Source organism: Nesoenas mayeri, assembly GCF_963082525.1.
Source record: "Nesoenas mayeri genome assembly, chromosome: 7".
NCBI classification, from domain to species: Eukaryota; Metazoa; Chordata; class Aves; order Columbiformes; family Columbidae; genus Nesoenas; species Nesoenas mayeri.
In genome coordinates this window covers 23,050,925-23,195,103 of record NC_137551.1, presented here as the reverse complement: position 1 = coordinate 23,195,103, position 144,179 = coordinate 23,050,925, and the positions used below count along the sequence as shown (strand labels likewise).

General features: G+C 39.9%; 3 protein-coding genes across 4 annotated transcripts; all 3 read left to right on the top strand.

Annotated features, from left to right (window-relative positions):
* Window positions 1-29,843: 29,843 nt before the first annotated feature.
* On the top strand, window positions 29,844-121,489 carry EXOC6 (exocyst complex component 6; the record flags this gene model as incomplete). Of its 2 annotated transcripts, XM_080348070.1 has the most annotated exons (24): window positions 29,844-29,926; window positions 47,302-47,473; window positions 48,759-48,806; window positions 48,958-49,048; window positions 49,940-49,985; window positions 57,856-58,060; window positions 59,263-59,418; window positions 60,420-60,488; window positions 62,629-62,712; window positions 62,806-62,852; window positions 63,198-63,318; window positions 65,191-65,262; window positions 65,939-66,036; window positions 67,198-67,303; window positions 70,804-70,913; window positions 71,981-72,092; window positions 73,712-73,846; window positions 78,877-79,056; window positions 82,147-82,176; window positions 88,001-88,142; window positions 96,587-96,660; window positions 119,343-119,455; window positions 119,910-119,921; window positions 120,400-121,489. In XM_080348070.1, the coding sequence occupies 24 exons, from the start codon at window positions 29,844-29,846 to the stop codon at window positions 120,530-120,532; spliced, it is 2,439 nt and encodes an 812-aa protein (XP_080204196.1). In that variant the 3' UTR covers window positions 120,533-121,489. The 2 variants fall into 2 exon arrangements, with proteins under 2 accessions (XP_080204196.1, XP_080204197.1); XM_080348071.1 differs by lacking the exons at window positions 88,001-88,142; window positions 96,587-96,660; window positions 119,343-119,455; window positions 119,910-119,921; window positions 120,400-121,489 and having other exon boundaries at window positions 82,099-82,180.
* An 854-nt stretch (window positions 121,490-122,343) lies between these two features.
* On the top strand, window positions 122,344-129,629 carry CYP26C1 (cytochrome P450 family 26 subfamily C member 1; the record flags this gene model as incomplete). The annotated part of the gene is made up of 6 exons (XM_080347955.1): window positions 122,344-122,535; window positions 122,612-122,836; window positions 122,956-123,231; window positions 124,792-124,947; window positions 128,475-128,981; window positions 129,267-129,629. The coding sequence occupies 6 exons, from the start codon at window positions 122,344-122,346 to the stop codon at window positions 129,627-129,629; spliced, it is 1,719 nt and encodes a 572-aa protein (XP_080204081.1).
* Window positions 129,630-133,588: 3,959 nt separating this feature from the next.
* On the top strand, window positions 133,589-136,179 carry CYP26A1 (cytochrome P450 family 26 subfamily A member 1; the record flags this gene model as incomplete). Its single annotated transcript, XM_080347875.1, has 7 exons — window positions 133,589-133,777; window positions 133,947-134,171; window positions 134,267-134,554; window positions 134,676-134,825; window positions 135,146-135,280; window positions 135,494-135,646; window positions 135,838-136,179. The coding sequence occupies 7 exons, from the start codon at window positions 133,589-133,591 to the stop codon at window positions 136,177-136,179; spliced, it is 1,482 nt and encodes a 493-aa protein (XP_080204001.1).
* Between the last annotated feature and the right edge of the window lie 8,000 nt (window positions 136,180-144,179).

Below are 144,179 nucleotides of genomic sequence, written 5' to 3'. Positions count from 1 at the left end.
TGGGATAGTGACAGACTTCACTTAACACCTTGGAGACATAGCAAAGTAAGTTAAACAGAGTATCAAGAACGTCTTACACAGTTTTCTCCACTATAGAGGATCCCACTCCCAGATAACAAGGTAATACAAGCTGAGTACTTGAGTCAGCATTCCTGGCTGCTACAGTAAAAATCTAGTAATAGTCCCATTACACAAAGTGGTCTTCCTGTTTTAAAAGATGAGAAAATCATTAAATTGTCTTGTTCATTACTGATGTATCTTACACTTTCAGATTTTTTTTTTGTTTAAAAGTCTACATCCCAACAGCAATGGACAATCTGCATCATAAAGTAATGCACCATTAAACATATGTAAATATGGAGAAAATATTTAAATGCTAAGAGGTTTCTGAAAAGGAAATTGATATGATGTGTTTAATAAGTGTCCTAATCTAAATAAGATGCTAATGACCATTTCCTAATAAAGTAAGAGAAAGCGCTAGGAGGTGTTCTTTTATTTTTGTTCCAAATGAATCATTTATCCTTTAGGTGCCTGTTTGATGCTCACTAGCTTTTGTTCAGCATACAGCTGTGAATGCAGCTGCCTACAATAATGGTAGCTGGAAAGAAACAGTTCAGTGTTTGATTAAAAAAACTATGGTAGCTGCTGTTCTTGCTAAAACAGTTCCTAGGTGGTCATGGCTGTTTTTTTAATAGTTAAGTGTGTCCATTAGTGTACATAAGGAACAGCTAAAGGCATTCAATTACATTGTTAACGGGCTAACCTTCTGTGACAGGACTAATGTGGTCCTTGACCAAGAATTGATTTACTTCAGGTTCTCTTCAGATTTCAAAAAAAAGTACAAAGTATTAGAAGATGACAATTAGAGCAACAGTTGATAGCTTTTCACTGAAGTTTAAAGAAATTACACTCAACTGAAAAATGTCCAGTGGATCTCAGAACTTTTCAAGTAGACATTAAAAACAAACCGTGCTACTACTTTTGGCTTTACCAGAGTAAGTCTGTAGTAAAATTATCAAAGCCGCTGCTTAGGAAGCATAGGCAAATACATCAGTTTTGGAGTATGCTTTTCCACTGTGCTGAGTAGTTCTCTAAAACAACTGGAATTACATGGCCCCAGATGTCCAGCTTCAACAAGAAGTTCAAAAGTTGTCTTTTACTTTGTAATTTCCAGGAGACCCTACCAAGTCTCCCGAAGTATGCAAATCCTACTCAAACTTATTTTTATAATATTTTGTTCCCTTTTCTGTACGCATCTGATGGGAAGAAAGTATGCCCAGATAAAAGGTCATCTTAAAGTGACCTTGGGCAAACTGCAAGATGCTCTTGTTTGTTTGGTATGATGTCATAAGGTCAGGTTTTAGTCCTGAATGAAGACACTGGAAAGCCAGTTTGATTCATGGTTGTTTGTATTATTCTTTTACTTTTTGATGGTTTACTTTCTTGGTTGGGAAATATGGTGCCTCCCCTGGGAGCTTCAGACAGAAAGTGCTCTGACAGAAAAATACGCTGAATCCTGTAGGTAGTAGTGTTTTGCACAGGTAAAAATGTGTGAAGAGATGAATCACTAGAGCAGCTGATGTGTGGTGGTGGGTTTTATGGGTTGGTTGATGTGTTTGTTTGTTTTCAGAAACTTTAACACAAGGCACAGGTTTCTTTTTGTTTTCTTTCTTTTAAAGCACCTTATTCAGCTGTGAAGATGTGGGGTTGCTGTTTAATTAGCTGTTTAGAATGGTACGCTTTGCATAATCACTATTTGACTACGCTCTGAAAAAAAGGAAGTTCAGACTATTTGTTACTCAACTAAAACAATCTAAAAGGTGAATCATACTTTCCGATTTCTCTTTGTTATGTTGAAGTTTTGAGGTAACTAGTTCTTCCAGGGAAAGACAGTGACTTTTGCCTGATGGGTTGTTATTATTTCAGTCTTATGTATAGTCTTATCTTTCATGTAGAATTTCCTGTAGGTAGAAGGGAATATATTCCAAGATACTGGGACATGAATAGTTTATTTGACTTGGGAGTGGTGAAAAGAATAAGCTGTTCTGCAGTGTTAAATATATTTAAAAAATCAAACCACAAACTGACAAATCTCAGATATGAAACACTCAATTACACAGTCATGTATGAGATTCTCCTATATATACATGTATGTGTATTTATGTTCATAACAACCTCTTTAAAATGTTTTGCACTGGTTACTTTTTACACTGTAGTAGGACCCAAACATGCTTGTCAAAGTCCTTATTCTATCATATAAGACCAGAAACCAAAAAACTTTTTCAAAAATGTTTAAATGCATACATTTATTTTGTATCCAATAGCATAGCTAACTTCAGTAGCAGAATTTGGGCCTGATTGCCATCTGTTTTGCTCTTGATGGGGCTTTGGGTACTGGCACTTGCTGAAGATGTGGACTGAGGCGGGGGGATGTAGGGGTGGTACTGGGTTGCAAGTACTTCGAGGTAGGTGCTCGTAAAGTTTCCAGCAATATTCCTGAATTCCTGTTTTGACTGTTGTCTATAGATATTGATGCAAAGCTCCTTTCATGACAAAGGCAGGAAGCTTTTAACATGAAAACGGTCAAACTGTTGTCACAATTCAAAGCAAATATAAGGCCTGGGTAGAAATACAATATAAACATTCCCAGGAGACCTTCTTGAGACTTGTTATGCAGAGCAAAGTTGGCACAGTGTCCCATTTGCAACGCTAAAAATCAAATGATTTTTTTTGTTTGTTGTTTTTATAATATTTAAGTGACATTTTATTTGGTTTAAGAATTGGTTGCTGACGCACAAGGCTTCTCTGTCCACTGATTCACATCAGATGAGCACTCTTTCTGTAGTCACAAGTGTCTGCTACACAGACTTGTTTTTGCAATTGAAAAATCAATAGTTCATTCATGGCCAAGATAAAGAGCTCAAACCCATTACAAGATTACCACCACTGTGAAGACTTCCAATTGTATTCGTAGTAAAGGAGGAGGAGACTGAGAGTGTTTGCTACTTATAATTTGGTTTGCTGCCTATTTTATCTTTTTTTTTTTTTTTTTTTGTTTAAATGTATCTATCACTGGGCTATCTAAGTAACAATAAACTACTTGCTGAAGTGTTATACTAAATATTGCTTTCAAGATAACTTAGTATAATGAAAACGAAACTTGTTTTGACGATGATAAAAATGTTTGTTCAATAATTTCTACTGTAATTCCCAAGTGAGCAAGCAGCCCATGCATTCATGAAGAAAAACAATGTCATTAGTTCAATAATATCTCACACCTGAAAAATACAAACTGTTGTCTAACTGATGAAATTAATTTATCTGCAGGAGGAATCTGTGTAGGGGAGGGAATGTACAAAAGCTCAGAATAAAATGAGCAAATGTGTAATATTAAAGGGAAAGCCATCAATTTTGAATTAGATTACAGATTAACAAGTCTTCATATTTGCAATATACTATAGGAATAATGGAAATAGGCCAAAAGTGACAATGATTTGTGTACTTAATCAAATGTTTAAGAACTTTTTACCTCTTGCTGCCACCATGGCAGTTACTGTTTCTTAAATCATAAAAACCTATAGTCATCTATAGAACTTGGTTCTTTGCCTGAGTGTATGGATGAGAGGCTATCAGAAAAATAATCATTGTTAGCTCCTGCTATGGTGAACATATTGGTTGTTTGAAAGACCACAGTTCTAGGCCTGGTATTTTCTGCAGCCTGTTTCTCTCACTGCATAGTCCTCAGCAATCACTGGGCTGTGTTTCCATTTACCATTTATTAAGGGTCAAATCTGATTCACTTCTTCCTGCCTGACATACAGCAACTGTGGCTGCTCCCCTGTTGGTGCGGCTGTACTCTAACCCAGCCTTCTGAAACGATCCAATTAAAAAGACTGCTGAAAATATTTTTGGCCTTTTTGCCTTTTCTTAATTGGTGTTTCACAGACTGAGAGCACTGTGTAGCTTTGGCTTGTTTTGCCTGGGCTCAGCACAGTTGTGCCAATGGCATCTTTGACACTGGTGTGATCACAGCTTGTTCCATGGCTTGTGGTAAGGTTTAGGTTTGACCAGTGATGTGCAGGGTCCAGAAGGGACCAGAAGAAATGTTGATATTAGGGTTCTTTATGTCTTAAGAAACACTGTACAGGGCAAATCTCTGGGAATGTCACCACAGAGCTGTCACTTTAATTTAATCAATCATTGTGTTTCCCCTATTACTTCATAAACTTGCAACAGAAGGAGAACTTTTAAAACCCTTCAGTGATGGGTGGCGTTTGCTTGCTTTTTAATATACTGCAGTTGCTTGTCTCTTGAATTGTTACACAGTCTGAGCTTCTCAAAAACAAACAACAACAAACCAATCCCAGAAAGTATAAAAAGAAATGCACAGAACAGGGAAGAGTTAATAAAGATCCTTTCTATCGTAACAGGTTGCAATGTTATGAGTCTGGAGCCCTTCAAAGGTAGTGTCTCAGAAGGAGAACTTGACATTGAGTTGGTTCTAGAACACCACCACGTGAAGCTAGAGTAGATGTCTGCGTAGTAGGTGAGATGTTGTAGAAGTACCTGCAGAATCTCTTCCAGGTTTCAGTGATTTGCCTATGCTTCTCACAATGACTAAGTCAATTTTGCAAGTGTTATTTTTTCTTTTGCCCATCTTAACAACAAGTGAACAAGTTATTATGAATTCTTGGTATTTTACATTAGAAATTGCATGTGCTTTGGGCCTTTAATTTCTAAGGATTTTTATTTTGTTTTCTAGTCAGTTTGTATATGAAGAAATGCCTCCACACTTCAAACATTTTCTAAATTCTATTTAAAAAAAACCTTTTGGTACATGTTAAGTACTCATATTGAAGCTCATTTCCCCTATAACTTTCAGTGTGAGAAGAACTTGGCTGCTCAAACATTCACAAAGTGAACTCAAAATAATTATAAATATATTATGTTTCTTGGTGTTTGAGGTGACATTGATGCAAAATCAAGAGGAAATTCCATAAGAAGGAATTAATCATGGTTCTTATAGGATTTTTTCCTCATTGGAGACAATCTAGCCTTATTCTTCAAACAACCACTCCTTATTCCTCCATCTGATTAAACATTTTAGTTTAGTTTTCTTGAATTTTCTTTAAAATGGAAGTACAAATATTAGCTGGGAGGTTTCTGAGTTACAGGGCTCCAGCTGCAGCACAGGAGCCTTCAGGAGAACACAGATCTGGACTGCTAAGAATTAAGTGCAGTTCTTCAAAGAATCATTTCAGAAATGTGTGAGTAGAACTGCTCTGCAGCATACCAAATCTTAGTCACTTGTGCTTCGGCTTTTGCAATAGCCACGTGAAAAAGAAAGGGTTATTTATTAAGAGCAGAACAGTTCCCTTTTAGTTCTGTAGCAATCATGTCTCTTTTTTTCCAGTCCATGGAAAGTGTTATCTCAGGCAGCTTTGTGCAGGAAGTTCTGTTTATCACTTCCTCACAGTTGCAGTTTGTCTAGGACTTAAATATATGATATCAGATTGCATCAAAATGTGGGCCTTTGTGTGCTTAACTCATCAAAGGAGTGGACCCTCAGGACTTGATATCACTTCACTACATATGCAGTCATGTAGCAAAACAAAGTCTATCTAAACAGGACAGAACTATTTCTGTTAGTAGTGTAGCAAAGCTAGCAGAATTGCTGTAGTTTCAGGTATCTGCACTGTTTCACTTCTTGGTTTTAAATTTATCACTTTTTAAAAAAGTGACACGGTTTGCCTGTTTTTACTATGTAAACTATGACAACAACCAAAATATTACTTGTACAATTAAAAAAAAAGACCAAAAAACCAAACCCAGCTGGGATTTACTTGCTGTGCACTGCTGCAATGCCTGCTTACTTTACACTCTACAACTTTGAATCCACATGTTTTCGGCCGGGTATTATTTCAGCAAATCGAAATGGTAGATGGTTATCTCCATGATTATGTGTCAAATAAGTTTAACGAGACTATAACAAATAAGAACAATAGTTACTGTAGGAGGTCGGCTACAGCTCATGAACCTGCTCTCCCACCTTTGTGGTTATGTTTCTATTTTCTGTACCCTTGATAAAGGAGTTCCCTCTTCAGAACAGCAGGCTGCGTTGCCAGATGTTAGTCTTTCTGGGCAGCCACAGGAAGCCTATTCAAACTGTGTAGCAATACTTCTGCTCTAAGCAACAGCTCCTCTACACTGACTCTGGTTTTTAATACCACCCTCTCCCACGCCCCTTGTAGTATCTTACTTAACTGTATTGGCCCTTTTACTCAGCACAAGTGGGTTTCATGTTAGCTGATAAGTGTCCAACTGTTGCAGAGCCTGATACCCGCTTGCTAGTCTGGGAAGCTGCAGCTTCAGGTCCATTTCTGTTCCTTCCCACATGCTTCTGGTGCGTGTTTTGACCATGTGACAGATGCAAAACTGTGACTATGAAGTTAAGCTGGTATCCACCCTCAGATCCATGAGGTAACGTGGTCTCTGTTTACTAAAATCTGATAGTACTATAAAAAGGAAAAAAAAGTTGAAATTACTCAACAGTAAAAGACAAAGTAAAAGTCTATTGTCTCTTGATGCCTCTCTTCTTACTTGTGAAAAAAAATGTTATTAATAGAATACGGACAGAAACTGGTTAAGGTTTTGTTGTTTGCTTTTGTTGTTTTGTTGTTGTTGTTCCCTCCCCTTTTTCTCATTATTTTAACTGCTGTATGGGTTGAGGAACATGATTGAGAGATTACTCCAAATCCCATCAAGCAACTGCTGGGGGAGCCAGTCAGTGATGTGACCTGAGCAGAGCCATCCTGCCTGAAGGAAGGGGCCCCAGAGCCCAAACCTGTGGGCTTGACTTGAACTTCTGGCAGACCCTTCCTGTAAATCCTTGCGAGTGAGCTGGGAAATAATCCAGTTTTCTAATTCCACTGTTTTCCACTCTGCCTTGCTATGCCAAGGAAACCCTGAGAGGCACTTTGTGTCTTCCTGCCTTCAATTGCTGCCTCCCACCACTTTTTCCACAGGAGGGGTGGTGTGGGCCCTAGCAATCACTCAGTGCAGCTAAGGAGAGTTTTGAAAGGTATCGGACGTGGCGCTCTGTGCTGTAGTTTTGAGCACTGTCAGTCTTTTGTGGGGAACAAACTCTCACTGCTGGCTAGAAAACAGGAAAGTGGATTTATTCTTTTTCTTTTTATTTTTCTTTTTTTTTTCCTTATTAAAAAAAAAAAAAGAAGCTGAAATTTCCTCCCCTTCTCTTTCAGTTTGATTACGCAGCAAAAGCAGAAGTCAGGATCCCACCTTAAAAACTGTCCTGATGCTCCAAAAACGTTTTACTTTGAAAATAACAGTACTTTGCTGGAAACCAGTGCATGCTGTTGCCTTGTGAAGAATACTTCCATTTTCACCATGGGGGCAAAAACCCCTGGTTTTGTTAGTCAATATGGATAATCAGTGCTGTGAATCAAGTTTACAGGTACTAATTGGCCCTATAGCTTTTTGCATAGACACATTTGCACAGTGAAAACTAGAGGTTTTGTTTAGTTCTGCTTTGTGGAACCTCTTACCACCTTAAAACTACGTTCTGCACTCAACTGACTTTTTTGGGGGGTGGGGGAGACAAGTGGGGGAATGACAAGAAGTTGTAGACAGTTACTGTCTTGATAATGTTGATCTCTTCTTGATGTTTGTAGTTATAGATATTGCTGTTGCCTGCACTGATTAACACAATAGTCTCTTTTTTTTTTTTATAGTCTTAAATGTTCAGGTAGGTGATGGTACCCTGTGTGTCACTGAGGATGTCCAGAGTGTCCACCTCTCCTGACAGTCTATGGTGCGTAGACTCTAGTGGGCATGGAAGGTCTACTCAGCTAAATTACTAGATTCACTTTTCCAATTAAGGTGATGCTTTTAATTTTATTATTTTTTTTAACCAGTTCTATGATCCTGATTCAGGGTCCTTGTGTCCTTGCTCAGAAAAGCATGTAAGATAGCGTCAACTTTAAAGTTCTGCTTAAATCCAACCAAGGTCAACTCCAATGAAGAAGCACCAGCTTAATGGTTTCTTGGCTGTGGGCTGCTGTAGGACTCCCAGGGATGCTAATACATGTTAATTAAAACTTGTTATCACCACGCTAGCAAGACCATTCGCACGTTTTCCAGAGACACCACAGGATTTAGGCTGTTGTCCTAATTGCTATTGTTCAGACTGCTGACTATTATATTTACCACAAGCTGTTTTCATCTTGTTGGGAGCCTGGTGCTAAACTGAAAAACAACACCTATCTTAGCAATTTGTTGCCTTCTGGAAGCTGAAGCAATTACAACTGTAGTCTGCAGACAAGCTTCTATATACTGTGTGTAAATTTTTGGCTGTGGTTCCAATAGATGGCTTTTAGGGAACCTTGTAGCTGATTAGAAATGCAGGGCTCTATGACATAAAGAACAAAATACAATATTTCTGTTTGGTGGTGGTTTTGGTGTGGTTTTTTTTTGTTTTGTTTTGTGTTTTGTTTTGTTTTTTCAAGTTAAACATAGCTGATTAACCAAGATATATGTGATCATGCTTTTCATGCCTGATCACATCTGAACTTACCCTATGAGACAGTGGATCCACAACTTCAGTTTGTGTTTGTTTAGGATCAATGACTCTTTCAGAGATGGGTTTCTCCGTTCCATAGAAGTTTCAGCTGTTATGAAGACCACAACACTTGTACAGTCATGGTGATAGTCCAAGCAAGTAAAAGTAAAGCAGAGAGGCCCTTCTTCTCAGTCTAAAAGAAATGGGTACCTTAATCTGTGACCATTTACCTCATTAAATCTGGTTTGGTGTTAAATTAGCTGTGCTGTGGCAGCTATCTGTTGCTGAAAAGCACAGTCCCACTTCTCTCTCTGTGCCGAAGTTTCTTGCACCTTTTCTTGTAGCAGGAGCAATGGTTGTCTGGCCTGGCAGTCAGCCAGTGGAGACAGAGCCAAACCAGAGGAAAACTAATTCTATCAAGAAAACTAATTTTTTTTTTTTCTGCCATTCTCATTCCCTGATCCAGCCTGGGGAGAGGTCAGGAAACTTGTATCCCGGGCAGCAGATCCAACCTTTTGGGCAACAATTCTCCATAAAACTATGCCCAGCAGTAGATTAAGATTGAACCTCAAATGTCTGACTTTCTAAATTGCTTTATTCTCTTTTGTATTTTCAGGTACGGTTGTTAACCTATTTTAAAAAGGAAATTCAGATCACAAACAATAGACTTTTATTTAAACATTTATTTACTTTGAAAAAAAAAAATCCTAAGATTTGTCCTCCACTTAAACGAAGTTTGAGGTTGCAAAAAGCCCTTGGTTATGCTTCTATTTGTTTCACTTTTCACACTCTTCTCCACTTCCTTCTTTGGCTGGAATACTTCCAGCCCCATCAGAACCTGGAAGTACCAGAAATAAACCAGAGGCACCCATTTCTGCAAAGCCTGGGTCGTCTTGTGCTGTAGGTCCTAGGCCAGCATTTGGAAAATCTGGATTCAATTTTCTGCTTTGTCACTCATTTGCAGTTTAACATTAGGTACGTTATTTAGTAAATTCAGTCTATGCCTCAGACTCCCATCTATGAAACGGCTGATATCTCTTTACCTCAAAGGAGCGCAATAAGTTCATTTGTGGTTCTGCAATGTTCTGATGCTGTGCTGCTTGGAGCCATTTTCAAGCACAGAGGCTGTTTCAGAACAACAACGAAGTGCTGTTGCATTTAAATAAACACAGGATTTGGTTTTGTTTCTCAGATCATTATTTTTATCTTGTTTTAACCTGCTGGAGAACAAGCTGTTGTGTTTGTTTCTGGAGACATATATTATCCCAGCCCTAAGCAGCCTCGTGTGTATCTACTGTGGCAGTGTCATGCCTGGCCAGCTCACCTGGAATCCAATGTACTAGACAGCCCATCTTCTCTGGGCCTGAAGTTACTGAAGATTTATTATACTATTTTCATTAAATATTTTTTTTCTTTTAAGACCTAAAGGTTAGCAAATCCTGAACAACTAGCATAGTTATGCTTTTATCTAATAGTGTGATTTACTGGGCAGTGCATGTATATACTATATGTCTAGCTCCATATTTAAGCAGGGAAGGAAGGACTTGACCCTAAGCTTAGAGATTCTGGTTCCGTAAATCAACTTAACTCACATACTCAGTTTCTGATGACCCACTCTGACTCTTTTGCACATTGAGAACTGTATTCCCAGATGCACAAGAGGATGGTGCATTTTAAAAATGGCATATAAACAACTGTATCTGGAGGGTAGCTACATGTCTAATCAACCTTGGATCCAGTTAATCATCTGAAGATTATGCTTGTTAGGCTGGGGAATGGTGAATCAAGTCACTTGCTAGTTTTAATGAAGGATATTTACTCTAGATATGCTATTCATTTTTAGAAATAAAATAAGTGTAGCACAGAGAAAGGTGTTGATGGGGATTCTTCAATGCTACAAGAATCCTCAGCTATTACATTAAGACCACATCAAACCCGGCGGTCCTTCTTCAGTCAAAATGTAGGAGGAAATGATGTAGCTTATCATATCATTACAGATAGTAGGTATGAATAACACGTTATTAACACGTTACCCCTTTTCGTGAGTTAGCACCTGGAATATACTGCAAGACTTTGAGTCAAATTTTTGGAGGGGCTAAATAAGTACAAAAATTAAAATATTTAATCCTGAAATTGGTGTATGTGCCATTAGTTAGAAATGCAAACCATACAAACAAAACTATTTGCAGCAAACTACTCAACAAGATACATTGCAAAAGAAATCCTTACAAGTAATTAGATTCCCAGGAAAATTTTCATCACAGCTGCCTCAGCACCTGTCAGATGCCAGCTCACAAAAGACAAGTATTAAAGTCTAGGAAAACATAACTAAGTAATGGTTTATGTATTGGATTCTCCATTGTGCTTAACAGACCAGACTTTTAAAATTATTCTTCAGCAAATGACTAAACTCTTTATTAAGTAGCCACTGTACTAACTGAAAGACAGTTATTTGTATTTGCCATTACACAATGAGTAAGCTGGCTTTTGAGTCATAGCTATATACCTGTGTCACTCTGTTACCATGACACAGATACTATGCTATTCTATTTTAATTTTTTCATAGTACTAGCTGCTTTTATATTAAGTGGTCTGCAATCAAAAAAAATCTGTATGCAAATGTGAGTTTAGATAGACTGAAGTTGAACTAAAAGGAATTTTCATTGCAGTAGGCTTTAAGAATAAATGAAAGATTACTTTGAACTTGAAGCCAACTGGATATCCAAATTTAAAGTGTTTTCTCTTGGAGATGCAAAAACTGGAATAATTGCTAGCTACTTCAGAAGTACAGAGAAATCCAGAAACTAAGTTGGAATAAGATGCTATAGCTTTCAGTACTTGGCACATTATTGTTCTTGGATGAATGTTTGCCAAAGGCAGGTATAGTTATTGATTACTGTGGTGTTGTGACATTGCATATAATTGACACAAGACTTTAGAAATCATATGCAAGCTGGTTTGGGGAAGGATTGGATATGTTATGTAGGCACAGTTTTCTGAACTCCTCTTCAAGGAGTTCAAAGTTAGTTGCATGGTTTTAAAGAGCTTATCTGAGTAAGTTCATGTCTTTGAGTCCTTACCTGGTGAACTGTGTATTTGATTTTAATAGGCTGGTTCCATTTTAAAGGACTGATAGAAACGAGACGTGTGTCTGTATGGTTGTGTAGAATCTGATTTATGAAAATGTGGGGTTTTATGCTAAACAAGAGTTTCTGTGGGTAACATACAAATGTTCTTTGCACTAATCATAATTTAAAAATCTTATTGTAAAGCTGTTTTGAGGGATTGGGATAGGAGGTGGTTCTGGTGTTTGAGGGTTCTTCTCATGTTGGAGTAGTTCTCTTTCCTTTCAGCTTGTGAGTAGGATGCTCCTGAGCCTACAAAAGCTAGGACTCTGCTAAACACTCCCTGCTTACAATCTGTCTAGAGAGCTAGAGATTAGGAGTGTCTAGTGACCTCTTACCTCTTAGCACTTTAACAACTGGTGGCTGAGTGTATGGGTACAGGCCTTGGTTAACTGCATAAATGCTATAGGGGGAGCCAACTCATGATCCTGAGGTCTTGGCACTTCTCAGTGAGTGAGTGATTCTTAAATTAACCAGCAAGTGCAATGAGGAATAAGCCATCAGGTCTGCTGTACCGTGCCATTGGCAGAAGATAAATACAATTGCACAAGCCAGAATGTTTTTTGCGGCGCTTCATTATACTCAGTTTCTTCTTTCTAGCTATTAGATACCAGCTGTGTCCCCTTGCACAACTGTGCTCAAATATGACATCAAAATAATCTAATTAAAATACACTCATGGTTTACCTGTAAGGGACTTGAGCAGAGTGGAATAGTTCTAGTCTTAGTTTAAAAGATGTCAGCTCTGTGCACATACCCCAGCCTGTTAGTTGAACTCCACTGCCTTCTAACCTGTACAGAGTTGAGCACCTTCATTTTTAATGACAGGTGCTTTAATAATTTTGAAAACATGTATAAAGTTTCATTTTTGGAGTTTGTTATTCCATACACTGTGGTAGGTAGGTGAGGAAGAATTACAAGAACTCCATGTGCAGAAAGAATGATTTGATGAATCCTGAAAAACATGGAATCTGTTTCCACAACTTCATTATTGCATTAACCATTGCTAGGACATGACTGATTCAGGCATCATAAAACTGTGTAGAACAGCTTCTACTTTTTTTGAAGGATTCTTGTACAAAAAAGGCAGTTAAAATAGATAAAGAATGGTATTTTATAACAATTATATTACTAATGCAATCTGAATGTTTCATCTTGAAATTATTTATATACTTGCATAATGTTCTGGATGAATTTTAAGAATTCTTCACCAGTTTTCAGAAATGTCACTACATTGATTTGGCAGAGAAGATCACACTACAGTCTAACATAGTTGTGGATCTCACAAGGGAGCATGGAGGGAATGCAGAGGAGAAATGTGATGTTTCTGTTTTCTTAGCCAGGCATTTCTGAATTTCACAAAGTGCTCCTGTGTGGCCCTCCTAAGATGTTTAAGAATTAACATTAACAAGAAAATAACCAGAACAGACCAGTGGCCTACAAGTGTGAATTCCACTGCCTCAAAATCTGTAAGTTAAAATAAGGGAGAAGCAGATGAGATCATTTTCTGAAAGAAGAGACAGATAATGAATCTGTGTCTTTGCATTTGGTGCCCTAATAACTAACAAGAATGATGAATTTGGATGTTAACTTTCGGGAATGTCATATGTGAGAAGGCACATTTCTAAGGCACCAAGGAAGTAATTTCGCAGCTTCCTGGCAGTCAAGCAAAATCAGAAGGCGTTATGTCATTGTTCCTCATGATAGAAATCAGAAGTGACCAAAAATCTGTTTTTTCAGTGTGAAAAACAAGAACTTGGTCTTATGTACAAAATGACAACTCCTAGGAAGAGACCTAGCAAGGAGAGTGCTTTTTCTATGGCTGAGTTCTTCAGCCTGGGAAAACCACACAATTGCCAAATCCAGCTCCAAGGCAGCCCCTGGCCAGGCCATGGTGCTGGGGTGGCCACCTTTGGAGGTTTGGCTTCCCCACTGAGCAAGGAGGGGCTGTGCTTTTGCTACTGCTTCTCTTTCTGCTCGCCCCCCGCCTCACAGGAGCCTCTCACTGCTGCATGGGGGGATTTCAAACACTGTTGAGCAAATCTTCTCTTTTTTTGCATGGCTGGACTCTGCAATGTTTTTGAGGGAGGAGGGCCTGGTTTCTTTGTGCTGGGGGTCTACGCAAGTTCTTGACGTGGTGGGATATTTAGGGCCAGGTGTTGTGAGGGTGCATCCTCAGTGAATCCTTCCCACTTAATCCTTTTGGAAATGGCGCCTGTTGGTGGATTTCCGACTTTCTGACCCTTTGGAAATTTGTACTTGTTGGGGACAGTGGTCACACTGCTGTCCCAGGTGTGGCTGGGTCTCACAGGGCACAGGCCTGTAGTATCTGGTTTATTGGCAACTGTCACCTGTCACAACCAGCTTTCTTCATTGTGACATCCAGACGTGCCTTGGGGCACAGCAGAAGCTGCCGCTTTTATTCACAGTGGTCAGAAAGAACGAGGCTGAACCGTTACACAGTGGGAGATTGTGTAGATGAGTGGATGGGAGCTGTGCTGTGCCATTTGCCCATAGAAAATGTTCCAACTCTGATCAGTTTCCTAGCCTAAGTGCATCTTCCAATGCCTTATAGTAAGAGAAGTCATCTGTACCTTGACAGTGAGGGAAGCCAAAGATGCAAAAATAGGGTTCCACAATTTACTAGCTGAAACCAGCAAATGTTAAAACAGCACCATGTGTACCTCTCCAGCTAATGTATATCTATGTAAATTAGAAGGTTTTGCTTGGAAAGCCCAGGTATGGCACATTCATGCTGCAAACAGAGCTGCAATGACCCCTGTAGCTAAGGAAGGAGAATTGAAAGGCACCGTAAAAAGCGTTCATGAGACTATGTCAAACATATTGACTGCCTATGGCATGGGACTTTCAAAGACTCCAACAACAAGCAGCTCTGTGTTGTACTGAACTATTTGAAGTGATCTTAAAATGCTTGCTATCTCGTAACCAGTAGGAATGATGAAGTAACAGGCATGGAGCCTGAGTCCCTTATTTTTCTAGAAGTTTTGGAATTGTTTGGGCTCTGACAAAGCAAATTCCATTGTGAATCATGAGCACTCTCTAACTCTGCTTGAAAAGGTTCATCCTAAAACTGAGAGGTAATCCTGTCTCTAGCTCTTTGCTAAGGTTTGTTGTGCTTCAGTCCATTTACACACACACAAAAAAAGGGAGTTTATCCAGTTTATTAAAAAAACCCCTCCCAAATGTTCAAATGACTCTTTTATAAAGTGTCTGAATTTGAACTAGCTACTTAGTGGCCAAGGGATTTTTTTCTTTTTCATTTTAAATTCTGTTGCTGCTGAAGTATTTTAAGCAGTATTGGTTAATGTCTTTTTTCTTATTAGAACATTTAGTAATTTCCCTTGCTTTTCCCTGCTTCACCTCATGCTTTACATTTGCTGAGAACAGCAGGTAACAAGGCAAGCCTGGCATTTGACCAAAAAGGTTTTTTAGCTAGAGGTTCATTAGTGCATATAAAAATAGCTAATGTTGTTTAAAGGCACTTCTTACACAATAAGAAAGAGGTTCAATTACTATATCTCATTTAAAGTGAAGATTAAACATCTTTACCAGGACAGTGCACTAATCCATGAATCCTATTTATGTTGAAATGTAGTGCTATTGGCAATAAACAGCAATTTGAGAAGTCATAACCCAAGAAAATAATTGTCAAGTGACTTTAGAGCTCCCTATAAATTTTCTCTTTGTGACTTCAGCAGTAGTGTTCAACAACAGAGTTAAATATTTGTATTAGGTGCTCCTGCCTTTAACAGACTAATTAAAAAGATGGAATTCTTTGATTCTTTCTCAAATCATTTTAGTTCTAATCTCTCTCAGGCAAAGTCAGCTCTATAAATTGAGCTAAATGTATTTTTTTCCTGAATAGATACTTTACAGTGTAGCAATAAATTCAAGCACTGGGAAAGTAAATGCAACCGAAGTACCCTTAATGATGCCATTGTGTAGTCGTTATGGTTATAATCCCATTACACAGACCTTTACCTCGAAGGCTATAAATTCTTTGAGAAATTATTCTAATGGGACATTACTTAAAGCATTGTGTTTAAATATGACAAAAAATGGGAAGATTTAAGTTTGAAAAACCAAGTCACACAAACTGAAGTAGTAATAATGGAGGGATATTAAGTTTTTGCCTATCAAGCAGACTTTCTAAATTTGTATTTTCTGATAAACCATGCAACATACCCATCACTGGGGTTGGTACTTGTTCCAGGCATGCCTGGAAGTTGCTATTAAGGATCAGGACCCCATTCTGCTCTACACCTGCAAACTTAAAAAATAGTACATGAATCCAGAATTGTCAGTCTGAAAACCTGACCCAAAGCCCAGTTAAGTCAATGGGAGAGTTTCCATTGATTTTAATTATTTGGTTCAGGAGCTAAGTAAGTATTACTAAGACAAAAATCAATATTGTCCCACAGTGGTAATGTTTTCATGTGCTTCTATTGATCCATTTGTCATAGATTACAGGATACCTTGGCACTGTCAACACACGAGGTTTTAACAAACTGATTTGATTTATTAAAGCTATTCGATTAACATCTGCAGTAGCAACTATTTATCAAATGTCAGCAAACAAAAGTTCAACAGAAGGATCACCACAAAAAATGACTTGTTGCACAATAGCTGCTGAAGTTCAATAGGAACAGTGTTTCCTTAAAACCAATTTGTGTCAGAGTCCTACATGATGTGCTCAGCATAAGTTGAGTATTCAGAGACTACTTTTTTTAATCAATTATATCATCAGGTCTAAGAAAAGCTCTTACCTTACCCTGGAATATCTTAACTTACCTCCTTACAGGGTCATGGTGAAAAGAACATTGCTGTGATGGTATGGTTATAGAAATTATGGCAAAACTTTCAAATCCAATTGAACTTACTTATTGTCAGTTATGCTTTATGATTTAATAATCCATCTTCTAAATAATTACAGTGAAATGCATCATGCTATTTCAGAAATACGCTGCAATACATTACTGTTTTTATAGTATCTGATTTACAAATGCAAATCCTGAGGCGTCATCAATAGAACTGCTTATATCTGTAATGTTTACAATGTGATTGTTCAGTTGACAGCTCTGTCATTTAGTTTTGACACTTTATAAACCATCTACAACCCTTGGGTCATTTCTTGAGAATGGTTTTTCAAAGGTGGGGCCTCTAATTCAATTCGATTTTTGTATGGTTGTTTGAAAAAGAAATAGTTGATACAATTTAACAATTATGTAGTAGTAGTCTAGTGATGTAGATCTTTCCTGCTACATGACCATAATCTACTGTCTTAGTACGTCAAACTCCTCCATGGGATATTGTTTCTCAGTTTACTAATAGTCACTAGAAAAATCACTAAGTTAAAATATGATTTTCTCCCTTTCTCCCTTTTTTCCTGGAAGAATATTTTAAACCTTTCAGAATTTTCCTGATCCAAACCTAAAACTACAAGTTATATCTGACATATACCAGGATGGGTTACATTCATTCACATTTTCCAAATCAATGTAAAGCTTAATTTGCTAATTGAATTTGTAATCATTTATCACATAACCTCTTACAGTATGAAAATTTCTAACAGTTCAGTCAATCATAGCAAAAATGTGGATACCATGTAAATCTTATCAGGATCACTAGAATAATGGGACTTCTGTTTACAAGGTGTCGATTGGTTTTAGAAGCTTTGATAATGACTCCAGACAGTCAATAAATACAGAGACTTTTACATTGCCAGTAGGAGCCGAACTAAACTATCTAATCTTTTTAAAATGACAGACAACAAAATGAACTCTGAACTTAATCCCCTTCAAACATTAAGGAGACAGTTTAGTGCTTGAAGTACTATTCAAACTCAAACCCTACATTTAAAAAAAAATCATTAAGCACCTGGTTTAAACATGTGAGAAAGTTCAAGAGTTAAGGCTGGTTTTCCTTCCCATTGTGCCTGGGCAGTGGTCTGTGGTGGGCTCCAAGTCTGTCCGTACCTTGTCTTGAGCAAGGAAAACACCTGAGTGCCTTTTGAAAGGACATTGGTAGTTAAAGCACTAAAAAAAAAAAGAAAAAAAAAAAAAAGGTGAAGCCTTAATTGTTTTGTGTCTCTATTGAGCAGATTTTGGGGAAGAGATAGGGGACAATATTACACACTACATTTTGGGTGACAGAATTAACATTGCTCATCTCATAATCTCTGATTATGGCCTTTAAGAGGAAAAGTGAACCATATATGAAGAGCTTATGTTAGACTGAGAGATGGGGAGAAGGGTCGCAGGCAATGGCTAACATACAAGTATGACAGCATCTCCAGGCATTAATTAGTCACTAAGATGATTAATCATGGAAGGCACGTTTCTCCTTTACTTGAAATTTATGGAGCAAGTCTAGACTTGATTTATAAAGTGACACCCACCACAATTAAACATTTCTCGAATGCCTAATAGAGAAAAAAGACATATTTATTTGATTATAACTACTTAACGTTATAAAATATAAATAAATATATTCGGATATAAATATATTGCAACATCTCTTATTTCATCTTGACAATTTAAAAATGAATAATAGGGCCACCTGACTGCAGGACTATTTCTTCTACTATTAATAATGTAAGAGGAAAGAAAAGAAAAATATCCTTCTTATCATTATCAATCTTCTGAGTCAGATAACTGTTTGCCTTTTAACTTCCTTAGAATTTCTATGTGTACTGCAAATCTGAATCCTCCCAGTACTGATGAAGGTTCAGTATTACCCTGTTTTCCATGGATTGTATCTTGCATGTATTGTTTTGTCTTATGAATAGACCTCTCTAGCTAATAACTGGAGGAATCAGTCTATTCTGACATCTTCAATGCATCCCTCTTGCTGCCCAACATAAAGCCTGATGTGACAATTGCATTGGTCTTATTCTTAAAATGACCCAGATATCTTTATTGTCTTCCCTGGGTAGTTGGAGATAAATTGTGTTAAATCTCCGCATTTGCTATTAATTAATTCTACTAAATAGATAATCCTGACATATTTTTGATGCCTCTATATATCTCAGGTAGACCGATGTATGCAAAGGAAAAAGTATAATTTAAGTCAGCATTTGGAATTCAAAATATTTTAAATTACCAAAATATTTTGGCATGGTTGAATGCAATCTGTTGTTTTGCAATTTTGGTGGGGTATGTGCGTGGTTTTTGCTTTTTTGTGTGTGTGTGGTTTTGTTGTGTTTTGTTTGTTTGTTTTTTGCATAAGGTATCCTCATTGTCTTGGTAAGTTACAGTATTTGTATGTGAATGGTTTCAAATATTTCATGTTATTAATAACTGATTCTCGAGTCAGGAATTTCTGAGGTTTGCACTATCTGTGTTTTGCCATGATTAATTTTTTAAGCTTGTCTTTTCTGCAGTGCTGGTTGGGCAGACTGTAGTAGCTGCATGTTGGCTGAGTTGTCACTTGGATGAGCTACATTATCAGGACAGCCTAAATCTTATAATGGATTGTTATTGAGAAATGTGGTGTCTGTGTCCTCAGGTTGAGTGGTGAGAGTGTGATTTGGCATCAATTTCTGATATTTTAAACCATTTTCTGAAGTCTGTATTTACGTTAACTGTACACAGGCTGTATCTTTATTTCAGGCTCTAGTTATGCTAATTAATTTTACTGACTTACCACAACACTTCAAGGTATATTAATAAAAAAAAAAAATCTAAAAATGCTTTATGCAGAATCTTTTTGTAAGTTTGAATAACAGGATTTTGATAATCAGTATCTTCTCTGGCAGTCATTTGTGGTAAAATTAGTGGAATTTTACCACAGGGCAACAAAGATGACTAAGGGAGTGGAGCATCTTCCTTATGAGGAAAGGCTGAGGGAGCTGGGGCTCTTTAGCTTGGAGGAGACTGAGGGGTGACCTCATTAATGTTTACAGATATATAAAGGGTGAGTGTCACGAGGATGGAGCCAGGCTCTTCTCGGTGACAACCATTGGTAGGACAAGGGGTAATGGGTTCAAACTGCTACACTTGAAGGGAGGTTACACTTATATTTGAGAAGAAACTTCTCAGTGAGGGTGACAGACACTGGAACAGGCTGCCCACGGAGGTTGTGGAGTCTCCTTCTCTGGAGACATTTGAAACCCGCCTGGACATATTCTTGTGTGGCCTCATTCCAGTCCCTAACATTCTGTGAATTTTATGGTATTTTATTTCATGGCACTTTTCCTTTGCAAGAGTATATTTCCATAGTTGTCTAATCAATATTTCCTGGGTCAGAGAAGAGCTACATCTCTTATGATGAAGAAAAGAAAGATGCTGAACTAGAACCCTGCCAGGTGCTGTGCTGAATGAAAATCCACAACTGCTACCTCATTTGGATTCTATTTTTTCCTTCTTAATTTATTTAAAATCTTTATTAGTAATTCTAATAGATTGCTTCCTAAATCTGCCCCTGTTTAGTTACTACGCATTTAAGGACAAGTACTGCAGAAAATCGTACAACAGGAAGGTCTGTGTTAAAGAGCTACACAACTGGTCATGAATTGCATCTAACTGGTATCCAGTTAGAGTAGAACCTACAAATGCCTATGAGATACACTGCAGCATCTCTTACTCTCCAGGGCTTCTTGGTACATGCTCTTTCATCCTCTTTTCTCCACCATGTGCTCCCAGAAGCATTGTGTTTGGGCAGTCCCATCACAGACCGAGTTATAACTAAGATTAGTTATAGCTATGTGTAATTTTTTTTCCATTTGTATTAGTGGTAGCATGTGTGTTTATAGCCATGTAATACTAAACCAGATATGCCTTTGTTTTTGTGATTTATGTTTTTTTTCTTAAACAGGAAAGCATTCATTATCAAATGTTGTGAGAACAATACAGTAACTGGAGGTTATTTTATATGAAAATATTGTTGATTGTTCCTCCCCTAGAAATCTCTCTTGGCAGCTCACTTCCTGCCAAATGAATCAGCAAAAGCTGCTCATGAAAGTTGTTAATATATAATACAAGCATCCAGCACCGCACTTGCTCCTTATCTATAAAGTCCTTTTGTGATCAATGATTCACATCACTTTTTGATTATAGTCTCTGAGCACAAACAGTTTCTTAATATAAATTAATGGCCTTGGAATTTCTAAATAAACATTCCCTTTTGTTTAGCATCATTTCCTATTTTCTTACCAAAACAGAGTCTTATTGTAACTGTTCAGTTTTCACTGGAAAAAGTGTTTGTGGACTGGAATGTTCTCAAAAACAAGCAGTTCCTTTCAGAGCTGTTAGTGTTGATTTACAAGGTATAACCTGCTATGTTAATTGAATATCACTGGGAAATATTACCAAAAAGCAGCTAGTATGGTGTGATACTGTAAGTAATAATTCCCGCATTCATTTACTGGAAAAAAGATTTTCTCTTGCGGTATAGTACTATTTGGCAATGTTGGTTGTTTTCGGTTTTTGATCTTTCACAGTTATAAAACCCAGGTTATCTAAGCAGAAGAGACTGTCAAGATACTTCCTCTACATTTTCTTATTGTTAACACTACTAAGTAGTTAGGCATGGGTTTTTCAGCAAAATTAATTCTGAAGATTTCCTCTGGCCAGGTCTGACTAGTAGGATAATTAAAATACCAACCATCACACAGTGGTAAGCTAATGTTAATTATCCTTTCTTGCAAACTTCATTGAAGCACGAGTGGAGAATGCAGCAGAGGCCTGACCTGCAGGGAACTGGTATGAAAAGCTACCTGGTAATACTCTTTTTTTTTTTTAAAGGCAGAGTTATTTCACTTAAGTCAATTAGGAGTTCTAACTAAATTGAAATAAGAACCTGAGAGACTGAAAATGCCTACGGAGACATTTGATTAAATTAATTGTAAACTAAAGCGATCCAAGCTTGTATTCAGACAAAGGATTTATTTTTTCCCCAAAGCATTTGAAAAATATAGGCCATGATAAAAACGATCAAACTTGTGGGTGAGTAGTTCATGGTGGTTTCAATGGAAGTGTTTTGGTTTGCAGTGAGGATAGGCGCAGAGCAGCCACGGTGTCTGTCAGTCACTGTGGTCCAGCTGGCAGAGCAACTCTCCAAGCTCTGGGCACTTGGCCATGGCCGGTCAGATGTCCATCATACACCCATCCTAACCTCAAAAGTCATTTTGATTTCTGACTTGAGCATAACCCAAACTAGAACAGAAGCTGGTTTTCTCAGGAAGGTTCTCCTGGGTCACAGTGAATATAAACGCAGATGCTCTAGGTGTGGGGGGAAAAAACCTCTCCTGTTCCAGAAAAGCTATGTCTTCCAGAGCAGCATCTGTAATACAGCCTGTCACTGCCTACAAGGGAGAGAAGCCCTCAGGCTCTTGACTCAGGGTTTTAATTTGATACCAGTTCCTTCAAAGCACTAGTAAGCAGAGAGGAATTTTTTAATGCATCAGTGTTTAGTTCTGAAGAACAGTAGTTACTTCATATGCTATTATCCAATGTAAGTAAGCAGTGTCCTTCAAATCTGAAATTCTAGCATTGTGTTAAAATATAGGAGAGGTATTTACTTAGTCTGAACTGTTAAATTACTTTTTAATCTGTGTGCAGAGCTGGAGCTGAGCATTATTTCACGGCCTATATGTTGCAATTAAAATGAAATAGTACTTGGTCCTTAATGGTACCGAACTTTATACAAACACGTACGATCAGAGTGATTCTCCTCTCATTCCTGCTGCTGTCAGACAGAAGTGTGTCTGTTCAGCCAGGAGTCTCGATGGCTTTATTGACTTTTACAAAGATAACATCAGCACCAGCTGAAGATCTCTTCTGATATTTTTAGGCACTTGTAAGATGTCAATGAAATGTCAAAAGTAGTTAGTGATGCACTGCCTTCCTAATGGGAGACATGTATGTTGTTTTGAGCAATTTACTATAAAAATAACAAGTGTTAATGTGCAATAGAATATTATTTGCTCAGTCTTTTGGTGCAGAATGTTATACATGCTGTCCAATTCTTAAATCCAGTGTAATTAAAACAAAAAGCAAAGATTTTTGACTACAATTCAGGAAACATAATCAACTTAAATGCTGTGAAGAAACGAAGTAATTTCCCTGCTGATATGTAATGTACTGGCAATATGGAGTGATAAGGAAAGTCAGCAACCTTAAAAAACCACATTTTGTCAGATGCTTGCTAAAAAGGTGTTTTAGTAGTAATATACTGTAGAGAGACAGTACCAACTCAGTTCTAGAAAAGTCAGAGTTTTAGTCATGGTAGTGCTTTGAGCACTGAAACAATTTCTAACACATTTGCTTTGGCTTATGGTGTGTATGTAATACCCGACAATAAATGGTATTTTTAAATAGAAATAACAATTTGATATTCAGTAACCTAAAGCACAGTTAGTCCTGCAAATCCTTATCATATTGAAGTGCAGCTGGGACAATTGATAAACATGCTGATTTGCAGCAAATGCCTGGGAATCCTACAGGTTAATATCAAATTTATTAATGTATCCAATTTGTATTTAATCAGAAAAGGTAGTAGATTATAAAGACCAGAGCATAAGAAGGAGGTAACCACTATGCCTTTTATTAAAATTATTTTAAAACTCCTATTTCATACACAATTTCATGGGTTTAGAAGAAAAATTCTAATGATACTTTTTTAATATAACAAACAAGTCTAGAAAGGTACCAGAATTCCCTTTCAATAGATAAAAGATTGCCATCTTCAGTGTGGTGCTGCTAGCTTAAGCCAATACTCTCCAAGTACTCCACTTAGCCCAACCTATATTGCACACAGGTTATTACTGCATAGGTTATGCTAAATTATCTGTTCCTGCATAGCTACACTTGCTATATTTGCTGGGACAAGGTGCCTGATTTCTGGCAGCGTAGCCTTGAGCACTAGATTCGTCTGAGCTTCTCATTTCAAACTATCAACAGTATGTTTGAGAAAAATAATTGTCGTACTCATCACACGGGCCAGGCTGAGTTAGGTGCAGCTATACTGTTGATGGTGAGGTATACATATGCACATGTTGGTAACTAGAAGTATTCAGGGGGTAGAGAAAGGAAAAAGAAACATGTTAGAGTTCCCTTCTTCCTACTCATAACTTTTGTGACGGTAGCGTTAATCAAGAAGCTCAGGTTACAGATTAAATAAAACTTCTTAAAGCACATGTGCACCAAGGCAAAAGATGGCAATGGTAGTTCCAGCAGTTCCTTATCTGCCTGTCCCTCCCAAGAATGATTTGACGGGGTGTTGCCACCATGCTTCATCAGAGAGGCAGGCAGAAATGGGTCTGGCCACCAGAAAAGATGCAGACACCAGGGGAATGGGAGCAGCTGGTGCAGGTTCTGGGGAGAATGAGCTGGTTTGCAAGGATCCAGGTTTGGGGATGAGCCCAAGAATGGAGAGAGCAAGAGATGCCAGAGAAATGACTAATGCCATTGTTGTCCTTGTGGAGGGATGTAAAGAGAAGATATCTGGGCAATGACCAATGAAGTCATTTATTATGGATGGCATTGCATGTGAAGATTATCTATAGCAATTCCATTTGAGATTGAATATTTTCCCCTTTCCCTCTTTTCCATGAATCATTCAAAATGGATTCCAATCCAACTGGGAAATAAAATTAAACAAACTTCTGCTGCTAATCTTGCACTGGTAATTTAAAAGAAAAACTAATCTGCACTGGAATTACTTACCTAGTAGGGATGACTCTATATTACAGCACATGCTACCCTTTTTGTAACTGTCATGTGGGTAAAATGTATTTTTAAAGCATTAATACAGGCAAGCTACATTTAAACCAGCAGTTTTTGGCCCTCTGGTATCCCATTGGGGTTGGAGAAGAGTAGGAATTAAGGGAGTAAAGGGAGCATGGATGTGCTGAAAACGGTTTTGCTCTAGAAAAGCCTCTGCATCCTGTTTCACCATCTTGTTGATATTTGCCTCAATTTCCTTTCAGTATTCTATACAGAGCTGTGAACCATTTTTACACCTTTATGAAGAACTAGGTGCTTGGGCATGTTTTTTCAAAGCTGTCTTGGCAGGTCACAGGCCTTGAGGTTTCTGTCTGTCCAGGTAATGAAATACCTCCCTCAGACGTAGTGAGAATGTAACAAGCACAGAAAATATCTTCCCTTTTTTCTGTCAGGGACTTCTAGCAGATGAATACTTTCTCAGGCTTCTTTATCTGGTTAAATTTCAACTACTACAAGAATGATGTCTCAGAAATGATAATTCCTTCTCTCCCTTTCAGCATGAGGAGCACCAGAAATTTAAAAAAGAACACACGCCCACCCCCCCAACAAACAAACAAAAGCCAAAACCAAATGAGCCACCAACAACAAAAACTTAGCAGTGTCTTTGCTGATAGTCTATTTAGCTGCAGCATCTGAGAACGTTATGCATAGTTGTGATGTAGAGATAAATTCATCAACTGCTGGCAGAACAGTGTATTAGCTTGTTGTGTCACAGTGCTGAATTTGTCCTCTTGCCTTTTGGCAAAAAAACTTACTTTCCTTGGATAAGGCAGCTCTCTAAAGCCCTTTGAGAGTGGTCCTGAACTTGGCTGGAAAAAGGAGAAGCTCACTGCCTGGAAGACATAGACCTTGGGCACATCTAATCAGCACCGGAATGACGGAAGAGGTAGAGAGTAGCAGAAGATGGAAACAGCCGGTGGGGAGTGCAGGTTGGACAGACAGCACAGGGAAGAAGCGAGATTGCCTGCAGCAGAAACAGCTTTTGGCAAGGATTAATGGACTCTTGCCTGTGGATCTGGGGTCTGCTACAGATCCACCGCTATGCATTAGATCTTTTCCACATGTCATGGTCTTACACGGGTTTGGTGCTGGTACAAACCACACTGCAGAGCCAGGCCGATGGGGCCTGGTGCGATTTGGTCTAACCCTGTATACCCGAGGGCACTGAGGTACCTCAGCACCCACTTCCACACCAAGCAGATGTAACATCTGCCTATTTCTTGGTCATTCACCTTAGTATTTGTTTGCGTCATTTTTACATGATTTAGCTTTGTTATTAAACTTATTTCCAGGAAGCTGTGTATCTACAACAACATTTGCACAATGGATTCAGAGTACTGTGTATTTTGGTTGATTTATTCCTAAGACAAGCTTCGACTTGAGTTTTTGGGAAAGAAGGAAGAAGAAATTGTACCCAAAGCCTCTGTAAGTATCAAACTCACTTAAAACCACATAACATTCGCAAAAGCACTCTGTATGAAGTGCCATGCTCCCATCGCTGCATGGCGGTTCTCCTGCAGACCACAGCACGCGATGGCTGGTGTGGATGTTCAAGGCACCTCCGATTTACCTGGTTTGCCTGTGCTCTGCTCTGGTGGTAGCAAACATACTTCTATCATGTGAATCAGCTTAAGCTCCAGTTCATGCAGCGTAATAATTTTTGCAGTTTTACTTCTACAGTGTCACCTCATAATTGATACATTAATACTGAATCTGGTGTCTGTCAGAACAAGTAGTTACAATGTCCTTTCATCTGCATTTGTGTGACATCCAGTGGCTGGATGGGTCAATCACAGGCTCCCATTTCTTGCGAAAGGTGTAAAAACGGCTCACAACTGTGCTTAGAATGTAAAAGCAGAAAATGTATTGGATATTTACACTGACAGAGCAAATGCTCAATTTTGATTTAAAACTAAACAGGTGATTAAAGCAATTTGTTCAAGGGAACACGTTACCGATATGTACATGGGTAACTCATTGTAGCCTTCAGAGCTCTTACCCACTGCTGCTGTCCTGAACTTGCCCCCTTGTTCCTGCTGGGCATGGGAAAGTGAATAAACAATATATTGCCCTAGTCAGAAAGCAGTAATTTCTATTTTCCTGCATTTAACTGTTGATTGCACCACATGTATCAAGACTCTCATCAATTTTGTCAGGAGCGGTACTGAGCTAAGAGCCAAATTTTGATAAAAACCTTTGAAATAACAAAAATAACCAAACATAACAAAATCGGCTATGTTACAGAACATTTAATTAGGCTTCTAAAAAGTTGTTTACATTGAAAGATCTAGAAGTACAGTCTTGTGTTTGAAATGACTGCCTGAAATTAAAGTAATTTGTGGCATTTGTGCAAAGTATTTTCTTTGCCATCATCATGGCAATGACTTGACAGCAGCACTGCTCCCAACATTTGTGGGAGTTTATCGAGTCTCTTTTTCTTCTATGCAGGTAATGAAGTAATAATAGTTTTGATTGCACACTCTTATAAAAGCCACAGTTTTATCCCAGAGCATTTTATGCACTCTGTTATTATAAGCAGCAACTAATATTGAAACAGAAAAAGACAAGAACATAAAAGTTTCTCTGCTTTTCCAGTCTGTTTTACAAGGGCTGTAAATCTGCTCCATAAATCCAGCTAATTTCTTGTGTGCAGGCTTTTTATACAGAAAGAGGAAAAAATACATATTTTTTTTCTAATCTCATAAAAGTTAGCAGAGAATTTGAGCATTGATGTCTAATGTCTGAAATGACTTTAAAATTGTGTTTTCAAACTGACTAAATTTCAAGCTTAATATTTATTACTGGTGAACTATTGCAAAGATGTAAAATATTTTTGCAAGTAAATTTCTTGTTAAGATAAATAAATTGGATGCACACACAGAAGAGACTGTGCAGGCCTGGGCAGTGCATCCGAGGCAAACGTTACCAGCAGAGACAGGAAAACAGCAGCTGTGCACCATTCTTGGACACAAAGTCCCTCAGGAGTCACGAGGTTAGAGCAGGATCTCTTTTTTCACGCCTGGTTTTGCTGACTACAGAGTCACTTGGTCAATGATAATAATCAGAATAAAAGTCCTCTCCTAAAGTTAGACTAGTTTTATGCTCATCTATGGCAAGGAAAAGCAAGTCAAATCTGTCAGAATTGTATCTAGAAGAAAACAAAGATCAGATATATGAAAATGTCTTTGCTGAGATCCAGTCCTTTGAGCTGCCTCTTGGAACCACTCTAAGGTATGCATCTTTCAGATAATATTATATTGTTCATGATGGATTTGTTCTATTCTATTGCTGTTCTTTCAGTCAGCCTAATATATTAGAAACTTGGTTTTCCTGACCCTGAAATCTGCAGGCAAGTTGAATTTAATTTCAGTGTGATTTGCCATAAATGAAACATACAAACCAAGGTCACCTACTCAGCTCTTTCTTTCCAGTAGGACAAAACTAAAAGCTGGCTGCAGATTCTTTGTGAAGAAAAAAATTACTCTTAAACATGAAAACAGGGGGAAATTTGCTCTTTTGTGTAGCAGTGTGTTTAGTTTGCTGTTAACAGCTACATTTTTAAAGAGCTGCTCTTGCTTAGATTTTTAACAAATGCAACTTTTTTAATCACTAAAGACACAGCTACTTAAGGTTTTGCTGTGGATATTCCTAAATATATGAAGATTTTAATATTTTTTTTCATTTGCAGCTTATGGAAACTGTTTAATGGTAAATGTGCAACTGAAAAAAATTTACTCTCTATAGTAATCCCCATTAAAAAGAAGTAATATATAAAATATTATGATGTTTTATGTCTATTATCAGTATCTGTAGAAGAGTTTTAAAAATAGCCTGCCTGGAACTGTAGGTGTCAGGTTGCAGTGACTATCAGGCTAAAGAAAGAAAATTTAATTTACCCTGGAGTATGTGTGTGTCAATCTAATACTTCAGTAACATGATGGGAGAAGGAAAAAAAAAGGGAACATGGCAAGATTGTTGGTGCATTTGAGAGATTTCTTGTAGGAAATACAACTGCAGCAAAAGCATGCACTTTGTAGGCACTTGTCTACATTTGGAATAGTCCTTGTTGATTCAGTAGGTGTCATCAATAAACTCATCTGAATCAACACTGAGTATGATAAGCCACAAGCATAGACAAGACGTGCAGGGTTTTTGATGCCATTTGTGAAGTAGTGCCCAGGTGTAGTTGCACCAGGGTAGGAGAGATGACGAGTTTGATTACAGTAACTGGAAGGGTGCCAAACACAATTGTAGCTGGCTGGTGTCTAGACTTTGATGCATTCAGTTGTAAATTCCTCTCGGTTCCTCATTGGAAAAGCAGCCACACGTCATCCTGAAGTTTTACACTTCAGGCCTATTTCTTTAAGTTGGCTTTCCACTTGTGTGCAGATAACTTTGCCCAGAAAGCAGGTGTAGCCTGTCTCCTGAGCACGCAAAACCCAAGGACTAGCTCATCTTTAGCCACAAACTAAAATATGTATTATTTAAATAGAGAATGGCATATTAATCCATTGGAATCTGAAGCTTTGCTGCACAGGTGCACTAGGAAACAATGTGCCAGTTTCTAGCAGAACACATCAAGCCAGTGCACAGAAACGTGCGCTTTTCAATTATTTTATATTTACCCCGACCGCTACATTTCTATCGCCTAAAGAAAGGAAGGAAACAAGTCGGTGAGCGGCTGTGAACGCAGAAACCCCCGCAGTGCTGCCGCTGGCAGCGGCCCCTGCGCCCCCCGCCCCGCCGCCCGCTGGGACCAGCGCGGCCGGTGGGTACGTGAGCGGTCAAAACCGAAACAAATTTAAAAAAAGAAACAAACAAAAATAAAGCCAAACAGCCCCCCACCCAAACCCAACACCCCAGGAAACAAACCAGAACTATCCCAGAGGAAAAGGCTGGGTCTGAATTTATAAGCCTCCAAGGCGCCTCCGCAGCGCGGTGCTGCGGGGACAGCTGGTCCGTCCGTCGCACAGCGGGAGAAGGGTCGCGCTTTGGGTGTCCCCTTTCTGTCACAGGGCGCGGAGTGGGGCAGAGCAGGTGGCGCCAGACGAGGGCAGCTGCCCCGGGTCTCCACCGGAGACGAGCGGCCGGTGATGCCCAGGGGCCGGGGGTTTGCCGAGCTCCCTCGGCACAGCCCTTCCACTGGCAAGGGCCGCGGGGTACCGGCGAGCTGGGGCGAACCGGGCGGGCGCGGCCCGGCGCGACCTGCTCCTCGTCTCCCGCCCCTTGCTCTCCCTCCTCACCCCCGCCCGGGCCACCGGCCGCCCCCCCCGTGCCGGGAAACCCTCCTCGGCGGCTCCCGCGGCCCCCCGCCCGGCTTCGCGGCCGCCTCCGCCCTCGGTCCCTCCCCGGCGCCTCCCGCAGCGGCACGGCCGCCTGGTCCCTCCCATCCAAGATGGCGGAGAGTCTCCCCGAGCATGATCGGATCCTCCAGGAGATCGAGAGCACGGACACGGCCTGCGTGGGACCCACCCTGAGGTGAGGGCGGCGGAGGCCGCGGCGCCGACGGCGGGAGAGGGTCCCCTGCCCCGCCAGGCCTGCCCGCCCGTCCGGGGAGCCGCGGCCCGGCCCAGCCGCGTTTTCTGACAGCTTCTCCCCAGAGACACCGCGGGGCCGCCCGCAGCGCCTCCGGCGGGAGGGGCCGCTCCGGGTCCGGGAGGGACGCGCAGCACCTGGGGCGCCCCGGTGAGGCCCGACCGCTGCCACCCGCCCCAGGCCCAGCGGGGGCGTCGCGCCCCGGCCGCCCGCGGGGTGGCAAGAGGGAGAAGGGGCGGCCGCCGTGCGGCGCGAACAGGGCTCGGGGCTGGCGCGGCCGCGGGCGGCTGTCACGCCCGGGCCGGCTGCGCTGACAGGGAAGGGGGTCGAGCAGAGGCTGCGGCCGTGCCCCCGCCCCCGGGCTGGCCTCCCTCTGTCATTGTCTGCCGGGGACGAGGGGCGCTGCCCGGCTTCCGGCGGCGGTGGGCGCGGCGGAGCCGGGACGGGGCACCGGCGCCGTGCCCGCCGTAACCCGGTGTCGGCCTCTCCGTCGCCCGGGCAGGGAGGGCTCCTGTCCCGCTTGGACATGGGTCATCGCCTTGGGGTGGGCGGGTGCTCCGCGTCTGTGCCGAGGTCGGGACCGAAGCCGTGTTGTGGGTGGTGTTTGCAGCAGTAACACTGCAGGGCTCCTCTGTACGCGACCCTTCCTGGTGCAGCCTGACATCTCTTGGCCCCGGCCAGGTGCCCTCTGGAGATGTGACAGCGTTCGAAGCATTTCTGAAACGCCATGACTTCAGTGTTTTTTTTCCTCCATTTCCACATGCTGCCTAATGGCGTAGCTTGCATGTTGAAGAAATGGTTTTGCTTAATCTTTCCTGTTAGAGGGGAACGTCTCATGGCCCTTCAGTCATTGCTGGGGAGAGAAGGGCAGGGCCTGGAGGGAGTGGATTTGGGTATGGAGGAGATGTAGGGGAAAGATGGTCTGAATCCTGGAGCTGTGCTGGTGCTTCCCTGATTAGAGAGGTCTGAAAGCTGTGAAGAAGCACAAACACTAGCCAAACTGGGAAGAGACAACTGTGAATTTGCATGTTATCTCTTGGGGAAGATACCGAGAGCCTGTGTGCAGGGAACTGGAAAAGGCGGTTTGTGTGGCAGCATGTGGCAGGGTGGCAAGAGGATGGTGCCTGCTGGAGAGACCGTGGGCAGGGCCGGGAAAGGGTGAACGTGGATACCACGGATGGGGAACCTGGTGCCAAGAACTGATGGAAGAAGTTGCAGGTGCGATGGGTCACTTTGCATCAAATTTGCAGCAAGTGATTTTGTGGTTGGCTGTGTATGGCTGCAGTGGGACCTCGAGCTCTGAGGACTGTGTGGGCAGGTGACAGAATGGGCATTTTTGAGAGTCTGGGGCTATTGAGGCCTCAAAGAGCCCAAATGGTGGGTGGCTCAGACATCGCCCAGAGGCTGCTTGTGGAGTTCCCCTGGTATTAGGGGCCAGCTTGTAGCAAGCTGCGCTCTGATCTCCCCTTACTGTTCCTTAAATGTACCTCTCAGTACTGAGAGGACACTGTGGAGGTGTCAAAGCTGAGCATCACAAAAAGACCTTCACCTGTGAGAGTTTGGGAGCTCAGGCTGAGAGAAAGTAGCTGAGATGCTTTCAGATTTGAGTTGTCCCTGGAGGCAGTTTAGCCACGTTTCAGATAACAAGCCCAAGCAGGTTGGAGCTGATGTCTGCAAAAAACACGCCAAAACAAAAAACTGGGCAACTCAATATTAAATCTAATTGCAGTTTAACTAAAATCTGCAGTATAGAGCTTGTATCAGAGGAACCTATGTAAAGGGCATACAGAGAATCCAGCTGCACAGTGGAAGAAGGCGTGTTTGAGAACCACAAATGTGGATGGGAGAGGGATGTAAAATGGAGAAGGAACAATAGGAATCTCTTATACATATTAAACATTTGAAATGTGTCAAAGTTTCTATGAATATTAACATTTCTTAATTTCTTTGCATGTTCCTTTTTCTATTTGCATCTCATCTATCTTACCTATTTTGTTAGTGACCTTTCAGAAGGGGAGATTTGCATTGCTGACTTTCAGAATTTTTAGAAAAGAAGTGGATGTTGGGCTAATTTAACCTCTAGTGTTCATTTAAAAATAAAAACAACGAGGCTAAAGAATTATTACATCTGGCTGAGTGTTTTGAAAGATGTGTATCCAACATCACAGAAATATGCTGCTACTATAAGAACAGCAGTGTTTAAAATCAAAACTGAGCTATCTCTTCAGCTATGCCTGGTAAAATTTGTGAATTGCTGTGTGAAACCGAAAAGTCTGAAATCCCAGATCTAATTTCAAAATCTGTTTCAATGATCAAAAGCGTGAACATAAAATGGAGCATTATTTTCTGCACAAGATCTAGGTTTTACTTGCTAAACAATATAAATCAAAGAAATTAGTTGAGCGATTCTATGTATAGTTGCATAAGGCTACAACATAAAGCAATCCATCAGTTTCCAGTTGTGGAAGCTATTGACGCTGGTTGTCTCATATGATGACTAAAATTATGTTAATTACATTAAATTGAATATTTTTGCAATCCATGGTGTGTAGTGCTGGGAGAATATCTATAGCATCATGACATGCAACACAGTACTGACATACTTAAATAGCAGAACAAAACAAGGGGCTTGAGGTGAGTGGTTTGGATAAGTAGCATCAGGTAACACTAAATGCTGAAGATCATAGGATATGCAAGATCTGGCTTATCCTTAACTGTTCATATCAAGATCTTAATATCTTCCTAATGCATCTATGCTTCACAAAGGATGTATATTTTTTTGTAGGCTGTACATAGATTCTATGCAAACACATTTCTGCTCTTGTTTTTCTTAAGTGTCTTGTTTGCTGGTTTGGCAGCACTTGTGCTAATGATATAAAAAATAATAGCGTATATAGATACACTGTTTTTGCGTGTAATTTACAGATAAGGAACAACATACAGACTGACCCACAGGTGATTTTCTAGTACTGAGATGCACCAGTGTATTTGAAACACAGGTTCTTTCTAGGAGGAATTACGGTGCAGTTAGTACAGTTGGTATTGTTCACTATTTTGGAGAGTAAGTTAGCTCCTAAAGATTGCTCTGCATCTCAAGAAATATAAATTGAAGAGATTGGATTTGATTAAGTTAATTTGTATTGTACTTGATTAATTAAAAAAAAAAGTGTAAATGGATGATTTTATTCATTTAAAGTTGCTGGTATTTAACCTGCATCTCTAAATCTAGTGACACATACTGAATCATTATAAATGAGACTTAAATTGACTGTATAACTTTCATTAAATAGGCAGACTGTATATATAGCAGGCCAGGATTAATTTTTTTTTTCAGCAGACTGTGAAGCTTTTATTAACATCTTTGTAGCTTTAATGGCTAACTAAATGAGATTAATGACAAAACCTGTTAGAGGCTCGTCACTCTCACCTTTTTATATAATGTGTTAATATCTTATAATTCATGTCATATTCATACTGTTGGGCTATGCAAAACTAGGGAGAGTTGTCAGCGCATTTCTAATCTTTATAAAGGAAAAGGAAAAACACAAAAAGAAATAAAGGCAATTCCTATATCCCTCTCCGAGATCAAGATAAACATATTAAAAAGTTTGTAACAAAAACCTTTCAGGCCCTTACTGAGCTGCATATAAATAAATATTAACAAAATTTCAAGAGTCTAATTTTAAGAGTGTCTTCACACTTCTTGAATACTCTATTAGATGTGCCAGGGTAATTAATAAGATAAATAATATTTAGAAGAAAATAATTGACCTTAGCTGCTGGTTAGTTAGTTTTATGTTGGTTGAAATAGGTCAAACTGGAGCCCCAGAGAGTAGATGACATATGCTATGCATATGAGTCTCTTTGAGCTTGTTGTAAAGTGTAATACTTCAAAGCGTTTTTTAAAAAAAATAAATGAATTAACTGTTAAACTCTAGCCTGGCAATGTATTGTGTAAGCATATGGCAGGCTTTTTCTGAACAGTTCATCTCATGAGCTTCGCATCACTGAGTCTCCATTGTTCTGTGATCCCCATACACAGCCTGTCAGAGGATACCTCTGTGCCCACAGTCAGTTGACTAAGCAACTCATACAAAAGTAAAATAAAATTTTTAAATTACGAGGAAATCGATGATGGCAATTTTGTAGCTAAGGTGAAGCTGCTAAGGAGGTTCTATGTCTCTTGGTTTATCTGTAAGTGGGATGTACCCTGTGGCTTTGACCCACAACTGCAGCTCAGAAAGAGCTCCTCGAAAGTTAGTGTAAAAATGCTTTCAGGCAACCTCTCTGTTCCACTGCTCCTGAAATCTGTCATCACCAAGCTGTTGCCTTGTAGATGTTTGAGCATCTTCTAGGTTACTGTAAGTTGTGCTGGCCATGAGAGTTACTAGAAGGCATCCTGTGAAGGCATCTCACTGGCATGTTGCCTCTGGCTGCGGGAATCACACCGAGAAGAGCTGTTAGGTTCACGTGTTTCTCTCATGCTGCAGTGTGCTGCGGTGACCTTCCACTGACCGAGGACTCGCATTGCTTTGGTAAAAGCAGCACGGAGCCACGCAGCTGCAAAGCAAAATCACTTCAGCGTGGTACTGCTTTTTTCTCATTTAGGTTTAACAGAGTTTGGTGGTAGGATGTAGATTTGTTGTGAGCCTCATAAGTTAGTATGGGTGAAGTATTAGAAGCGATTGACAGCTGTTCATCCTGAACTTTTGTCCTTGTGTTGCAGGAAAGCAGAAGGTAAAAGCACCCTTCAATAAGGCATCATTAGGGGAATAAATTAAGGAAGTGAAGGTAGCAATAGTGTTTCAAGCAAGACTGTGTTGTTCTTTCCTGATCAAGAGGTTCTAAGAAAATTCAGAGATAGAAATATGGAATGAGAGTCTAATTTTGCTGCTCTTAGTGAGTTCTGGTATGCTTTACAACTATAGGTGCTTTGCTCTGGCAGGGGGCCATAATTTGTATTTTGGAGGTATTCCTGTATCCGTTGAGGGAGTGTCTCCAAAGCCAAGTGAACAAAGTGGCTAAAATACTCTTTGGAGTATGACAGGATGCTATGATGCTTCACTGTAACTTGTTTTACCAAAAGTATATGCTATTATTACTAGTAGGCATGATCTAGTTATCTGATTCTGTATCTTTAGCAGAATAGTTAGTGAGCAGTAGCACAGGCAGTATGAATGACTTCTCTGGATGTGGGAAGGTGCTACAGCATTAACACAGTCACAGACTGAGAGGTGTTTTTTCTGAGCACTTGCTGATGGGCTGCTGGGATTTGTGTTGTGGTTATCCAATGACAAGATGTGGTTGCCCTCATTTTTGTCCTGTGGTCTTACTTGTCAGGTATGATTGTCTAAAGGCATTTTTCTGTGTTTTATTATTTTGGTTTTGGATTATGAGCCAACAATTCGCATTTTTCCTGTAGCTTAGTCTTTTTTAAATATAGAGCAAACGTAAGATGGCTCTGAGATCATCAACCAATGCTTTGAATCAGAATTGATCATGTATTTAAATTTCAAATATTATGATAATGTTTTACAGCATTGTAAGCTATTTTTATGGTTGGAGTCTATATCTTCATTAACGGTCTGTCTTCAAGCCCTGCTCCGTTTTCAAGTTAATGATGTGTTTCATTCCTTGTTCCCTTTCAAACCAAAGTTACAAAGTAGCCCAAAGGAACTAGAAATTCCTTGTGTGTTAGCCGTGGGGTTTTCTGGATCAAGAGCATACTTCAATGTATATTTATATATCAGTTTATTATAATAGCTAACTTCAATTTTGCAGCCAGGTTGCTCTAAAGAGCACAGCCTGCTCACTGGGAACAGTGTATCCTGAAAAAACTGGTGGCTGACCCATAGTGTCAGTTGCAGGTTTTTTTACTTGGTGCAGGATTTGATGATATTCCAAGTGTTTAAAGGCAACAGTCAGATAAAGCAACTGTTAATGTGAGCAGGTCTATCACCATGTATATTGCTATGAAGGAGCAATATTTTTTTATCACTAGTCCATTACATAGAGTCGAAACAGCATAAGACAGACTGATCAAACTGCCATTTATATATTCAGTGGCAGAACTACAGTTCTGATTTTTCTGTGGGCTAGCCTGATGTTTCAGGCAGATTTACCATTGTTGACAAAACGTATTTTAGAAGAAGGTGAAGATTCGCTTCCATTGCTGCAAGTTTCAACATAGTAGTTTTCTACTTTTTTTTAAACCCGAAACTGTTTGTGGGTAATGATATCTGCACTGTATTTTTCTGTTGTGCAAAGAAATCTTTAGCTACAATGCTGATTAATTTTGTCGTGAAATATGTGTCTGCAAATCAGGTTATCTTGATCTTTTTAAGTGTTCATGCATCAGCTTCTGACTCAGTTCTTGCAGTGTTTTCCAAATGGGTGACTGCCAAGTGAAGCTTTAACCTAACTAGTAACCTCTGTGAATAATACCTCTGAAATAGTTCTCTCCAATTTCACAAGCATCACCAAAGAGCTTGAAATTGTTCCTGTGTTTAGGAAGCATGTTTAAAAATACATTACAGCTTTTAAAATATAGGGATCATCTACCAAGAGATCTCGAATAGCGTACTTGGTAGGTGGTTCATGCAGTTCGTATCACTGTGTTTCATTTAAATTTAACCTTCTCTCCATATGAATGGCTTACTCAGTGTTGCATCAGTTAAATTCAGGAAAGCCAATTGTAATTAATGTCATTTCTTCATCAACTTATTCCTCAAACTGGTTTTATTTAGGGTCTGTTGACTCAGATTTTTGGACCTGCCATATGCATAGGAAATGCATAAATGCACAAATTCCAGTCACATGGGTACTTACTTTCTTGCAGATTTTTTGGGGAAGCCAACAGCATACACTGCACTCCAGCTTTCTGTGTGTGTTGCTGAGCCATTGCTCTGAGACTTCGCAGTTTCCTCAGTACAGATACCTGAGGAGTCTTATCATAATTCCTTTAAATATAAGCCTGGTTTTGACCTGGCAGTGCTTGAGTGTTTGTGCGTACAAAGCTGAAATTACAGCGACTGCAGTTAAGCAAGTTTTGTCATGTTGCATTTTATGGATCATACTACTAAAATGAGCTCATAAAAATCTACAAAGGTTGATGTTTCTTAAATAATGCTTCTAAGGTAGTGCCAGGAATGGGTTTGCAAATAGGAAACTATTTCTGTGGCTTGTAGTAAACTATTAAGTATTAACTTTTTCGAAAACACCAACCTAGCTTTGCATCAACATCAAGTAATCACATTAGATTTTATCTTATTGAAGGGCTTGCTATGGCTAGTTATCAAGTCTAGCTGTTGCTAATCTTTCTGGCTATTATCTGGTGATGGTTGAAATGCCCAAACCTAATCCCTGTCACCACAGACCTTGGTAAAACAATGACATCATTTTCAATTTAATGTTCAGTTTAAAATACACTCAACAACGTATCTCCTCCTAATCTTGTCCATGTCTACTAAGGAATTATTTGTGTGCCTGAGAAACCATGTCCTGTGCAGGAAGGAGTTAACGATCTCTCCTGGAGCCTGGCTCAAGCCCTTCTGTACCTCAGCCTTTGCCAGTAATACCAAACTAGTAGGGAACTTAATCACTGACAGAGGTATTAAGAAGGAAAGAAGCGGGTTTTAGAATGCATCGACCCTGATGGAAAGACTTGGGGTTTGGCAGAGGACTTAAAAGATGTCTTTGAACAGATCTGTACTAGAACCTGCAGAGAGAAATAGAACAACTTTTTTTTTTCATATAGCATGATAAAGGTGTTCAGGTCTGATACTGTGAGTGCGATTTTCACTGTGTCAGAGGAAGTAATCTGCTTGCAAAACTGCAGAGAGCGTAACTTGCAATTCTCCCATGAATCAGAGTAATACAAAATTAATAATGCATAAACTGTAGTATGTGTACCTAGGGGGATGCTTTTGAGACATTTCACCTTCGCAAAGAAGTGTTTAAAATTTCAAATATTGCATACTTCAGTTTTAATGCACTATATCCTCCTTTCTGTTACAGACATGTAGGTGTTTTTGTTGGTAGCAGCTCTCACTGGGACTTGTGCGGTTTGCACACTTCCTTGTGTGTAGAGTCACTTGGAAGGATCTCTGCCCCATTGGTTTCAGCCAGGCAATGTTTTCTTCTGAATTTTGGTTTTAGTTAATTTCAAGATAAGAGTTACATAGTTGATATTGTTTTGTACTGTATGTTTGTTCTGTTTTGTTTCATAAACTTAGGAAACTGTAATGAGGTAGCCAATGCGCGTTACCTCCTCCTGAAGTGCGGACTTTCTGTGGTGTGCTGGAGTGTCACCTTCCTTGCCCTAAGGTGTGAATGGGTTTGCTGCTGCTTAGTCTGTTTGTCCAGCAGGTAGATGGAGTAAGGTCACAAAGAGCAGTAGAAGTCAGTTTCTTCAACCCTGTTAGTTGCTTCCCAACAGACAGAAACACTGTGAGGTAGTTTTACCCAGGCTTTTGAATTAACAGCAGCGTTTTTCAAAAGTCAGCTTTCATTTTCTTCGGTGATCCTGGGAGATGTGTGTGTGCAGAGGATATATGGCACAGGCTGTCGATTTGCATGAGAAAAATACACAATGATTTTCTGTGTTTAGGCTATGTAAGCTCACAGAGTTAACAGAAATTAGTAACAGAAAATTATTGGAAAATACATCCTTTGGTTATATGTTTGCAGAGGAATGTGACACATCAAAGAATTATCTGGTGTGATCTGTATTTAATAGAATACATACTTAATCCAGGTAGGTTTGAAACTTTAATTATTGGATATTTTATTTAGTCTGGAACTTCTTGATTTCTAAAAGAATATGTTTATATCTGTGTAGTGTAGTGTTGGTATTCAAAGCCTTTTGAAATAAATAACTTAGACGTTTGTGAGATTAAACTTTCTGGTTTGTTTTTGTGTCTCATGAAGACTCTACAGAAACAATTGGTACATGTTTGTCTTGAAGTTTATGTTTAAAGTACTTCAGATAAAAAAAGGCAAATTAGGTAAGTTGTAATAGATGGCTAATTATTTCTGGGACGTGTGTAGTAGAAATCTGATCAAATCTTTAGAAAGAACTTAGAAGCTCACAATGTCATTTATAGATTAAGCCATTACTCTCAAAAAAAATATGTTACAGTCTGTGGAAATATTTATTTTCATTTTCTATGAAATAACATAGGTTCCAACTATGTCCACTGAATCCGTTTAGGTATATGAAACAGGTGCCCAAACCGGGCATTTTGCTATGTGGCAATAGCTAGTACCAAAGGGAGTGAAGCCGCTGTTTTCGTTGCTGTCTTTTTAGTCTATTAGAACACAGAATAAGGAAAAAAAAAAAAAAGGTAGTATAGCACTTGTTTTTCAGTTTCTTGCTTCATACACCAGTAAGTGGCACAAAGGCTCGGCAGGAAGAGGCATCTCCTTGGTCAGCAGGGTGCAAACAGGAAGGAGGAAGGAAATCTATTGCAAATCTGGGGTTGCTGATTATCAGTGGTGTTTGGCTGCAGAGGATGTGCATTAACAGCCACCAGCGTGATCCATTGCTTATCCAGCATGAACAATGACTGCTGGAGTGCTGCTAGCACAGAATATGGACCCCGCTTATAGGAAGTAATGTTAACTAACAAACCATACTCAGCCTTTTCCTGCTCGTAGAAACAGGATACTATTAGTGAGAACAATTCACAGAAATTGCACATCCAGGAAAACCGGGCAAGTAAAGCATAACAGCTTAACTAAGATTAATAAAATCTTTTCTCTGATTAGGGCATAGCTTGAGGTCTACGCTGTTCTGGCGTGTAGTATGATTTTTCAAATAGAGCGGTGAGATGTAATTATGACTAAGGATGTCAGAACTGGACCCTGGGTAGCACCTGGCATGAAAACGCTGCTTAGGTTTTAAGAAATGTGCTTATTACCATAACTCCAGTTGAATTACAGGAAACACCTGGACATTATTTTATAAAGCTTTTTAGGGTGTATGCAGCAACCTATATGAAATTACTCCATGGAAAAATCCCTACAAAGTTTGCAGTTTGTGTAAACAGAAAATATCTTTGTATATTTTAGGACAATGGAAGTTTTTGCAGTGTTTCCTGTGAAACTGCAGCTTGAATGGGTGTGTGATACAGTATCGTGGCTAGGGATGCCATGGTTATAGTCACAATGACAGGTCTGTTTTAAGGGCTGAGTCTGAATTTGCATGGTCAGTGTTAGGGCTTCCATCTCGATCCACTTAATTAATCATGCAAGTCTGAGTTGTAAATACTGTTTTATAATTTTATTTAATATGTCTCTTTGTCTTTTTTTTTCCAATCAAATGAGAAATGGAAGAAGAGGACAAATGTCTGCTGGGCCACTTCTCGCAGTATGTGTGTGGGAGCTGTTTGAGAGCATCTCTAACCTCAGCACAAAATTTGCTTTGGTAGCAAGATTCGAATTCTAAAAACATGATTTTTCCAGAAGCATAGTTTCTTCATTCGAGAGTTGGTTTATTTGTGTGTTTTAAGTATTACTTTGAAAAACTGAATAAAAATTGTATGTCTGAGAGGGTTTTTTTGTGACTGGGTTTAACTGATCAAAGTGGTCAGCTGATTTTTGTTTTTCCTCACAATGCTAAATCTGAAGTTCTGCAAATGAATCTTTTTCTCTTGCATCCCTTGCAGTTCAGAAGTTGCACCATCAGGCTTATATTCCATGTCAAACTTGTACAGATATTGTGCAGATATGTGTAATTCCCATCATCGTCACAGCATTCGTGGAGGTGTAACTAATTGACACTTACTAAGTGGTTGTCAGTACCCTGAAAGGAATATGTGTTTACAGTTTTTAATTGCTTCAGATGTCTTGCGTAATCAAGAAATTAAAGACTTTGTGGCAATGCAGGCAGGGGTGGGGAACCTGCAATTCATCCTAGAAATGGGACAGAACAGGATGGACTGGGACTGTGAAGATGGTGGAAGATGACAAGACATTAGCGAGGAGCTATTTTATCCTGTAAAAAGATCAGTGGGGTTTTTTTCTCTATTTTCGGACTTTTTTTTTTTCTTCTATTTAAAAATAAATTATCTAAGACCCTTTGCTGTTAGAACCTATTATTGTAAATTATTACTAGGATGAGAATTGTTCATTCTAAAAATTTACAGTAATGCTCCATAAGCTCAGAGATGTTTCTCCTGAATGTGACTTGCAATTAAAAATTGAATCATTGCCCGTTGAAAAAACTAAGAAACACACGAAAAACAAGCCCCCAAACCTCCAAGAAATAATAGATTTTTTTTTTTTTTAACCACAAAGGGGTTTGTTATTTTTTTTCCTTTTATCTAGTAAACTGGTTTAGTAATGAATTTAATTGACAGAATTGTTTATTACCAACCAGGAATTAATATTATCTTCTGAATCATTATTTTCTTATGAAAGTATGGAGCTTTTATTTTTTATAAAATAAACTCTTGAAGTTCATTTTTGCCTGAAGCCTGAGTACCTGCACAGTTCTGCTTACCATTGAAAAGTTACAGCTATTGCCATAGATATGAGGGACAAAATTACTGTAGGTCTCATTGCAGTCACTCTTGGAATTCACTTTTCCATGCTAAACTCCCACCAAATAGATTAGAGCAGAAGTTGTGTTTAGGTTTCTGATTATTCTCATTTTCTAGTGGGAAGATGACAGACGTGAAGACAGGGGGTGAGGAGGAAAACAGCAGATTTAGGGTATTTGCTGAACTCTCAAGAAATGCTTTTAGGCTCCTCTCCTTTTACACTTACGAGTCTGTATGTGCTTCCTTTGCCTACCTTTCCAGTAGTCCGGTCAATATATCCAATTAATTTCTGGCTTATGATACTTTTTGGTCTGTGAGTTCTTATTTCCCTCCTCCTTAGTGAAATGTTGATCCTCTTTTAATCCCATTTGCACTCAGGCATTTAATAACATGTATTCTGGCTGCATGCATAGAAAATATTTGTATGAAATGCTAGCAGAAATGTATTTTTAAAGCTGTACTGTAACCATTTGTGAAAGAGATCTATGACAGTGGCTCAGAGTGATAATGCATATGTATAGAGTTGTCATTATAGAATGGATCAGATGATGTGAGGATAATTGATTTTAAAAAACTTATGATTTTGTGAAGGGTCAGGTGGAATTCTTGGCAGGTTAGGTTTTGTGATTCTGGGTGGAATTTAAACTAGTTTCCTCTGAAGGTTAGCCTTTTTGCTTACTCAGCAGCTAGTATTTTTGTGAATAGAATGGTGCCCTCTGGTGCTTCAATAGATTTTTGCATGTAAACACAAAAAAGTTGTCACTAAGACCTATTAAATACATGTTTTTCATATTGTGTTTCGGTTTTAAAAATAAAAATTGTAGGGAGGTTTTTTATGGTATAAAGTAACCTTGTTTTATTTTTTTCAGTTGGAAGATGGTGCTATATCTGAAAATTCTTCTTTTTTTTTTTTATTGAGACCTGAATTCAAAGCTGTTCATGCTTGTCTTTCTCCTTTCAGCATAGCTGGTAAGAAAAGGCCAAAGGAATATATCCCTATTGAAATAAAATTGAGCCAGTAGCTGAGACATCTTTCTCTTTCAAGTTAAGCTGTTTCTGACTATTCCTGGTTCATTTTTTTCCCCTCTTTTGAATACTTTCTGTACTATATTGTATATATCTAGACTAGCATTAATATGACTCATTGTCCAGTTGTTGGGATGAGTGAGTAAAATAAGTCTCTGTCTATATACAGTTCTGGGAACTATAAAAAAATAACCTGCTACACTACTAGATGTGTGAATCAACCTCTAGTAGTCTGTAGGTTCCTATAGAGCTGTGTAGATCAGAGGTTGAAAGCACTTGTAGTACAAACTGATAATGTGTTTCAGTTTTGCTCAGTTCCAATTTGTGCTGTATTTTGGACCACTGGCATCCACTTCAGGGGCCCATGAAGAGGATCCTCGGGGTTCTTCATTCAGAAGTGTAAAAATGTAAACAGAAATTGAAAGAACTATATTACACATGTAAAATTTCTCTTCACAGCCTAGGCATGTTTGCCCCTTTTAATGACACTTCCCACTGACGCATGTGAAACAGCTTATAGTGAGAGGGAGATTTTTAGTGTAGATGTATTTGGATGTAGTGGTTGTCTCCTGAAGAAATGCATCTGGAAGAGTTACCACTTCCTCACTCTCTTCCCAGCAGAACTCTGTGTGTGTGTAGGTGTTGCAAATTCTGTTAATTTTGTCTTGTAATTTCAAAGAAATAGCTATAGGACACTTTCAGGTTTCCATGTCTCTCTCCAAGATATTGAAATGTGTTTTTTTGCCTGCCTGATGGTTTAACTCTGATGAGTACCAAATTGCTATCAGGATTACTTGCTGTGCCATAATCTGTTAAAATGTACACCTTTCAGATAATTATTCTAAGCTAGCAATTACTTTATTTAGATACATATAGGTAATTCTGGAAATGTATCTATGGAAAATAAGCTTCAGTATAAATAAACTATACTCTTATATGTGTGATGTTCCATAATGGGTGAATCAGGTGTGCATCCCCTCGGTTGTGTTTGTAGTTTTGAGGAAAAAGCCTCATTTCTGTGCATGGCCAGAGGTGGCATGGCTGTCCTGAGTACACTTACACTTGCAAAAAGGCCAGTGCTTTAGGTCACACTTCCTTCCAAAGCCTCTGAAATAGCCTGTGTATGATGACCGAAGAGTACAGCGTCTTAAGAAAGTTATGAACTTGTTTCATCTGTCTTCTTTCTTCACACCTAAATCAGAGAGTTGTGATACAAAGTGTGAATTTCTTTTAAATAGTGTGATGATTTATTTCTTTAAGCAGTTCTCTCTCAGGAGTTTTTTTGCTGGTGTGCTGAAAGAGGGATGATTTGTTATTGTTCCCACAAGATGGAGCTGTCTGCATATGTGATTAATATGGAATTTATACTGCCAGTGAATCTTAAGGAGCTCTGTCAAAATACTGGTTTAGATCACAGATCACCTTTTTATTAGTATCTCTGCAGAACACAGTGTAATTTAGTATGTTAAATAGTAATCTTATTTTAGTAAGGTAGGCTAATTGTGTGGTTAAGGCAGTACATTTGGATGTACACAGTATTGGTTTATTCCTCCTCAATTTTAAGCATTTTTTCCCTGTATGATTTTGAATTAAATATTTTGATAATTCCCCTGAGAATTATCAGTCAGTACTTTATTTATCATAATTAAACTGAAGTATAAGTAGCTTTAATACTGAGAAAAAATAATAAATACTGATTTTTATAACCATGAATACTGTATTGCCTGCGTTATATAGTTTGTGCTTCCATAATTTGGGGCTACATTGTCTGCAATAGTTTGGTCACATTTTAAAGAAAAATCTCCTGATCATAAATTATTTCCCTCCCTCAGTATTTTAACAGCGTGTCTGCTAGCTGGCAAATCTGAAATCCATAAAAAGGTATCAAGACAGCTAGGCCGAACTGCAGCTGCTGGGTACCCCAAATTATCAAACAATAACTAAGTCTAAAAAGTCAGTGCATTGCTACTACCAAAGAAAGCTTGGTGGTACAAACTCTAGCATGGAGTTCCTCTTGCACCGTCTTTTTACAGTCTTACTCTCATTTTAGGTATATTTGGTCCACTGTGTTTTACTACTGTTGTCAATTATGTTACACAACTTACAAGTACACAATGACAGAAGACTCCTCTCTGTGATAACGACAATCCTTTCTCACTTCCCTTTGAGAACATTGGAAGGAGACCTAAACTTGGAGACTCCTTCCACACTTAGATGAAAGGCTCAAGGAAGCGGTAATAAATCGAACTTCTTGCTGATTTTTCCTTTAGCATTCAGTGCAGTATAGATGGTGAGTCCAGCCCATTTGGTGGAAGCTCATGTATGCCCAGTATCTATGAAGGCCCTGTCTGATGCCTCTGGTCTTCCTAATCTTTTTATTTCTTCTCAAGTAACGGTACTCTGGAGACAGGTGGGTGTCCCTCTGTGGCCACCCTGTGGGTTCCAACATCTCTGACCCTTTTGTTACAGAGACAGAGCAGCATTCATGTAACCAGCTTGTCCTATGTATTTCAAAGCACTAGAACATTAGTTGTTGAGCCTTTTTCTTGTTCCTTTCCCATTTCTTTACAGGTAGCTGTGATATGGTCTACATGCTTTCCCCCATGTCTTCAGATGCAGAACATCAGGGTGCCAAAGGAGAGCTGACTCAGCGCTGACTGTGTGTCTTGCACCTTTCTTTCCCCCCTGGCCAGGTTGCTGCGTCTCCCTCCAGCCAGCCCCAGGTTTTGGGTGCAGATGTTTTCCACTGGCAAGTGTGGGTCACTCATGGTCTTCCACTACAGCCCCTTAAACCTCAGTTGTCCTAAGCAGCCTTGAGGAATCTCTGTCAGGGAGTCTACCAGGAGCCTCAGGAGGAGAGACTTGACTGTCACAATTTTGCTCCTTCCAGCTGTCATTTCAAACTGCAGCAGTGGAAGGGGTGAAAGCTATTTTTCCATTTATGAACCACTTAATGGGTCAACAACCTTGGATTTTCCCCTGGTGCACTTTGAAGGAAAGAACCTGCCTTTCAGAACCTTAGCCTTATTTTCCTATCAATCATAAGCAAAAGGAGGATATTCTAGGAATATTTTATTGAATAGATTTTTCCCGAGAAAATATCTACTGCACAAAGGCTACCAGGAACTGGCTTTCTTCCTTTGGCACGTAGGACAGCTTATTACTTTTCTCAAGTCTTGAACTTAAGTTGCTTCTCCGAGTCCAAGGTCAAAAGGAACTCAAAAGAATGAAGGATCTAGCTACAAGAGTCTTTTCAATCTCTTCTATACCGTTTTCTTCCTTGAAAGGTCAAGTTCTTGTCAGACACTCAGCTATGGTTTGTTGAACGGGTGATGATGACCCCAGATCTCGTCAGAGCCCAGCTATCTGGTTAGAAAAGAGGATCTCGAAGAATATGGGAAGTCAGACTTCTCTGAGAAGACTGGCAGGGAAGTACTTTCCCTCTGCTCAAGAGTTTTAGAGGCTTTGACTGACTGTTGCTTGGGTTTTGGACTCAGGACTGTATTTACACACGCTACATTGGGACCATTGGAACTTCAGCCTCTTTTTTTTTTTCCCATCTTAACATATTTTTTAAAATTATTTTAAAGCAACTTCTCCTTTTGCATTTCTGGAGAAAACTTTGTAATTATGAAAGGAAATTAACAGCTAAAAAAAGCAATTTAAAGATTTTTGATCTGGTTTTTTTTTGGATGCTTGTAGTTTGCAGTACAAATGTTCATATATTTATGACTTTATTATCCTCGTATTGTTGCTCTCTATCTGAAAACCTGCTTCAAAAGTTACCTGTCTTTGCCGTCGTTGCTGTATCAAGTTATTAATCAAGTTTTGGAACTGCCTTTGCCTTACCCTTCTTGGGAGACTTCATACCTTTGATTTCCAGTACAGTTGTCTGTAATACTTCTTTTCTTGCTTCCTCTGTTAAAGTCTAAAGCTTTAAATTACCCCCTGTCTCCTTTGACTACTCCCATTTTTCCACCCAGCTTTCTATTTCTGACACAGCTCAACAAGCTATGCTGGTCATTTCTCCAGGAGTCATGTTCCCTGTTTGATTTTTATAAGTGTACTAGTCAAAACAGTTAGTGAAAGAAACCAAAAGACCTGATTTTAGCCATTCCTGCAAGCCAGATCCCATGGAGGTAGCAGCCTCAGGCATGTGCGTGTCGTAGTTTTGCTTTGGGAGATGCTGAGCGCGGGCAGGAGGGGCGGGCGGCCCTGGGGATCGCCCTCTGCCGGGGGTCCGGCCGCCGCCGCACAGTGCTCCCCTTGTTCTGGCTGGAAGCATCCAGCCCTGGTTTAGTTGGGTAACTCTGATGTTAGGAATACCAGAAAAGCAAATTTGTATGTTTGCACTTCTTTGTATTTAGCAAAGAGTGGAATTTGATGGAAAAGCGATCCATGCTATTTGAGGTGGTTGGAGAAAATAATTCGTTTGTACCCATATTTGAGCATTAGGGCATAAATAACAGACCGGCGAGGCTCAGGTCAACCATGATGTAACTGGTTAAGCACCTGGATTAATGCCATAAGGGCTGGGTTCTCAGTTCTCAGTTTTGTGCCACGTCTTTCTTTTAATGCTAATTTTGGTGGAGTGAATCACAAATGATGCCACCGTAACATCAAGTTTGCGTGCTCTTGGTTTTGTTTTTGTTTTTTTTCTTTAAGAGGGGGTTTTCAGTAAAAATCCTGGCATGCTGCTTTTAACTGGGGGAAAAAGTAAACTTTGATTTTCTTATTTGTGTTTAACAGGTCTGTATATGATGACCAACCAAATGCACATCAGAGGTTTATGGAAAAACTAGATGCCTGCATACGTAACCATGACAGGGAGATAGAAAAGATGTGCAATTTTCACCATCAGGGCTTTGTGGATGCTATTACAGAACTTCTTAAAGTTAGGGCTGATGCAGAAAAATTAAAGGTAAGGAACTGGTTTTTCAGACTTTCATATATCATTGTCTTAGAATTTAAAGAAAGAACTTGACTCTCTTACCAAAGAACAAGAATTTAGCGATTATCACACACACTCTTACGTTTGCAACAATTTTTCAAAAGTGGATTATTTAGGATTTGTGATTAAAATGTGTTGCCTGATCCAATAATTCACATTTACAAAGCCAAATATTTCATTAGGTCTAACTCTGATTTTTTTTTAGTGTATGTTTTCAGAAATGTTACCAAAAATTATTTTGCCCTTTTTAAGGGCTTTCACGGAAAGGAAAGAACAAATGGTAAACCACATATTTCTTACATAGGTCTTTTCTAATCGTACGTTTATATGTCAGACCTTAGAAAAATTTAAAATCTTGATTAGCAAAATAAAAATCTTGCCTTTATGCATAAAAAATAGATTTTCTTTGCTCTGTAATGAGTAGAAGAGTAGATGGAGTTAGTAGTTTTTATTAGAAATGAGAACTAAGATTTACTCCCAAATCAGAATGCAGAATAGTGAATTATGAGATCCATCCCTTTTAGCTCTCTTTACACTTTTGAGAGCAAAATATGCACACCAGACAGAATGAGCATAGTTCATCAGAGGTTATGATTAGAAGAGCATTATATAAAGGATATTCAGATAACAAGAGACCAAATACAGCGTCAATGAGGTCATTGAGCATCTTTGTTCAGAAATTAATGAGATTTTTAATAAACTAGAATGTGCTTCCTTATTATGATGACCTAATGAGTCACTTACTATGTGGGAAAATCTGAGGTCGAGCTTTGCCTGCACCTGCAGCATTAAAATGTTGCTGTGGTTTGGAGATTTCCACGTTTGATGTTAATCAACCACCCAGTGTTTGCATTCAGCAAAGTATGAATGTTTAATTACCATAAAATGCAATCACCATTTCTTACAGACAATGAATGGCCCATAGAGCTCATTGAGGTTATCAAAAAGGGACCAGTGGTCAATTGGGTCAATGATTTGAATTGTTTGACAGACCTAAAGAAACAAGGAAAGTTCAAAAATCCCAACTAAATTTGAGAAGTTTGCCACAGAATCTGTTAGAAGGAACTGTCATAAGTAATTGAAGTTAACAAAAGCCCTTTGCGATCAAAAGTTCAAGTTCAAGCTGTAGAGTTAATTTGAATTTGCATTTCTTTGTTCTAAGTTTCTCATGAAGCATGATCTGATTACAAGGGTGAGCAGTCACATCAGGGCAATATATGCATATTTGTCTAACAAAGGTGAAATTATTTTTAAGGTCCAAGTTACTGATACCAACCGGAGGCTTCAGGATGCTGGGAAAGAGGTGAGAAAATGGTGCTTCCTATATGAGCATTATGAGTATTTGTAGCAAATTGAATTTATTTGCATAATCTAATTGTGATATTCTTTCTCTCTTAAAAAAAACCAAACCAAACCAAACCAAAAACAACCCAAACAAACCACCAACCTCTAAGGTGATAGCCCAAACAGAGGAAATAATCCGATGCAGAGTTCAGCAACGGAATATTACAACAGTTGTGGAAAAACTGCAGTTGTGTCTTCCAGGTGAGTGACCTACAGCTAAATATGGTGGGAAATTAAATCAATTAAGTCACAATACCCAAAATGCAAAATCATTTTAAGTTGTCCTGTAACATCTAGTTTAACAAAATAATTAACATGTTTTAAAATGATGTCAACATGTAAGTTCTGTCTTTTACAATATTTGATGTAATTATGCCACTTTGTGAGAAGACCGCGACACATAAATGATGCAAACAATGTAGCCACATACAGCTTTAAATGAAGTAATATTTTTAGTACGATAAACAATTACTTTGTTGCTTAAGAGGATGGATTTTACTGTTTGAATTCTATGGAAAATGCTAATCATTCTGTTTCAATGTTGTACTTTTAGCTTTGTGTCATTACAGGCTTTGTTTTTTTCATAAAATGTAAGTGCCCTAAGTGAAGTTTCAGAAATGTAATACTGTAGGATCACACACAGCTCCATAAGGATTTTATCCTGTTCATGATATTGGCATAAAACAGATTTGAGAATTTTTCTTTGTGAAGTCTTGTTGTTGACTTGTTATGAGTACAGTAGGTGGTACTGTTGCCATTTAATGGAGGCAGGTCATAGGCTGGTACTGCAGATAAAGTTATGGTAAGTAGTAAGTGAATGAATATGCTTGATATATATAGTGTCTACTGGTTCGTTTAGCCTTAGTTCTTTTTCATTTAAAAGCTGTTAGGAGTTCAGTTCTTTTTTTCTTTCTTAGCTGCCTCCTAGAATATTTTTTGCTAGTTTTCTTATGTTTATGATATAGTAGGAATTAAATAAGGTAAATTTAGCGTATCCTTTTCTATGGTTTGTCCTTTACAGTATATATTTTCCTCTTTTACTAACTAAAGCCACAATAAGATCCATGGGTTAATCTGCTTGTTTTTATGCAGTGCTGGAAATGTACAGCAAACTAAAAGAACAGATGAATGTAAAAAGGTGAGTCAACTTATTTCTATGAGTGAAATATAACACTTGTAAGTAAACTGATAGAATAGCAAAGACTAATGTAGACAAATATGTATTCTAAGTCCTGTAGCTTGCTATGTGTAGTCTTCTTTTCATAATACTTTGTGTCCCAAAAGTGTCACTGCAAGTGAACAACTGTTAAATATGAAGACTTCTATGAGCTTAGTGATTGCCATGAAAAATAATGTTTGCTTAAATAAGTATGACATACAGTGAAGTTATGGTTATAAAATGTGAAGTAAAGTGTATTATTTTTTAATACTTAAAACAGTTTAAGAAACAAGAATAGTAAGATCCTTAGGGAGTAAGGATCTTTCAGAGTACATTAATACCTGATTAATCTATCACAATATATTTAAATTCAATTAATAATCCAAGAAAAAGGGACACATAAGTCCATATACCTTTCTTCAGACCTATCTGGTATCTCTGTGCTAATTTTTCTTGTACATGAGATTATGAGAATGAAGTGCAAAAAGTGTCTTCTTTTCCCCCCCACCATGACAAACTGACTTGTTAAAAAAAAATTAAAACCATAATTAAAAATAAATTTCCATGTGTGTGACCAATTGCTCCTTCCTGTGTTGTGTCTTCACTTTGCATCTTCTCAGAGAGCCACTCACTGGTGCCATAAACCCGGTATCCCCAGTTCTCTTCTATGGCAGCTTGACTGCCCCTGCCCCGCTGTAGCTGTCGTCCTGTCCCACTGAGGCTGATACTGCTGCCTTGCACCTCATGCACACCTGCTCCAGCAATATAACCGCTGCTGTTTTCTTCTTCCTGACGTCTGCAGCAGCATTGCCACCTTCATCCCTGCCTGCTTTTTATACAGCCTCAGTCACGCCGATTGCTCTGTGTCTTCCCATGCCAGATTCATGGTTGTTGCCATTGCCTCTTTGTGCACCTGGCACCACTGCAGCGAGCTCCCGCTAAACAAGTCTGTCTGGACCTGACTATTTCCATTTGGCACTAGCTATGCACGGTTAGGTGTCTACAGGTCTACTGTGTAATCTAGATTTACTTTTGGACTTTTTGTCGGGATAGCCGACACCTCCTGCCATCCTGCTGGACATCTGAAAATCCTCAACAATGACCACTGTGTATGAGTAAATCGGTTCTAAAGCCTGTGTGCAGACATGACCAAAATGCATCCCATCTACTGTACATGTCAGAGCAATCAGCATTGCAGCAACTCTGATGTATCTTTGCCAGTGATATATGTGCCACTTGATACCTGTGCACACGTACTATCTGTGAGGTCTTCTGAACAAACAGAAGAGCTTTAGGAGTGACCTAATAGCTGTGGCACTATGCTGTCTCTTATTACTCAAAATTTGCTAGATGTGAACCAGTGAATCTTACCAGCCTGACTGCTGTTCCCTGTTTCCTCTGAACAGGGCACTGGTTTGACATCTGCTTAGAGTAGCTGGTAGCGTGTTGTTGCAGTGCTCTTGGAGCACACAGATGTGAACAATGCAGCACCCTTGCTGCTCTGGTCAGAGAACAGACTGCAGGCTGTGCTGGCTGAATCCCACCACTTCCTTCTGCAAGGTGGTCTGTAGAGTGAGCTACCTTTTGTTTGCTGAAGATACCGAAACACTGGGATCAAGGCCTGCATTCTGCCATTCACTTGCTCTGTCAGACGAGACAAGCAGCATCCTGGTTTTGGAATTGCAAGGGAAGTTAGAGTTCCTAAAATTATCACAGAGAGATCACTTAGGTGAGATAAAATTGCAAATGGCTTTTAGCATTTTGATTTCATGTTTGCTAGTAGTTTTGGAGAGTCCACTGATGGTTGGTATGCTTTCTGAGAAATCATCAGCACTCTTTAAATCTAAACCTAAATTTCTGTTATTTAACGGATTCAGATTTGATAATTTTCCTGTGGAAGGAGTTGCCAGAAAGGAGGTCTTAAAATTCTATGGAAAATACTAATAATTCTGAATAATGCTTTGATGTACCAAACCTTGAAATCACGCAGAAGGTTTAGACTCTGCTACAGGCTACTGCTGCAGCTCAGATATCTCTTTCGTTAGCTATGCTACAGTCTGGAGGTGGCTATCCCCTGGAACTCACAGTTAATTCAAATGGTAATTTCCTTGCGGCTTAACAGGCAACAAATCCAAAGAGTGAGTGTATCACTCACAGCATCACTGTGACTGAGCAACAGCAAGGACATCCGGAGCATCAGTGCAGAGACCTCATAGCTGATGTTTGCGGATCCAAGGAATTTCAAAACTGACCTTCCTAAGTTTTGCTCTGAAGCTTTCCTGGAAGAGTCAGAGAGAGGAGCATTCACAATCCCTGTCTTAACAAAACAATAAGGAATGTTTATTTCAGGCAAAGATAATTTTTCTCATAAACCTTCACTGGAGTTAATCAATGCAGTGAATGTTTCATTGGTCTTTTTTTAAAAGACCTCTTTTATTTTGACTCTCTCTGCTTGCAGCCTTTTGGAATGTATTTTCATGATTCCATTGTCTTACAGTCTTGCACTATGAATAGTAGTATTTCTGATGTTTAAAGGAAGAGAAGAAGAAAGTGTGGCTATTCTGTATTGTTGAGGGACAGTTGTTTTAAGATGAAGATTGAAATTCCATTTCCTTTTCTGCATGGCAGATGCCTTTTAAGGAAATGCAGGATTTGGGGTCTGGAGTATATCCTGGTATATGCAGATAGAATGAAGATTTACTGAGGATTCCAAAAAGCCATCTGTTTGTAGTAACTTTTGGTCCCTACAGATGTGGGGTATGTTTGAACTGATGACCTAGAGGTGAAAGGCTGTCTATCCTATTTTTCTGTCTCCTGAGCCATGCATAACACAAATTGACAAGAACTATAGTTGTGAGAGGAAGTAACTGTGGAATCTGCTCTGAACGAGCACAATTGGCTGGGAAGAGTTGTAGAAGGTTAAAAGTCTTAGCTGAGGAAGCAGAAGCGCGAAGCATGGTTTCTCCACTGCTTTCCAAAACACCTAGTGGGGGCTATGCATTTACACTGAATACCTAGGTCTTTAATTTAAGTCAGAGATAAGATCATCACACATTTTATGCAGCTGTGTTGCCATTTGGATTTTGATGTATGTCTCTGGAGAAAGTTCCCAGCTGCTTTAAGGGATTGTGGTCTAATTGAGAATTGTTAGAACTGGTGTTTTTGCAAGTCTTCTTTCACAATAAGTATTACAAAAAAAAACCCAAACCCACCATACAATGAAAATAATTAAATTAATCTGTTAAGGTTGTTGCTGAATCTTCTTGAATCTGCCATGAGAAGGACAAAAGAAAGAGTGAGCTTGTTTCCCTGAAAAACCTGGTTGTTTTTGTTTTGGCCTTTTACTATGAGCTTTCTTCTGAACTGTGGGAAAGACAGAGTTGCATAGTTATTTAGGTTACTAAGTCTCCCTGAGAGAGTCATGCAGCCTTTCTCAGCAGGAACCTTCCAAGCATTCAAATAAACATGAAGACATAAATGATACAAATAGGAAAACTTCATAATTTATGAAATTTGGTTCTACGCATGTCTGTATGGCAAGATGCTGGAACAGGTAAAACCAATGGTGATTTGATTTTGTTTTTCTGCATGTTTTGGAACCATGTCAAAATGAAGCACTGGAATTTACCAACTGCAAATCAATACCTCACAGAGGTACCATGGGTCTGGCAAAAAAACATTAAAAATCGAAATGTATATCTGATAGTGAACTGTCAGATGCTTTCTTCTTCACTGTTCTCACAACCCTATTTGTTTGATAATTTGTATTTTTTAAAAAATCTCCTGTCACATCATTATGGATGAAACAGGTGTTCCACACATCTTGGTTTTTTTTCACGTAACAGCTCTTTAATCTGATTTTCAGAAATGTTGGGATTTTGACTCACTTTACAGAAGTTTCAAGTTAGTAGTGCCTTGACCTCAGTTTGTGGTCCTTTGGGGCAACTGATAAAATTGGTATGCTGGGGAAGTTTAAAATTTAGGTTTAGAATTGTTAAGGCAACTAGATTTAAAAAACAAAATAAAAAAATAGTTGCTCATGTGGTGAAAGGTTTTCAATTGCAACTTCAATATATTCTATTCAAGATGTCCATGAAGGTGACATTTCCACAGTATTATTGAAAAATTCCAATGAACTCCCTTAAATTTGTTTGGTACAGTACAAAAAGTTTGTCATATTTACTTAATGGAAATGTTGTAAGCAGGAATATACAGTATTTACCTCAGAGGGAAACACAAAAGTTGGAGAACACTATATTTTCTTGGTAAATTAGGTTTGTTTCCTTAATTAAAATAAAATTATAATTTTAAGGTTATTGTCTCTCATTTCTTTCAGCAGAAAATTTTGGGTCATGACTAAACATTTCTTTTCTCAAAAGGCTTGTGTACCAAAGGGTTATTCTCAGAAAATTCACAACCTTTGAGTTCATCTTGTTTCTGTCCAGAGCAGCTTCTTGACTGCTCTAGTTTAACTTGATGGGGCTTTTTCAGTAAGATTCAGTATTTCTCTTAACTGTCTCAAAATGACACTCTGCTGATAAAAATCTTATAAGTGCTCTCTGTGATTTAAAACATAACTTAATACTTTGGGTATGCTAAAGTAATGGTCACTTCCTTTTGAAGTCTTTGTGTGTTGATGTTTCACATTCTAATACAAGACCTGACTGCTCTATGCCTGGTACTTGGCCATTTTGTAAAAGGCCAGCTCAGTTTTAGAATAAGATGATACAAAACACTAACATTAATCTTATGTTTTTGTGGCAGTTAGTTGGTTGTTGTGTTCTCCTTTCCCCATCCCCCTCACCCCCTGGCCTACTTCTAGCTGATTTTAGAAGTTTCCGTTTTTATAGTTTGGAGATGTTACTAAAATCCATCTTACAATTTTCTGGTTCTGATGACAAGATTAATCAGTTCTGGACAGGCTTATCATATGACTTCTACTGGTGTTTCAAACTGTGTCTTCAGTTTCAAAGCTTCCATTATAAATTTTGCACTGGGGTACATATTCTTACAAGATTAGCTCAGAAGAATAGACAGAGGGCAGCTATTTTTATATAAAAATTAACATTGAAGATACTTCTTTAACTCATTTATAGTCAAATGAGCAATCTTTACCTTATATGATTGAAAATATATGATAGGAACTAATACTATTGTCAACATTTTCAGCATTGAGTTAAGTCTATTTTTAAAGCAAAATATGCAAATACATAATTCCTTGAAATTATATGCAAAACTTTTTAGTTTAAATCCTGACCTGCAGATGACCTTCAAATTAATAAGACTTGAGTGCCTTATCAGAACAGATGTTAAAAGGGCAAGATCCTGAGCCTCATATATATATATATATGTAGTTAGTAAGGGACTCTAGAACGGATTTTAAATGGATTATGTTAATTCTGATCTTAGAGACAGCAGTCAAAAACCTTCCAGATGAACTAACAGTGTTCTGATAAGCTGATCCATATAATTTAAATAAAAACCTTTTATACAATTTTGATGCTATTATGGTTTTATTCTCCAGAAGTCTCACCATGTGGCACTCTTGGTCATTTGCTATTTTAAAAAAACAAAACCCCCCACACATAAAACCACCAGACCCTTTCTTATCTGCAACATGCCCCTTGCCTTATGTATATTTTATATAAACCAACTATATAATAAGCTCCTATTTTACACTTGAAACCTCTTTATTTGCAGTCTTGTGAAAGGAGTTCTGTTCTGGAATAAAAGAGAAGATTTTTCCCGTCCTCTAGCTATGCTGAACAGTTAGCTTAGAAATGTCTTGATTGAGAAAATTGAAAATAATGTATCTATTTCAGAATGGAACAAGAATTTATGACTGAAGTATTAATAATATATTATTGCTTGTCTACAGAAGGGGAGCCAGCAGCTTGAAATGTATTTCAGTTTAGAAGTCTTTACTCACTACCTCTACAATTAATATCTAGAAGCAAAAGAACTGGAAAGGACACTTCTCCAGGTTTTCTTGAACATTTGAAGGGACTTTCTCATATTCAGCTTTTCCCTTTCGAAGTGACTTGGTCTTTTTCCAGTACTGATTGTGCAGAACTTTCAGGAAGAAGGAGGAACTAAACTTATAATATGAAAGCCAAAAATGGCTTAAGGATATTACTCTGTATTTATGGAAAGAAAGGATTGGAACTAACAGCAAATTAACTCAGTCTGATCTCAGTTTTTCTACTTTTCCTGTTCAAGACCAAGATAGAAGGCATCAATTCACCTTGTTCTGCTATAATAGGCCAAAATAAATGCATTTTTCTTAAAGCCTCTTGAGTGGCTGGTAAGAATACTGCATTAAAAAAATTATTGTCACATTTAAAACTAATTGCTGTCCTGTTCATGTTTAACCTGTTTCCTGCACCTCTCTTTAAAATGCTGACATCACAGATTTGTTGGTCATGGTGTTTCTGTTTAGTGCCTTTTTAGTTTAGCTGTTTATCCCAGAATTGGCCCACTTCTATTTGCTTCATCTTTTCAATAAGGTAAATTTTTTCACGAGCATTCTGCCTTAATAGCCCCTGTGACATTTGAAGATTAAATAGAGAAGGGTATTGACCTCAATAAGAGGCACAGAAAAGCCTGACTCAGCTCTGAGTCACCTCTTTGTGGTGTTCATCTCTACTGATTATAAGAGGAAGCATGGAAAAACAGTTTCCCTGAATTAAAATGTCCTTCTTTAAATGTTTCTCTAAATCAGCTGAAAGCAGTAAAGCTTTACAGGCCTGAAGTTGATTAATGGTTTTAGCAAGTAAGTCTTGGCCCAGCAAACCCAGTAATCTATGAGGCAACTGAGAGTGAAGACAGGTAAATAACTGTAGCAATATAGAGAGTTGATGTCTCAGTATTTGGTAGCTTTCTACTGTCAAAATTGTTTGAGTCTTTATTTTTTTTTAATTTACTTTGCAGTTAAATCACTTTTTACACTTAGTTTTAACTTGGAGTATTTCTTTAAACTAATTGTCCCATATGTAAAATTTCACAACATAGTTACAAATGTACTGAACGATGTCTGCATAATGTATGGACATGAGAGAAAGTATTTCTTGGTGTTTTGTGTTTTCCCCCTCTCAGGACACATCTTCCATATTTCTGCTACAAATAGTCTGTAGGCTAACAGAACATGGGAGAATAGAGAAAATGATGGAGTCTTTGTTCTGGTTTTTGTTTGTTTGTTTTTACTCTTCTAATACCTGTTCAAAGTAATCAGTTTCTTGGTGAGATATACTGTATTTAGTCAGCAGAGTAAGTAAATTTGTGGTTTACAGCAAAATATTATACACTGCTGGAAAAAATACTGCTTGAGATAAGTGTGTACGTGCCTTTTCCAGCTAAGGATGGTGGAAAGAGGGTGGGTGTGGATGTTCACGTATACCTAAAGAAGGCAGGTGCATGTGGGCACGCTTTTCCAAGATTGTTTTCATTGCTTGGTGCATATACTGCAATGTTGGGTCATAGGCAATTTTTATTTCAGAAAAAAAAACCTCATAAAAACTCCTAATAAAGTCAATCTCAAAGGGAAGGTAGTTGTTATGACTTTAGTGCCTCCATTCTGCAAGATGCTCCATGTGGTGTTAGGAATCTATTTATGAGAACAGTAAAAACCTACTTAAAATTTGTACATGCTCAGTCGCTCTGACAGTTCACTGTGTTTTTCCAAACTAAAGCATTACATGGATGACCCATTGTTCCGTAATTTTTCTAAGAACAGAGTAATTGCATTAGATGTATGTTGATTGTGTGTATGATATTGATATCCTATATTTGATAAAGTATTTTATTAAAATTTAATAACAATCTATGTAATTTGATCTTAATCTCTTTGTAGATACTATTCTGCTTTAAAAACAATGGAACAGCTAGAAAATCTATATCTTCCTAGAGTTAGCCAATACCGTTTTTGCCAGATAATGATAGAAAATCTTCCAAAACTGCGTGAAGAAATAAAAGAAATATCCATGTCAGATCTCAAGGATTTCTTAGAGAGTATTCGAAAACATTCTGACAAAATTGGGGAAACTGCCATGAAGCAGGTAAGCTGACCTGACAGGATTATCTCAGTCCTGCTATCTGCTCTAAAGATCTGTGTTGATAGTCTCAGGTTAGCCCAAAAGGTTTGTCTAAGGATTTCAGTCATCACACAGACCTTTGAGTAAAGATGGAGGGCTGTGAAGTGTTTGCTGGCGTCTTGGGTAGATTGTTCTCCTGGACATGAAGTTGTCAATTCTAGTGGTCCCTGGCTAATGCAGGAAGCAGCAGTGTGACACCTCTGTAGCATCCAGCTTTTCCTAAAAAATGGTGTCTGTGTGCTAGACAAGAAGTAGTTTCCTCCCTGGGAAAGGAAAGAGAAATACTCTATAGCTCAGGTTGCAAAAAGTCATGCAATACTTTGAGTAGTCAATTCCTAGACAGTCTGTAACTGAGCAGCTACTACAGCAAAGCAAAGAGCTGGCCAGCTGACGAGGAGGAATACGGCTAAAAGAAATGTTGAGGTAACTGCCTGGTTCTTTGTACAGTACTAGCACAGGCTGTGATACTGGCGTAGTATGCTCCAGAGAGGACTGGGGTGAAAGCCAGGTTGAGTTTGGGACAGCTGGAGCCCTTACCTGTTCCATCACAAAACAATATGCTACTTCAAAGCACTGCTGCTGACCAGGCTTTAAACAGTTAATGTTTTTAAAATTGATTTGGAGAGCAAGCAAAATTGTATTTGACTGGTTTTTGGGTAGAGCTCAGGTTGGGTTACCATTTTGTCATCTAAGGTTCTTGTAAAATGCGGCATTGATTTAATTGCAAGATTATGCTGTGCTACTGTGTTGCATTTCTTTCAATAGTAAGGCAATACAGTGTGTTTGACTTCTGCAGCTGACTGCTCACTGAGGCGTAACTGAGTACAACAAACAAATATCTGGAAAGTGTGATAACTGTAGTTCATTTAAATATTGATTCTCTGCAATTTATGGTCAGGAAAAGTACAGGTTACTTTTTAATTTTTTCTACCTTTAAGATTGTATTCTGGGGATTAGAGAAAAATTATGCAGAAATTAGCTATTGAAATAATTTGCCATCCCAAATTGATCAAGGAAAAAATCTTTGGTGTAGGCAGAGAACACACATCTTGTAGTTATACTAATGTGTGTCCAATAGCACCACCTGTTTTTCATGTCATAACATGTACTCATCAGTGATTAAATTTGCATTACATCCTTCTTTATTCGTACTACTTTTAAAACAGGCGCAGCAGCAGAAAACCTTTAGTGCACCTCTTCAGAAGCAGAATAATGTAAACTATGGTCGGAATATGTGTTTAGGTAGAAGCAGAATTTTGGAATCCAAGAATGAAATTACATTGAAGCGAACGTTTGAAGAAGATGATGAACATGAAGAAGAGGTAACATTATACTAAATCAGTACATCTTATTTAAAGTGAATTTCGTAGGTTTATTGAACAAAACTTGCAGTATGTTGTCTGTAGATGGTCAATGTTAGTTAGAAAGGACCAGAGAACACCTTCAAGGGACACCAGTCCAGATCAGCATTTTAGGAGGAAAAATAGTGCCAAAATATTAGTTGTACTAACTCTAGCTTTAGCATCAATTGGATAGAACTTGTAATTATTCTGGAATTCAGTTGCAATTTGTGTTATACAGTACCTGCCCACTGTAAATGATGCGTGGCCTACTGGAGTATTCTGCTATTGCTAAAGCCAGCATTTCTGTGTTGAGGACTTCAGCTTGTGTTAGAACTCTTTCAGCTACCAAATACTCAGTATTCATAAATTCAATAAAATAGCAAGTATTGAGACCTTTAAAATCAGGTGTTCTGAATACACAGTGAAAGGAATCTGGTATTCTAACACAAATAAAATCTAGCACTGTAATAAAAAGGCAGGGAGAATTGAGCAATTAATTTGCTCTTTTGTGATAGAACCCATCCATTTTTGGGTCCTGAAATTACTGGCAAAAAGACTGACACAGTTACTCTTCAAGTCATTACAGCAAACTCCTGCTGCTTTGTATGAGAACAGTAGTTTTCGTAAGCTGTAAAACCTGTCAATAGAGTTGGCTTTCACTGGTCCCAATTTGGTCGTGTTTTTGTATTCAACCCCAATGTATTTCCAGATTAATCTGAACTTTAGATTCATCAGTCTACTAACTTTACACTTTACTAAACTACTAATTATTCCCCAAATCTCCAAATTTTAAAGAAAGTAAGTTGAGCAGTTGTAAAATTAAGGGCACTAAACCAGAATTTTAAAGAGATATTTCCTTACCAGTAAGGTGTCTTGGGAAGTGTTTATTAAGTGGACAAGTTCTGTTGGTAATGTATCACATTTTGCAGATTATATGCTTTTTATAGTTTATATACTTCTGTTTTCCTTTGCTTCTTCAGGTTTTAACTGCTCAAGATCTTGTAGACTTTTCCCCAGTCTATAGGTGCTTGCACATCTACTCAGTTTTGGTATGTATTAAGGTCACTTCAAAAGGTATTTTACTTTTTGAAGCTGAATGTTCATTTTTGTAATTTTCATGCTTTAATAGGTCCCAAAAAACATATTGCTTTTAGTAGTGGTAGTTCTGCATGAACCAGCTGAGGTGGGTTGAATATAGACACTCAGGGCATGACTGTATGTTTTATTATATATGTACAGTAAAGGATACACAGCAAGACATTAATGACAAAAGTGTTCTTAAGAATACGCATAAAATATGTATGTCTGCCTCAATAGTGGTGTCAGCACTTTTGCAGTTCCACCAAGTGTTCCAAGGTATACAGATGTTTGGGGGGAAATGATCAATATTACAAAAGATGGGAATATTCAGTCTGCAAAACAGCAAGCGAAAACTGGAGGTTGTGACAGGGTGTGCTCAGGCAGATTAAATTGAATTCAGTGACAGAGACACAAAAGCTCAGTTTAGCTGTTATAAAAGAACAAGCTAACAAGGATGAAAACTTTTGGGGGAAACCTTGGTAACAAATTATTTATTATTTTCTCACTTTCCTGCGTCTCAGTTACTTCTGAAGCCAGATTACTTACAGAATAAGGATCGATGCATATCGATTAAGTAACTTTAAGTATTACTAATCCTACAATCTCTGCTACTCCTGGCTTCAAGCACTGAGGCTGGGTTATCTTCTTTCTATGGAACACTTGTAGCATGTAACATAGAAGCTTATATGTTGAAATAACATTTAAAGTATTATCTCACTGTTACTTTTTTTTTTTTTTAAGAAGAAGAAATCCAAACAAAAACATCAATAATTACATCAGTAATTATTCATCTCAATGAAATAACAGGAGGGACAGAAATACAGGCTGCCAGAACTATTAAAAAAGAATGGACTGTTTATTTTTACAGAGGAAAAAAGTGTGAAATAACATATAAAAATAACGTGTAAAGTTAAATACACCAACTGACAACATCTGCTTATTTTTCCTTTAGTGTAATAAAATAACAGGAATAAAATTCATACGCGACATTTAATGTGATTACGTTTTTCACTTTGACAAGGATGCTGATGTTTGATCCTTGATCCAAGGAGATGCTCTTTGTGTTTGCACAGAAAGTTTTGCCAGCTTCCAGATTTACTGAGGACAGAAAACAACTTGAGGTGCTCTCTGATATCAAAGGTCCTTAGCCCCTTAGAAAAAAAGGATTGTTGATATCTTCAGAATAGGGCTTCTGTCTTTCCTGCCAGCATCACCTAATATGATACTATAGCACACTGTGTAAAGCTCTGCTGCACCAGGAAGTGTTCTGGTAAATTTGCATCTCAGTTTCAAGTCGGGTTTTTTTGTAGTTTTTAAGCCAAGTCTCTTTTTTACTTTTAGATTTTGTTAGATTAGCAGTGTTTCTAAAAATGACACAATGTTCATTATGACCTTAAAATACTAAGGTTACATTTTCTTCAATCTTATAAAGGAGTTAGATGGGTAATCCTGTCTTAATAAGATATAATCTGTTTTATAATTTGATTCAAAGATTTTTGGAAGCCCAAGTAATGGAATTCTAAATAGCACTGGCCTAATAAAAGGCTCATGAAGTAAAAACAAACCTCAAAAATGCTAAGCTGCTTTATTTTGCTTGCATACAAGTGACATTGCATTCAGTTTTTTGTTTCGTTTTTTTCCTCAGACAAAGCTAATGCAGGCAGTGTTAAGATGTATCCAATATTTGCAGAAACGTTCTTGTGACTTAACTGTACAATGCAGTTAGTTTCTTGAATAACCTAGAGAAACATTTTAGGGGACAATGAATTTCAACAAAGTAATGGGTAATATGTCTTGTCTATAAATATTAACATACTCTGAAAGCTGTAGTTTAAAAACATGAATATTGCTTAAAATGCATAATATGGTTTGACAAAATGTAGGCATATAGGCAACATTTTTATTTACAGTACATTCTGTGGGCTACTTAAAGATATAATTTCTGCATATTTGATGCACGCAAAACTTTGCTGGTGTCAGCTGGAGGTCTTTGCGTGAAATAAATGAAAAATGTGTGCCTTAGTTTAAGAAAATTCTACCTTTAGTTTAAGAAGTGCCTTTTTCATACTGTGACAATGTTCTCGTTCTAACTACTTTTTCTTCTTTTAGGGTGATGGAGAAATATTTGAGAATTACTACAGAAAACAAAGAAGGAAACAAGCAAGATTAGTTCTGCAGCCACAGTCAAGCATGGTAACCAATACATTTGTTTTTGCATTTACCTGGGTTGTACTTAACACTCAGTGGTATTTTTATTCCTAAACTTGTTTTCTTTTTCACTGAAAGCATGAAACAGTAGAAGGCTATAGAAGATACTTCAGTCAAATTGTAGGGTAAGTTTTCTAAATGAAGATTTATTTCACTTTTACTATATTGATTCTTAATTCACCCTCTGTTCTCCCATTGTCCAAAAACTTTCTTCTGCACAAATTGTGTGGGTGGTTGGTGCTGGATTTTGTTGTTATTGCTTTGAGTGGGGAAGAGCATTCAGATCGTATCAGGACCCTCCAGCAGCCTGGGCTCCAGCTGGCATGAAACAAACTTTTCGCATTTTGACTTCATGCTGGGCAAGGCAGGACACCAAAGCTACCAAAGGGTTTGACTACGGGTTTGTGTGAAATGCTAGAATTTGCTCTACTAGAAATCAACTTAATAATTTAAGCATTATTTTGTTTTAGTTTCTTTGTAGTAGAAGACCACATTTTACATGTAACCCAGGGACTGGTAACTAGAACATACACTGATGAACTCTGGAACATGGCCCTTTCCAAGATCATTGCTGTTCTTAGAACACATTCAGTAAGTGAGAAGTCTTATCAGTGCTGCAGTTTAAATTGTCTTACATCAGAACTCTGCATATTTAAAGCTGGGATAGTAACAAAGTGAAAAATTACACCTCTCTCATGTTTTCTTTTCCTGGTGATTAAAAATTGCTCAGATTTGGGAGGGAGCCTGCCAAGCTTTTGTTTTACCCAACAGTATCAGGCTGTGATCCACAGCCATGGGCTATTTGCATAATCCTCCACTGATTTACAACTCACTGGGTCTTCCAAACCTTCTCTTAGTCCAGCAGTTTAGAATATGCAGAGTTAATCTGCTGTTATTATTGCAATCCTTCCTCATTAGTCTCAACTGACCTCTTCATTAGATCAGATTGAATAGTTCAGCACTGAAAACACCACCAGGAAATAGTTCCTAATTATCATTCCAAATGCTGTGTTTCCAAAATAAACTCCACCAGGAAAACCCTTGGAGCTATCTCTTCAGTGCTATAATAGTAATATGTTTATGTTGAAATAAAGGTATTAGAAAGATCTTTGCAGGTGTTAGATTGTAATTCTGAATCAGCTGGGTATTTCAGTACATTTGAAGTCTGTCTTCTAAAGTTCCATTTCTATCTGAGCTCCCATGATGCTGAATAACTGCTATGTCTTATTCCTCTGTGGAAACCAATGAAATACAGTGTTCACTCAGACTGACCGATGGTAAATTGCTTCAGAGTTTACTATTGGTATAACTTTTACTATCAGAAAAAATACGAGAGTTTTATCTTTCTCACTTCCTCTTTGCAATGTTATTTTTATTACAGTTGGCCTTTAATTCAAGGAATATTTTACATTTCACATATACTGAGGAAAATGAGGAAAAAGTTCAGATTGCAACTATAGTTTTATCATAGGACCTTTACTGATCCGTGGTACATGAGATGTTCTCATACTTTTAAATTCATTTCAGAAGATTGGGATAAATTGAGATATATTGAGTGTTTTTTAAGTTAAATACTTCGCAAGTTAATTGGTTGTGTATGGATTTATACACCATGTAAGAATATAGTGATTTAAGGAGTGAAAGTACTGTAGTCTCTAAAGAGCTCTGCAGTGTCTTGTCATGTTGATCACTATTTTTTCTCAAAATGCGTAACTCCCATCAAAACTGGTTCTGTCACAATCTCTTTCTAAAATCATCTTAGTACAGACTATTGTTTAGATAAGTGTATGTTGTCTTCTGACATATTGTAAACCAAACCCTTACTTTATTAAAGTATGCTAAGAGCAAAAAATTGAAAAAAAAGAGTTGAAACAGGCATTTATAGTCTCTAACCAACACTATATTCTCATACTGCTTTAAATGATTTCAATATAAATATCTTTTTACTTTATCCGGTATTGCAAATACCTGAGGTGAAAGCATTAATTGTGTGACTCCACAGTTCTGAAAATCCGATTTTGATCATTTAGTAAATAACTTCATGTCTTGTCTTTTTGCCATAAAATTTGTAATTTGAACTTATTTAGAAAGTATTTTATAGTGTTTTCCACACACAGCTGGCAAACTGTCAGAGGTGGCACAGTTCACACTAGTTAGTGTTCCAAACAATGGCCTGTGGAAACCTCTCTGATGTTGATTTAGCAAAGCATTTTGATGTGTGCCTGTATTCCACTGAAATTAATGTCATTTGCTGGTTTTGAATCTCAGTACAACACACTGATATGATTTGACTCTCATATTTTAGTTTACTTTTAATTTACTTTTTCTGAGCTTTTATTGATAGCCAGGCCATCATGTAAAGTGATAAGGCTGGAGAGTTTCACCTTCTGTGTCAATATTCTTTGAAAACGTATGTCCCATATTTTAAATCCTTTTAACAAAACCAGAATTTCTCAATTTCAGTCATATTGCAGTGATCCTGACCTTGTTCTGGAACTGAAGAATCTTATTGTAGTATTTGCTGATACTTTGCAGGTACGTATTGTAGCAGGTACACATTATATTAGTAGTTTAACTGAATTTCCTAGAGTCAATTTTTTCCTCTAGGTAAGTGCAATGCTTTGGATTTCCCTGATGTCATATATATGAATCCAGAACAAAACTACAGAGTAATATTTTTTAAATATATGTATTTCTCACCTTGGTTCCTCTTTTTCAGTATTACCAACTTAATTATGCATTCTGGGATATCCAGCTAGCATCCACTTATTCATATCTATGCAAAATTAATGTTAGCTTTGTAATTTATATGTGTTTGTGTCTTTTGTAAATGCTTTACTTATGATCTTAAGAAGAACAGCATTCCAGTTATCATTAGCTCTCTAACTGAAAGACCAAATGGACATCATAGGCAAGTATTCTTGCAATGTTTAACAGACTGATAAAAAAGATTAGTTGTATGCATAAATAGCAAGTTAAAATGCTACATAGAAATAGGACAAATTTCTGCCCAAAAACCAAAAGCATAGTATTAAGTATTGGGTAAAAATTTGATATATAATCTTCTAAGTGCAGTGGTGTGTTTAGAGTACAATAATTTTTTTTATAGATGTGACAAGATTCAAAAAGTCTCGTCTCAGAGTCCTGAAGTGTTGTGATAGGAATTGAGTGTGTTCTTGAATTACCCACTCTTTTCATTTTTATGCCTTAGGGTTATGGTTTTCCTGTGAATCGACTATTTGATCTTTTATTTGAAATTAGAGACCAGTACAATGAAACACTTCTTAAAAAGTGGTCTGGATTGTTCAGGTTAGTATTTCAAAATAATTATATTTGTATTGTATCTGGGTTTTTTTTCTTGAAGAGTTTTTTTTTTTTTTAATAGAGTTGTAATTTTGGAATAATTGATTAACACAATCTGTATCTGAATTTCAGATTGGGTAGCACTAAGGCATTCATCACATGTAACTAATATTCAGGGGAAGAGCCATTGAGGACAACTTCTGTAGTTAATGGAGAGAAGGAAGGTCTCCAAAGAGACATTATTCAAGAAACATACAGGAGAGAGATGCCTGGTTTTTTTTCATTAGGAACCTAATTGCTCTAGGCAATTGCAGTAGGGCATTACGTTCCTAATTTGGCTTATCTTAATGTTTACAGTTAGCTGATCTGTGTATCTCCCTGACAGACTACTGACATTGCCAGTGCATCTTCATGTTTTTTTAATGTAGGTTGGTTTCTACCTATTCCTTGGAATAATTTGATTGTCTAGATTGTAATCCCAGGAACAGGGCAGCTTGGGATAGTACTCCAAAGCCTGTTTGCAGCTGGAGCATGATAGCTAAATGTGCAGGCATTGTTTACCATAAAAAAAGTTACACTCTATTATGGAAAACCTTAAAAATAAGTTGACCAGCTAACTCTAGTGTCTAAGGTTCTAATACTCTCTGGACTTCTACTATGGTCAATGGAGTAGTAGAGAAGTCCAGAAGGTACTTAAATAAAGCTGTAGCCACGTGCCTAGTTGAAGTTCTCAGAGAACTCCATTGACTACATGTAGCTGTGGTACCTCAGGGAAACACTGAATATTTGCTTAAGTGCAGGCAAAGTGTAGGCTACCATAAATCATGTGGTAATTAACAAGTATCTCATTATGGTTTACTCCATAGTAGACTAGTTCAGCTAAAGTTCCTTTGATGTATTATGCTTTGAGTCATACATATTAAAATGCTTTCAGCTATTTATTCTCTGTGATTAGACAGGGTATAAGTAGTTGGCATATACTTTCAAATTAGTCTAAAAATAGTTTGGATGTCTGAAATTGTAATGGTTGTAGCTCATAACTTTTTGAAGCTGCACACGCAAGTGTGGTAGTAAAATTCATATTCATGTACATGTTTTCACACTGGAAAATACTGTAAATAAATTACATGTACTAATTATTTTTCACTTTACTGACTAATTCGCCAGGGATATTTTTGAAGTAGACAACTACAGCCCTATTCCTGTAGGAAACGAAGAGGAATACAAAACAGTTATAAGCAAATTTCCTTTTCAAGATCCTGAATTTGATAAGGTAAGGAGAAGTTTTATGTAATTAAAGTTTGCCGAAATCCAGTTAAGGACAGTTGATACAGTCATGATTTTTATAATTAAAAAGTAATTAAAATTTGAAAAGCTAGGTAGATTAAGAGGCTAAATTACCACCTTTGTATGTAATTATCCAGTCATAAATCAATGTGAAAATTAAAGCTTTAGTCATCTGCACTGATGTTTGAGTGAATAATGAAACCCATTATTTTGTAAACAAATTAATAGTACACTTTAATTGATACAGTCTTTATGTAATTATAATACAGTCTGCCTTTAATTAGTTAACTTAATTTTTGTTGCAACTCATTTGGTTTAGTAACTCGCAGTGTATTATATTCTGTAGTAGTGCAAAAATACGTGTAAAACACAGATCTGTTAGAAACAGCAACTTTTGTATTTCATTTTTAAAATTAGTTATTTGTGTTTGAGCACATGTGGTAAAATCAACATGAAGGGACTGTAAATAATTCTGCCATACTATCATTCCAATAGGCTAATCTTTAATATCCTTAGCCATTCTTTCACTACAAACACCTTTCACAGAAAGGTCATTAATATGTTCTGCTGTTCAAATATGGTTTTGGTAATACCAGTGAAGAAATAACAGGCCCATGATGGAATCTGTAGAGGTGAACTGAATCTAAGAACCACATGACAGTAGGAGTACCGGCTGTGGATGTAAGCAGGTTTATACATGATCTGTCACTACAGATATCTGCAAAAGTAAAAAGATACTCTAATTCTGTGATTCAGCAGGGATTTACCAGGCAAATGTAACAGCTGCTGTTAATACAGTATTGCAGTGACAATGAAAACCAAAGGTGGGTTTTATGCTGATTTTTGAATAAGACTCCAGAGTGCTTGCTGGGTGCTTTCCTACATCCAATTCATTTACTTAGCATTATAATACTAAGATAAAGAGAATGGAAATCTCTTACAGCATTGGAAGTATAGCACACCCTGGATACGATTTAGCATGACATATTTTACTAATAAATTGCAGAGATTTTTAACTTGCACTAAATAATTTTATCTGCTACCCTCACTCTCTGTCTGATTGAATTGGCATGTGTGTGTGGACGTTACTTGTGTAGGCATGTGTAGTTACACATATGTATGTTTAATACAAAGCTTTGGCTCTAATTTCACCAGAAGGAAAATGTGTTCTCTGTACCCAACAATTTTCATTTTGGTTTATGACACAGAGAGGGATTTCTGTTTCATAGTGAGCAACACTTTTTGTACATATTTTATGGGCAGAATCTCACTGATTCTTAGTTTTTGGACTGGTGAGCTTGAGAGTAAAGCTGGGAATCAGGTTGGATTCTGTTCCCAACTCTGTCACTGACCAGCTGTGTGGTGCTGGTAGGTCATTTCACATCTCTCTGTTCCTGTTAATTAATCTGTAAAACTGAGCTAACTTCTTTTACATATCTCTGATTAGAGCTTTGAAACCTGTATGTAAAGCAGAAGGATGTCATTAGAAATAAGGCAGTCTGAGCTATTTTTCTTAGGTCCTGGCAATTTTTGAAACAGTTTAATTGACTTAAACCAAATTTAGCAAAGAGGCAGGTCTCCCAAAGGTAACGGGGTCTTAAAAGTTTTGTCAACTAGGCTGTGGGGTAGAGGAGAAGGACTCATTAAGTTTATGTGCTGAAAGACAGACTGCAGTGTTACCTTATGTGGTATTGATAGCAGGGTATCCACATGGAGGGGAAACTTTATAAATGCTCCCAAATCACTTCTATTGGTTGCTGTTTATAATCTCATCGAGTTCCCTTCTCAGTTCTTGCCTTGGTCTGTAAGGCACTAGGAGATCCTATTGGGTAGGTTAATTTAAATTTAATTTTTTTTTGAAGGAACAGATGTGTAAGTTCAGGTTAGTCACCAAAGGAACCTGTAAGAGAGGAAGAGACACCCCAGAGGCCTAACTTCATTTGATACATCTCTGATCAAGGGAAATTTCACCTTTGAAAATGTCCAATTCTCTCCATTTAGTATAAAAAGATATGAATGTGAGTGTTTAATTTTTAACTGTAGATTAGGATGAATCACCCTCACATTTTACAGGTAAGTTTATCATAGGAGTTGCAGCACATTATGCAGAATTATGACCAGAACCTACTAGATCTTTAATATAGCAAATCCAATCTGACTGGACAAAATAGTCTTGTCTGCACTCTGGTGTTTAGATTGAATGTGCCAAACCATCATGGTTTGATTGTATCATCTTTCTGTATTCAGAAGTGAAACAGTTGGCTTACATCTCTGTTGTTTTGTGTTGTTTTTATCTTGCTGCCTACTCGAATAAGCAGACAAGCAGTGTTGTGTCTTCCTGTACTGGCCAGACACTGTAGAGGATAAAGAATTGCATCTCTTAGACCGTTGAATATCTGAAGGTTGAGACTCAAGCCCTGCTGACAAACTATTGTAATGATCTGAAATAGTTGTATGTAATAGCACTTGTTTTATCTGTAAAAATTAATTGCTTAAATCGGATGAACATATATTTGAAGTAAATTTTATTGTTAAAGAAGCGTTTGCTGGCCCTGTTCAATGACATGAAAGTCTGGCACTTACACCACATAATTGTCGCACTACCTGATGTTATATAAAGAAGTATGATTAGGAGAATGTCAAGTTAATCTGTTTTGTCTTGTTTTTTTAATACACAAATGTTAAGCTGCTGTTGATTAATGCTTTTTTTAAAGGAAATTGAATTCTTCAGGGATGATACCAGTTGTTAATTATCTTTTTCATGCACCAGTCATGGATTAAACAGAAAATCTGTTGTTTGGCAGATTTCAAAAATCACGTATTCAATGTGGAAAAATCTATTTGGTCTGTGTAGCTTTAGTTAGATGTATTTCTTTTTGTCCTCCCAAACACAACACTGGTTTAAAAACTGAAGTAAGAAGGATGATTTTATTCTTACAAACTACTAATATTTCCCACATGTTAATCCAGATTGTTGGAATTAATTCCAACTGCTTTGGTGTTGTGAGCCGTTGAGAGAAGTAAATACATGATAGTAAATGTACATGCCTAAACATACTCAGGATGTTTGAAAATCCCAGATGTACTGAATATGTCACACCCTTTTTTTTCTTTTACTGCTGTCTTTGGCAAAAAAAAAATTTGCATTTTTTAACTTCTCATCCCACTTAGATGTATCTTGTTCATCCTGATTAGAAGTGGCTTGAGACCTGTTACTGTGTTTGTAAATTGCTTTCTACAGAGGGATCTTAGATTGCATAAATTCTCCAAATTTTATTGGAACTTAAATAAGTGATAAAGTTCTATTTTGCTTATAAGCTATTGAAAGAGATGTATAAGTCAGCCAAATGCATACCACTGTATGTGATGAAAACCAGAAAAGCTTAAGACAGGTGGAAGTATTGATAACATTAAGTGGCTTTCTAATTGTTGCATTTAATACCAAGTGTTTCAAGTGTATGATAGTGGTTTTTTTTATTTTCACAGCAATCCTTTCCGAAAAAGCTTCCAATGTCTCAATCAGTGCCTCAGATTTATATCCAGGTTAAGGAATTTATTTATGCAAGCCTTAAGTTTTCAGAGTCACTTCACCGCAGGTAAGCTTAAAGTATCAGGAATGTGACTATAAGGTAGCCTATAACTTCCAGGTGACCTAAGAATATCTATTAAATTGAAAATATATTTTCTTGTGTACTTGCTAGCTGTGCTTGTTTCATAGTTTACATACATAACTGTAATTTACACATATAATTCTTTATATTTATTCTATGATTCCTAGTGAAATACCATATATTTCGTATGTGTGTATATATATTCTATACAAGATGTGTATTGTATAGGAGGTAGCTTGGTGAAGGGGGAGGTAGCTTGGCATGTTAAGCAGTCTAAAACACTGCTGGGTTTTTTTTAACCGGTATTGACTGGTTTGAATATAGATTTTATTTATTTAACAAAGCATGAAAGATTTGGAAAATGTATTTTGATACTGACCATTTTAGAAATAATCGTGTAGCATCCCTGATGAGTTGAAACGGTCTTTCCCTTCTCAGTGCTCTGAGTTTCCTTAACAATTATTTCTCCTGCAAATGTGCTGCCTGCATGCTTATTCCCTCTTTCACCCCACTTTTTCTGATGGAAAACATCACAGTTCTTCCATTTCATTTCCTCTTGTGGCCTACAAAAGCTTGGTTGTAATTACAGAAAATAAGAATCATAGATCTGAAATTTGGAAGGTATTCCTGGCTGGTCACCCACTTCTGCACTGTTAGAGATGTAAATGACTCGCTTTCACACATTCTTAATTGATACTGTTTATAATTTACACGTACTAATGAGCACATGTTGACCTTGTCAGTAACTCATTAAAACCCACAAATTACTCTTTCCAAACTGCTGTGTCAATAAGCATGTCTGAAATCTAAAAATAACAGGTTTTGCTTCAGTGTTGAAAGTCAGTTAACAGATAATTTACTAAATGAAAGAGGTGTTCTGTGTGTTAGAACATGGAACACTTGTAGCAACCAGAAATTAAATGCATATTCTTAATTGCAGTTCTTAACATGGTAAGTTCCCTTTGCAGGGAAAAAATAAAAATATTAAATATTAAGTATTACTGTCAAAGTATTGTCATGTACAGCATAGTTATAAAAATATTTCTTTTCAGCTCAACAGAAATAGATGATATGCTCAGAAAATCTACAAATTTGCTGCTTACAAGAACGCTAAGTAGTTGTTTACAGAACCTAATTAAAAAACCTCATATAGGTTTAACAGAGGTAAGTTTTAAAACATATACTCAAAACTGTGGTTTTTAGGACAATTAGTGCTAAAACTATTCTTGTAAATGTAGATTTATGTAAGAAAAACAAGTAGTGCTTGCTTTAAGATTGAAAAATTAAAGTGGTGCAAGATGAAGCATAAAAAAGCATCAATATCTGTTCTATAAATAATACAACACAGTGTTGGGTCTAGTTGGAAGTGTGTTTACTCAGTGACGCCTTTTGAGAGAGAGATGACAATGTGAGAGTTCTGTCTCCTGTGTGATAAACAGAGATTTGCAAGAAATAAGCTGAAGACTCTTATTTCTTTGGTTGCCTACAGTGTGTGGTTCCTGTGTTCTGTCTAGCAATTAGTAGCACATTGTTGAGGTTTTTTACTTCCCATTAAAAACAAACCAAAAAAAAGTCAGGGAGGGGAGAGAAAATCTCTCACACATGAACTGTGGAAAGTTTCAGAGTAAACCTACCAGATCAAGAAATCGAAAATTTCAAGTGCACAGTAACACATGAAACTTTTTCTATAGTAATTGAAATTAAAATATTTTAGTAGGTTTGTGTATGTTGTTTCTTCATCAGGACTCTTGGTTTAGTTTGTTTATTGGAAAGAAGGAGCCGCGGTGAGACAGCGAGTCAGTCTGAACATTCAGTGCGGGGACAGGCAGTGTTGGCAGACAGCGGATACTCACTGAAACATGCTGAGAAGGACTTAGGCCGTTGCTGGTAGAGTAGTGTTATGTCATATTGAACGTTATTTTTAAACTGCAAGAACCTCTTGTATAGATGAAATCAAGAAGAAGATGATGAGGAAAGAGGTCTATAAATCATATATTGCCATGTTAGTAAGACAAGCCATACAATTTTTCTGAGGTGTAGCTTTCTATGTTCTCTAAATTGGTACAGACTTATATTCAAGGATATGAAAATAAACTCACTGGTATTTTTTAGAGCTATTTCATTGTCAAGTCATTAAGTTTTATGAGAAAAAATGTTTAAAAGAGAACACTTACTTTACCAAGCATTACATTAGTGTTCACTAAAGGAATGTTCAGTGAGAATTAAGATACAGTATACTGATACTTCAGTTACTACACAGTATGTACATTGTCTTATTTGTGAACTGAATTGAAATGTGGGTCCTGCTTATAAAAACATGTCGTGTACAAGCAGATTGTTACATTGTTGGGGGAGGAAGGAGTTGGTAACCTCATTTTTAAACTTCCTTAGCTTCAGAATGCACGATTCTGAATTTGATTATTTTTTTAATTGCAATAATTTTTTTAAATTTATTTTTATGGTACAAATCAGTGATTTGCTTTTGACGATATATTTTCCTTCATTTTCCCTTTTTAAATTCCAAAATATCAATTGGATTTATTTCACTGAGTAGTCTTCTGTAGTCTTCGTTTTTAAAACGGCATCATTTGTATGTAAACTGTAGTATTATTCCTTGGTGGCATTTGAAAGCAAACTGGAAAACTAACAGGTAATAGGTGGTAACCTTAAATACTGTAATTAATTTATAGTAGCGTTGTTGCTGAAAAAAGCAACCATTTACAAAATCAAATGAAAATGGGTGATACAAAAAGGATTTTTACAAGAATTTTTGTCTTTTATAGCTTGTTCAAATCATCATAAACACAACACACCTGGAGCAAGCCTGTAAATACCTTGAAGATTTTATATCCAACATTACAAATATTTCTCAAGTGACTGTTCACACTGCAAGACTTTATGGACTTTCTACATTTAAGGTATCATGTGTGTCATCCATTACATGATTAATTCTGAAAAGTTGTGTTAAAATCTGTGTAAGTAAAGCATTTTAAAACAAAAAGGGGTAAGGACTCCAAAACAATACCAAACTGTTAAGAATTCATTTGTAACACTCAGAAGATTACATTGGGGTTTATGTTTTTGATACGACCTGAAATGTCAGTAAGTGAGAAGCATTAATATTCGCTTTCAGATGCATCTTTTATTAAGTTACAAAATGACAAGCTAAGCGTAGCTGCAACAGAAAGTTTCAATAGATGAAGCTCCAATTTGTTTAATATATCTCCTTTATAAATGGAATTGAGCAAAACAGCCCATTTAATCTAAAATGTTTGTATTATTTATTTGCTTTTATTGTATGATAGAAATATTTTGTCGTATATTTTCAAATTCTGTAACTGAGTAATATAAAAGCAGTATTAAGAACGTGCTGCAAAGCATAAATTATTCAATTATCTTTTTAGAATTCATATCCTATTTACATGTCCTTTAAATTTATTTACACAATAATACTCGATAAAATGATCACTGGGAACTTGACTGTTTTCATAAATGCCATACATTTATGGCAACTGCTTATCTGCACAAACTGTATTTTCTCTGGCATTTTTCAGAAATGGCAGAAGTATTTAAGCTTAATCTTAAAAAATTGAAGTAAATCATTGGAGATGCATACTTAGTGTAAACAATTGTAATTTCAACAGTTATAAGCCAAGTATAAAATAACGCTAAAATAAAATGTATTCTAGTTTTCTTTCTGTATATGGCTCCTCATCTCATTAGTAGGTGAAGTTCTCCTATTTGTTCTTGCATTTGTCTGTATAAAAATTTTAAAGGATTTTGGAAAGAAGAAACTAAAGCAAAAGGCCCAAGTGACTTGTATAGTCATGTCTGATGGCTTTGGCAGAGCAAACCCCATACCCTCAGCTCTGAAGTCCCTCTCCACAATATTACTCAAAAGGCCTTAGTCCTTTTTCAGGTGTAAGGCAGACACGTACTTTTTATGAGAAATCTGCACATAAAAATTAAATTACCGAAGACAATTTACACACGTAATCTCAGGTAACTCAAGATGACTGAGATTTATCCCTAAGATAAATTAGTCAAAATTCTGATCCTTGCTCAGGCTGTTCTATGTCATAATGACTGTAGTAAGCTCTAAAACAAGATCCCAACAGCTGGACTAGCTAAGCTGAGCACAAAGATAGTTTGGTCTCGGGTGAGAAACCCTCCTGTGCTGTGCACTGGAGATGCTTAGAGATCCTTCATGCCCTGGTGGTATTTGAGTGCCACGTACTTATTTCAAGCACCAGATGGTTGTGTACATTGAAGAACCAAGATTTGGTATTCATATACATAAAATGTGGCAAATATTATTTTGTTGACTGAATCTGGTCGTGTAGCTTTTTTGATTTAGAACAGAAGCAAATGTGTGTGTTTCTGGGGTGGTTTAGTGTCTTCTTTGTGAAGAAAATATTCTTGTGATGTTACCTTGTGCTGTTAATTCAGCCAGTGCATTGCCACTGTAGTCACGAGGGGCTTCTATACAGAAAATTCTGAAAGAGAGACAAAACAAGTCATCAGGGATTCCAGAGCAGCTGCAACTTGAACTTTAGGTGTTTGGGGATTTTTCAGTGTGCACTGAAACAAAGGAGGGTGATTTCTTGTATTTATGGGATAAAGAGGACTAATCCTATTGAGAGTAGTCCTGTTTTCAGTACTTAATTTTTTTCTCTTGATATGTAGTCTATCCTATTATAATCTCCCCTTTGGCATAGATGTTAAAAGATGGGTGAAGTGGAATAAGACATCATCATTGCAAGATGTTTTATATTTCCATTTGATTGCCAACAGTTTTCCCATTAACTGTCATCTTTTTTGCTGAGGATTTAATGAATAAGGCAAGACAGAAATGTTTTGGCCTCGCAACTGTGGTTAGATTACCTCTGCCCTACCGGTAGTTTTACTGATTTTGCCCTGTCCTTGAGACTTAGGCTGCCTAGTGTGCTTGGTATGTACCAATAGTGCATGTGTGTCTTTGAATTTGCATATCTATAGATATTTTCTTGTATGACCAATCCATAATCTTTTTAACATTCAAATAAAACACTTAAAGCAGCCGTAGTCTTTGATTTCCTTAAGAGGTAAGATGTTCTTTATCCTCAAATTTAATTTAATAAATGCAGCTGAAAGTTTGCATTACGTTTCGTGCTGATTGCTAATGCTGTAAGTTATATTTAACTATCCTGTAAACTCTCTAAGTTTCATTGGAGGGAATCACCAACTATTACATCTGTGTTTAGTGAGCTTAGTGTCTATGCACTTTGGAAAAATACAGCATGAACACTGGCAGACATGTAAGAATTGTTTAAAAGTTTCTCTCCTGTCTCTTTCCATGGAGAACTTGTTAGCACAACATTCTCCACTTATAGCAGATAAATATTTTCTCATTAATCCCTCTTTTTTTTCCCTCTCTGTTTTAATGAAACAGAGCTTGCTGTTCCCCAACTGGGCCCTCACAGAGTTTGGTATGCTCTGCTGTTATTAAATTAATGTCCTGGTGGCAAATCATGTCACCTCCATTCTTTCTGAGTGGTCAAAAATCTCCTTTTATTAGCAGCATTGATCACATTTATATTCCATGAGATGATCTTAAAAGTACATTTACACTGTGTTTTTTTAACAGAAGCCTTCAGACTCATTTCATGGCTACTATTTTAGAGGGCTGTTTGTATATAAGATATATACGTATACTGATTTTAAGATGTTCTTCAAACACTCCATTGTTTCACAGGGGAGGAAATAAAAAAACAAACCCAGACTTTTTTCATTTTATCATATTGAAAAAGTGTGTATTTCAGTACTTATAGCCGTGTTTTCCAGCTTTGGGTGACTATGGCTTTCCTTTGTTTAAGTCGGCAGTCTCCCTAAGCATAAATAAATGTATTTGCAGATCTAGTTGACAGAAGTTTTTGAGCCCAGGGTCCCAGCACTAAGCTGTGTGATCACTGATGAAGAGCCAGATACACAGCGTCAAATCCTGTGCAGGGCTTCAGGACAGCCTCTGAGAAAGAAGCCATTTAATGAAACTGCATCATTTGCCCTTTTCACTTTTATAATGGGGGTAAATCTGGTGAGCTTTCAAAAGGTTTTTTTGATGCAATTCTGTCACCATGTTAAAAGAAGAGATGGAGTTAGTTCACCTGCTTCTAGGAGTCATCCCAAATCTGAATGCTGCCAACTCACTCTGGACTTGCACGTGGGATTCACAGTGCTGCTTCTCAGAAGTAACTTCTGGGTTGGAAATCGAATTGCTCGGCTGTTCACAATTATCTCTAGGAACAGAGCAACACTCCTTGCTTAAAGTACCGGGAGCATGCTGCTCCAGTTGTAACCCAATAACCAAAGCAACATAAAAGGTAGCCTAAAACAACCTTCCAGAAACAAAACCTTGAAGGACTAGTCTTGTCATTGCCAGTTACCAGAAGCACTTACCTGGTGAAGATGATACATCCGCTCCATAAATGATTTGGTTTTTAAACAAACAAAAACAAACAAAAAACCAGGCCATCACACTAAACCTAAGCAGATGTATTTGTAAGTCTTGTCATGATAGATTGTTGAAACTGAAGTCTCATTGGTAATTAAAAACTTTAAATGTAGACTTGACTTCAATTGAGTCTTTTATAGTCACAGCCATCTACAAAATTTTGGATGTCAGCATCTTATTTTATTTAACATGTTAACAGGTTGCCATATTCTTGAGTGTTGTATTGGGAGAGCTGTTTGGTGGAGGCTTTTACAAGTTGGTTGGGTAGTAAAAATACTATTTTGGGGGAAATGTGCTTTGCTATTTCTACCTGCCAGGGCCGCGTGCTTTCTTGCTTCCCCCTGGAGTGCCTCACGGCCTGAGGCCTGGTTGAAGACTGAGTTTGATGTGCTCTGTGTGATGCTGCCTTTAAGCTCAGATAATTTCCTTTTTTTTTTTTTTTTTTTTCCCTTTTTGCCTTTACTATTTACACCTTTCCTGAAGGGCAATGTTTTTGGACTGCTTTCTTCCAGAGGAAACTAGTGATGGGAATTTAATCCACTTTTATATTGTTCCAATGTATCCAGCCTACTTTTACTCTCTAAAAAACTTCAGCAGCTGACCAGTTCCCTTGGAAATCAAATGTCTTACTTGAATTATTGCTCAGAATCGGTGAAGAAAGTTTCATGTTGAACCCAAATTAGAACATAGAATTTATCAAATAACTTTAAGCTCCAGGCTGGTAAAAGCATGCCTTGCCAGGAGGAGACACCATATCAACCATCTGTACATAGCTCTAATTGGATCTGTGTGGATGTTCCCTAAACAAATAAGGCAGATAGATCTGCAGCGTAAACTCACTTCACATAAATTCCAGACTTTACCTCTTTACTGTTCCGAAAAGTGGAATCCAGAGGGTGGCAGGATGGGGTGGGAGGAAGCAGGGGAGTGCTCCGAGCCGCAGTGTGTGATGATTAGATATTTAGAGGAGGATGGAAAATGATGAGTATTCTTCAGATGTGCAGCTTTAACACATTATATAAAAGTCATACGATTGCTGGACCTCTAGCCATAACAGATAAAATAATTAGATTCTTTTAGTATTTTATATGTAAAAGAGGGCAAATAAAATTTGTGTCGGGGTTCATAGATTTGTAAGGCTGAATTAAAGGCTGTTGTTGTGATGAGAGTAAAGCAATTGCTTTGTTGCCAAATTCAAATTAATTTCATTTTTGTCTGAGAACTTAGATTATTCTGTTGGCATATTCTGTTATAAACACTCTTACAGTATGCATTATGGGAGTATTTTAAAAAACACAGTGTCAGACTTATTGTAAGACAGAAGTTAAAATACTGACTGAAGTAAAATATTTTTTGAATCTAAGGAAAACACAAGATTTTGGTTTCATTCATTAATATAATTTTATCTGCATTCTAATAATATTTTAGAATTCTGACAATTGCACTTTTTTTTTTCAGGATGCAAGGCATGCTGCAGAAGGAGAAATATACACAAAACTTAACCAAAAAATAGATGAATTTATTCAGATTGCTGATTATGATTGGACAATGTCTGAATCGGATGGAAGGGCCAGTGGATACTTAATGGACCTTATTAACTTTTTAAGAAGCACATTTCAAGTTTTTACTCATTTACCTGTAAGTGTTCAAAATTAAGTTAAATTTCAAACTATTGGAGCATTATTTTATTTTAAAATACTAAGATTTTGAAGATAGATGTGATAGATGTGATTTTTGAATTGTGCACATGCTGACAGAAGTATTTCTTAAATTTTTTTTTTAGTTCAGATATGTTTTCAGAGGTGTTTCAGTATGTTGATGATGCTTACCCATGGTAATACTTAGAATTACTTTCAAATACTTCAGTAATATTGTTAACAGCAGCTAATTTACAAATAGTGTAAGTACTCATGCAGTTTTCTAGAGCATCAGATGGCCTTTCTAATTAGCCATATTGGTTCTGTGTACATATGCACATGTATATTGATTCCAACAATGCAGAATTGGTGCAAATCCTGCATTTGTGCATGAGATTATGGATGTCTTGGATTCTCCGAGGTTGTGTTTAGCTAGATAGTTTTGATCATAAAAAGTAATTTGATTGTAGTTAATTGAGCTTTACTGAAATTAATCCTTGTTCATATTCAAATATATCCTGTGTAACTTTGTCCTGTGTAAAAGAGTACTGTTAACCTGTTTTATGCACTAATTATTACAATATTTTGTCTGATTTCCCCTTGCTTTAAGACAAAAAAGACTATTTCTAGTTTGATCTATCATCATAATAGCTTATGGCTTTATAAGTCTGGAGTAACTTCAATACATCTTTCAAGCTACATCTGCTTTTCATCAGCTTGTCCTTGTTTGCTACTGTCACGCTGATGTCTCAGTGCTTTACCCACATGCAGTGCCTATGAAGAATGAGTCCTCAGTGCAAAGAATGTTTTGAGACCCTGGTCTAGAAGTAGAGGATAATTTCTTTACATGCACAGCAAGGTGTTGAAGTTGCTGGCATAGTGGGTTTAGCTGGTCTTCCAAATCACATGTGAAGAGACAAAGACTCTGAGTCAAAGACTTAACCCACTCAAAATGTATCATGGAATATGGATGAGAATGTGACGTGTGAGGCATGTGCTCTGTGCCACATCAGTTGAGCAATTTTTGATAAAGAATAGGAAGTTTGTGAATTAGTTAAATTCATTGTAATTTAACATACAAAACAGTGTGAGCAAATGGCGCTGCTCTTCAGTGACCATATGGGAGTGACCAGTTGGGAGATATGCAGCTTCCAGTGAAGGATGTACAGAAGTCTGTCATGAATGTATGTTGTGATATAGTTCTTTGGAAATGAGCCACAGACAGAATGAAGTAGTATGTTAAGAGGGGTGGAAAGAAGAAACTGTGTTGTTAAGACTTGAAAAGTGTGAAAGGAATAGAAATACGTACCTTGGGGCACAAGTCAACCCTTGGAGAAAGGTATTTCCTATGAAGAGGTTAATTGGTAATTTCAAACTCTTGTCAGGTGACAGGCAGGATGTAGAACCACATGGACAACTAGTTTGGTCTGGCAAGAGAGTTCTTGTAATTTTTTGCTTACCCTGTGTACTACTCGCTATTGTGGTTTGGCCAATTGTAGAAATATACAGTCCTAAGAATGTTGTTGCGCATGAGCTGTGGAAGTTGTATGAAAATGTGTACACCATCCATTATGGTGATTCTGGTTAGATTTGTAATACTAAGCTGTTTTCATTAAGAGAAAATTTATAGCAAATGCATTTTCAAAGATAAGCCCAGAACTACGTTCTGTAAGTCATTAAAATAGTAAGTCCTTTGGAGTGCTAAACTACACTAGATTCTCATATGTGCCATAGTTAAGATTTGGAATCATTTTAGTGTTCATTAATGGATTATTCCATTAATGTCACAGTGTAATTTCTGTAATAATTTTTGTATAGCTGTCAGAAACATTCTGTTGCTCAAAATAGTTTCTCGGAACATTTTTTGTAATTAAAAATGACAAACCAAAGCCCTAGCCACTGGCCATAATTTTTGTAAGAAGTAGTGCAGGACAAGTAGAGAAATGTCTTCCTCCCTTAGTGTGCCCAATCACGTTAGAGGGGCTTGTGCCAGGGTTGGGGGCATTAGTTGGCCACACTAGTTCTCTATAGGCTCATTCAAGGGTTGCTGGCTTTCTCTTTGATATTGTTTCGAACTCTAATCTTCTTGTAGAATTGCTATGATACATTCATTAATGATTTTTTGTTGCGGTCATTTGGTTCCTGTCATTAGAGCCTTGTTTTATTTCAGCTGTATGTGTGAGCTGTGTAATGCACCGGGATGTGTCTGCTTTCATACTTCCATGTGGGGATATACTGAAGTATTTCTGTAGCAATGTAGATGTAACTTTAAAAAATACATTTTATGTTAAATATCCATTTTATGCAATTTGTATTATTTTTATTGGAACATTAGAGATCTAAATCTAGTAGACCATGATCTCAGTTTTACTGAACCTGCATATTTCGTGGCACAACTTAGTTGGGGTCTGGTATCTCCATCTAATCACTGGAGACACCTTGCATCTCTGAAGCTTTTTTTTTCCTCCTAAGTTTTACATCTTAGTTTTCTCCTTTGTACATGTGCACTATACTTAGGAAACAGTTTGGGAAAATAAAATATCTTCATTCCACCCTCCAGTTATGTTACCATTAGATTTATGTTAAAATGTATTAATGGGTCATGTTACGTTTAGATTCTTACTGTCCTGAGCAATTCTAAGTCTTGCTTGTAAAATGCATGTTAACGTTATGTTAATGTTTACCAAGGCAGTAAACATGGCATTTATTTTTTAACCTAAATATTTTGGAATTTATCATTTCTTATAATGAAAACTTCCTGGAAAAGCATATCAACAAATACTTTGTCACTTGAAGTTTGCTATTTTGATGTTTTGGCATATAGTTCCTAATTACAAAAAACACATTATTGCTGAATTAGTATTATTTACATTATAATCTCCTTATTATGCCTCAACAAAATACTATATAAGTTCACAGGCTTAAAAGAAATAATTTAAGGAATTAAGCAGCTGTAATTGTTCTTTTTGGAAGCTTTTCCTCCTTACCTTTTATTGCTACCAATTTTTTATTCTTTTTTTTTTTTTTTTTTGGATGTTGACAGTACATCTTAATTTTTTTGTTTTGATTGCCTTACTGGTTTCCTTCTCAGAATAACAACAATGACCATGCAGCTATGTCGGTAAGTAAATGCAAGATGAAGAAAAGCATGTGAACTGCAAAACTATGAACTGCCTGCAGGCTTATTGCTTCAGTTTTTAATCGTTTAATAAAAAGACCCTTCTGTTTCCCTGATGACTTGCTGCGTACTTTGTGTAGTTGCATGCAGGGATCAGGTTAATTACTAACATTGGGCTTTCGTACACTGGGACAGCAGGAGCCCTAAAAACCTTGCAGAAGGTTGGTGGGGTGTGCCTTGTATCCCAAATGAGAGAATTTAGAGGAGTCTGTGAGACCTTTTGGAAGAGAGGTCAGGTATCAAAGTGCGGCTGTGAGACACGCATACAGAATAAGGGTAGACTGATAGAATGAAGAGTCAGGGCTGTGTCTGCCTGGCGTCAAGGGAATGTGTGCGCTTGAATTTATTTTTTTTTAAGAAGGTGTTGGATTGCATTGAAGAATTCTTCCAAGCCCTGATTATTTTCAGATCATCAATTTTTGTATAAGGAGTTTATTTTGATTTGGCATAAGCATTTCCATTATAATAAAAGTGTTGAAATTAATATTAATCTGTTAAGAGTGGCTTCCGAATACCACATTTCTGAACTTACTTTACTGATTTTCTCTAATAACTCTAGTGTAGTTGAGTCCTGTTGCTGTACACTGCGTAAGTGAACAGATGTACACTGCGTAAGTGAACAAATGTACACTGTGCTGTCCACTGTTTAACTGAATGAATGTCCAAGGCACTTTGAGTACACAGTGTGGGAATAACCCTGTTCATTGCTACAATCTGGAAAGCAGTTGGCTGAGTAGTAGCTCTCTGGGTCTGGAGAGAGGATCTAGCAGTGGGCTTCCAAGTTGCTGGGAGCCTGGAGCACATGAGTTACAAACGAAAGTTTAGGGAGGTGGATTATTTAATCTGATAAAGAGAAGGCTGGGGGGAGACCTAATGGCAGCCTACAAGCTCTTGAAGGAAAGATACAAAGGTGATGGTGCCAAACTCTTCTTGATAGGACTGACAAATTCACGGATGGCTGTGGTCACAGGTAGAAGCTTGGAAGAGGAAGCTTTGACGTTAGGGAAAAAGTCTGCATGAGCAGAGCAGTGCCGTGTGGGAGGAGGTTACTCAGTGAGGCTGTGCAGTTCCCATCCTCGGCTGATTTGAAGGCTCCGTCAGGAAAAGGAACAATAGATTTGAACTACTGTTGGCAACAGTTCTGCTCCAGGAGGCTGGACTAGATGACATCGGTGGTTCATTCCAATGGACATTTCTGTGATTTGAATACTAAGGCTCGTGTTGAACTATCAAGCTATTAAGTGTAATGAGTACTAGGGATACTTAGTACTTTGTGTGGAAATATTTCCCATTAATGTTGAATAGGTGTCAGTGTGATGGTTGTGTCGTGACCAAGCACTGCCAGAATTTCAGAGATGCAGAGCACAGAGGCTTTGTTGCTTTTGGGGGGTTATAATTTGTGATTCACCCAGCTTTTAATGTTTCTGTTTTCTAAAGTCACAAGAGTTTAGTCTTTTGAGATTATTGCTGTTCTCATATTCTTTTACATCCCATTTAAAGTTTGTGTTGCAGTTTGTAGTGCCACTAGATACTTCGAGTGAATGAGCAAATTAAAATTTTGTTGTACAGCCACTAATCTCATTAAGTCAATTGAGTGATCAAATTTATTATTAAGGACCTGAATTTTTTTGTTTTCGTTTTGAAAAGTTAAAGAAAAATCAAACCTTTTCTTTTCAGATTACTTAATTTGAAATTATAGAGGGTGTGTATACAAGCATTTTTCATCTAAGTTTAGAATTACCTGAAGTTTTATTCTAGAAATGTGTTTTGTCAGTACAGTCAGTATAGGACAAGTCTTCAGAAAAGTGACTATTGAAAAGTAACAGTTACAAATTACTTTCAAGTGGATGTTTTTAATTATTTTTCAGTAGAATTCAGCGCAGAGACTGGAAGTAAAATTGAGTCTTAAAAATTGTATTCGTTTTTTTTAATGTACTTGGGTTTTGTCAGTAGTTCAAAAGTTGGGTTTTAGTCCTGATATTAAGTCATGCCATGCTTTGGTTATTATGATTGATAAAATCTGTATGCTTAGTTTATTTGCATTTGCAGAAAGTTTTTCATTATGTCATTTCATATTGTTAAATTAATTTTTCAGCTTCTTAGATGTAAGGGATAAGTTTTGTTATTTCCTTTCATGCTGAGGATGGCAGTTTGTGGTGTTTTGTTGTTTCTGTGATTGGCAGTAAAACCCTCATTTCAGAGCTTGGAGTAAGGGTGAAGGGGTGGTGGTTTTCTGCAGCTATATTCAAAAACTGTCAATCAACAGCCTCCACAGGCTACTTAGAGAATGGATTTTCTTACCCGTTTCTCCAAATGCTGCCTCATGCTGTCTTTGATTGGCACAGCCTGGCAGGGAGGATGGATGAATCTGTCACTGGTGGGTTAATTGCGTTACTGGTCTCAGCCTGACATCAGGTCTTTGACTCCTAAGTGGCTCAATACAAAACAAATTAGCAGATTGTAGTCATATTTCTCATTCTATATGCTTTGACTTTGTTGAATGCAGTCCATAAATCATATTGACTGACACTATAGTGAATGATGAAAGCTGCCTTTGAGACAAGCGAGTGTGAGTCTTAGAAAGCAGCACGGCGAAGGTGCCGTGGAGGATGCATATGCCTGACCCTTTGGGAGTTTCCTAGGAGCCAAATGTCTCTTCGCTGCAATTGTTCTTAGGAGAAAAGCTTTTGGGTCCTATAAAAAAGGATTTAATATGTCAGCAGATTCTCTTTGCAAGCTCCTTTGAAATATAAGAAGTTTGTCTAAGGGTTTTCTCTTTTTACAAACTTGTATTTCAGAAAAACGTGAAGGCTGGCTGAAAAAACAGTTGCCTTTACCACTGTTAGCAGGTGGTTTTGCTTATAGAATAGAGTCCTTGTTTCGTAAACTTTACATTAGTTGCCTGGAATAATAGGTTTTGTAGGCAGCAGCAATTAGCATAGGCACGGGTGAGATAATGGTAGTGTCTCCAAATGGGAGGCAACTGGAGCGAATGTGAGAAGCCTGCTGCATCTCTGCATGCTATTAAATATAGGTATTTAATTCCTAGATACAGTAACCACAGCAATCCCCCTTAAAAATAATCATAGTAATTAAAAAAACCCAAACTGACAAATAATAAACATTAAGAATGTTTTAAAACTAACTGAGCATTGTTTAATTCTGGAAAATAAATGTGTTATTGCTGTGTTCACGAATCCTTGAATTTCCTCTTCAAAATGCACTATGAAAAAATGGCAAGGAATTGATAAATTGGTGGATGGTGGAAATTTGGAGAGATATTTTTAACTAGATTTAATTTGTCAAGCACGAATTTGAATTTCATGTTTTTCTGAATATTCTACATCCAACATATTTTGAACTGAGAAGAACTGAATTTTGAAGAGGAGAACAGTAATGTTCACATTTCTTTCAGTTAAAATTCAGCATTTTGATTGATATACAGTTTTGTTTTTTCTCTAGATTTAAGAAAATTGAGTGATTGTATTAAGTATAAACCGTGTTTAGTAAACTTGTTGATATGTCAAGTGAACAATAAGCCTGTAGTTCAAGTTACATAGTTGGAAATAGTTCAAATGTTAGGATGTTTCCATTTTATGAAATTTTAAAATAAGCATTAAATATACATGTATTGATACTTATTTAAAGTCCAAGTGGCTTCTACCATGTCATTTCTGCATTGCAACCATTCTCTTGTGCTCCAGTACTATTGATATTTGCCAGATTTTAACAGTTAATTACAGATGCTTGTCAGAAAGATGAAATTCTGTGTTTTATTTAAAAATAATGGAAGAGTACACATTGTTTGCATATAAAATAAATTGAATGTTAAAATTTTTCTTGACAACCTATTAATCTGGTTGAACTTTTATTACATTATAGTGGCAGCATAAATAGGACATGGAGCTGATTTGATGGAGCAGTACATTAAACAAAGATGCACTGGTTGTTCCATTAAATCAAAATGACATTTCCATTAAGTATATCAGACCTACTACACTGTAATTAAATGAACTGTGGCCCATTGATTCGCCTTCTCACCTCATTTTTTCACCCTTTTTTTTTCCTCTTCTTTTTTTCCATTCATATTGATATTGTTCCACTCGGGGAATAGAGCTGCATGTCTCCCAGGGTAATTACCATTGGGTTTGGGAGACTTTTAAGCATGCTGTTCTTGCATTGTTTCTTACATTCCTCGTTGTCAGTTCATCTATTTTGGTCAAAAACGTTATTTGCTTTTCTGAGATTTTCAGTTAAGAAACTGACATCTCATTTTAGATATAAAGCTCTTAACAGTTCAAAGTGTCCTGATGCTAAAGAGGTATTAGCAAAAGCCATTTAATGTTTCAGTGTGACATGTGAGGAGAGTGAACAATTTCCATTGTATTGTTGACATTTTAATTATGTTTTAACAAAGAACGGATTTTTCAATTACTAAATATTTAGGGCCCGATTTGCTTTTGTTACATGTATATATGACAATTCAGTGATATGAGCAAGTTGTTTTATGAAGGGCAAAATCTTGCTCTTCAGATGCTGGAGCAGAACTTTCCAAACTTTTTGGAACAATGAACTGCTGTCTATCCTTACCATTTTTCATTGCTTACACGAGTTTCTGTGAGTCAACAGTGAATTGATCAACCTGACTTTGCAGAAAGCAGCTGGGGAACCATTGCTTTAGAGAAATAGGTGTCATCACTTTACTGATGGATATAAGTAAGGCGATAGTGGCATGTGCTCCAGTAGGTGTATTATGTAATTGTTATTTCATTTGTGTAAACATGTTCATAGTTAAGTATGTTTCAAATGATATTGTAACATAGACATCAGTTGAGAAGCGTGGTTTAAGTACATTAAACTACAGAGATTCATATAATTGCATTTCAAAGCCAAAATCACTCTGCTCTAAAAGATTGCAGTGCTATGAATAGCACGGTGCCATCTGATCGGGTATCTGATCTGAATTGGTTTTCTTAATTCTAAGGTAGAATTTCCATATATTTCAATTTTTCTGTACTAAATTTTTAATAATTTACTAAATTAATGTCTGATGTTGTGCTTTGTTTTTTAGTCTCATATATGGAAAATTATTTGTCTCAATTCCATGTACGTTGTCAAGAAAAATGTTACTGTGATTGGAAAATCATTTTTATTTTGTACAGCAGAGGACTACATTTCATTTTGTCAGTAGTTGATTACTGACAGCACTGATTTATTAAGCACCTGTAAAGATGATTGATCAGCATGAATACTTTAAATAATTTTACAACAAGCATTGAGGTGGAATTCAAGCAATTGAAGTGCAAATAATTAGCACAAGCTGTTATGAGAAATGCCCCAATGAAAGCAATGGTTTTGGGTTATATAAAGTTTGGGGTTTTTTTTACTGACTGCTGTTAAAAATATTGTTAAAAATATTTTTGTTATATTCTTGTTTTCATTCTGAGTTAAAAAAAAAAATCCACATATGCTTCAGCAACTTAGATTGTTATTATTTTGGAAATGTTACTGTATTTATGAAAACAGTTGGATTTCTGAAAGAAATATCAATAATTGCTTTAACATATATTTAATTTAGCCCCCTAATTGATTTAGTAGAAACAAAGCTAATGGGTCACACAAATAACAGCAAGCGTGATCTTTTTCCTTCTAATCTAAGTCCTGCATCATTAAGACTTTGAATGTATATTAAAATCAATTAAAATAACCAATTCTTTAGTGATGTACTGTTTGTTTCTATCTTAAAACCTGTTGCTCTTTCTACTAGGGAAAAGTGGCCCAGACAGCCTGCATGTCAGCCTGCCAGCATCTTTCAACATCCCTAATGCAGATGCTACTGGACAGTGAATTAAAACAAATAAGCATGGGAGCAATTCAGCAGTTTAATTTGGATGTGATACAATGTGAACGTAAGTAGAAGTTCCAGTATTCCTGTCTGTATCTTTCTTAACATTGCAATAAAGTTCTTTAATGTAAGCCATATAGGTATCTTTTTCCTGCAAAATCTTTGTCTCTTAAACAGCAACAAAAACATTACAGCACAGCTTCTTATAAAAGTATTTATGAGTAAGTAGGTTAACATTTCTGGGAAATTTTTAAATGAAACTTTTCTTTTAACTCGGGTATGCAATTGAAACGTGTATCTGTTGTTAGCCCTAATGGGATCATAATTGCTATATCCAGTAACAAATATTATAGTTTAGTACAAAATTGCTCAAAACCACTACATAAATATTATGCTTTTATAGTTGAAGGGGAAAAAAAAAAAGTCAAATGTCTGTGAAATGTTACTTTTCCCACTTGAATTTATTTATTGATAATGTGCTGTTACTTGGGTTTCCTCCCTCCTAGAATTATTACAGCCTTACTCACTGCGCAGAATAATAGTACTAACTTAGTAAACGTCAGATGTTGTTTTATTCTCATTGTTCAAAGTATGACATCAGAATGATTTTACAGAATAAGTGGTTCAATCCAGCACTGAAGGTGGGATTAATTTCTTCGTGTATTCGGTGGTGCTCAGCGCTGAGGGTGAGCCGCTTATCTGTGTGAAGGAAGTTACTTCTGTAACATTGTTATGATATGAATAGGTTTTAGGTCTGGTGTTATAGCTCGTGACTGGGATACAGTGAAAAGGCGCACTAGGGGTTTTTTAATACATATTTTTAGATTTTTATGCTCTGTTTTTTTCAAAGCATCTTTCCTCATATGTGTTTGAAGGAAAAGTCTCGATGATTTTGGTGATGGCTTAAAATGGGGCAGTTCTGCAAGTCATATCCTGAGGTTTTCAGTTTGGACATGTGAAAAAATTGATGACTACCCAGTTAGCAGCCACCTATGGGAAATGGGAAATTTGATTTCAAACAATTTGGTTAGCATCACAAAGAGTTTTGTTGGGAGCCCAGAGACAGGGTTAAGGGGCATTTTTGACATTTTAATCATATACTTGTCTTTCTTTCTTTCTCCTGCCTTATTTGTTACATTCCAGCTAAACTCTGTAACAGCTAGAGCAGGAACCTTTCTGACAGTCCTTCATTATACAGCCTTCATGCCTGTCAGTGCATGGAATAAACTGATGGGGTAATCAGAGTCTGACTGAAAAAATGCTTGTGATCATGACATTAAAGTTTGTCTCCTGATTGCCCAAGTTGGCTAAACAGATCATGGTTTGACTTTTTGTTAACTTTTGGTACACTTGCTGTTGCAAATTTAACAGTGTTCTTTTCAAGTAGGTGGGTAGGGATATGTGTATGTGCATTTGTTTAGTTTCTCAGATGTGAAGAAAATCCCAGTTGTAGAAACAGAAATTCCATAGTATTCGTAATACTGACACCATAATCATTCATCTAGACAAGATGAATTGGTAAACCTACTGCACAGTCATCTGAACAGTGAAGAAAGCTTGCCCACTACCATGTTGTTCGGTTTCTATTATTTCAGCTATCATCTGTGAACAACACAGTACTTCACTACTCTGTACATGTTAACCGATTCACTGTTTCACTCAGGGATTTCTAGCAGTACAGGGGAAAAATTGCATGCCTTGCAGGTGACTTTCACAGTGTGAACAGCATGTTCACAGGAAAGTAATGAGAAGTCCCAATGGGTCCAGCTGTCATTTGGTCTCTGGGATCTTTTCAGACCTATTTCCTTGCAGCCTTTGCCCTATTTTGTACCATCCTAATTTCTATTACCGCTCTTTTGCCAACTTTGGTTACTGCACAGTGGAAACTTCAGTCAGTGAAGAGACATTAGTGGAGTTTTCATATAATCTAACATTACAATATTTCATTATTTTAAGAGTAAAGTATAACCTTAGACAACATGTTTTGTTATAAGTAGCTGTTACACTGAGCATATGGCGTGGACAGAGCATGGGAAACCTGGGGCAAAAATTAGAACATTTCAGAAAACCAGTAACTTAAAAACTGAAAATGCATTCTTTCCACCACCGTGTAATTTCTAGCATCAGCTGTACAGATGCAAGTAGAATAGATTTTAATTCATCCTTTCTGCAAAGCGCATTAGAAAAAAAATTGGTTTTGTGCAGAAGCACTTGGGGTAGTTTAAGTACAATTAGGGAAGCTTGTCAGAATAGCACATTGCAACAAATGACATTTTACAATCTGTGGATCAGCACAAGATTTTGCTCAGAGACTGCTTTGCTGTTGTGGTTTCATTCATAAGGTCCATCACGGGCACATTCTGGGCCTCACTGTGATGTCTGTGATTTATGTTCTTGCTCGTCACCCTCCCCCAGCTTTATTCTTTGACACTTTGGGATTAATGGATACGACAGTGACATTTCAATTAGTGCTTAGAGTGTGTGAATAACTCACAATTGCTGGGTAGTTTCCTACTGTATTGCATACATGGGTTTGACATTTTACTTATACAATGGAGTATACTCAGATGCGTTTTGAACTACGGAGTTATGTGAGATGTTGAAAATTATGAATATCTGAAGATAAATTTTAAAAAGTTCTTGGCAATATTCTAGATATTTATTCTGATCTTTAACGTTGTGTTTTTATTATTTCTAATATGAACTGAAGGAGATCTAAATAAAAGCAAGGAAATGCGATTACTTGACAAATTGTTTTTCTTTTCTGTTAAAAAGCAATCAACAGTCCAACAAACAACCCACCAATCTGTTAATGAACAGCAATCTGTTAAAGTGAGTAAGTGCTGAAGTTCTTAGTCATAGCAAATAGCTAGAATGATAAGTGGACTTCCAAGAAAGGAAGGTGGAAGGGAAAGAAGGGATCTTGTGGTGAACTCTGGGATTTCATTATCCTGCATTGCATTTCTCTGCAAAATACCTAACTTCAAGAAGCAGACCAGAAAATCTGAAAGTATCTGGTACTTCTGTTCAAGAATAGGAATGGTGGTCTTCTCTGATTTTTTATATATATATATATATATATATATATATATATATATATATATATATATGTATGTGTGTGTGTGTGTGTGTGTATGTGTGTGTACATAAAAGGTGTGAACTTCTTGCTCTGCTTCTAATAAGTTTTTTGTTTTTTTTTTTCCAAACATTCCAAAAGCTTTCAATTTTATTTCAGTATGTCTTGTTCTAATTGAAGTATTTTTCCAGTCTCTCTACATATTTTACAACTTAGTGCAGTGTACTACCTCTGTATTTTACACCAGTCTTTCTCACTGGTGATCTCCCACAAGGACGATTGGGATTCTTAGGATCATATTCATAAAAACAGAAAAATATTAGGTCACATTGAATAAAACCCAAAGAAGAGTCTTTTGCCTGAACATTGCATTTCAGTCTCCTGAGGAGGGAAATAGGTTGGGCAGGAGAGGCATCTGGCGTTTCTTGAAGACGAAATTGGAATGTGGGTTGCTGTGTCTCACTTTGTAACAAGCAAGGTGTACATAATAGAAAATGAACTTTTCAGAGACATCATCAAGATCTAGATATCTTACATCAGCATTTAGTTAGGGAATTAGAACTTGTCAGAAATTCTAATTGCTGGAAAAGTTATCAATATTTTTTCTAATTTATGTATTTTAACATAGCTGAATTGTGAGACAGGATTAATTGGCAGAAGGAGGTGTGATGCAGTGGGCATCCTTCTTCACAGAATCACAGAATGTCAGGGATTGGAAGGCACCTCAAAAGATCATCGAGTCCAGTCCCCCTGCTGGAGGAGGAACACCTAGATGAGGTTACACAGGAATGTGTCCAGACAGGTTTTGAATGTCTCCAGAGAAGGAGACTCCACAGCGTCCCTGGGCAATCTATTCCAGGGTTCTGTCACCTTCACTGAGAAGAGGTTTCCTCTCAAATTTAAGTGAAGCCTCTTGTGTTCCAGTTTGAACCCATTACCCCTTGTCTTACCATTGGTTGTCACTGTGACATGAATCTGTGCAAGGATGAAAAGGTTTTGGCTCTTGCCTGTAATGAGCATGGATTAACAGAGAATTAGCACAATGCAGGATGCAGTGTACCTTCCTACCCAGCCCTATGCAGGGATTGCTGCCAGTTTTTTTACTTCTTTGTCCTCTGTGTGGAGAGCTGTCGAGCAAGAGAGATCTTGATCCGAGTGCTCTCTATTGAGCATAGGTGAAGCTTCCCTCCATCCTACATGAAGGTGATCTCCAGGTGGGCATGCCAGAAGCTGAGGAAGCCAAATCCTGGTTTTTTTCCTTGAAAAGACACAATACTCTCCTCGGGAGGTGGCGGGGGGTCACTTTACCTGCCTCCTATCCCATCTGGGAAGCCAGGTTAACTTAGCTCACTTGAGACCATCCTTCATCTGCCGGTCACATATGGCAGCACGGGAGTGAGGGCAAGCGGGGAGACGTCCCCAGTCTGGGGGCAGGGCTGGGGCTCTGCCTGGCCAGCTGGCAGCTCCCCCAGCGCCGCTCCCCTCCAGGCGTGTTTGAACAGCTGGAGCCTCCAACAGGGCTGCGAAGTGGCTGCGGTTGCTGAAATAGTCGCCTGATTCTCCACTTTGCCTTTAAAAATACAGTTGTAGCTTTGCTGTCCTGCTGGTGAATCAATGCTATGAGGCTAAAGTAAAACTGTCCTAATTTAGCTTTTGATCCAAAGTCTGGACTCTGTTTTTTTAATTTCTGTCATTGAGCTGCAAAACTATTTGTCAGGAATTAGGTACAGAATTCCCAGACCAACAGAGGCACAATCAGGTGATGCCTAAAAGATGGGGTATTGAGAGAATAAAATTAAGAGACCTACTAATAAATCTAGAAATGTGTAGAAATTCAGAACAATTTAGAATTAAAGATGTCTGAAATTCCATTTTAGCAGACACAGCTTTTTTTCTTAAGGTATCTATTAATACATATATACATCAATTCACATATATCCAGTATACAAAATGTAATGAAAAAATCAAAGCTAAGCATTCAAAAGAAAATGGACTGAAATAATCTTTACAATATTTATATTTACCATTCTTTTGTATGTGTTACCTCCCAGCCTGTTTTTTGTATTATTACATACTTTTTTCAACAGATCCTACCTCCCGTAAATTCCCAAACTGGCTGTTGTAGGAAGTACATTGAGTTTGTACACATTGTGGACACACATTGTGCCAAAGATCCTGTTCTATATACACAGAAAAGGTCTACACAGTATCAGCAAAGTGCAGGAAAATAAGATGTTAACAAAAACCTTGTGAATACTAGATCCATGTAATGCATGTTTTCAGCTTATTTTCCCCCAAACATTGAAGTTTCTTATTCAAACAGCCAAGCAACCAGTTGTTTGCCTCTATATGTGACAGTTTAATGGTGATCTTTACATTTCAGTCTCATATATTATAAAATTCCTTAATACTCTTATGCACACTAAAACAATCAACCAGCCAGCCCCCTACCCCTCCAAATCCTCTTAAAGCCTAGAATGAATGTGGGAGGTGAATATTTTAAAATATGTATATAAATGACAATGTTTCATTACTATCTGGAAAAGGACCCTTAGGACAGAGACATTAAGAATGTTAATCCTGTTCTTACAATATCTTCCTAAAATGCTGTGCAGTAGAAAATATTTAATTAGGTTTGTAAAATTGTTAGAAAAACTTCAAAGCCCTGAGCTGAGGGCAGAGGGGGAACTGTCTGACCGTTACCATAAGTAGATTACCCTTTTGCCCTTTGAACTCATAAAATTGTAATAATGAAACAATTTATACTGTAGTCACCGGTCAAAAATGACCCAAATGTGAGAATAAATGCTGCACATGCATTCATAACATAGAATTGTAGTTAAAGAGAACAAAGCTTATACGATAATTAAGTTGGGTACCTTGTGTGGTTCTCGTTCTGTAGCTGCAATGGTAATATGTACTACGTAGAGAAATTAAATCATACCGCACTGTTTCATGCATTAGGATGAATTCCAAATGGTGTTAGACTGATCAGCTGCAGAAAGGATGCGAATATTTACCCTGTGGCAAGCGAAAGTCTACCACTGTAGGAGAGTACCTCCCAAAGTATTAAGTGCCAATAACTAACCGAAAACTTCTGCTGAGGGTCACGCGTTTCTGTGATATTCACTTGCCAGTTTTGTAGCCATTCCTTTGCCATTGAGCTTCCTTCTCCTGTGCTGCCACTGTGGAGTGGCTGGAGGAGCTCAGGGTCTGGTGGGAAAAGCTGCTCTCAGTGTACCGTGTGTAAAGGGAAAGTGATACTGGATCAGATACAGACAGGCCTTATCTTTCAAGAATAGTACAGGTTCTCCTTCTTTGTTCAGAGGATGTAGAAGAGACTGCTTCCGACCATTATGCTGATCCCCCTTGTCAGTGTGCAGCCACAGCTCACAACCCGTGTAGCTCTTTTTAGCTGTTTGCTGTGGGGCATTGCTAAGGGTTCCCTGCTAGAGTATGGTGTCCCATTTTAAACACTGCTGGCTGACCACAGGGGCTGGCATTGCAGGCCTGTCTGTCCCTGAGGAAAGGGTGATCCCACTGGCCATGAAGTGCCTGCAGAAGACAGCCATGGAGGCACCCAGCCCCTTGGCCCGGGCTATTCAGAAGGTGCTTTCATAGGCCTGGAGATCTTTTGTTCTGCAGGTTGGTGTTGTACAGACCGCTTTCTCTTTGCTGCTTCAGGAGTTTATTATTAAGCAAACTCTCACTATAAAGTGCTGGGGTTAGGATTTACTTTTCTACTGTTTTTTCTTTTTTTTCTTTTTTTTTTTTTTTATTTAAAAAGCGTCTTTGTGGTAGATTGAAAAGACGGTGTTGCTTATAAAGTAGCAAAACCAAACCATTTAAAATTTAGACTTGAATACAGTAATCAGTGAGAATTTGCCAACTGTTAGCAACACTTCTATGTGAATTTACAGTGTTTGACTGCTATTTTTTATTCCTTTAGTTGAAGAAGAATCAAGTAATATTCCAATTTAATACATTATCTATTACATGACTGTCCATAAAAAATTTTGCACTACTGTAATACAAGTAATAAATTTTCCTACTGGTAAAGCTGCTACTCTGATACTATATTAATCTATTACTAAGCTATTTTTAGATGTTCTGAGATGGTCTTCATAGCTTCTTGTACCACTTAAGTTAGAATCTTTATTATTTTCATTTACAATTGCATCCCATGTAATCATTTTTAGACTTGTGAATGTAGTCTGTCTGAATTCATTAGTTTGCTTTACACTGAAAACAAACATTCAGAAGAAAATGATTGAACCTATTACGTTACCATCCTGTTAGCTCGGACACCAGTGTCTTTCTGTATGTTACTTTCACTTATGATCCAATTTTTCTTACTAGCCATTGAAAAAATAAATCTATTAAGTATTACATATTACTTTTAAATGTTAGTAGCAGTTGATGTGACACAGTAGAGTTGAGTACTGGATCCAGAATTTTTTTTATACATATATTTGTTTTCCACTATAATTGAATGGCCTGTTTCTCAAACTTGGAAAAAAAAATGTTACCTTTCACTGTCATAGACGATACCTCTGTAAGAGTATTGTAGTGATATCTACTTTGTTTTGTTAAGAGCTTCAGCTGAAGAGCATAAGAAAAATTATCTTAAGCTCTTTTGAAGTAAGATAGATATCTAACTACAGTGGGGCTATGAGGCAGTAGCTGTTTCTGCAAGTGTCTTTGTTATTAGTGTGTGACTGGGATAAGAACAACGAAAAGTATATTTACTTTTAAGTTTGACAGTTATTGATAATTTCCTAATGTAAACAAATAACTGAGTTTTTTCATTAGCATAAGTGTTATCATTTTAAAAAATTTTAGTATAGTTTTGCCTTCCACTTTTGACAGCCTGTTTTGAAGTTCAAAAAGAGCAGAAGTTCATTATTGATCAGTTAGCTAAAAGGTGTGAACAGGAATTTCAGCTCTGCTCTGATTGTGCCACATAGAACTTTCCACCTGTCACCTGCACATTAAACTAACCCCTACCTTAGTGTTTGTCTTTTAGTGCTGTTTGGCTGGAGGTGGGTTTTTATAGCATGGGTGCTGTAACAAAAGCAGATGTTTGAAAATATGTTGACAGCCATGGAACTGGTATTCTTTCAAATTTTTTCAGTAATCACCTCAGGTGAAAAAAAGTTGTTGGCTTCTGTGGTTGTAGTATTGCTACTGGGTTAGAATTTTAAGCAAAATTATTAATAATACTTCTACAGGTATTATTCTTTGGGATTGTTGAAAAAATTGTGGTAAAGTTGTTTGTTGGTTTGTTTGCTTTTAGTCACTGTTAATAGTTTACTTCTATCAAACCGGTCTCATTTTAGTGCTAGCTAGCATTTATATTGCATAAAGCTTGATTTTCTGATAGATTTTTATAAAAAAAATACATCTGTAATGTTTTTAACCTTTCTTTGCAGTGTTTGCTAGTTCTGAGCCTGTGCCAGGATTCCAGGGAGACACCCTGCAGTTAGCTTTCATCGACCTCAGACAAGTAAGACACTAGTTGTTGGTTTTTATCCTGCTAATTTCCCCTTTTGACCAATGCTGAAGTTATTAAATTCAAGAACCTTTCATGTTTTTGCATTCCCATGTAATTAGTTTTGAAAAGCAGTTATTTGAAGTGTTATTAGTGGCACTATTCCCCGTAATTCAGCAAAGAACTGTTTCTCCAGTGTGTTGTTAGGGGGCACTGTGCCACTGGTGGTACTGTTACATGCATATAAGATTGAATTTTGGTCCTGACAATTTTTAAAGATCCTGTGATGCCTTTTTGCAAGAGTGTACATGTTAACCTGATGTGTGCTGGCCTGATTTCATTCTGAACAATTGTTCCTGTCTACAAAACTACTCCCTGGAGAGCAGAATTGGGCATGTTATCATTTAGCATTTCCTTTCTTTAATTTGTTACATAGAATTATTTTAAACTCCTGAAAAGCAGCTTTATTCCAACTGTCTGATCTTTATTCTATATCAAATTTAATTTTAAATGCCTTAATATTGGAAGCACTTTTCCACAGTTCTTGCCAAAAAGGTTTTTCCAGACTAAAATCTACTTATGTTAATTTCACATAGTTATTTCTATTCCCTGCTCTCTGTAAATTCTGACACTATATCCACCCATAGCAATTAATTTTCAAAAATGTTTCATACCTGAAGTAAGCTTTTAGAAAGGATTTATTATTTCACAGGATTGCAAGTGTAAGTGTCATTTAAATAGTGACATGAATCATTAACTGCACATGGAGGGTCTTAAGCTTTCTGCAGATGTTCGTGATATTTTTCAGCGCCATTATGAGCCTGTCAAAGTCACCACAAAAGAGAAGAAATGTGGAAAGAAATCCATACCAAATTATCTATATAGTAAGAAAGTTTTTGCTTTTAATAGTTTAGTAGGTTTTTCGTAGCAAGATGATGAAAAGGCATTTCATGAGGGAAAATTCCTGAAGCAAAAGTATTCCAGTTTTTCTTAATGGTTAGAAAGGGCTTCATTGTATTTTTAAATGAAGAAGTTAAAAGGCAGAGTTGTCTGTTACACTCTCACAGTAATATAACAGTGAACAATATCTACAATGGGATAAGTGTACACTACCTGAGGAGGATATAGGATCGTGACCATAAGGGTTTTTTTTCATGTGATATTTGTACATTAGGAGTTCCAGAATTCAGTATGTAAAGATGTACGCTGTCAGACTTCAAATACCGCAAATCTTGCCTTGACTAGCAGCCTTCCTCTTTTGGATTCTTTTTATTGTACTTTTATTATCTTTATGTTAGAAGTGACTAAACATCTTCCAGTTTCTCCTGAGCCAGTTTAGTTGAAGGGAAAGGATATTGAGAGATTTTGGCACTATTTCTGTCATCCACCTAAGTGGTATAAATCCTTGCAGAGCTTATGTTTGTTTCAAGGGAATACGTAATTTCCAGATATGCAGGAGAGCAGGATGTGTACATACTTGCTACAGGAGATAAATAATATTTTTATATGTTTTAAGAACCAGCTGTCGAGCATGTCACATAAACAGGGATGATGTTGCTTATGATAGCTCTCAGTTTATGTTAGCAACTTGTATTTAGGATTCTCTTGATGTGAGTAATGCTTTATAGAGGATTCTCTGTATGCCATGGGAATCTAATCGATTTCAGATACTTTGTGAACAGCAAAAGTCTGGGCAACTCTCTTTATCAGGTTGCAGTTGGAGCTGGTAGATGTAGAATAGTTCTAGTATATTTGTTTGGTTGGGGGGTTTTTACTATATTTTTGCATGCCTCACCAAAATGTCTTGCAAGTACACATTAAAAAGACTTACTATTTAGTAAGGATTTGCAGTGGTTTTTCTCTCTTCCTTATTTGTGTTCCATTTCTATCTTAATAGGGTGGATGACAGTTCTTTTCAAGAATACTTAGAAAGGCAACAGAGCCTTTTTCAGAAAGTTCTTATGAAAGGTCATGCTTCTGTTTTTTAGTTTGAATTTGATACTTCTTCATGAATTGCAGGATATGAAAGATAAGGAAGTAGGTCCAGTGGTCAGGTTTTACCTGCCCACCCGGACTGTGCCCTGAGGTCAAACTCCTGATATTGGCTGTTTGGTACAGAGGAGCTGATGACAGGTAGGGGCTGATACAAGGGGGAAAGCTTGAACCGTATCAAAGCTAAAAGGCAGGAGATTTGGGACTCAGTGAGAGACTGTAGCTAAAAGATGGATCAGCAGGATTGCCCTCTTCTTAAAAAGCAGCTGACCTGCAAGGGAAAAGACTTTATCGTCCTGCCAATCACATGGTTGCTAATGGGAGCCAGTTATCTCAACAACAGCTTACTCGCTCTGTGTTGTGCTAGGGCAGTGTGTGAGATTAATGAGGATTGGGCAGTAGAATGTTGTAGCACGTTTAACTAAAGAAGTCAAGTCACAAGGAGCTGGCTTGGAAGACAGAGAGGGAAGAGCCACACTTGGATTATTACCATGGGGGGAGGAGCAGCTTTGAAAAGAGTTGCCATAGGTATTTTTGTCCTGACAATTCCTGATCCTCTGTTTTTCCTTGAAGACAATGTACTGACAGCATCTTGTCCCCAGCAAGCCCACTTCTTTCCTTCTTCCTTCCACAGACATAAAAGAGCAAACAAAAACAGCTGGCATGAGGAAGAGTTGCTTCCAATGAGGGAACAGTAGCAGGAAGCTCTGAGATGCCAGGAATCATCAAGGGGCAAGCACTTATCAGTGTCCTCCTGGATGAGCCACCTCTCTCTGCTTATACTATGCCCTCTTATGCTCTTGTCATACTTAACATGCTCCTTAAAGGTCTTAGTAATCTGTAGAAACCCTAGTCAATGAAGATTTTTTTTGCTATTCCTGTAACCATAGTATCTCAGCATCTTACAGAGGTGACTTAGTGTTGTTGGCTAATCACACATTGTGCTACTGATAGAGAATCACACAGCCATGATCATTTAGAAACTTGCAGCTCCAGCTAGTTTAGCAGCTCCTAAAGCAGCAAGCAGCTGCTAAGAAAATGGGGATAGATATGTGGTTCTGTACAGCTGCAGCAATTGTGTCATGCCTCATGCCACTTGTCTTAGTGTATGATCCAAGGTTATACCCTACGTGCACCCTTTCACCCCACTCACTTAAAGCCACTGAGGGGCAGGCCAGCTCAGCAAGGCGATTATCAAAGTGGCATGTGCTGCTTTAAAGAGACTGTTTTCTGGCATCTTGTGAAGATGACCCAGGTCTCCTGCGACCTGCATCACTCTCTGAAGATTATCTCTTGCTACTGTCTATATAGAGACCCTGGGTAAATTAGCGCAGTGGCCCAAAGTAAGGTGGAATGAACTTTGAGGATTTTGCTACCAATTCAGATCCTAGGTCAATTGGAATTAACCTTGAAAAGTAAACAGGTCTTAGTTCATCTTACTTGAATTAGTCTCTGAGGAAGCTCAGCCTCCAACATGAATTAGTTTTGTCCTGGTTATGATCTGTTCCTTAGTGCTTAAAGACTAGGGTTACAGTTCTGGAATGTAACGCAGTTTCTTGGATGTCCTGGACACTTAAATACTGTGAGGAAAAGGCCTGAATCTTAAAATTTGTGCATTATTCTTTGGAGAGCCAGTGTAGTGTGCAGCAGACAGGTAGCCTGAGAGGTCAACAGTTGCCATCCTAGAGCAAATTCCCTGATTCTTAACCAATTGGGTGGTAAAAAGATGACTGTTCTTGAAATCACATCGTTGCCTGCAGAGTTATAACCTAAGCTGCAAAGGTAGCTTGTCTTTTTCACACTTGTGACTTCACAAGTTGTTTCTATTGTTTCTTTCCACCACAAGCACTAGTTCGGTTTCAAACACGCCTTGTTCCTTTACTCAGACAAGTACTCAGCTAGCTTGATTATTGTGGAATTTCCTTATTTTGCCAGGAATGAGAACTGTGTGTCTTCTATATTCTTTTAGCACTTAAGTACACATTGTTAACATCCTCCAGTTGCTGTCAGTGCTGGTCCTGCAGCCGGGGCAGCCATCTCAAGTGAACATCATCATATGTTCTTGGTAACCCCAGAGTTAAGCAACCATTGTAGCACTATCTCCACCCACATGGTAACATAGAGTTTACAATCTGATAGTGGTGTCCCCCAGTCTGGGAGACTGAGGTCTCTGAACATCAGTGTCCATAAATTCTGCATAGGTATGGGACAGAATTCTTGAAGATTTACAGCAATTTCTGTTAACATTTTGCTAACATTAGAGATAAATTAGACATAAAGTCGTAATGCAGTCAGTGTGATTAATATACCATGTACCATGGAAACATTACAAGATACATTTTTGTCAGACTTTTGCTTATTATGTGTGTAAATAAGCATGTAGATAAGCACTTCTATGAGCTCGGTTTATTGGTAATACACTATATGTATTCCTTCTAAAAACTGATACCTGATATTTAAAAGTGTAATACATCTTCTGATTCCAAAGCATAATGGAAATTACATTGATAGTTTCTTGGGTTGCTTGACCATTTACTTTGTAATCCATTTTCTGGTGTATTGTTGGTGAGAACTATTGCTGACCTTCTGAACTGTAGTGTTGCGTGCAACAGATGTTAAGTTTATTTGAGGAGAAAATTCTTAGTAGTACTTAATACAGTCCTCCTCTTTCTTCTTTGCTTCTCATTCATCACTGAGAGATGATACTGTCTTTGTGATAAACTCAGAAGTAACTCATTATAGGTAGGAACCGTGTAACAGATCACTGGCCTTCAATCCCAGCCAAGGGTTTGTCTGCCACTAAACACAGGCTGACGGCTCAGTCTTCCCCACTGTTTTGTTTGCAGTGTTTAATTTGCATTGATTTCCTGTGGTAGTTACTGCATTTAATCTCTGGCTTGTTTCTGGTTCCCCCAACATGCAGCATGCCGAAGCTCTCACCATCTGTGTTCCCTGTGGAGATTGCTCTTGAGCGCTTCTGTTGGGTCTCAGAGAATAAGTTGCAGCCTGTTGTCAGGCCCATTCACCATGACTCTTGGAAGTCGAGGGCACCAAGGGTGCGCTGTGGCTTCCTTCACGAGCTGCCAGCCCACACAATGCCTAGGCTTTGAAATTAGTAGAGTACACCCACCCCTGGCCTCTGCTCCAGAGAAGAGTCATGAACTGAAAAAACATCTGGGTTTTCCAAAACGGAGAAATCCCTAACAGTATGTTTAGTAGTAAATCTTAAAAACTTCAGAGTTTAAAGATAAATGTAAGCCTCTCTTTTTTAAGGCAACAGTTTGGATTCTTAATTAGCAAGCAATATAGAGTATTTTGTCTTTCGCTTCCTGAGGGAAATGGCTGTTGAGACTTTAATCTTCACAGAGGCTCTTTCACAATGCTCACTGATCCCTTTCCCTCCGCCATGCACTCCCCAGCTTCTCTGAACAAGCAGAGGGGCACCTTACCTCTGTAACATGAAGCCCAGCCTCAGGGCGCTATGTAATGGGATTTGTGCTTCTTCAGTTTTCAGTGCAATGCTGCTTATTCAACTAAAAAAAAAGGATATCAGATTTCAAACAGCAACAAAACAGGAGTTGTGCCTCTCTGGATTTCAGACCATAGATCCTCACTTTGCTGGAGGAGGAAGGCAACACCTTTGCTGGCCTCCCCCTTCTCCATAAACTGACTCTGCGCTAAAGCAGGAGGAGAGCTTGAGGCACACGGCGAGCAGAGCAGGGGCGCTTCACGGCTCAGTGTCTCATGTATTTGCATCATACAGGGGTAGCATTCATATGCTTACCTGTGTTCAGAACGATACAGTTATCTGAGTATGACTACATGCTAAATGTGTGTCTTATCCAGCTTGTAGGATGAAACAATGTCATTGCAGAGTACTATATTCTTACAAATAAATGGGAGTTTTTCACACAAACCTGACCATTTGTTTGTAAGCATTTATATTCCCCAATGGAATCTCTTAGTTTTGTTTTCTCCCTTTCAACTAGATGCTGTGAAGCCTGTAGGTAATCACAATAGGCTCAGTTCACAAGCTGTTTGTATAGATATTTGTGAGGAAGATCTCAATCAGGGCTCTGTACACAGAAACAAGCCAGCTCATTACTGGGATGGCATTTATACCTGCCAGCTGGTAAGAATTAGGAAGCTTTGAAAACAAATGCACAGAAATTAGCAGCGGAGGGTCAAAAACAAGCATGGCTTTGGATACACTATCTTTTAAGGATTTGCAGAATCAAAGCAGGTTGGTGAGTCAGTCATTTCCTGGCAGTAGGTATTCCTACTCTGTTACTGCCAGCAACTAAGGGCACACGTGCCACGTATTAGGTGTGCGTGTGTTTTTTGGGACATTGACTCATTCATCAAATTCAGTACAAAACTGAATTGTATCCAGATCAACATCTGAATGCTCCTTTTTCAGCAGAGAAGTACAAATAACATGCTGATCGCATACCAGGCTTTCACTCTAGGTCCTGACTTACTGACAATGAGGAAGCATGCCTGAAAACAGGGTTTAAAAACTCAGTGTGCAAATGCTGTTACTTCACTTCAGTAGCTCTATCAATACCTTAGATAAAATGATATACATATGGCCATTTAACTACAAAATACACTACTCAGTCTATGGCAAAAACTGTACCAGTTTCTCCAGGGGAAAGTATAGTAGGTGGTGCACAAAAGACTGTGTGGTGAAAGGTGTTTAATGCTTAAACTGAGTGTCATCTCCTAACTGACAGTAAAGAATGCTGTAGGTACCTACACCATGGAAGTTATCAAAAACACAAAAATAATTTTCCTGTTGTTTATTTAAGCTAGTTAATTTAAGGTATACAAATTTCTTAGTTCTTCACTTACTGAACTAGATATATGCAAGAATTAGATGAGCTGGCAAGAAATCTCTACTGTGTATTTAGAAAATGACAGAACTTGTGAAGCACTGGCTCATCTTGACTTAGAGACCTGCAGATAACAGCCTTTGCATAAGAACATAAGCCTTAGTTGAACAAGGTGGGGGGGGTTATTGTGAGGTGAATTTATATTTTTTGGAACTGAGACAGGAAATGGCATTTATTGATCTTGTTTGTTTAATGCAGGAACACTTAGCTTCTTAGAGCAGTGTAGGGGAGTTCCAGCTTCTAAATACTACCATTGCAGAAATTACTAAAAGTTTCACTGAGAGGTTGATCAAAGCAGATATTAAAAAACAAAGAAAAAGTAGCAAAAGCTGCTGTCAAGACTATTTAGATGGACATATCCAAGTCCTTATCTAAATACTACCAACTGTCACATTTAATCAGCTTTCAGCTCTTCTTAGTCATCAGTAATTTCACAATACGAGGTTTAGAAGTAGTTAATCAATTCATTCAAAACATACAGAGCTGCTGTTATGATGAAAACTTTATATCTCTGGAAAAACTTTCTGTTCAGAAAAGCTCATCCCATCGTTACAGAGGAAATTCCTGTGAGATCGTGACCTAAATGGCACTAAAATTGTATCCGTGGTAGTTGAAGTGGATATCCCAATTGTACCCTGTCCGTAATACCAAAACCCAAAGGCTTCCGTTTTTTCGGGCGAGATACTCGATTTCTTCAATAACCAGTATGCTACGTGTCTGTGAGACTATTTATGAAGCGGTAATTTCCAAAGACATAATGAGAGAAAGCACTAAATAAGCTTTATCTAGACATGCTTTTATTCTTCTGCAGAAGGACTTGTTGGTAGAAAAATTTCAGAAGGTTCACTTTCAGATGATTTCTCAATTAACAAGTCTCTTGCTTGAATTAGAATAAGTTGATCCATGTGCCTATTATATTTGTAAGCTCATACTTACCCTTTTTTTGAGTTGCTGATATACATCCCATTCAATGAAGTTTCTCTCTAGTTTGCTTCTGCTAGCAGTTCTGCTCCCCACCTGATCCTCACCTTTATTTTTGTGGTGTAAGAAATGATGTAAATGAAAGGAAGGAATATTTGGGTGCATGACTTACCTGAAGTCTGCGAATACATCATATCGAACTGTTGTCTTCCTGCTGGCAGCCAGTGGCTGCAGGATCGCTACCATTGTGTCTGGGCCCTTCTGCAGCCCTGAGCTGGTAGATGGAGTTCAGTTTTGGAGCCCCCAGCTCCACAGAACTTCCTCTGAATCTTGTGGTTCCTATGAGTAATGAATAAGCATTGTTAATTGAACAACACAAGAGAAGAAAAATATTGTTTTCCATCAAGTTAACTGTTATTTGTATTCTCTTAACATCTGTGAGTCCTAGTTTCCCATCAGAGAGCCATGGGACTGGTAGCTGCATTAGCGTATTCAGTAATTTCTGTCCCAAAATTGCTTATATTCTTCAGCCTTAGCTAAGCTGGTAGTATCATAGACGTAGTATGGCAAAGACTTGAGTGAGTGAAATGGAATTAATGAATGTTTATTCATTTGGATCGTAGTGTCTTAGAAAAAAAGATCATATCTTCAGAAGTGTTTGTACAACATGTACCATAATGTGACACTGATCTTCTGCCAGGTGTTAATTTAGCACTGCAGAAATATAAATCAAAAAATAATGTTCTGAGTATCTGGCTGCCTCCACTCATTTGGTGAAACACGGGAGATGAAACTCTTGTATTTTCTTTCTCTTAGTACAGAGATACTAATAAGTGGCAAAAGAAATTATTGAATTTCATATTGTTACGTAAATAACTGGTTTCTGAATGAACTAATTGTACTATAAGCAATATGAACCAGCATGATCTTAGGCACAATTTTATATCATTCTGGGCTTTTAGCATATTAACATATATAGCTTTTATGGGTATGTCAGGTTTGGAGCAATTTGTCATTTTACAAGTTGCACTGTTTTAAAAAGTATTGAAATAACAAAGTTTATAGAGAAGATTCACATACAGGACTTCCCCTAAAGCATTAGTAGCAAAGGAGCACTGCAACTTGGAAGACCCCCAATCACAGAAAGAGTGATGATGGGAGAAAAAAAAAGAATGAATAAGAACAGGAATGCAAAGAAAATTTTAAGATGGTCAAAAGGGGGTAAGTGGAAGCAGTAGATGATGAGGAGAAAATAAGAACTTAAATATATGGGATGAAGGACAAAAAAAAAGAAAAAAAATCAGTTCCTGTCTGTAAAGTACTTTGTTGTTCTTATCCTTTTCTATCTCTGTTTATCATTTTCCATGGTTTATGCTGAGACCCATGTAGAACATCTCTTTTTTACCCAGTAGAAATTTGAAGATATGTTTTTACCCAAAGGAAAGAAAGGACTTTCAGTACACAGTTAGTGGTGTATAAAGTCCATGGAACCATCAGGTTGCGTTATTCCCAGTAGAACACAAGCTTTCCCGGTTTCAGTGGCGTGCCTCCAGGAAATCCTTCCAAGTGGACACACAATTAGCCCACACTCTTCCAGAGTGCACGATGTAACATGATGCAGTTAAACCAGAAGACAGTTTTCATCTTTTGACCATGTGCCAAACATGTCAGTTGAGTAGCTTACCTGAGATCTGTAAGAGAACATAGGCCATCAGATATTTTCCCGTAGAAGGAAACATACAGTACACACACACACAAAAATGCAATTATAAAACTTGACTTATTTTTGAAGTAACAGAAAAAGTGCTGAGCCAGCCTTCTTAAGTGGCACAACTCAGTGCATTCAGATTCTCCTTTCTTTTTGCCAGTCTAAAGCCTAAATAAAAATCTTTGCCCTTGCTTGGGATGTATGAGAAGGACATTAAAAGTGGTTCTTTCAGTTTAAGCACTAAAAAGATATTGAACCCTGTGGAAGGACAGATTTGATAACATCATTGAAATCCACATCCAAATGATAGTTTGGGGGATGGTAATATGTTTATTATAGTGTCTAAGTCTTGAATGCATTGACAGGACTGTATAAAAAGTTCACAGTGAAGCAGAATAGTATTTAATAATTCCTAGACAGAAATACACAGGTAACTGGGGGGGTGCAGGGAACCTGTGTAACTGGTAGATTGAAACGGCACAAGCTGAAAACTCAAATGACAGTGTAAAACAGTCCTCGTAGCTTAATTAAATAAAACCAATAATGCGATTTAAACTTCTTTGAGTTAAAATTACTTTAATAAGGGTGTTAATTACTAGAGGATTAACACTGCTTACATGTGATAATAGATGTGGTCAGTCAATAAAGGGTGAGAATAATGTTCGTTTAAGAAGCAAAAGAATCTAGCACAGGATTACTCACCAGAAAGGGATAACATTTCAAAGTGGCAAGGAAAATCAGGGGAAGAGGTTTTCAAATTGCAGGAGGCATTAGAGGCTGAATTGTGCCATCATTACTCAGCAGAAGTTCCATGTTATTGGGATCTGTTGGAGTTAAAATGTGAAGACTAATTATTACAAATGACATGGTACATAGTTTGAAATTATTCAGTCTTCCAGAGCAATTGTAACAAATTTTTCATATGAAACATTTTAAGAAAATATTGTCTTCTGAGAAGTGAGGAGAAAAGGCTTATTCTAAAGGAAAAGCATCACCTTCTAAGGAGACTAATTTCTTGAATATGTGTTTCTTAGAAAAGAACTAATATTGGACTACTGACATTAAGCAGAATGGGGTTATCCTAATATGTTTGCAAACATAGCAGCAGGAGAAGAAAGATCTTTTGCAAAAAGCCAACAGCAAAAAAATCCAGATAACTCAAAACAAGTTCTGAGTTATCCAGGTTCTTGTTACTGCAGCTTACTGGGCTCGGAAGCCTTTGCTAAACCAAGTTGTCTAGACAAGAAAAACAAAGACAAGTACCAAGATGTTATACTGGCTGTAATTGCTAAAACGTTTTTAGAGTCACTTGATAGATATAAATTTGGAAGTAAGTGTCTTGTAGTAGCTGAAGAAGAAAGTGAAGGTTGTGCAGGAAAGAATATAAAACTTTAGTCTAGTGATTTTTTGCTTTGCTTTTAACTTGTCTGTATTTACATTCCTGAGCTACTGATTGCGGAATTCCTCGTCCAGTGGTTCCCAGGTCTAGTATAGCTTTCCCTAAGGGATGTAACTTCATCTGCTATGAAGGGTGGTTGTGCAGCCATGCCCTGAATGCTCTGCTTTTGAAGAAATAACTCTCTATTTACAGTAAACTCATGATGAGCACATCTGTAAGTGTCTGTGCCTTATGGATTGCATTGGAGTTTTGTTTCAGGATGCAAACAAAATGGTGTTGGTCTCTGCCTATTATGTCTTAGATTTCAGTGGCTTTCCATATATTCTAACTCAGCACCCAAGATCAGCTGAGATATTTTATGAGACAGTTGCTATATTTGTATATGCTTCCTGCAAAGCTTTTCCAGAGAGATGCCTTTTGTATAAAATACTGAGGGCTTTGATGGCTGCCTAAGAGAAAAATGTGGAGCACTAAAACTGAGACTTTTTTTTAATTTTAGATCTGCAGCTTTTTGAGACCCACACAAATCTTAAAAATAAATCAAACCAAAAAGTTACAGGTAAAAAAAAAAAAAAAATTAAACTGTTGTATTGAAACAAACTATTTTCCTCTATCTACTGTACAACCCCAGGTTACCTCAGTGGAGATGATGTGTTTCATAGTGCATACTTGAGATCGTGGACCTCTGTGAAGACCAAATGCTGCAAATTCAAAACATGTTCGTAAAGCTTATAGGCCTGATGTATGTCCTCCTGTTAGGTTGGATGCCTCAATCTCTGTAACAATGTAATTTCACTATTTTTCTTAGATGTAATTTCTTCTAGTGTTTTGCTCCTAGTCAGAATATGACAATAACTGAAAAGCTAGGAGAAGGAAATATCACATTTTACCACTGAATTGCTAATTCCCAGTGTCCAGAGTGGTGGTTTCTCAGTCAGTTCTGTGAACTGCAGCTTCATACAAAGAGCTGAAGTCTTTGCCTCCTCTGTGCACACGGGGCTGATGCTGTGGAGCTCTGCCTTGCTTACTTGTCTTCCCATAAGCATCAGTTTACATTCACATGCCAGGGCTATGTATCTAAAACTCCTTCCTTCAACCCTAGAAGTAATCTGACTGAAATTAAAACTTGGCATTGTAATTATACTTGTGCAGACCACTATGGATGTTTAGTTCTAAGGTACAGCAGCTTGACTGTATAGACTAGGTGTGTGTGTGTATACAAGGACTGTTTGGATTAGTTAGTTCAAAACAGCATTTGTCAAGTAATGACTTTTCATGGTATAGTATATATACTGACCTCTGGTGAGACTGTAGGCATGTAGAGTTACTCACATGGACACTGCTAAATATTATATATGACAGATGGGACAAGAGTGTTCAGTTCCAGAACACGGTATAGAAGTTGAAGTGAACATGTTTTGTGTTCAAATTTTATTCTAGTTATACCAGGTTAGATCATTTTCAATTAGTCTCTCTTTCTCTAAACCAGAGACATGCTGTTTATGGCATTATTTTGTAGATGAGCAAATAGTTTAAAGCAAGCCTATTCTAAGCAAAGACTTTAAAGCAAGCCTGTTCTAAGTCTCGTGCAGTTGAAAACAACTCCTTATAGAAAGTTTAAGTTTAGATAAACTAAACTGTAAAAAATGCCTCTTCAGTTAATAATGGTTTGGGTAAATTTCAATGTTTAAGTACTACAGGCAAACCTGCATTTTGAAAAAAAAAAAAATAATAATTTAAATATATATATATATATATAAACGAAAATGACATATTAAATTTAATTGTGCTATATTAAGTGCTTCATGATTTTAACAGCTGAAATTGCATTTTCAAAGTCTGGTTTCGGTCAGAGGCAGATGTCCTGTTTCGCAGAGCTGCACTTGTCACCCCTGTGTGCTGTTTGAGCGTGTAGGCCTCTGCGTCAGAAGCTCAAAAACAAAATAAATTGTGAATGACCTAACCATTGCATAATACACAATTTTTAATCCACACAAATATTACCATTGACATAGTTTTATGCTTTGTCAAAAGGGACTTCGTGTACGGGCTAACGGGCTTGACGGGAGCAATTTGGCCCGAGCCCGTGCCCTCTGGCGCTTGACTGTCTGCCAGGCTCCTGCTTTTCAAACTCTTCCCTGTTTCTAGTCTCAAAAGATGGTTCTTTTTCTACTAGTCCAGCTTATTATTTAATGATGGAGAAGAACACATTTCGTAATAAACATTTGCACTGTAATTAAACAAATCTTATTTGAACCAGTATTACTTGTTGCTAGCTTGTGTATTGCATAGGGCCTAAGTATTTATATTTGCCTCAGTGGCTATTTTTCAGGTACTGTCTTCAGAAGTTACACCTTGGGCTGCTTGAAGTTTTAATGGGATTTGTAAAAATTATACATTGTGTTTTTCTGATTGTGGTAAGAGCAACAAGCTTCTTCCTGTGACTTGAGCAGCAAGTGTTTTGTAGGCAGGCCTGAGGTCATTTGAAGTGCCAAAGAATGAAAAATGTATTTGGGCTTGTTCACAGAGGTAATGAGACCAGGCATCTCTCGGAGTATACATCAAGGTCCAGATTTTGGGAAAGAATTCTGCCCTTTCAGAGAATTTATGTTATAAAGGATTTACTTGAACAGAAGTAACTTCTGGGTTTTTTTTAGCATAGCAACAATTCCCAGTGGTTCAGCTGTCATAAGCTCTGAGCTTATACATTATATGCTTACAAATGTGTTAAAGATTGTATCCCAGCATTCAAGATAGTGACAGATAAGATTTCCACTTACAAATTTGAAACAGATGGACACATTTAAATATAAAACTATTTCATTCTTGTGAACATTTAAATATCCCAAATTTAGGCACAATTTCTAAATGCATAGTACTTAAAAAAAAAAAAAAAAGGCACGTTTTAATGCAGTGGCTTAAAAACTGAGCGACACTGCCTTTCTAACACAAACTATATCCTTCCTTTGAAAATCCAGGGCTCAGTTTTCAAAGCATTGCCTAGGAATTTAGCCTGCGACCCCCATTGACACTAATGGGAATTGCATAGCTAAATCCCCATAACATCACTTTGAAAATGCATTTGTTTTACCAATCCAGAAAAAGGGTAGCATAAACTATAGGGAGACATTCACAGATCAAGAGATCAATTTACACTTTGAAATACAAGACCAATGTGTGTTATTCCAGTTATGTGATCAGTAGGGGGGATTTTAAAATTCACCACATTCACAAAATAAGTCACCAGGAGTAAATAAAACAAAATATTTTGGCAAGTGGCAGGCAGACTTGCTAACCAGTCTAACAAGGTATTTGTCAGCAGTAACAAACACCAACTGATTAAGAGATAATTGCATTTGGTTGGTATGGTGTTACTCTACAGTTAGCAAACTCTTGTCTTTTTTCCTTGTAAGCTGGACTTAGATATCTGTATTTTAAATACTTCTGTTGTTCCTTTGCAACCAGGAAACGTTTAGAGTGAACAAGATTTACTTGTCTTTGTCCAGCTCTGATTCTAGTCCTTCACATTTTAGTTCCAATCTAGTAAGTGCTTTCACAGTGTGCATACTTTAATAAACAGGGAGATAATATTTGGTGAACTAATGGGGGTGTTATCTTCATGTTCATGCGGGGGTTTTTTTGTTAATTTGTTGGACATAACCGTATACCTGTGTAACATAGATTCATGTGTACTTGTGCATGAAACATAAACAGAGACTAAAAACAAAGTGTGTTGTTGTGTAGCTGCGTTACTGCAGTGCCAGTGCGTCCCAGTCACGGACCATGGCCCCATTACGCTGGGCAGAGTATAAGTAAGTGTTTTAACAAAGGGAAGACAGTGTTGCCTGAGAGTTTGCAAACTGAGGAGATTATAGCTCCACTGGAAGGTTCACGTTATGTCAGAAATTATGAAACAACAATGATTCTGGTTGACAGGCTTCCTCTTCGGTCCTCAAACCCCTTTGTCCTGTGTAAAAGGTGTGTTTAGGTACAGTGTGAGCTCCTTGCAATGGGAACTATTGAGGAGCGGGACTTTTGTGAGTGGCTTTCTGAAGTTTCTATATTTAAAATGAAAAAGTCCACTTTGGAGGTTTTTAGCTCCAAATCCCCATACCAATAGTACTAATTGAAATAGTAATATATTTGCTGTTCCTTTATCTTGATGACTTAAATTATGTATAGCTAACAACAGTCACGGGGCTGTTTTTCTAGGTCAAACACCACATATCCTCAAGGAAAAAAATGCAATGTTATTTCTGTATTCTCTCCTAAGAAAATATTTGGCATAGCTTGCAGTTGTATATGCTTGGCACCATTCATTTCCCAGAAGAGTTCACCAGTTTTCTAAGCTTTGGGATTTTTTTAATTAAAGAGGTCAAAATCCATTATATCTAAATTTCAAAGAATTTACCAATTAGCTGTAGTCTGCGAGGCCCAGCAGGTGGCTTTTGTACTATTAAAAGGAGATTGTTTCCATATCTGATCAAAGCAAAAACAAAACAAAGGAAAATATAGAATATTTTGCTGTGTACACAGTGTGAACCACATGCTGTGTAAATTATAGGTGAAAACTATATGTGAGAGACTGTTCAGTTGTACCACTTCAGGAAAAAAAATACATATATTTTCACACTGTTCCCCACGAGGATTTTAATGGTAATGTCTTAAATCTATTTAGATTACTGATTAGCTGAGAAGATTAGATGGCTTGCTATTTCCTAAAATGAAGATTCTATCATTTTCTTGCTTAAAAGTAAAAGTAAAGATGCACAAGTAAGTAGATTAATGAATTTGCTAAAAGTAAAATTAGAAAAAGCTGAGCATGCTGGAATGTCACAAGATACAAAAAAGTTCCAATTTGCACTTTTCAGTGAATCTAAAACTGCCCGATTTTTACCTACTTAAAAGAATGTTTGTGACCTTTTGACCCTTTTGTTATCCCTTACTCAGAAAGGCCTTTATTCTGTAAGGCTTAGGTATAAAAAAATAAAAAGAGCGTTAATGGCATAACAGTCCTTTCTGATCACCCTGTGTAAGATGTTTATGCAAAGTGTCAATAGAAGCAATTGGCCTAACAGTGTGACAACCTGCTTTGCTTGGAAATGGGCTAATCTCCTGTTTGGGTTACCCAGAGGTCAGGTAAGGATTTCTTTTTTTTGCACTCCCCGTAGTGTGTGGGTACATAACCTGCAAACACTACAGGGCAGAAATCAGAAACAACTGAGCTGAAGAATGCCACAAAGCATTTTCTTTTTAATCTTGCTTTTTTTTTTTTTCCTGATTTTTTCCCTCTGCCTTCTTTTAATTTTTTGCTTCCTGATGCCATCTCAGACATTCTGCCTGAGCACCCAACACGTAACGATGACAGGGACTCTACCAATATCATTATCCGCTACTTCACTTTGTTGGGTTGTTTTGTTTTGTTGGTGGTGGTTGTGTTTGGGGGGTTTTGTGTGTGGCTTTTTTTGGTTTTGTTTTGTTTTAAACAGGCATCATCCCACTCTTTTTTTTTGAAGTTCACGTGGAAACCTACTTTAAATCCGAGTTTCTGAGGGCAGCCCCTGTTGCCCTGTCACAGCAGGCTGGAGCTCAATGGGGCTCAGGCAAGCATAGCGGCCGTGCGATGGGCCTTGGCGGGCTGCACGCTGGGAGCTCCTGCCGCTCTGAATCAGCTTCTGTCTGTTTTTATAACTGCCTTTTTCTTCCCTGTTAATTATGCCCCAAGGCTGTGGAAAGACAGCATTTATCTGTTTCAACAGACTAAGCAGCAAGTGTTCTGACATGTTTATCAGGCAAATTGTACCTGACAAAAGGTAATTACACATACAATCAAGTGCAGAAGTAACTGGGTGATTAGGGGTTAATAAACTGTTTAGCATAGGGAATATTCAGCTTGTGAGCAAGGAGAGAGGGCCAGAAGGACATAACTGACAGTGATATCTGAAAAAAATACTTCTCTTTTGATGGAATATTTGACTTTACAGAAAGGTAAGCAGGATATTAAGTGTAGGACTCCTCATTTTTTTCTCCAGCTCCTGAATCCCTGTGAGATAGTACAATAGTACAACCAAAGATACTTGCTGATGCTCTTGCTACTCTGCACATAGCTAGTTCTCAAAGTTGCATTCTCTTCCAAGATTATTCCTGACAGTTGCCCAAAAGTAAAAAGGAAAGGGCATCCGTATGATATTTGAGGATGTGACAAGAGGCTCAAACAGCATTGAAAGGGCCGGATGGTTGATTCCAGCAGTTCCCAGTGCACAAAATTCTCACATAATTACAAGATGGCCTAAATACAGAACCACGGCTGAGCTGCTCGGGACTTTAGGTAATACAAGACAAAGCTTTACTGAGCAATGATTACCAGTAATTTCTATCATGGCCATATCACCTAGATATTGGGAAAATGCAAGAGTACTGACATGGGAGAATAGGTGCCAAGTGCTCTACTTGAAAACAGAATTCTGTCCCTAAAATATTTAGAACTTTTTTTCAACATAGCATCAATATTGTAATGTTTTGTGTTAATCAAATCCATTAGCTATCAAGATCTTAAAGTAACAACAACAACAGATAGTATCTTACAATGAAAATGCTGTGTTTAAAATTAGTGTCTTCTAGTTCAAAATAGCAGCATTATCTCTATAATGTAAAAGGTCAATATAGCCTTTTATATTCTATATAAACACCTTTGTTTTCCAAGTGGTGCTTATTTTGAGCAGAAAAACGATGTTAGACATATAAGGCATTTAGAAAATATAGCCACATGAACAAAAAAAATTAGAAAAATCAAAGTATTGCAGGGCATAATTTAAAATGCAAGTGTATAACAGCAGCCAGAGGCTTAAGTTATCTATGTAGACATATATGTGAGTAATAATGTTATGGTTTGAGGAAGCAACACTGTTTCATATACAGTAAAAGGAGCATGATGCTCTCCAATCATCAGCCCTGATGGTTCCAAGATGTTGGATAAAGGTTCCCCTTCTATTGCACCTTTAGAAGAGGCAAATCCTCTAAATAAGGCAGAAGTGCATACTCTGTCTTGTAAGTGTAAGTAAGTAGACAATCTGTTTGACACTCTAACTGGTATTCAAGAAAGGATAAGAGGATAAAGCTTGCTCCTTTTTTTGCCTTTTTTTTTTCTTTTGCAAAGCCTCGGACACACAGGTGCACACACTGCTCTGCAAGTTTTTCCTACTCAATAGGACTTCCCTTGCTACTAGGGAAGCATATTCTGCTTTGTTATAAAAGTCTCAGGTATAGTATTTCCTGTCTTAGCTTATTCTTATTTTTCATGGTTGTTACAGGATAATGAGAGTACAACAGTGCCATTGTTCTTAAAGTACTTATATCTAGTTTATTAGGTGCTTCACAGTGTTTCAGCTCCATGATAAGGTGGTTCTGCCAGAGCACCCTTGGGTGGCTCCTTAGGTGGGGCTGAGCAGCCGACTACCAGCTCATGGTCTGCGCTGCCTCCAGGCTCCGGACAGTCACAGGAGAGATTGCTTGCTGACCGCTTGGAGGTGTTTCCCATGCATGTTAACTTTGGAAAGTGTGGAACATTTCTTGCTGGGCAATGCATCTCGTTTTCAGTTATTCTCAGTGAGGGTTCTAGTGGATACAATAGTTTCTTTAATCTGACCTTTAATTAGTTGATTCCGGTTGCCACAATAAGAACTACTGTGACAAAAACAGGAAGTTCTCCTGCACTTCATGCTTCACAATTGAGAAGCTGAGCTCACCTGAACTTAAATCTCCTAAATGTTTGTTGGTTTTTGCTTGCCTTTTTTTTTTTTTTTTTTTAATTGTAGCTGATATTCTTTGGCAAAACTAATGCTTTTATGATCAGACTTGCCCTTGATACAATTTTTCTTTTTCCACATTAGTAATAATCATGGTCTTTAAAACTGCAGAGATTTGCAACCGTCTTTTATTTCAGTGGAATTTAACATATCCCATGTGTTACATCTCTGTGGTATGAGTCATATCAGCATATCAAGCCAAATCCAAAAAGTATTTCCATTATCTCTTAATTTTGAGTGCCATGTAACGTTACCAAAGGCGGCTCTCCCTGTGGTTTTGCACACATCTAGGCCCTATCACACTATAAAATCATTTTAATATGCATCTATTGTGAGTGAAAAAAACAGCAAAAAGGTAGGGATAAAGTTGGATTTTTTTTTTCTCTATGGAAGTTGGCCAAGTTTTCATTATTAATTCCATGTAGCTATCTGTTTGCATGAAGTAAAAAAATACTTTTTGCATCTTCATATTCTTCTCTTATTTTCAATAATCTTTATGTGTAAATTTCAATATAACTTTATGCTTTACTAAAATAAATAACTTCTATTAAAGGATTGGGTAGGGCAGTGCTTCATTATCAGCTTTCTCTTTCCCAGAGTATGTTCAAATCACATGAAGCAGCCCAAATATCTTTCTGCATCTTTGAATGGATGGGCAGTTGAAGCAGACTGTGAGGTTGATACCTCTGCAGCATGGCTGCAGGAGTGAAGGTGAATTCAGGGTTGTGCTCGAGAGAAGCTTTGTATGGGTGGATTGAAGTTGTTTTCCACACACGTGTGATTGTCCTGGGACGAGCGGCTCATTTCTGCTAGACTGTCCTTCCTCCCATTGGCTGCTCTCCAGCCTGTTCCCCTCACAAAGCGCCGGCATCGACTGTACATCCGCCAAGTGCCAAGTCAGATGCAGGTGATATGAATGGCCAGGACACAGATCCGAAGAGCTGCACACCAGGCAGCTCTTGCCCACCCACAGCATACAGTACGTGCTGTCAAAGCCCATTACGTACAGCAATATGTCACAGTGCAGAACTGCAGCTGTGAGAGGGGCACAATGCGTAATTGTGCACAGCAGCAGCCCGGTCTCCAGCAGTGTCTGCAGCTCCCTGTTGTGTTTACGCCAGCAGCAGGGCACGTTTGTGACACTGCAGCCCCGGAACATGTATACAGGAGGGAAGGTAGCTATGACTGAGTGACATGTGTCATCTGATTGCATGTCCCTGGTCCTTTGTGTTACCTGCCACATGTCATGACAACTGCTGTAACTTAGGAGATTTATTAGCATGAGGCTGGTTACGTGCAGCTCTTTGACCAAGTGTGGAGCAAGGAAGAGGCTCTGGGTTCATCCCCCTGGCTAATAGTGTCTCTCAGCGTCTTCAGTCTTCAGAGCCATGACTGTCTTGGATTGCACAGAATATGCTTTATGTTCTCTTGGGACATTGTTTTACCTCATGTGTTGAAAAGCAACAGACTCCATGGTCTTTTTAGGGCTCTACATGCCTACCTGTGTTTGGTCAGGTGACAAATGAGGTGTGATCTTCCAGCCTGGCTGTCACTATCACTGAGATGTCCCAGAGCAATGACACAATAAGACAGTTGATTTGGGCACTGGAAGTATGGTATGAAAATTGCTCATGTGATACTGGCAGCAAAGTTTCTTTGAACTTGTCAGCACTGTAATTGTAACAGTCATCGATGCCTTTGGGCTGCACATTGCTAACAGAGTACAGAGCTTCAGGATTGTTTAGGATTTACGCAGAATCTTCAATTTCAGTGTTACAATAGGGATAACAAATATCTTTCAACTTCGATTTACTGAGCACAACTGTTGCAGGAGCATTGGCACAGTCCTTTCTAAATGACTGTCTCCCATGTGGAGCCCATGACAAGTGGCATTGTAATTAGTAGTAATTTATTAATATATTCTGTTTGCTTCTCTGTAACAGAGAGGGAACATGAAGTCTCCAGATTATATAGTTTGGGTTCCTGTAGTTGTCAGCTTTATCCTCCCAGCCTGTGTTTTGCATCTGCTTGTCCTATCTTTGCATTCTTTTGATCATGCTTTTGAATTTACAGCCTCTGAGGACTGGATACTACCAAGTGTTGTAACACAGGTAATAATAAATGATGAGTAATGTGCAGCAGCAACTGACACTGTGGGTTTCACAAATGCCACTAATTCCTGAGTTATCAGAGCCTTCCCAAGTCTGTCTGCTTAGTGACTAAAGGGATGTTCTCTTCAGCTCAGCAGGAAAACTGATGGTGTCCATCCTGAGAAAGCACTTTGTGAGAAAGAACCATTTGCATTTGACATTGACAGCTATCGTGGATATGTAGTCAGCAGAGAATGAAGTCAGCTCCTTGTTTTTTATACACCTTTTACCCATATGAGATAGCTAAATGTAAAATCTAGATGTCACTGAGGTCTGTAGTGGTCCCTGGATCACTCTGGAACAATGAAGTTGTTCACAGAGCAGTAACTGTGTCAGAGGTCTGTTATGAAGCCAGGAAATGTTAGTACATATTCATAAAACAGTATACTATAAATATAGAAGGAATAATTACTTAGAAAATTATTTATTTGCATTAGATACTTTATTTGGAAATTATATAAGGAGAGATAGGAATTGGAAAAATTTGGAGGAGAGACACATAAATTTGAAGCTGTGAAGACCAGATGTTTTCTTTTATTTTGTAATTAAGTTGGTATTATCATTTTGAGGATGAACATTAGTGGAGACCTGTGATGTTTCGTCGGACTGGGAAGTTCGCGTAAGGCAAGGCTCTCAGAGGCGCAGCCCTTCGCTTAGTGTGTCTGAGAAGTCTGAGGAGCGAGCACCCGCCGCAGCTCTGCCTGCGGGAGCAGGGGCTGCTGCTGTTGTGCCCTGGCTGCGCCAGCTCTGGTCTGGCTTAGTAGAAGCAAATGTTTAAAGTGAACTTGGTCCTTTACTTAAATAGCAAAATGGTACAACTTGCAGTAGTCTGTTACGTTTCTTAGAGTGGTTTTGTTACAGAAAATCCTGTTCCACCGCACCGTTCCAGCATTACTGATGTAGCAAGGCCCCCAGGCAAGTCAGGGCTGTAGGTTATGCTGAGGACCCAGCTCAGGGGAGCAGCCACAGGCACCGCAAGCCAGGCCAAAGCATTGCTAATGGTTCCCCGCACTTATTTGAAAAGTGTGTTTGGCTAACACAGGGCAGCCTGAGAACAAGCCCGCGTCAGCCCGCAGCAGCAGGATAAGGCCAGCCGTCGGACGTGGGGAGAAGCTGGGGGTGCCTCGCTGTTGACGTCAATGGGAGTGGGGCCCACCAGCTCCAAAGCAGGGTTGCCGGTGCCCTGGCCCCAGGCAGCCTGGGCAGGGTGCCCGGCGGCACCGGGCCTGCACCCCGTGATGGTAGAGGGGGAAATTAGGTGTTGATGTCTGTGAGGGTACAGGCTGGTGGAGGTTTAAGCATTGCATCCACTTGTGAAGGCAGTCTGTTTTGTTGAACAGCAGCTCCAAGACCGTGAGTCAAAGGCCTGATTTAGCCAGACACCCGGCTGTGTTTGGAGGCTCTTTGTTCCCCCATTTAAGTGTTTGGGGTTTGTTTGGGCCAGAAGTGTGCCCAGGGCTTGGGGCTGAGTCACAGGGATCAGTCACCATGGAGAGTGCAGCAGGGGTTGTTTAATTCACTTAATTGATACTACCTGAACCTCTGGTTTAAATTTCTGTGAGCAGCAACAGACACGACTATCCCCTTCCTGCTCCCCACGGTAAAGCAAGCTCCCGAAATAACAGCGTGAAGCCATTAGCATCCGCTGCTAGGGCCGAACCCGCACAGCCGCCTGCCAGCGCACGGAGCGGGATGAGAAGGCGATAAAGAAAGCAAAGGGCAGGTGAAGCGGCTGTTGGCGAGGGGCTGCGGCCGGGCCCGGGCCGGGCGGGTTCCTCTTCCCCGCAGAGCCGCTCCGCGCCCCCTCACCCGCCTCTTTCCCCCCAGCTCCTGGACCTCTTCATGGTGTGGGACTGGTCCACCTACCTGGCTGACTACGGGCAGGCCACCTCCAAATACTTGCGGGTCAATCCGAGCACGGCGCTCACGCTCCTGGAGAAGTAAGTGCGGGGCCCGGGGCCGGAGCTGCTGGCGCGGGGCTGCGAGCGGCGGCGGGCAGGGCCGGGCGGCGGGCAGGGCCGGGGCCGCAGCGCTCCCAGACCGGCGGCTGCGGAGCGGGGGCCGGAGCCGGGGCCGCCCTCCCGGAGCGGCGGCGCGTCGCTGTCCCGGTGCCCAGAGCCGCGGGCGGGGCCGCAGCTCCGGTAGCAGGTCCCGGCTGCCTTGTTGCCGCTTTAAGGCAGGGCAACGTGCGGGGTTTCGCCGCGGTAAAGCCAGTGCGGGCGTTCGGGCTGGCCCGGCGGTCGGACTGGTGAGGGCAGGGTAAGGAGGGTGCGTTGCCGCCAGAGCAGCATCAACCTGCTTTAAAAAGCCGCATCAAAGTGTCCTGTGATTTAAAGGCGTTTTCTAACGGTGTTTTCTCTCCTCTCCTGCCCGCGATGAATGTGTATTTTGCAGAGTTCACAGAGGGTATGTATCGCCTATATTATTATAAAATATCGTTGCTTCAGTTCATTTTATTTCCCGAATTTCGTTTTAAATCCACTGATACAGGAGATCAGTAATAACGATATCGGGTAATTTGATAGTGAACAAAAAAAAACCCACCATGCCCATTTGCCGAGTCTGAACTTACCACGGAAGCAGATGATACTAATGTGTTTTCTGGTTTGCTTCTCTCCTAACGCAATTGGTAGGGCAAGTTTCCTGCTGAAAGATACTTGCTTAATACTTACGGGTGATTTCTGAAGTAATATTATTAAAACGAGTTCCACATTGGAGAATTTTAATTTGCGAACACATAGTTAACAGGGTTTGTAATCTTTCAGTTCTTATTAGCAGAAAGATCAAAAGAGGAACAAAAGTAAACCTGTTTAAATAGTCAGATTTTTCTGTTTCAAATTATGTTTCTAACGTGTTTGTGTTGTTTGCTTTTTTATTTCTCCAGAATGAAAGACTCTAGCAAAAAGAACAACATTTTTGCTCAGTTCAGGAAGAATGATCGTGACAAGCAGAAGTTAATAGAGACTGTAGTAAAGCAACTTAGGAGTTTAGTGAATGGTATGTCTCAGCACACATAGGCCTGTTAAATCGATGGTATCTCATTGCGCTAAGAGGTGTTTAGCCACTGTTTCTACTAAGCAAACAGTGACATCAGTTAGGACATTCGTTTGACCAAGTAAATGAAAAAACGTAGTAGATGGCTCATACAGGGAGTCTTCAGTAAACAATTCTTTGTATGTATTTTTAATGGATCGAATACTATTTTGTATATTGTAAACAAATGGTGAAAAATGAGATTGTACAATAAAAACCAGCTCAATAATGGAACAGCTGAACTGTAAATATGTTATTTAAATATTTGCAGACATGATGTCCAAAATTTTGCTCCGGGTAGTAATTATTTCAGAAATGATCCCTTAGTTGCTGTTTTCTGGATGAATCCTAATTTAATAGGTTTTTTTAAGCATTCAGATACTTGCATTTCAGATACCGCCTATTGTTTTCTGCATTAAATGTATATTAGCCTTAAAGTGAGTTGACATAATTTTGTATACCAGATTTTGTAGTCTGGAGGTATGAAAAAAATATTTTGATTTTTAGTACCTTTGAAAACTACCTGACAACTGGACTTGATATTCATTTAGCATTAGGGCTTATAGGCTTTGTTCTGCAAAAGGGTTTAATCTTGAGGTTGTGAATATAAATAACCATTCGAGCTCTTTATAATGTGATGTTTTGATTTGGTTTTGTTCCTCAGGGTTACTATTTCTAACTGTACTTTTGTAAGATCTCGGGTTCTTTTCCCCAGGTTACAGTAAGGAATAGGTTTGCCACCGTTGTTTTCGTGCCGCATCTGTTTGTCAGTATGCGCTTTCGACCGCCAGACCCATCCCAGTGATTAGCATTTTGTCCCACCGCTGTTCTCTTTGCACTGTCCCTCCTGGCTATTTTAGACAAAAAGAGAATGTCTAACAAATACAAACCAAATGGAACATGTAAAAATGATGTACATTTTCGCTGTATTTTTAAGTTATTGACGGTCTAAATACAGTAATATAAACGTCACCCGTATTCCTGTTTAATTTCACACACTGGAACGCACCTCAGAGCTGATTTCGTGGAGACCTGTACAGGTCCCGGTTCTTTTACCCGCGCCGCAGGCGGGCAGGGGTCCGGGCGGCCCAGGTGGGCGGGTGTGGCCTGGGGAGCTGCGGGATCCCCGCGGCTGCCGCCGCAGTTGGGGGCGGCGGGGCCTAGGGCTGGACCGCTCCCGGCTCGGGGGAGCCCGGGACGGGACTCGCAGGCTTCCCCGGACGGGGCAAGGGCTGGCCCGAGGGTACGCCGCGGGGGTCCCGGCGGGGCAGGGCCTGCACCCTATGCCGAGGTGTCGCAGTCCCGCGGTGGGGCCGGCCTGGCTGGGGCAAGGGGCGACGGCTGGCAGAGCCGCGCCGTCGGGGTTCGCCCCGAGGGGCCGGGCGGGGGGCGGGAGAAGGGGGCTGCCCCGGCCGCGTCTCTGCGCCCCTCTGTCACTTATCCCCGCTTCTCCGGCTCCAATCACCGCACTTGGCCGCGTTGCTTAAATATGCAGCGGATACGTCATCTCCGAAGGTGGATCGGGCGTAAGTGCCCAATATCTATATAAATGTGGCCGAGGGGCGCAACCGGCAGCAGGAGGGGAGCGGAGCTGTGCGTGCAGCAGCCGGCGGGACCAGCCGCGGAGTGTCCACTGCCGGCAGCGGAATCGCGGGGCGCCCCGCCCGCCGTGTTTGACAGCCGCCGGGGCAGCTTCCCTGGGGCAGCTTCCCCGGGCCACCCGCGGCCCCGAGCCCTCGGGGCGGGGACCCGCCACCGCCCGCCACCGCCCCGTCTCCCGCCGCCCGGGAGCAGGATGCCGGCGGGGCTCTCCTGGCCCGAAGCGGCCGCGCTGGCCCTGCTGGCCCTGGGGCTGCTGGTCACCCTGTGCCAGCACCTGTGGGCGCTGCGCTGGAGCCTCAGCCGGGACCGCACCAGCGCTCTGCCCCTGCCCAAGGGCTCCATGGGCTGGCCCTTCTTCGGGGAGACCCTGCACTGGCTGCTCCAGGTAAGGCGCAGGGGAACGGGGAGTGGGTGGGAAGGGACTGGCTGTGGCCCTGGACTGACCTGCAGCTCGTTCTCAGGGCTCCCGCTTCCACAGTTCCCGTCGGGAGAGGTACGGAAATGTTTTCAAGACCCACCTCCTGGGCCGGCCAGTGGTGCGTGTGACGGGCGCTGAGAATATTCGCAAGATCCTGCTGGGTGAGCACACGCTGGTCAGCACGCAGTGGCCCCAGAGCACGCAGATCATCCTGGGCTCCCACACTCTGCTTGGCTCCATCGGTGACCTGCACCGCCAGCGCCGCAAGGTGAGCCTCGCACGGGCATGCAGCCCAGGCAGCACCTCCTGCCCAGGCTTGGGCCTCGGTGCCATGTGGGACACCCCCGCTTTAACCATCTGCCTCTGTTCCTCCCCTTCTCCTCCTAGATCCTGGCCAGAGTGTTCAGCCGTGCTGCCCTGGAAAGCTACCTGCCACGGATCCAGAAGGTTGTGAGCTGGGAGCTGCAGGGCTGGTGCATGGAGCCAGGCTCCATCGCAGTTTATTCCTCCGCTAAAACCTTAACTTTCCGCATTGCAGCTCAGATTCTACTGGGGCTCCGCCTGGAGGAAAAGCAGTTCAAGGACCTGGCCAGAACTTTTGAACAGCTGGTGGAGAACCTCTTCTCCCTGCCCCTCAACATACCCTTCAGCGGTCTGCGCAAGGTACTGCCCCTGCCTGGGAGCAGGGGTTGGGGTCCCAGCGGCACAGACCTCCTGTCCCCAGGCCTTCCAAGGACCACTTGAATGGGCCAGGACAACTGCAGCACCCTGTGCTGAGTCTCAGGGCCTGGTGTCTTGCCCAACTTGGCCATCTCCACTTCTCTCCATTTCTCACTTGCTCTTGGTTGGCTTCCAGCCCCTCTGGGCACTGATTCCAGCTCACTGAGCAGTGCAGGGCTCTGTTTCTCCCTCACCCCATACTTTGCCTCTCTTGGCTTTGATTAGTTCATCTTGTCAGGTCCCCTCCCATCTCATCCTGCCTAGACTCAAGTCAGCCCACAGCAGAGGGGTCTGTGGCCACAAGTAGAAAGGCACATGGGCACGGGACACCTCAGGTTAGCACTCCCCATGCACCTCAAGGCAGGCCAAGGACTTGTGGTCCTTGGTCCCTTGTTCCTCAGCAGCAGAGAGGCAGCAAGGGGTCCATGGCACAGGGACAGTGTCCTCTGTCTCTTCCAACCTGCAGTTTCTTTCCTGCTGCCCTGCTGCTCTTTGCCTGCTTCCCCATACTCCTGTTCTAGGTATGGGTCTTGTATCCCACCCTTCATCTTCCATTTCAGCCTGCGTTCCTTCCTCTGGCTTTGGGTTCTCCACCCTTAGCACAGCTCAAGTGTCCTGCCCCTTCTAGCCAGGTCTTTCCCAATCTCTTGTTTCCACTGTGAGCTCTGCGCCACCGGATTACTTTACCCAGCCAGCCCCAGCTCTCCCCCAGCCTCCTTGCTGCTCTTCTCCACAGGTTCAAAGCTCTTGTTTTCTCTGGCCAGTCTCCCTTTGCAGGTTGTCATAAGTGTTTTTATCCCCCCATCCTATCCCTCCCTGCCCTCAGGTCAGCCACAGCCTCTCTGGACCCAGACCAACCTCTTCAATTTGCATTTAGGTCCCCTTGTATTCCCATCTACTCCCTGTCTTGTTTCCTTTGTCCAATCCTTCCTACCTCAAATCTCAGCCTTTTAATCTTCTTCCTAACATCTGGTCATGGCCAAATTTCATCCCAAATCTCTGGTCCTTCTGGCTTTTGCAGGACGCATCTTGATACAGACCCATATATTCTGTGATGCCATCCATCCCACTTTGCGAAGAGATTGCTGATCACTTGACTTGCTGAGATCTTACCTAAATGTTTTGCTGCACAGGAATGCAATTCAACTGGAGATGGGCTAGGTGTGATTAAACTGTCTTTATCTACTGTATCCTGGTAAAGCTTCTTATTTTTTCCTGTCTAAGATGTATCTTGCTGCTTGGGCTCAGTTTTGCTAAGTTACCTCTTCTTTGGACAAGCTTCTTTTGGAGCTGACACGACTGTGGGTTTGTTCAGCACAGACACCTCTGGACTTGGTACCATGGGTTTACTGCTGTCTTTTCCTCTCGGAGTGTTTCTTAAGACTTGTCAGTTCTTGCTCTTACAGATCTGGGATTAAGGATTGCCACACTTGGGGTCCTTTGGTCTCTCTGGAGAGGGGGACAGTTCCTAAGGCTCTCCTGAATTATATCTGCCTCCCACAGGGAATCAAAGCGCGGGATATGCTACATGAGTTTATGGAGAAGGCTATACAGGAAAAACTGAAGAGAAACAACACAGAAGACCACAGTGATGCTCTGGATTTCATAATAAACAGTGCCAAGGAGCATGGCAAAGAGTTCACCATGCAGGAGCTAAAGGTAAGAACCCCCCCTTGCTATGTCCCTTCCAACTCTGGCTCTTTGAGAGACTTGGGCTGAGGAGCAGGAGGAGGGTTTTGTAGGGACCCACCACCAGCTGCTGGCTCCTGCACTCCTCTTACCAGCTCTGGGGACACCGCCTCCAGCACAAGTGAGAAAGCCTGGACTCAGCAGCTCATTAGCCCTTGTATGATTGTGTCTCTGCATTAGAAGAGAGATGTTAATTAAAAAGGGAATAAATGCCTTATCTACCTTTCTTCTTCATGCCCACCAGGTTTCAGCCTGCCTTAGGATGCCAGTAGGGTTATGTGGCTGTGCTAAGTCTCTGTACCCCAGTGTGCACTCAGTAACCTCCAAGATACTATCTTGGAAATATTTAGAGCTAGTTGTGTGCTCCTCAGACATCCCCCAGCATCTGGCACAGCGCGACATGTAGATCATGTTACCGTATTCGTGGGGACTGCAAGCCCAGAAGCCTCTCAGGTGATATATCAAAATGGGTCTAGGGATGGAATGATGGATTCCAGGTCATTCCCTATCACCTCATCATTAATTAGATCATCCAGTTTGTGGATTGCTACAATGCAACACAATGCATTGCTGTGACTTAGGGATGAACCCAGTAGTCCTTACTGAGCCAAAACTGCCAACTGAATATGAGGAGTATTTTGCCAAAGATCTTGGGAAAAAATTGTCATTAGTACTGCACCGTTCATAGCTCCAGGTCACTTGGTGTTATTGAATGACAGATGAAACTGCATTTATATAACGAGTTTTGAAGCAGTTTTTCATGGGTACAGCAGCTGAATATAGTTTAAAAGTATTTGAATATCATATAAAGCATTGAATATACATAGTTTTACCATTTATTTAGGTATTTAAGAAAAACTAAAGTCTAATGTTTTATAAATGTATTGTAAAAGTGTAATCTCTAAACCTAAGATATTTAAAAGACTTTACAGCAACTGTTAGATACAATTAGAACCAGTATATATTCTTAAAGTAATTTTATTATAATTATTTATTATTTATTCTAATAGAGTGATTTTTATTATAATTATTTTTAAGAAATAATTGTCAGATTCAAAATATGATTAAGATTGATTAATCTCTGTTAGTAGTCACATGACTATTACACACAAGTAATTACATGATCTTTGATCACGTCCCTGGCTCTGAACACAAACGGAGTAAGGGGACATTAAATATAACATGGAGAGACATGGCAGTTACCTCGGGCTGATTCAAATGATAGTGTATGCATATGCTGTCCTGTACCTTTACGGTTATAAAATTTCTACCTTGTCTCTGTTTAACAAAATTACTGGCAAACTGGGCTACCTATGCTTGCAATTATGGCAATGTTGTCGACTCTAATAAAACAGTAGTAGAGCTCTCATCCAGTGAAATGGTGTAATTGGATAAAAAGTCCAAAGCCGTCTCAGAGTCATGGATATATTTGACTTTGAGAGATGCTCCAAACACTGGCACACACTAGTTACCTATTTGCTTTTTGTTCAAATTATTTTGAAGGACTGTTTTCCCAGAAATTTTCCTAAATATGCTGTGATTTCCACTGCTGGCATGAACTCAGCAGGACCCTTGAAATGTAAAGGTCATTAAAAAGGTATCACTTTGCCAAAAGTACTGTTTTAACGCATTTAAAACCTTGGAAGGATTAAAAAAACCCACCCTACGTAACAGTGCTGTCACTGACTGGATGGGTCGAGCCATACCGCTGCCAGTCCTGCCTCCCGGGACAGGCAGTTGGGCTATGGCACAGGGACAATACTGGGAAGACGCTGCCTCCCAGTCACTGGTTATGTTTGCCTTGTAAAAGCAGAGAGGGGAAGTCAGCGGTGTGGTGTCACAACCTATGTAGTAGCACCGTCAGAGGCTGATGCAGGGAGTCATAAGGGCTGTTATTTCAAATGGCAGAGCCTGCCCTAAATTCCTCAAATTGTATTGAAATGTCTTGGGTTTTAACTGCACGTGGTGGAACTGAGAGATTTCTTTTCATCTAGGTCTGCCACCTTGTGAATGTAAAACTTCCTGCTAGCATCTGCAGGAGGTGTGATAGGGGTTGACAGGGATCTGTTATTTCAGAGGTTTTATTTCAGCTGAAAGATGCCCTTGAGAGCTGCACTTCAGCAAAAGCCTCTAGTCAAGCCAATACATGGCACTGAGAATGGCAGAAAAGACTAATCCTCGGTACATCACCCTTGACCTCAGCAGACTTGGCTCCGGATACCTTTAGGTGTTCTGTCCTGTGTTTTTGGCTTCACCTCTCCAGAAACCGGTTGTGTCAGAACAATTCAAAATCCAGATATGTCACCATGTGAAAGGAAACTGCTTTCTTTCCCCAGGGGTTATGCTCCACTTTGCGCCCAGGCTGCAGTGATTAGTGCTTGGTAGTGCCAGGGGGGGCCACAGCCTCTCCCAGGATGGCGGCTCCCTCTGCTCCTCCCTTGGGCTTCTGCCCTGGCTTTTGGTCTGGCCTCAGTGTTCCCAGTCGAGTGCTTTGGAACCGCTGGCATCTTCAGATGGGGATGTAAGTTTGAGCATTATGTTTGCTATCAGAGATGTGACATGCCATGACCCAGCTCCAGGCAACCTTTAACTTTTGGAAAATTATTTCCAAAAGTTGATCACAGGGTGCTGCGAACATCGCACAGCAACCTGGCATGTGCTGTGCCATACAGACCCTGCGGACAGTCCCAGAAAGACTGGGAGGCTGCCTGGGGATCTGTGAGCCAGGACGAGGCATGTATTACAGATTTGACTGTGCTGTGGTCCATCCGAGCTAGTTAACCTCCTAACTTGCTATGGACACATCTGCTACAGAGCTTTCAGGAACACAGGCTGTAAATCTTGAAAAGTGAGGAAGTCCTTTGCCTGGTGTGTGCATCCCTGTGGGAGAGCTCGCTGCCAGCTACAGCACCTCCTGGGCTGACCTGCTGTAGCAGGGAGGTCTTTCTGCTTTTGACTGTTGGTTTGAGTCCCCTTCCAAACAAGCAAACGGTTGATTATACCTGGAGATGGATCAAATGCAACCCATTTCAGCTGCCAGTGCATCTAGATTTTAGGCATAAACACACAGCCTCATAACCCCTGGCTTGGTAGAAAGGTAAAAGCTGGGCACAAAGGAGAACTGGCAGATGAAGGTAAAAAGCGTAACGCTTGGAATGGACTTCACTCAGTGTGCTGAAATGCATGTTAAAACGTTTCTTTAAAATTTGTAAACCTCGGGAGGAAAGCTCAGAAGAGTCGGATTGGAGGTGATGTGTACTCGGCTCACTTGTGTTTCTGCATCAGTCACTTAGCAAGTAGATGTTCAGTTCGTACAGAAATGGGAGATCAGGGATGTTTTGTTTTGGTCCCTGAGAACCAGGTGGGTGTGGGTTTGTGGAGAGCAGAGAGGGAGCAGGACCTCTGCACAGGGACAAAACCTGCAACAGGTGAGGACAGTCTGAATCACAACCAGTTTAAAATGGCATTCAAACTTGGCACCTTCCTTCCTCTCCCAGGAGTCAGCGATTGAGCTCATATTTGCTGCTTTTTTCACCACGGCTAGTGCCAGCACCTCTCTGATCCTCCTGCTACTGAAGCACCCCTCAGTGACTGAAAAAATAAGGCAGGAGCTGATGTCCCATGAGCTGTACCAGCAGTGTGAGTGCTGCCCTGCGGGACCCTGCCCAGGCACCCTGACCACCCAGAGCAAGGACAATGAGAAGCCGCTTCTCCACCCCACGGCCAAAGATGCTCTCAAGGACCAGAGCCAGCCCCCGGGCCCAAGAGACGAAGGTTCCCCCCAGCTCTGCACCCCACCAGAGCCCACCCTTCCCCAGAGCAGTCTCTGCACTGGCCCCCAGCTCCCGGCACTGTCAGGCCAGAGCTGTCACTGCCCCTCAGGCATCAACCTGGAGAAGCTGAGCCGCCTGAGCTACCTGGACTGTGTGATTAAGGAGGTGCTGAGGGTGCTGCCCCCTGTCTCCGGAGGCTACAGGAGAGCACTGCAGACTTTTGAGCTGGATGTAAGTGCCTCCCACACCAGTGGGCTGCTAGGGAGCTGCTGCCTGCCACTGCCTGCAAGCACCCTGTGTCTGGCACAGTGGTGGTGCTTGGCAATGCAGCTCAGGGGAAGGTGCCACCCAGCAACCTCCGTGGTTAACAGTTGGGCTGGGTAGAAAAGGAGCTGTGGAGCAGATGGGCAATATGGTGGGGCTGATCCTGAGCGCACTCTGCTCATCCTCTACTAGCGCTGCCAGCGGCACAGGTATGTAACACTCCTCTCTTCCCCTCTTCTCTCCTCCTCCCAGGGTTACCAGATCCCCAAAGGCTGGAGTGTCATGTACAGCATCCGTGACACGCATGAGACGGCCACTGTTTACCAGAGCCCCCTCAGCGGCTTCGACCCAGACCGCTTCAGTGCTGCCGGGACAGAGGCCACAGGCCGCTTTCACTACATCCCCTTTGGTGGTGGGGCACGGAGCTGCATCGGCAAGGAGCTGGCACAGGCCATCCTCAAGCTGCTGGCCATCGAGCTGGTCAGCACGGCCCGCTGGGAGCTGGCCACCCCCAGCTACCCCACCATGCAGACAGTGCCCATCGTGCACCCTGTTGATGATGGGCTGCAGCTCTACTTCCACCCCTTGCAGGCCAGCTGTGGCAGGGAGGCCTGAGCCAGGGGTACGCTGCCCCCTCAGCCCTGGTGTCGGTGCCCCTCCACAGCTGCCAGGGGCAGGTCTCTGCTGCCCCAGGCAGGGTATGGCATTGGGTCACTGCAGAGCAAAAACCCAAAGGTCTTTTTATTTTTCCCCTCCCGGTGTGCAAGCCAGTAGGAAAGGTCCTGTAGAGTCCTGCTCCTGACCATCAGGATGAGCCTCAGCCCCAGCCTGGGGGAAAAGCCCGCCCCATGGGGGCTCAGTCAGCCCCTACCCCACATGCGTCTCCAGCTGCTGGAGATGGGGAGGAAAACTCCCAGCCCCACAGCTAAGCTTCCCAGAGCTTTTCTGTCCCAGGATTATCTCCTGTGGGTGGGTTATAGGAGAGGCAGGATGAACATCCTGCACACTGTAGCTTTTTAGATGTAAAAAGGGGAAAGATGGGACGGATCTGCAGGAAAACGCAAGCTGGGGCTGCCCAATCCACAGCGTCAGCTCTAGCTAGGATAACAGGGTGTGAAGTGGATTTTATTGTAAATATTTAACCTCATCCCAGCATTTCCCGTTAGAGACAGTGCAAAGAGGACATGGCTCATTCATCCAGTAGTGGTAGCTGTGTATGTTGTGCCTGAGCACTGTGCTGCTGCTTGGGGTCTGCCACGAAGCCCCACTCTGGAGTCCCCGCAGGATGAGTTCCCCAGCTGCAGACTGACTGAGGGATCAGACTGAAGCAGGGGAAGGAGCTTTGGGGAATAAACATTTGGAAAATGCACATTTCTGAGTACGTCTGATTGCTGGTAGAAAGTCCCCTGTTCCTGATGATGCTGTTCACACTGCAGAGGGGCCATTTGCAAGGTGCCACAGGCCCAATGGTGGCTGGCTGGTCATACTGATTGTGTCACCTCCCACAGCCTAGCTCTGCCAGGGAAAGGGTCAGGACAGCAGTTCTATGGGTCCACCTAGGGGGTGGTACCTGGGGCTAAGCCTAGGTATTGAGGGCACCTTTTCAGCTGGCTTTTGAGTACCACCTGCCTTACTGAGACACGGAGTATTTCTCTCCTATGTAAAATGAAGCGAGTCCTGTTGCTTGTGCACTGAGAATAGAGCTGGCCCCAGGTCCTTGCTCCACTGTAATGTGTTTACAAGCTCCTTTCAGCTTCACCTCTGTCCGCACTGTCGTGCATGCTGCATAGAAGCAGTAAAGGAATCATCCATCTTGGCCCTGCAGTGCATCCTGAGCCTGGTGGTGCAGCATGGTTTGTGTGAAGAACCAGCAGCAGCAAGGGCAGAAACGTGGCACAAGGACAGTCCCTTTGGAAGGGCTCTGGGCACCTCCCCTGTCCCCTGAAACTCTGTCATTGTCCTGCTTCAGTGCCAAGCTACAAATTACCTCGCCCTGGCCAGTCCCCCTTACACGTCCATGCTGGAGCACTGCAGCAGGTGTGTGCTGCTGTGAGCTGTCAGAGGGCTGCACAGCCAGCACAATGCTACCTGGGGCAGAAATTTGGCTCCCAAATATGACAGGTCAAATCTGGAAGAGGTTGAACTGCAGGGCTTAGCTAAGTGCTGCTGGCAGGTCGACCCCTTAGTGAACCAGAGCCTCTGCCCCTCCTGACCTTGTCCTGAAAGGTGAATCTTTCTAGCTATCAGAGGTGAAATCAGTAGGTGGTGGCTGCAAGTGGCAATGACTAACTTTAATTAGCAGGAGGTGCTGGTGCGGTTGTGACCCGCGGGCAATGCAGGCTCCCACCAAAGGCAGGGCTGCGGGCAGGGCTGGGCCTGCAACGCCCAGCACCAGATACGGGAAGGCTGGGCCTCCTCCAGAAACATGATTAAAAATTACCCCGAGCTCTAACGAGACCCGTAGCCACTCGCTGAAAAATGTAACATGGACATAGTTTAAAACAAAACGAACCCACTGAAACAAAAACCACCACCACCCACCCCCAAACCAACAACCACAAAATCAACAATCACAAACCAAGCAACAAAAACCCAAAACATACTTGAAACTGATTTTGTTTGCGGATAAACACGAGCATTTACAAACGAAGTGTAATAATTGTTATTTGTAATCAAATTTTGTTCATATTAGGCTGTTAATTTCTTGACCTCCTTCCAAGATGTTTTTAATTATCCCTTTCACTCTTTACCATTTGCTTCTTTTCGAGCCGATGGCTGCAGAATACACAGCTGGGGAGATAATAAAGGCTTCCTGTGGCAATTATCGGTGCTCAGGCCACCGTATCTCGTTATTTTGATAGACAGTGAACTTGGCGCGGTTGCCGGCCGGGTTCACGCAGATGTCACGGTCCGTGTTGTAGGTCACAAGCAGGTCAGCGCCCGGCGAGGGGAGAGCGCCGGGTCAGGGCGCGGCCGCCGCTCCCGGTCAGCGCCGGCCGGGCCCCGCGAAGCCGCGCCGGGAGCCCCGGCGTACCCCGAGGGGCTGTGCGCCTCCGGGGGCGAGGAAGTACCCCCGCAATGGGGAAAAGGGGTCCCTCCCGGGCAAGAGGCTGCGGAGGCGGGCAGGCCCGCTCCCGCAAGGCATCGTAAGAGGAGGGAGGGTTCCGTGTGATGTGCTGATTGTCAGAAAAATTGTAATTAAAAGTGACATCTTCCGCCCTCCAACCCACACACAACTTCCAGCGTTTATTGAGCTTGTCTGTGAGCAAAGAAGGAAAAGTAACAGGGAGGGGGAAGGAAACAAAAACGGGAAGGAAAAAGGCGAGCGGGATAGTTTATTGATAATAGTCTTGCGCAGCAAAGCGCTCCGCGGATCCGTCCCTCCCTCCGCGGTCCGCGCTGGGCGTCCCTTTCACAGCGGCCGTGTCTCCCGGACGGCGCATCCTGCGCGGCGACCCAACGGGAGCCCCAGAGAGCGCAGCCTCTCCGTAACACCACCGGCCGCCCCGGTCAGGCTGCGATCCTCCTGTCGGAGCCGCCGGTCCATCCCGGAGAGCAGCCTCCGATGCCTGCCTGCCCGCCCGCCCTCCAGGAGAGCGCACCTCCGCGTCCCGGCTGCAGGCGGAGTACCCGGCCGATGCCGAGGACCCCTTCCCGGCCGCGGTAGCTCCGACGGCCCCGGGATGCCGGCGAGCCCCTGACGAGGGCGGGCAGCTGATAGCGTGGAGAGGAGCCGGGCACGGCGGGTTGGGTGTTTCCTTTCCGCGCTCACCTCCCTTTCCCTCGGTGACCCGCGCTTGAACCTGCATCGGGAGGCTGAGACGGACTGCTGCCCGCGGCTCCTTCCTCCGCGGCCGGGCAAGAAATACAAGCCGGGCCTTTCGAGGTGAACCAGAGGACAGCAGAGGCTCCTCCGCCGATGCGGTAGCATAGTTGCGGCTCAGCCCCGCGGGCCACCAGGCACACCCAGCACGGAGAACCGCCCGCCCCATCCGGCCCCAGAACCAGCCCGCCTTCTCCTGGCTCCAGGGTAACTCGCCGCTCCGGACGGCGATAGCAGCGGGCAGGCGAAGGAGCTCCGCAGCTTACAGAGCGCATCGGCACCGGCCGGGGAGAGCCCCCGGGGGTAGGTGTCTCCGGGCAGCCGGTCTCCCGGGTGCTGGAGCGGGACACTTCTCGGTGCAGCCTGCTGGTCTCTTACAGCATCGGCGATAAATCCGAGGAGGCGGCCGACCCCCGACTGTCAGCTGTCGGCACCGTCCCGCAGCTCCCTCGCTGAGCGCGATGCAGCGCGGAGCGAGCCCCAAGCCGCTGCCGCCGCGCCTGGCAGCACTTTCCTTCCCCGGCGGCCGTCTGCGGCGAGCAGGATGCGCTGCGCAAAGCAAATAGTTAAAGATTTAGAGGGGAGGAGCTAGGCCACAATCCGCAATTAAAGATGAACTTTGGGTGAACTAATTTATCGGACCAAGGTAGGGTGGGCAGCAACCTGGGAAGGGTATAAAAGGCGGCCCGAGGCGAGCCCGACCCACGCACTCGGAGCTCCCGGGGGGCCGGGCTGGAGTGGTTCCCCAACCATGGGCTTTTCCACCCTGGTCGCCAGCGCCCTGTGCACCTTCCTCCTGCCCCTTCTACTTTTTCTGGCTGCCGTCAAGCTCTGGGACCTGTACTGCGTGAGCAGCCGCGACCCCAGCTGCCCGCTCCCGCTGCCCCCGGGCACGATGGGGCTCCCCTTCTTCGGGGAGACTCTGCAGATGGTGTTGCAGGTAAGGCGGGGCGATGCCGCGGGTGAGCGGAGAAGCGCCCCGGCTCCTCCTCTGGCTGCTGGGGAGGGGGATGAGCAGCGGCTTTGCCGGGCTTCTGTGCCCAGGTGGGAAAGAACTACTGTCCTTGCTCCTTCTTCTAAAACAAAATATTTTATTTTTTTCTGTCTAGAGGCGGAAATTCCTGCAGATGAAGCGCAGGAAATACGGCTTCATCTACAAGACTCACCTCTTCGGGCGGCCCACGGTGCGGGTGATGGGCGCCGAGAACGTGCGGCACATCCTGCTGGGCGAGCACCGGCTCGTCTCCGTGCAGTGGCCCGCCTCGGTACGCACCATCCTGGGCTCTGGCTGCCTCTCCAACCTCCACAACGGGCAGCACAAGCACCGCAAAAAGGTATGGCCCCGATGGCGGGCGGGGAGCGGATGCGGCCGCCCTGGATGCTGCGGCTGAGCCTGTGTCCCCTTCCTTCTCCTTGTCCCCCTGGGTAGGTGATCATGCAAGCCTTCTCCCGGGACGCCCTGCAGCACTACGTGCCCGTCATCCAGGAGGAGGTGAGCGCCTGCCTGGCACGGTGGCTGGGCGCTGCCGGGCCCTGCCTGCTGGTGTACCCTGAGGTGAAGCGCCTCATGTTTCGCATTGCCATGAGGATCCTGCTGGGCTTCCAGCCCCTCCAGGCCAGCCCTGATGGTGAGCAGCAGCTGGTGGAGGCCTTCGAGGAGATGATCCGCAACCTCTTCTCTCTCCCCATCGATGTGCCCTTCAGTGGGCTCTACCGGGTAAGGGTCCTGCCAGGCTGGGAGGAAAGGGGATGCCTCAGCATCCAGGGCAGCAGGGAATGGATGGGAAGGGTGTCAGTATGGCCTAAGTCCCACATGTCTCTCTCTGCTGTTTGGTCAGGGCTTGCGGGCACGCAACATCATCCATGCCAAGATTGAGGAGAACATCCGTGCCAAGATGGCCCGCAAGGAGCCTGAGGGTGGTTACAAGGATGCGCTGCAGCTACTGATGGAGCACACACAGGGCAATGGGGAGCAGCTCAACATGCAGGTGAGGTTTCCCAGGGCCAGATCATCCCTTTCCCCTAGTCTCTCTGTCAGCAACACGCTTATCTTTTGAGGCCTAAAGGAGAAAGCCAAAGGCTTGTGTAGTGCACTGGGCTGCGGAGGCTGCAACTAGGCTGTTGGATGGGGAGCATGGGACCATACCCATGTCCCCATGGAGCATAAGCACCACATCCACCCCATTCTGGTCCCTGGGTATCTGCTCCACAGCCTGGGAGCAATGCACAGCATTGTGGTGGTAAGATGGGCCTGGAGGAGATACTAAGTTCAAGACCTGTTTTATGCTTTCTCTGTCGTGTTCACAAGGAGCTGAAGGAGTCTGCAACAGAGCTGCTCTTTGGTGGCCATGAAACCACTGCTAGCGCTGCCACATCACTGATCGCCTTCCTAGGGCTCCACCATGATGTCCTGCAGAAAGTGAGGAAAGAGCTGCAGCTGAAGGTGTGTGTATCCCCTAGTGCTCTTTCACAGGGGTAGGCAGTGGGAAGATACCTCCAGGAGAGGTGTCCTAGACAGGGCTCCCCTCGACCCAGGTGGTCCCCTCCTTTTAGGGGGTGGCAAGAAAACACCACTTGCTGAGGGGCAGCTGCTTTGCAGTGCTGGGAGCCCTAGCCCCCTGCTCCATGAAAGTCATGGCAGCATCTTCCTTTCTAGGGGTTACTGTGCAGTCCCAACCAAGAGAAGCAGCTGGACATGGAGGTCTTGGAGCAGCTGAAGTACACAGGCTGTGTCATCAAAGAGACCCTCAGGCTGAGCCCTCCCGTTCCTGGAGGATTTCGAATTGCTCTCAAGACCCTTGAGCTAAATGTAAGTGGGGATCAGGCTCAACTCCTCAGCACAGCTGCAAAGTACTGGTGCATTCACGTAGCTGATCTGCCTTAGAGTGACCTGCAGGAAGCCAGGAGGGGAGGTGGGGTGCATCAATGTGTCCTGTGCTCACACTTTGTCTTATTTAACACAGCAAGGTGCCTCATGTCCCTTTTCTCTTCTTTTGATAGGGTTATCAGATCCCTAAAGGCTGGAATGTTATTTACAGTATCTGTGATACCCATGATGTGGCAGATCTCTTTACCAACAAGGATGAATTTAACCCCGATCGCTTCATGTCTCCGTCTCCAGAGGATTCCTCTAGGTTCAGTTTCATCCCTTTCGGTGGGGGCTTGAGGAGCTGTGTGGGCAAAGAGTTCGCAAAAGTCCTTCTAAAAATATTTACAGTGGAGCTGGCTCGGAGCTGTGACTGGCAGCTGCTGAATGGACCTCCTACAATGAAAACGGGCCCCATAGTGTACCCTGTGGACAATCTGCCTACCAAATTCATAGGTTTCAGTGGCCAAATCTGAGAACTCAACACTTGCTTCTGGCTGGATTTCTATATAGCATCTAATATGTACATAGTAACTTTTTATAGTAATGAAGGTCTTTAAATATTTAAACTTGTAAATGTACAATAGTTATTTATGTCTTCTAAATATTTCAAAAGGCTATGATATTTTTTCCCCAAGCACTACAATTATGGGTCTCTGATTCATAATTAGATAATGTTATTTCTATAGAAATAAGTTTTCCCCTATTTAAAAATCTTACTGAAAGCTGGGCAGCTAAGCATTTGAAGACATTTGACGATGATGCATGTATTAAGAAATTCTTAAAGGCATTTGAAACAATGGGAACTAGCTACTCATACAAATTACCTAAAATGGTTATTGTCTGAGAATGTTTTCAGTATTATTTGTGTTTAGATCTTGTTTAATGTGTGAATTTTTAAGTTTGATAATAAAGTTTATTTTTATGATGCTCTGTATGAAGATCTGTGTGTATACTAGAGAGTAGCTTAGAAGGATTTGGGTGTAAAGTCAGATCTGCTTTTGTGAATGAGCTATTCACTTTTTCTATGCTCGTAACTCTCCCCTGCCTCCTACCCTCAGTGTGGTTCTCGCTCTTGAATAGTAAATTGTTTTAGTTAAAAGCTTTATCCTGTAAGTGATGAGAGCAGTGCAAAATATATACACACTCACTGAAAACAGTATGGAGTAATAGCAAGTGCTACAGGCCTCTTTATCAAGCACATGATCTTGAGACAGTAAATAAGAAAGTAAAGGGAAGCAGAAGAATAATGTGTGACACGAGTCTTTCTCTGTAGCTAGAGGAAAATAGGTTGAGGAAAAAAAATTCCATAAAGGTCCTATTCTCCCATATTACTGCTGACCTGTGTAAACAGACCACTGGATCTTGTTCTGTGTTGAGTCTGCTGACTACGAATCTTTACTTACGAAGGTGTCTCCTACCAGCTGGTAGAGCAAATAAAATCTGCTGTGATTTCTTCTTGAAATGCAATGACTCTGACTAGGTCAGAGATAGAGCATGCATTTGGTTTAAGAACTTCTTTCCTGCAATTCAGCAAAGTGAAAACTAAAAGGGAGGCACTAATGTGAATTGATTAACACGGAATCAACTGTGGGGATGCAATTCCTTGGGGGTGTGTAAGCAGGGCAGATAAAATGCCCTAGGCATGACCCCTGTTTTGGCTTAACCATAAGGTTTTTTGTGCTCTTCCCACCCTCCCACCCCCATTACTACACCTATTAGTCTTCCCTCAAAAGTCAAACAACATAGGCTGGCTCTATAAACATCTACAAAGTAAATCAATATAATTCAGTGTCATGAACACTTATAGGACCATATAGACTAATTACATTTTTTGTTTGCTTCTGGAAATTAGTCACTTTTACATCATGTTCTACCAAGGCAAAAATGAAGGATGGAGCTAAGCTGCTCAAAATTGTTGCAGGTGTTTAACAGCACCTATGATGTTTTGGTGGGGTTGTTTGATTTGGTTTGGTTTTTTAGGAGTGTTTTTGTAATACATTTGTTGTGTTTCCAGCTAGCATTTAAAATACACAATGTAAGACCTTAAACACAACCTATATATAAAACTGAGTGTAAATATCGACTTGTTCATATTAATTTTTTTATAGTCTTAAAATATGAAAGAGATCCTTTTTAGATTGTGCCTGAGTCTTCTTGGCAATGTTTAAAACCTCACATAATTTTTACTATGCAAACTTCCCATACTGTTAAACCTTTTGGGGATTTGATGAATAATCTCAGTTTAAGACCCCTTTATCATCAATATAGTAGCGGTAAATTTCAAACTCTGATCCCAGTTTGGAGGTGATCCTGAAGTCTGAAGAACAGCAGGACTCTTGTCTTGGTATTCCTTGTCAACATTTTACTCCTTAACATTACAACATTCTGCAAATCCAAATAGATGCTGATATTCTTTACGTGTGTATTGGGTTTTTGTGGCAAGGTTTTAGTAGCAGGGGGACTACAGGGGTGACTTTCTGTGAGAAGCTGCTAGAAACTTTCCCCATGTCCAATAGAGCCAATGACAGCTAGCTCCAAGATGGACCCACTGCTGGTCAAGGCCGAGCAAACCAGTGATGGTGGTAGTGCCCTGGGTTAACATATTTAAGAAGGGGGAAAAAAAACCTGTGCAGCTGCAGCCAAGGAGAGAGGAGTGAGAATATGTGAAAGAAACAACTCTGCAGGCACCAAGGTCAGTAAAGAAAGAGGAGGAGGAGGTGCTCCAGGTGCAGAGATGCCCCTGCAGCCCGTGGTGCAGACCATGGTGAGGCCAGCTGTCCCCCACAGCCCATGGACATTCATGGCAGAGCAGAGATCCACCGGCAGCCCGGGAAGGACCCCACACCAGAGCAAGGGGATGACCAAAGGAGACTGTGACCCTGTGAAGAGCCTGAGCTGGAGCAGGCTTCTGGCAGGACCTGCTGGAGCAGGAGAAGCATGTGAGGAGTCCTCCCCCTGAGGAGGAAGGAATGGCAGAGACAACTGACCATTCCCTTTCCCCATCCCCCTACACTGCTTTTTGGGAGGAGGTAGAGAAAACCAAGAGTGAAGTTGAACCTGGGAAGACGGCAGGGATGGAGGGAAGGTGTTTTAAGATTTAGCTATTATTTCTCATTATCCTACTCTGATTTGATTGGTAATAAATTAAATTAATTTCCCAAAAGTCAAGTCTGTTTTGCCAGTGATGGTAACTGGTGAATGATCTCCCTGTCCTTGTCTCAACTCATGAGCCTTTTGTTATATTTTCTTTCCCCTGTCCAGCTGAGGAGGGGAGTGATAGAGTGGCTTTGGCGGGCACCTGGCCTTCAGCCAGGGTCAATCCACCACAACACGTTTTGTTTATTTTTAACTGAAATATTTTCTATGTGGGAACTTTTTGCACGGTCTTCATATTATTTTAGTTCATGTTTTGTTTTTATAAAGAATGGGAATCTAAGTGCTGTCCAGAGAATACAAACACTCATAGCTTAAGTCTAAGGTCATACATACATTTCTCTGTTTCCTTTTTTATATTTAAGTCAGGTTTGCAAGGCTTTTATGTTTGGAGAAAAAAAAAAAATCCTGTACTTAATTTGGTTTTGTCTGGACATCTGGGGGCACATCCTCAGCTGTTGTAAATCATGACAACATAACCTATATTAGGCACTGCCCCTGGATAATTTATCTCTGTAGTTAAATGGTCCGTCACTGCTGTGTAATTTAGGCATCTTGGAGTTAGCTTTAAACAACCTATCCCAAGAAATGGTAGCAGTGTAGCCGCAGTAATATGGAGCTCAGTGTGGGTTAATTGCTAAAATATTTGCCCAACTTCTTGAGCAGGTTTTACAACCCCTGCTAATCTCCTCTATGCAGCTGTATCTTGACAGCTCAGACGCTGGCTGCAGACCAGTTTCAGGTGAGCCCTGGTGTGATGATGTAGCTTTGCCTGCTCAGCAGCTGCTGTTGTGGGCACATGCTGAGACTGTGGCTGCTATTTAAAGGCTGATGGGCTCCTTCCTCCTAGTGCCTATTTCTTTTACTATGTTGGATACAGGAACTGGTCTTGCTGAAAATTTATCTGCTAAACCCCCATATTTTTTAGCCAGTCTACATCCTTACTCCAGCTCCCTGGATGGGCAGTGGTTTGTGCCGGGGTGCTGCAGAGGGGGAAGTTGCTGCTTCGGCTGCATGGCTGCTGACAGGTAGCTCCTAGAGCTAGGCTCTAACTTTGACTTTGTAAATGTTACTGTAAGCGACTGGTGCTCCAAGGCTCCAAGCTGAAACATGTTACAGGGCCAGATTTGATGGGGAGCACTCACTCCCTTCTTGTAATTGGGCCTTTTCGAGGTATTTAATATCTGTGCTTTTAGTTACCCTTTCATTTAAAAGAAAAATCTTGGACTACATCTCTCTCCAAAAAAACACAGGTGATTCAGTAAGTGCTATGCTTTGGTCCAGGACTAAAAAAACATGATTTATGTGTAGAACACTGGCTCTTCTCTTGAGGGTAAGTCGGTTAACTGGAACCTGTGCTACTCCTATACCTACATGAATAACAGTTCCTGCCAGCCAGCGGCATATCTGGTGCTTAGAATTTTCGAAGTATCTGTGTGATGCTAAATGTATGGTTCTTAACAACACAGTTTTATCCAATCTTGAACAATTACATCAAAGAATGACACTAGTGTAAACTGGCATGGAGGAATGCTACCTGATAAATCAATTCCTGAATGAAAGGCAACAGTCTTTCCAGCTTAGGTCAGAACTGGTAAAAGTGACTCTTGAAAATGCTTATACGACTAATAAAAAAATGTGGAAATGAATGCTGAAGACTCATTAGAAATAATATTGCTTAATTAAAAGTAACTTGATCAGATTTATGTTGTCCTAATGAAACTAGGACATGTTACTTTCAGCAGTTGTTCCAGGAAATAATTTTTTCTTTAGGTTCACAAAAGCACCTATTGAAGGAACAGTGTCAGTTGAACTCTTGTATACTTAATGTTTTTCACTTACTTTTCTGACATTTTATTTTATGCCTTTACTACAGGAGTTTTTCCTGGCCCTTGCAAGATGAGAGGCTGACATCAAGGTTGCCCTTCTTTCTGTTCCATTTCAACCTATCATATGCTTTCTTATTTTATTCTGGTAAGTGATTTAGAGCAAGCTTTGGAGTGGTACCAAGAAAAATACTTAATAATATGTAAAATATTCCATCCTTGGCTTTCAAGTGGTACTTTCCTAAGCACTATAGGAAGTTTTTAAAACTGGTTTTACAAATCTGTGTCTAGTTGTCTTTGAGAATAGAACACTGCTGTGTTTCATTAATTCTACACACCAGTAGAAGTGCTCAGAATGGATGATGATAAAAGAATATGCCCCAGTTGTTCAAAACTAATGTGCATAAAATTAGACCCCAAGATCAATTGATAATTTTATTATTATTATTTTTAGGATTAGAATTGAGTTTTATGAGACATAAATGATCAAAATTTCCTATCTGTCTCAAAGGGAGTTGCACTGCTTAGGCTCCCTGACAATCCAACTGCTTTTGACTTAGTCCAAAATACAGATTAAGTAGCCCAAATGTAAGCATTTTTTTACCTTAAAACTATTACGTACCATCTTTCCTAGAACGGTCTAACAGGATCCTGTACAAGCCTGTGTCTCTGCTGAACATTCACGTAAACCAAATTTCAATCGATTGATTTTAGCAATGTTTTTGAAATTATAAAAGGCAGTCACAAATCTTGTGTTTGGGAGATACTGTTTAGTAGAGTACTTGCCACCTTCAGATGAGTTTATTTACGGCTTAAAGGTACTTTGTTACATGTAGTTGTCTCCTCTATTTTAACAAAAATGAGCATGTAGGTTTGGATAGCATTTATTAATCCAGATAGTTTTGTTTGCCAGGTGGTTTGTATTGTAAATTCTCTGTCAAGTTATACATCCAGCATGCAATGCAAAACATATACAGATTAGCAGCAAAGATTTGAAAAGTTTATTAGTTGCAACCATTAGAGTGATAGATTAGGAGAAAGGAAACATAACTGGCAGCAAGTTTAGAGAAGGCTCATTACTGGACTGGCTTGTTTCACTTGTTTAATAATGTCTTATGAAAAACGTTATATGAGAAGTTCAATGAATAATGCAGCCTTCATTAAGTTATGTAAATGAATGTAACTTCGTGGGTGGGTTAGAAATAAAATATTTAACAAATCTGTTTACATCCAGAGAGTAAGAGCAGCTGAGACAGCTTTTTAAAATAATCTGATATTAAAATATTTAAAAGGTGACAGATAAGAGAAGTTTTGTACCAGGACATAATAGTGCTGTTTTAATGGGTGTTTACAGCTTGCCTTGCAGTTGCAACATAGGCAGGGTAACATAGTAAGTAGTCTCAGTTAATTCAAGTGTTACTTGCCTTTTTATCAGCAGTCCCAACAAAGCTCTTTCACTTGGGTATGCCGTTAATGCCCAGGGACACTTGCAGAACTTGTGTGATTTGCAAGTCTAAAAGGATCATTTTAGCAAAAGTGACTTATGATGTACTTGTTTGCCAGGTCATTTTGTTCACAAACACACAATCATTCATACACTGGTTTATTTCAGTGCTTTTTTTTGCCCCAGTTTATGACCATTTAGGAAAACCTGAGTCTCCACAGGTTAAGTGTATACTGCTGTACAGGATAACTGCCACCACATGAGAAAATTATATACCAAGGACTAAATCAACTATTGACAACATGCTTTCCTACCACACCCGCAAATGCCAAGCTTTCTCATGCCTGTCCCAAAACAAATCCTTGGATTTGGGCCCCACAGCTTACCCAGAAGGTCAAAGACTGTTGGAGGCTGTTTTTGAGCAAAGAGAGGAATAAATTCCAGAGCTGAGGGCCCCTCACAGGATCTTTCCAGAGATAAAAGTAACCAAAAGGCAGTCCCATTTGCACTCTTCTGGGTAGGAGGCAGGTCAGTAACTTTCTGAGGTGTCTGGAAGCTGAAGAGATCAGTATCAACATGGAGATCTGCACCCTGAGCAGTGGACTAAGTACAGCTGAGACCATTTAAACAGGAGATGTACACAGGCACACATATACCAAGATTGTGTTAAGTCATCTTTGTTAACGTTGCTTTAAGTGACGTAGCTTCCTCCAGGAATCATTCTTTCGAGGGAAGAGCACCAACTTAGGTGTGTGTGTGTTTGTTTTGGTTTTGTGGGTTTGTTTTTTCTTTAGATGTATAGAGTCAACATGAATATATCTGTATCTCAAGAGGGGTAAAATTTCTATGTAAAATCTCAGCAGAACAAATGTCTTTTCAGGATTAGATCTGAATTTGCAGTGGAATGATGGCAGGTCTTAGTTTTCTTGGCTTGCTAACTTAATTGTCAGAAAGAAGCAAGGGGCCTTTATTTTATGCCTAGGCCCCTCCAAATTAAAAACCTGTCTGTGTCCTACGGGAAAGGAAGGAGTAGACTAGATAATGCCCTGCTAGCTATAGTAGTGCCAGCCTGTGCAAATAGAGTTGGGTTTTTTTTCCCCTCTTACAAGTCCACGTCATATACCTACTCATAAAACACCCTGCTTCTCTCTGAAGCTTCCCATGGAACACAGAGTAATTGGAAACTGCTCCCTGACCTGGCAATAGCCTCCTTTTGTGAACTGTCCTTAACTTCGACAAGAATGGAAGGAGATAGGGTGGGAACAAAGGGAAACCACCAGTGAGGCCAACAGCTCCAGCACTGCAGCACAGCCCTGGCTGCATAACACACAGGTGATTTTCACCTTAGAGTCATCCTTCTTGTCCCAACTTCTCTCGCTCTTTGGTGTCATTATATTAAATATACATTATTGATGTTAATGATGCTGCCTACAGCACTGCAGCAAGCTAGTGCATGCATTATAAATCTAGCAGTTAAAAAGTTTATTAATCTTATAAATCAACAGATTGCTTGAAGTAATGGCATGTCATGACCTTTTTGCTTGTTGTATTAAATGAAATGGCTCAGATTTGTGACATTTCTAAGGGAACCTTTCTTTTATCTGGGTCCGAAAACACTCTGGTCACTGAAATGCATTGTCAGTCAGCATTTCTAGAAAAAAATTGTAAATTTCAACCATGGAGATGTACATGGAAAAGTACATTTTAAAGACAGAAGTTACATGCCTGCGAAGTGGAAGCCTCAACTTTTTATGGAATCATCTTATCATTCTCCTGTTTTCTAGAGTGTTAGTTCTTTTTTTTAAATCATCAGTTTACGGATGTACTTATTATCAAAGTATTTAGAAGGAAAGAGAGGAGATGGGCAGAGCATGCTGATGAGGAAAACTGAGAATCCTTAAGCAGTCAAAGGTGCTACTTGTTTATTTTGGTGGCTTCTTGGTGATTGTTCTTTTCACCTTTTATTAACCTGCAAATGGATTAGTCCTCATAAACTAAAGAAGAGAGACCAGTGCACAACCCACTGCCCCAGAGATAAGGTCACAAAGAG